This window comes from Dreissena polymorpha, chromosome 16, assembly GCF_020536995.1.
Source record: "Dreissena polymorpha isolate Duluth1 chromosome 16, UMN_Dpol_1.0, whole genome shotgun sequence".
Classification (NCBI taxonomy): domain Eukaryota; kingdom Metazoa; phylum Mollusca; class Bivalvia; order Myida; family Dreissenidae; genus Dreissena; species Dreissena polymorpha.
Genome location: NC_068370.1, coordinates 35337886 through 35459781, shown reverse-complemented (window position 1 = coordinate 35459781; position 121896 = coordinate 35337886). Strand labels below are relative to the sequence as shown.

The 121896-nt window shown below is 36.9% G+C and overlaps 9 protein-coding genes across 12 annotated transcripts in view; 6 read left to right on the top strand and 3 right to left on the bottom strand.

Annotated features, from left to right (window-relative positions):
• Positions 1–1037: 1037 nt before the first annotated feature.
• On the bottom strand, positions 1038–11283 carry LOC127863015 (transforming growth factor-beta-induced protein ig-h3-like). The gene is made up of 15 exons (XM_052402361.1): positions 10604–11283; positions 9846–9908; positions 9101–9220; positions 8652–8746; positions 8144–8328; positions 7635–7844; positions 6534–6684; positions 6095–6229; positions 5615–5827; positions 4665–4801; positions 3888–4055; positions 3270–3368; positions 2538–2684; positions 2164–2254; positions 1038–1772 (listed from the first exon to the last, which is right to left on the bottom strand). The coding sequence occupies exons 1-15, from the start codon at positions 10915–10917 to the stop codon at positions 1516–1518; spliced, it is 2385 nt and encodes a 794-aa protein (XP_052258321.1). The 5' UTR covers positions 10918–11283; the 3' UTR covers positions 1038–1515.
• Positions 11284–11722: 439 nt separating this feature from the next.
• On the bottom strand, positions 11723–35629 carry LOC127863020 (internalin I-like). Of its 2 annotated transcripts, none has more exons than XM_052402367.1 (12): positions 35487–35629; positions 33306–33475; positions 32844–32999; positions 32305–32494; positions 25870–25938; positions 24217–24348; positions 22415–22537; positions 20704–20837; positions 18669–18734; positions 18028–18118; positions 17364–17459; positions 11723–15065 (listed from the first exon to the last, which is right to left on the bottom strand). In XM_052402367.1, exons 2-12 carry the CDS (start codon positions 33458–33460, stop codon positions 15024–15026), a joined length of 1254 nt encoding a protein of 417 aa, XP_052258327.1. In that variant the 5' UTR covers positions 33461–33475; positions 35487–35629; the 3' UTR covers positions 11723–15023. The 2 variants fall into 2 exon arrangements, with proteins under 2 accessions (XP_052258327.1, XP_052258326.1); XM_052402366.1 differs by lacking the exon at positions 35487–35629 and adding an exon at positions 35104–35241.
• On the top strand, positions 35238–38820 carry LOC127863021 (transmembrane protein 234 homolog). Of its 2 annotated transcripts, none has more exons than XM_052402369.1 (6): positions 35238–35279; positions 35425–35540; positions 37047–37198; positions 37448–37514; positions 37773–37865; positions 38052–38820. In XM_052402369.1, the coding sequence occupies exons 2-6, from the start codon at positions 35519–35521 to the stop codon at positions 38117–38119; spliced, it is 402 nt and encodes a 133-aa protein (XP_052258329.1). In that variant the 5' UTR covers positions 35238–35279; positions 35425–35518; the 3' UTR covers positions 38120–38820. The 2 variants fall into 2 exon arrangements, with proteins under 2 accessions (XP_052258329.1, XP_052258330.1); XM_052402370.1 differs by having other exon boundaries at positions 35261–35289.
• A 4923-nt stretch (positions 38821–43743) lies between these two features.
• On the top strand, positions 43744–46767 carry LOC127863016 (leucine-rich repeats and immunoglobulin-like domains protein sma-10). 2 transcript variants are annotated; one of them, XM_052402362.1, is made up of 2 exons: positions 43744–44651; positions 45074–46767. In XM_052402362.1, exons 1-2 carry the CDS (start codon positions 44593–44595, stop codon positions 46716–46718), a joined length of 1704 nt encoding a protein of 567 aa, XP_052258322.1. In that variant the 5' UTR covers positions 43744–44592; the 3' UTR covers positions 46719–46767. The 2 variants fall into 2 exon arrangements, with proteins under 2 accessions (XP_052258322.1, XP_052258323.1); XM_052402363.1 differs by lacking the exon at positions 43744–44651 and adding an exon at positions 44725–44786.
• Positions 46768–46997: 230 nt separating this feature from the next.
• Positions 46998–50165, top strand: LOC127863019 (uncharacterized). The gene is made up of 2 exons (XM_052402365.1): positions 46998–49059; positions 49410–50165. The coding sequence occupies exons 1-2, from the start codon at positions 48025–48027 to the stop codon at positions 49767–49769; spliced, it is 1395 nt and encodes a 464-aa protein (XP_052258325.1). The 5' UTR covers positions 46998–48024; the 3' UTR covers positions 49770–50165.
• A 1125-nt stretch (positions 50166–51290) lies between these two features.
• LOC127863018 (cytochrome P450 2C31-like) lies at positions 51291–57395 on the top strand. Its single transcript, XM_052402364.1, has 6 exons — positions 51291–52091; positions 53706–53915; positions 54464–54605; positions 54911–55173; positions 55425–55552; positions 56910–57395. Exons 1-6 carry the CDS (start codon positions 51519–51521, stop codon positions 57130–57132), a joined length of 1539 nt encoding a protein of 512 aa, XP_052258324.1. The 5' UTR covers positions 51291–51518; the 3' UTR covers positions 57133–57395.
• Positions 57396–59856: 2461 nt separating this feature from the next.
• LOC127863014 (mediator of RNA polymerase II transcription subunit 23-like) lies at positions 59857–81668 on the top strand. The gene is made up of 17 exons (XM_052402360.1): positions 59857–59915; positions 59999–60117; positions 61349–61468; positions 61814–61938; positions 62992–63103; positions 63703–63795; positions 64385–64489; positions 64746–64815; positions 65329–65441; positions 71738–71833; positions 72480–72680; positions 73686–73781; positions 74102–74334; positions 75679–75752; positions 76670–76871; positions 78450–80032; positions 80286–81668. The coding sequence occupies exons 2-17, from the start codon at positions 60058–60060 to the stop codon at positions 81110–81112; spliced, it is 4110 nt and encodes a 1369-aa protein (XP_052258320.1). The 5' UTR covers positions 59857–59915; positions 59999–60057; the 3' UTR covers positions 81113–81668.
• Positions 81669–83764: 2096 nt separating this feature from the next.
• Positions 83765–94642, bottom strand: LOC127862703 (uncharacterized). Its single transcript, XM_052401957.1, has 9 exons — positions 94534–94642; positions 91430–91533; positions 91052–91198; positions 88987–89062; positions 88099–88279; positions 87267–87495; positions 86629–86685; positions 84683–84899; positions 83765–83920 (listed from the first exon to the last, which is right to left on the bottom strand). The coding sequence occupies exons 1-9, from the start codon at positions 94574–94576 to the stop codon at positions 83817–83819; spliced, it is 1158 nt and encodes a 385-aa protein (XP_052257917.1). The 5' UTR covers positions 94577–94642; the 3' UTR covers positions 83765–83816.
• A 7203-nt stretch (positions 94643–101845) lies between these two features.
• The window catches only part of LOC127862588 (solute carrier organic anion transporter family member 4C1-like), a 56781-nt gene continuing 36730 nt past the window's right edge, over positions 101846–121896 (top strand). The window contains exon 1 of the mRNA XM_052401782.1: positions 101846–102455. Within this exon, the coding sequence (XP_052257742.1) occupies positions 102200–102455 (256 nt within the window). The 5' untranslated portion in view covers positions 101846–102199. The remainder of the gene's footprint in view (positions 102456–121896) is intronic.

The following is a 121896-nucleotide window of genomic DNA, read 5'->3' as shown; positions in this document are numbered from 1 at the left end:
GTTGTTAGAAAAAAAATAAAGGCCTGCTCTAAAAAACGTCAGTTTGGATTGAGGTATTGCAATGAATGTGTTGTGTAGACTGCCTGTATGCAGGCCCTGGCTTGATGTTGCATTTGGGACCTCTCAGGTAAAGGTCGCTGTACCTTAAAAAAAGAAGAAAAATGGTTTCATGTGAATAAGTTTAAATGGATGTATTGTCCTGAACTTCTGTTTGTACGCTGCTTATATGAAGACATAGTAAGGGAGTTCATTTGTGGCGAATCAGGTTATTGTTACTCTGACTAAAAATAGACAAACTGTTAATGCTCAAAGTTTTTTTGTGGGTTTTGTTATGAAACTTTATAATTTGATAGCGTAACTGCAGACCTAGCTTGGAACCGCATTTGGATCAAGGTCAAGGTTATTCTTACTTGAAATATATTAACTGTATTCAGTTCAATGGCGAAGATAGTACGCTGTAATTGTGTATATGAAGCAAACATGCAAATGAAGCTTGCGATTGTGTATCATTTAATTTAATAACTAAAACGTTGAAAGCATGTTTTTGTGACTTTTCCATGTTTCTCATCGTTTTATTTGTTTTCTGGACCGATTACTATTTTGCTAATACTTTTTCAGAGTATTTCAACAAATCATTGAAGCCCACATCTAGTTTATCTCGAGATCTAAACTTTGTATGGGTTATACATAGCAATTACAAGTTGTATGGGTAGTATAGCAGCTAAATGAATTTAATGTCAAAGCATTATGGAAAATCATTCATGCCTTCTACAACATGGAATAACCGTTTGAAACAGTATTAGTCTACAACTGAAAACACATTGCATGTGTGAATGTGTATTGCCTTTTCCGTTGGTAACAGTAATATTAATTTATATTCTTCTTCGGTGGATATTTTTTTATTCAACAGCGGTATTCTCTGTAATCTAAAGAAACTGAACTGGTGGCAGTTGTTGACGGTATGGAATGCACTCAAGTCGTAGGCCTAACAATTCGAAACTTGCATATTCATCGGAACTATGGAAGTGAAGACAGCGAACACTGCAAATCAAACTTTATTTGAACTATTAAGAGTTACTACATGTGTACAAGCGTTAAAACTGGGCGGATATTTAACATGACATATTTAACACACAAGTCTAGAAGATCATGAAGTACTTCAAAATAAAAAGTGCAACCGAATTTTCGTATTTTAGCCTGAAAGTCAACTTGCTAAAAGATGTTTTATATGGCTATAATTAGATAATTTGAAACGAAAGTTATGTGCCAAAACATACTTTTTCAAATAGTGAAATACCAGTCATTTGAAGTTTGAATCTAAAATTGAAAACTGACCAGTTTTAAATATAGTGTGCTCCATATTTATGTAAGTCTAATGTTGAGTGTCCAGGGATAAAACATTAGTATATCTAGATTTTACTATGCAACCATGATCTATATATTAAGCATAAAGAGCCGTTAATTGAATAAATCAATCCTTTATTTCCAAGTCGCCTCTGTTCAAGTAAAATCCGATTATTTAAAGTCCCAAAACCATCCCTCAAATCGATCAGCCGGCCAGCCTCGCTGTGGCTTCTTTTCAGAGATGACGTCATCGATGACGTGTACAACGCCGTTGGTGGCCATCAGATCGCACTGCTTGATCTCCGCCTTGTCAACAAACCTCTGCTCAGCCCTGTTTTTGTGCACACTTAGAGTCTTGTCAGACAGCGTTCTTACACGCTGCTGGTCAAACCAGTTCGAGCGCATGATGGCATTACAGCAGATGACATCTGGAAAAGGGAATTGGTGTATCATTATTTAACATAAACATTAAAATTAACATGTAACAAAATATAAAATACATCCGTATGAATATATTATAGAGCTACAAAGACTACCCATCGATTCGTTTCCCTAGCATTTCGGTAAGGCATATTGGCATAAACCTGCAGTTTTGAATTTGTTCGATTGATTTTATTTTATGTGTCCTAAATTAATGTCTACATAACTTTGGAATTGAAACCTGCAAAACATGTATTTTTTAAAATTAAGGTACAGGAATACATCTGATTGGGAAATTGAGGTGTAGTGGCACCCTTAGCTTAAAGGCCTCTCTGGAAAGGCATAACGCAACACGGTGGCAACACGATGCAGATAGAGTTCCGTGTGGGGGACCACTACCTCGAGTCACGTGATCCATCAACAGAGATTTCAGGTGCGAGGGATTCTTCTTTAGGGTTTCTACGGCATCACTTCCGAGACGCTTGAGGGCCTGAAATTATAAATGTTGTTTCGAACATGTAATACACGTATATAATATATTAAACATGTTTTATTTATACATATAAGTACAATTGATTAATTATGTCAATGACTTTGGCAATATGCTGACTTGTATATGTACATCGATAACATAGATATTGCTGAATAATGAATTGCAAATTGAGCATAGATCAAAATTGTGTTTTTGGAAAGGCATCTACGTGAAATTCATTGCTGATTTTAGTAGCGCATTTAACATGAACATGGGTGCAACCGTCGCCACATGTAAATACCTCATTAGTGGGGGCAAACAGCGTGAAAGGACCTTCCTCCTGCAGCATGTCGGCGATGTCGGCAACCTTGAGGAGCGCCGTAAGGTTGGAAAAGCGGCGGTCCATCGCCAGCACATCCAACAGGTCACCGGTGGGTGGCGACAGCAACTATATGGAGCCAAGCTCATTGACATAACATCATCTGGGATGAATCTCATGCAACTCACATCATTACCAAATCAGTCTCATTTAAAATCACATCATCAAAGAACAAGCTCAATCAAATCACATCCTTAAATACAAACATCGGTCAAGTAACACCATTCAAAACCAATCTCATTTAATTAAAACATGAAAGATCTATCCCATTTAAAGCATCTCACTAAATAGCCAAAACATCTAAATCACACCACTAAAGACCAAAGCTCATTTAAATCACATAACTTAATACCAAGTTAATTCAAATGAGATCACTAAAGACTAATCTTAATTAAATGTTTCACTAAAGACCAATATATGTTCATGAAAATCAAATGATTTCGTACACCACTCATTGCTCCTCCTGTTGTAATAATATTTATTGAAAAATCATAGGAAAAAACTGACTGAATAGAAGCGCAAAGCGGTAATCGGTTCACTCACAAAAAAGCATTACCGCGATAAACTTGTATGTGACGGCGTCTAATTCAATATTTAAAACATTTCAGAACTCCTTGATGTCACATATGACGCTATGACGGAACCTGTCCCTACCTTGTTGACGACGAGGATGTTTCCGTTACATCCCTTGATCGTCTCCGCCTCGAACGAGGCGCACTGTACCGTCTGCAGCCATTCTCGACCGAACGGAAACTACGAAATAATGTCCCGAAATATTTGTATAAGTAAAAGGTGGTATAACATTTTCTCAGTAAATGAAGACGACATGCATGTATTTGTAAAAGAATATTTTTATTTTTATTTCATAAACGTTTGTGGTCAATCACCGAAAAGCCGTTTCAATTACTAATTTTATATTTTATAAATGGACTTAAAGAAACAAAATAGACAAAGCACTCGTTTAATAACAATAATAATAACAATAATAATAAAAGCAATAATACTAGGAAAAAGTATGTTTTGGTTTGTGAAATAGCTCGGTTACAGAGTGGCACATGTTTAATCAAGTTCACGACTGTGCGTTACGACTATAAAGACTGGAGACGAGAAAATGAACAATATGATGTGATGATTATTCGCAAATTTAGTTATGCGAGAAATGTTGAACGAATTTCAATTTCATACGACCCAACTGTCGTTTTCTTTGACAAACTCTAATTATACACGCCCCTTAAGCACGTGATTATGCGGATGGGGTAGGACGCTACATACGGTGGAGTACTCGTTGATTCTTAGGCTGGTTCCCTCCAACGTGTCAAGCAGCTTGTTGTTATACAGCCCCCGACATGCGAACAAGTCGGGAACCACGTGGTATTTTAATGTCTTTTTAAGTAGTTCAACGTCTGACATCACTTCAGCTAGAACCTTTGCTGGCAAAGACTGCAATACAAATGTACGAATAAGGGACCGACATACTTAAGGGTGTACATCCATGGCGATTCCAGAAACATACTGTAACTTCGTTAAAAGGGGTTTAATATTAGATTATAGTGTAAATAGGGGTATGCAAATTGTGCGCAATGTAAAGCGGCGATCACAATATATATTTTAATTGTCGAATATCCAGAAAATCTGGATAATAATATTTAAATGGCGCATATCCAAAAACAGAGATCGAGTGTACCGATGTTCGTGCGTCGCGTAGTAAGAAAGTACATGCATTTTACAAGCTTGTGGTATGAAGATAACGTCTCCTATGAGACAGCTTTTGTATGGCGTTACCTTAAATAATGTAATTGAAAGTTTTATAGGGCTAGTTTCATAGTAAATAGTTTAATAGAGTTTAAAAGTAAAAAGGGAGATGTAAATGCTTTTAATACATTAACCCCCCCCACACACACACACACACACATATACCACTACAACCACCACTACCACACACACATATACCACTACAACCACCACTACCACACACACATACACATGCCTGAATGAACTAATTGTTAATAATATTAGGCCAGCATTTCAGCATTATTTCCAGCCACTGACCTTAACAGCCTCGTTGCTAGGCACAAACACCGTGATATTCTCCGCGAGCGCGAGATCTTTTTTGAGCCCGGCTCGCTCCACCAGCTTAAAAAACTCGCTGTAGTTTTTCTTCGAGGCCAGCTCTAAGATGTTCAGCGCTGAAATATACAGAAAACCGCCCTGTCTGGTAATTTTGGACTATTAAAAAACATTGAACGTTTTGGACAACATTTTTGCGAGCTAGGTGCATGCGTATATGATATTAGAAGCAAGCATTATTATTTTATATAATAGTTTACCCGTGTTCAGATGTGTACGTCGAACGTAGGGAATCATGCGACTGATTGTATGAGGACTAGAACGATACAATTTGATTAATCCCGTATGGAAATACATGTATAGCCTTTAAGTAGACATGAGTTTTATTATATAAACGGAGCATAAATTGGATTATTTCAGAGTTAATTAAATATTTTTTTCCCCGTATAAAGTCGATGCAAACGTCGCGTCTCAGAAAAAATCGGTACAAACGCTGCTATATTTACGAGAAAGAACGGACTAACGGCAAGAGTAAGAATAAACTTAACGTGCTCAAATAAGGTAGAAGTAAGTATACGAATGTTTTAAAAACGATCTTACATTACTTTTCTTCACTTAAGATTGATTTTCGATCGTACGTATTTTAATATGAAGTAATGACTCTCCAATTATTATAACACAACAATACTTGCTATTATTAAGTATATAACTTTCGCCTCTAGAAAAAAAATCAAATGCTTCCATGTTTTCGAAAAAGAACTGACTTGCAAATGTACGTGTCAAGTAGAAGTAAGAAAGACGTAAGTATGCGAATGTTACAGAACCGCTACTTCGTTTAAGTGCAGCACTTATGCCTTTTTTTTTTAAAGAAACGGTTCCCCGATCATTATAACTGCATAAGACTTGCTATATAATTATCTAGTATAATGTACCTTCGTCCGGTATGATGACGTCATCAATGACATGAATAACGCCGTTCGTAGCCATGAGATCCTTGACGATGATCTGAGCGCCCTCTACGTACAGCTTGTTATCCTTGTCACGTGACATCTGCAGCGCTCTACCGAGCGAGTTTTTCGTCTGTGCGCGACCCTCGATTACAGACGAACAGATTACGTTTGGTAGGAGGTGATTCTGCAGTATGTCTGAATACAGATATAAAGGTTTTGTTCGATTTAGATAATTGCTAAAAACAGAAACGAACACACAATACCATGATGCGCTAACATGTTTTAACACATTACAACATCTGAAGTGTTGGCACCAATCAAAACATCAACAACTTTTGGGGCAAACGTACGTTACCATTCGATTTTAAAATGGTTATTTTTTCTGACATCGTGATCGGATGTTTCCCGCTAAATATGGTTACAATCAGACATTAACTATACGTATCGTAAAGCATGACTCACTGCCCATGCATTTGTCGTCACCGAGTAAACGGTTGAGCAGGTCCGCGTGTTTCTTGAATGCGGCGTCCGTAGGTGCAAACAATGTATAACTTCCGGGCTCTCGCAGCGTGGCCGCCCTGTGGGAAGAGCCGAGGACTGCAAACGGAAACGGACATGTGATAATCGTATAGGGAAAGCAAGCATAATGTTTGTACGTTATGTTTAGTCCCGGATCGACATTTAAAATATTATGGGGCGATCCTGACGTTGCATGGCGATGTTTTACAAAGACGCAACGAACCAGGTTTCCCGGAACACGCCTCTTATAACAGGTTAATACATTCCCTTTCAAAAATTCATATTGAAATAATAAGATTACCCCGAAAAAAAATCGATATACATTAACAGAAACACATTTGAACAAAAAATATATTGTGAAAAGCCACAAATACATATTTACCTGTCTTGAGGAAACTGAGTTCAGGGTTCTTTTTGACAATATCTAGTAAGGAGCTCGTGACTGGCATCAACACGTCACTGACCACATGCACGACGCCGTTGATGGCGATGTTGTCTGTGCTCGTGATCGGCTTGCAGTTCGCCGTCACCAGCTGAAGGGAGACAACTCGAGAAAGTTACGGGCCCATTATAGAGCGAAAATAAAATGTTTGATTCCGTTCGCATGACCAAATTATGGGATATGTATGCGTTATTTGTAAAAAGTAAGTTGTGAGATTCGAAAACAAACCAATAATGTTGTGTTTTTTTTTTCAATAATATTCACAAACTTTGATCACAAAATAAACCAAGTAATAAACAAACAAATAATATAAAACAAACGAATTCGTACTTATTAATATGTTGTTATATGGGAGGATTGTAAAGGTAATTTCGTGCTTCGCATTATGTTACTATCTCTACAAAACATAGAGTCCGTGTTCCCTTGCAGAGTTGTTGTTTTTCTGCATAAACAATAATGTGGTGAGGCGTTTTTAGAGATTGAATAATTGTATGCAGCAGGCTGTTTATAGTTCGCACTCACAAATAAACACAAGGCACCAACAACAGGCAAGTCATGTCTACATTAACATAAAATGCACGAGTTTGCTCTTAAGTCTAGATACAAGCCGATAATTTTATGTTTATGATTTTGTATGAAGTGTTTGCTGGTTATTTTATGATTATTTATGTAACAATTATTTGGCAGCATGCCGAAGGCAATTAACAGTACCGCAATGAATCGTCTTACCTGAAAACAAGCAACTCTCACAACAAGGGGTATCTCGCTTCTTGTCTTGAATGTGTTAATGCATCGATCTTTGTAAGCTTTAATAGCCTTTCAGTCACGATAATAAGAAGATAGTAGCAGCTGATAAAAAAATAGCATTCTCTTTTTGCTGCTTACTGACACTTACGTTTCCGTTTGCAAGATGCAAGAGGGATAAAACTTCTAGCAAAATATTCATGTTACGAGCCTTAACTACAGTTTAATGAATTAATTTCTGTTAATATTTGATTGCCTGTTACAATAGATATGGAACTTCATTTCAAAATAAGTAACCTTTTTCGGCTGCTCGTATGTGTTGATCCGGATAGAGGACTTCAGCGGACTGGCGGTCTCCACGATCATGTCGTCAGTCAGGCGTGATGACGTCAGACGCCCCACGGCCACGTGACCCAGCAGGATGTTGCGCGTGTCCTCAATGACAGAGTCGCTGATCTCCTGGGACACAATCACCACCGAGCCGATATCCTTCATCATGTCCACGCCCTGCACGTGTGCGCATGCGCTTCAGTATTGTATTATTGTATTATTGAGTCCGACTATTTTCACATATAAACATTGCAATATATTATAATAATATAGTCTAATAATAATATAATTATCTACATAGATTTCACAGATAGTTGTCACGGAATTCTAAAATATCGAACATTTTTTGCACCTGTACTGATTAAATCCCACGCATCAGAACTTCAGAGTCTATGATTATTTGCCGATAAACAATGTGTTAGTTAAATGTCATACTTTATTCATTACTTTTAAAATCCGAACCGACAATACCGTACCCCATGGCGTTGCAATGCAGGCAGGACGAACTTAGCGAGGACCTCGTTGCTAGGTGCGAATACGGTGAAGTTGTTGCTGTCACTAGCCAGGACTTCCGAGCTAAGCCCCACACTGCCCAGTAGACTGGTCAGCTCCGTGAGCCCAAGCGTCTCGAGGAGGTCGGGTATGCTGGACAGGGGTACCTCTAGAGAGCAACAGGGGTGGATAAGTGATGCGTCAGTGATATGAACAGTTTGCATATAGCAGTACCGCCGAATTTACTTTTAGCCCAATGCACCATGATACATGTGTACTGTGTGTCCAATGGTGGCTATTTTTTCGAACAAACAATATCATCTAACTATGACACACATTATCATGAAATTGTGTTTAATTAAAAATGTTTTTACTTTTGTTTACATCATTTCGACAAAAATAACCATCTACATTTAAATAAACGAGGATCTGTAATACAATGAGCAATCGGTATTTGGTTGTGCCGTATAGCTCATGATACTTCATACAGACCTTCCTGGCAGCCGAACTCCTCGGCTTTGCGTGTGAAGCCCACACAGCACTCGTACACTTCCGTGAGCACCATCTTGCCCCGCGGTGTGTGACGTCTGCAATGAATTTTAAGGAGTCCAGAAGATTATGATGCATGAGATTCGCCGTTCAAGGTCATTAATTGATGCAAAGGTTACATTAAGTACAGTTTCTTATGGTTTGTTTGTTTAGTCAGAAAATGGATATAGATGGCCAATATTGATATGACACTGGCCTTTGTTAACGAATATATTAAAATACCGTTTCGCTGAATACATTGTTTTTGTAATTGAGGTGATTTAAATCGATTGAAGCTGATTTTCATCAAAACCGAAAGCGAATGAAGGAAACAATCCTCGTGTAATTGACGGTGCAAATTATCTCAATTAAGCGCGGTTGTTCAATAGCATAAACACTTGTGGCATTCTTACGTGTTGGAGCATTTGTACGTAGTGTCTGAGACGTCACAGATGACCGAATGAAACCGGAAATGCGACGTGATTTCTGTGACGTTCTCTAATTTCTCCGACTGAGTGTAGCACACATTTGGTCTGTAGCGATAGATAAATAATCGCTGAAACACTTTCGTCATTTGCAATGAATTAAGTGTGCTTCCAATATAAAAACTGTGTTAAATTATGTAAAATGTGATAACTATGCAGGTAAAATAACTTGTAAATACATAGTATTCAAGTTTAATGTGATAATGTCGCCAAATATTTGACTCCATTTGCACTATATACATAACTATGCCATCATTATGTTAAGCATATCAAATAAAGCGACGTGTTGCTCATTTCGATGACAAATCCCTTAAACATTTAGCAATATATAAAATACTTAGAGGAGACTAAACGTCAGAATGTAAACGACACTTAAGATACAATTATAATGTTAGATTGCATTGTGTAGCTTTCTCGACAGACAGGTGCAATATAAAAGAGTGGGAGTTAAGCATCTTTTTATCAAAAATTTATATTAAACGTGTGAACATTGTTACATTAAGTTAACGCATCATTTATATCTCATAAGGAACAAAAACTACATAAGCTTCTATGACAACAATATAAAATTAATATAAATGTAACGCGCCAAAATTGACAAAACTTTCACAAATATAAACACGCATTTAACATTCAATTTGTTGATTTCTCCAAAGTTTACAAGTTTACTCACCCCTCCCACCAGTTTGTGTCGTCCTGGTCATCGAATCCTCCCCAGTCGAGGTCCAGCTCAAACCTGCCAACATAATGTAACATCAGTTTAGAAATTTAAGTGTCGTGTTCTGAGAAAACTGTGGATACCCGTCAACTCTGACTGGCATTTTGACGAAAAATAATTATTTTTGCTTAAAAGGGGGGTGTCCGAAAACTTAGAGTGTCCGAAAACATAGAGTAATTACGGTAATGCATGTGCGTAAAGTGTCGTCCCAGATTAGCCTGTGCAGTCCGCACAGGTTAATCAGGGACGACACTTTCCGCCTAAACTTGATTTTCGGTAAGGAGGGACTTCCTTGAAACTAAAAATACCATAAAAGCGGAAAGTGTCGTCCCTGATTAGCCTGGGCGAACTGCAGAGGCTAATCTGGGACTACACTTTACGCACATGCATTTAGCCCAGTTTTCTCAGAACACGACTCATTAAGTCATGCATAGGGCAATTATTATTGTGAACGGAGTAACAGATTAATCAAGAGCATGCTGGGGCAATTATTTAAGATAAATATATATACATACCCAACTTCGCATTTTTAGATAGCGTTTTGGACGTTGATACGTGTTATAATGTACATATACATGCAAATGTATGTTTGTTATTTTTTACTTAAAAATACAAATAAACAACGCAGGCGATCCGTTGAACGCCTACGTTTATTAACACAAGAGCTGTATGCTTGCAAGGCAGTATACTTTAATCACAGAGTGCATACTTACTTTGGAAGGCCGAATTCTCCACCAAATCCTAGGCCAAACATTCCAGGGCCGATTTCAAACCGATTCCCGAATCCGTGATGCTTCATGCCCCGCTGTGGTCGGCCCCACTCTTCGGACGAATCCGACGTTTCACTCGAATGAGGACCCATGTAAGGGATGGGGTCAAAAGACGGGCTCGTGTGTCTCCCATGGCCTTTCAATCGTCCATGGTCCCATTTCCTCTCGTGGCCAGCCCCGGGGCGTCGTCGGGGTCGCGCGACACTCAGTCCTACACAGATACACAACAATATAAACGCGAGTGTTATTTTACCCATCGCTTCTTATCTGCAAATGCACTTCCAGTCGCGTGAAATGTTGTTTATACGCAGTTAGCCCAGGTATACGCGGTTCATCAAAGTACACCAGGCTGCTTGCAAATTATTGACTGATTATGATGCTTGGTTTTAGTTGATGTCGTTCTGCTATTTTCAGTATACATACAACAGAGATTAATATATTAACTTGAGATTATTAGTTTTAAGTTCTAAACCGGATGCGCAAAATTAATTCCATCTACCGGTTGAAATGTCGGGTTCTCCCTATGCGTTGTAGCCAACAATTAGATTGGTCCAACATGTGGGCAGTCTCCGGCATAGCCTTAGGGCTAGATCGATCGACTGCTGACATTTATTTACCAGCGCATCAACCCACATTTTCACACGTATTGAACTAACAATTACAATCCCCAATCACACATTGTGAAGACGGGAAAAACATAATAGGCTTACCCTTCAGTTTGTACTGTTGTATTAACAAGTTCTGGAAACTTCGGTTGAAAGAACCAATACTTTTCCAGCTTTGAAAGTAAACAACGGCGTTTCCAAGAAACATAAAATGAAACGTGTATACATGTGCTTCAAATGTGTTGATATCCAAAACCATGCTACAATATACGTATTTAAAAGAAGATTAACTGCCGTATTTAACCTAATGAAAATAGACATGCTCCGCCATAATAAAAATATGTCTTAATCACTATTAGTTTGTTTCAAGAAAAACAAAGGTATGCAGTACATGCAAACCACTTGATTTCGAATGCCAGTTCATAATTTATACCAAAATGATAAACAAGAGGCCACACAACTATCAGCTCAATTTATTTATAATTTGACATTTAACTAATTTCAAAACTTAAACAAGAAACATAACTTAAAAAGAGTTACGTCGTTGACGTTGTTTGTGTTCGCCAAAAAGATCAGTTATTTTAATGAGATCAACGATGGTGAGATCAGTTATATAAATGAGATCAAAGATCGCGAGATCAGTTATATCAAGGAGATCAAATATCGCGAGATCACATATATCAATGAGATGAAAGATCGCGAGATCAGTTATATCAAAGATCGCGAGATTATGTATATCAATTAACTCAAAGATCGCGAGATCAGTTATATCAATGAGATCAAAGATCGCGAGATCAGTTATATCAATGAGATCAAAGATCGCGATTTTTTTAATCTACACAGTTCTAAGCTGCACACCCACGTCAATTACGGATGTTGCGCCAGTGTTTGTGACTTATTTATCATAATAAGATACCTTTTACCGTAACCGACATTGTACAACCGTTCTGTGTACTATTTCAGACCAAAGAATGTTCCACAACGCACACATACAAAGCGCTGTACTGTTGAACGTGCAACATACGCTGCACGTAAAGTAAGGAACATGATTAAAATTGGCGTGAAAATTAAATGACTGAAACATGGACTTTCTTCGATATTTTGAAATAAATTGCTATACAGTTATACAGCGCGCAATATGAATCCGTACTAGAACTATTCCTTAGCTGTGCGGAAATTTTATGGGAAATAAATTGGCGTATAAATCAAGTTATATGAAGCGGCGCTAACCAAATGCTGCATGTACTCGAGTTTTTCAGTCAGTCGTTTGCGTTGAACTAAAGGTCAGATATAAATACCACAAGTGATAAACACGTTTATGAGCAAAACTTAAAATATTGCATAACGCCGATTGCTTTTTTGTTAACGTTATGTTTTTTAGAACTGTTTTTGGCAAAATGCTCTTTGCATTGTATAATAATTGACGATCGATTCCAGCTTGTATAAAGAATGATGGAGCGCCGGATCTTTTTTTCAATATGCACGCCCATTATGCATTTGAGATGAAACTTTCAGGGGTTATTTTTACTTGGTTATTTGGCGGATTGCTTTGTGCGAATAGCGCTTTTTTATTTGCGAAACACGATTTGTGATTGCTGTACGATAATTGCGCATTGCGTCTTCTTAATTTCGTTTGCGAACATTAGTGCGTTTTGCTGTATGCGTTTATTTAGATTTCATTCGTCATTTTCGGTACAGGTACTACAGTATACTACTGCGTAGTCGGGGTACGGAAATATATACTATAAGTACTCCGGAGTAAGGCCGGGTGCATTTAAGCGTATTTTCTGTTTCGGGGTACATTGTATGACACTACAGAGTACACAGGGTAATTTTAAGTAGAACATGGGCCGCCGAAAACGACTAATGGAACCTTATAAACCCCAACAGTACAAACACTCATCTGTGTACTAAACATGTTCTACTGTTTTCTGAAGTTTTAATAAATTGTTAGTGAGACCGTCCTTGTCTGCGCATTACTATTTTTTAAATGATTTCCTAAAAATTCACATACTTTTTTGACATAGTCAGACTGCATGTTTGGCGGTATGAAGTTGACTCCAATTCTGTACGTAATATATACACCTAATTATATAACTTATCCGATAAAACTATAATTTATTGGGTGCCAATCTGGTAAAAATAGTGTTATTAACACGTCTTTTTATGCTCAACCTGCGTTCACCAATGTAAAATAAAGATCTAATTCAAAATGGCGCAAATATAAATAAAAGCATGTTAGAATACATATTTCACGTTATCATTATTAATTAATTGATAAACTCTTCATCCTTCTGATGCTTGGCTATAAAACAATTCACGGCACTTACGACAAAACAGAACAGTGTATGTAGTAAATCAAGGCCACCGGCCCATAATACAGAACAATATAATACAATGTCAAAGGTGTGTCATGTTTCTATAAATGTAATATTATAATTCTAAAGTGTTTATCACCTGAAAGAGATGGAATAGGTTACATGTTAATTTTCTAATAGTACATGTATTGTCATTATTTGAAGACATAATGTTGTAAAAATTGGTAAATGTCTCTTCAGATGAGTACACCTAATATAAATATGAACTTCTTATATCACGATACTTATAAAAATGAAAAATACGTGATATTGGCATTCAATTATTCGATGTCACCATTTCAACAATCTGCACATAATGCCATTCAAATGGTAAGTTTAAATGCCTTCTAACATCAACCTTGATTTTAAGGTTACCACTGTTAAATTTTGAAAGACTTAATAGCAATTTTAAATTGTGTTTGGACAAAGCAAAGATCTATCGATGTGTATTTATAGAGCTTTGGATGGAGCTGTAAGTACCTTGTGATTTACACACTAAAACATATCCACATTTTGTCTATTGACCGATTAACAATGGTAAATAAAAAATTACTGTTTAAATAAACAATCAATGTAAATACAGTATTTTAAGCTTAAATTTGCAATAAAATAGAAGGTAACAGAAAGTAACAAATGCATTCATGAAAAAAACACATCAACAACAGAATATATTAATAATATTTGGGACGTAATACATATCACAAACTGTAAATATAAAAATATAAAACAAACATTTGCATAAAAAAATATAATACAGACAATTATAATGATCACAAACAGTAAACTGACACACTGAAAAAGTGAAATAAACTGATATAGTTGAGTAGCTTTATGTAATAGTTTACAAGTGCCACTGGCAACATTTGCAAATCATTAAATGAAGTTTAATCTAAATTCTGTCCTTGATTTCCATTAATTATCATGCTGTTTATAAATATGTGAAAAAATGTTATCCTGAAATAACATGAGAAGATGATTACATATTTATTAAGCAACTTCTTATAAAATCAGAATTTCTCTCAAGAAAGCAAGTAAAAAGTCTTAAAACCAATCATTAAAGTACATAAGATGTAAAAATATAGAATAACAGATTATGTTTTTGTAAACATGACTTTAAACACATCTCAAATACATCACATCTGCATCCTATCATTGGAAGGCTGAAATCCTGTTTAAAGTCAGTAAGTACTGTTCACAGAGTCTGTGCTATCTATCTTTCAGTAAGTACTGTTCACAGAGTCTGTGCTATCTATCTTTCAGTAAGTGCTGTTCACAGAGTCTGTGCTATCTATCTTTCAGTAAGTACTGTTCACAGAGTCTGTGCTATCTATCTTTCAGTAAGTACTGTTCACAGAGTCTGTGCTATCTATCTTTCAGTAAGTACTGTTCACAGAGTCTTTGCTATCTATCTTTCTTTAACTCCATGCTAGCCAGTTTGAGCACCTGCAAACAAACACAAAATAATGAATGTATTGTGACAATGAGGCATACATAAATGCACAAAAAATATTAGTGAAAAAGCTATGGGTTAGTGGTATGGAAATACATAATTATTCTAAGGGGCAATTAACTCCCTGAAAACTCACTTGAGCTGAAAAACATGACAATATGCCCATGTCCACCATTTATCCATATTTCATATAACGTATCATTCAAATCCAATAATAATTTCCTGAGATCTGATACAGAAACGTAAAATTAATTAGACAGTGTTATATAATTGATAAAAGGACAATAACGCCATAAATGAGAGCACCGCATAACGGGTGCCACGCTCGGCTGCGGGTGCAGTTTTTAATAAATCAAAGTTTGTCAGATTTTTTATTAAGAGGTCACAGTGAACTTGACCTTTGACCCAGTGACCCAAAAATGGGTGTGGCATGTAGAACTCATCAAGGTGCGGCTACATATGAAGTTTCAAAGTTGTAGGTTGAAGCACTTTGATCATAGAGCCAATGTTCAAAACCTTAACAAAATGTTAAGGTTTTGCGGACGACACAGACACGCTGGCTATGACAATACCTCGGTTTTTCTCCAAAAACAGCCGAGCTAAAAATTACTGGAGAGAAAGAAACGTATAATATTTATGCATGACTGTCCACCCTACAAGATGGGTTTTGAAGTGATCAAATACAAACATCATTTTTCAAAGGGCAATAACTCCCTGGACAATAAACGGAGGAAAACAAGCTTACAATATGTGCATGTCCACCCTAAAAGGATAGTGCATATAAAGTGTCATCGAATGCAGATCATAAGTACCGGTACCTGAGATATTTCACAGAAGTAACATACCCATAAGAAAATGAAATATTAATAATTAAAGGGCTAATTCCCTACAAAAATCATTTGACCAGAACCACCTGACAACTATATGCATGTCGTCTCTTAAAAGGTAATGCAAGAAAAGCTTTATTGAATTTGGATCATAAGTGTCTGAGATCTTGGATAGAAACAGAAGCAACATATAAATACTCTCAAAGCAATAACTCCCTAAAAATTCATTGGACCAGACGAGCCGACAACAATTCTCATGCCCACCCTATAGGTATGCTGCATATCAAGTGGCATTGAATCCCAGTAACAAGAGATTGAGATATTGCACGGAAACTTCAAGTGTGATGAACAGAATGACAGACAGACCGACAAACATACAGTAGTGGACAAACATCAAGTAGTAACAAAAATCAGGGAGATTTGGTTCAGACCTACATAAACACAATTCCATCACAATCATAATTCGTCCTGAAAAAAAACAAAGCTGGGCATATAATAATGTTTCTATAATATACAACATAAATTATTCCGTGCTATAAGAAATAAAGACTTGTTAAGACAGAGGCTCAATGTTTGTGCACTTGTAAAATCTTAAGTTTTCAAATGATCCTCATTCTTGGAAAACTGGGCATAACGCATGTGGATAAAGTGACATCCCAGGGAAAACTGGGCATAACGCATGTGGATAAAGTGACATCCCAGTTTAGCATGTGAAGTCCATACTGGGCATAACGCATGTGGATAAAATGACATCCCAGTTTAGCATGTGAAGTCCATACTGGGCATAACGCATGTGGATAAAGTGACATCCCAGTTTAGCCTGTGCAGTCCATGCAGGCTACTGGACATAACGCATGTGGATAATGTGACATCCCAGTTAACTGGGCATAATGCATGTGGATAAAGTGACATCCCAGTTTAGCCTGTGCAGTCCATGCAGGCTACTGGACATAACGCATGTGGATAAAGTGAAATCCCAGTTAACTGGGCATAATGCATGTGGATAAAGTGACATCCCAGTTTAGCCTGTGCAGCCCATGCAGGCTAATCAGGGACAAAACTTTTATGTTGAAAAGAGGTATTATGTTAACAAACAAGATGTGTTTGTGAAACACTATGTCCCCCCATATCTTTGACCTTGAAGGATGACCTAGACCTTTCACCACTCAAAATGTGCAGCTCCATGAGATACACATGCATGCCAAATATCAAGTTGCTATATTCAACATTTCAAAAGTTATGGCCAATGTTAAAGTTTGACGCAAACAAATAAACCAACAAACAGACAGGGCAAAAACAATATGTCCCCCTTGTATAGACTGGGGGACTTAAAAATCCATTCTAGGCGGAAACAGTTGTCTCTGATTAGCCTGTGCTGACTGCATAGGCTAATCTGGAACGGCACTTTACACACAGGCCAGTTGTTTTTTTTAGAGAATGTGGTCTTATGCCAGTCTATCATACCTCCTCAGTTTGTTTGATGTGTGAATAGTCATTCTTTGGCTCTCTGTTCCTCTGACTGCGACCATGTGAGGGCCCATCCTGATCTCTGTGAGAGTGCTGCAACAACAAACAGGACCGCATTCAACAAACCATTTACAGACTTAAATAGTGGAATCAGAAACAAGTATGTATTCAACTGAATACATATCGTCTACCAAAGTTACCACCTATTTTTGAAGTGTTTTGTTCACATCATGCAAGGCTTTAATAGTACACATTAAAAAAGACAAAACTGCTGAAAACACAATGTGTATTGCATAAATATATGACATATTATTGCAGTAAGCATAATAAATGTATCCATTATTGCATGAATACATGTGTGACTTCCACTGCATCTGTAAAATAAATCTACAGAAATTTGTCCAAGTTAGGTCAAAAAGTAAGATAGACAAAAGGTTAAATTCAATAATTTTGAATATCCACAATCAAATGGATTTCATAACAGTTACCAGTCTAAGTAATCTTTTAATTCTCAAATTCTGACCTTTTTTCTGACACATGAAAGCAAACTATTAACTTGGCACATGCTAATTATTAAATTCTCTTTCATTACATTATGCTACATGAAAGCTCATTGCATTTTGTTTGTTCTGACTGTCCTGTGTCACTGCATGATACTCGCCCATGGTTTCGGTGCAGGTGTACCAATAGAGTCCCTGACAGCGTGCCTGTCAAATGATCCAACATCCGTCAGTGATAGGTTGTCCAAGTACCTGGGAATTGTAACAGCTTTTAACTTGTATAAATCATTACTGAAGGTGCAAAAGATGATTTGTTACTATAATTTCCTTGTGTTAATAAATGATGTGATACTTTCAGGATTTTTGTTCTTAGTTTTATTTTTCCATTTGATATTGAACTCTTTTTGATATACATTATGGATAAATTGATATTGAAAATATAGAAATACTGATCACATTAAACAAGGCATGTACTAAGGCAAAATAAAAAAATATGTCTGGTTCCTGTGAAATGCCCCAAACGAATAGGGTAGGTAGGTCGGATTTTTTTTATTTTTTTTATTCAAGTGGCGAGAAACCATTGCTTTTATGCTGTATTTGTAGTTAATTGATGTGTTTAAAACAAACGCGTTGTACTTGTTTCAGTTTTTTTTGTTTCTCAAACAACTCAATACTACGATGACAGTATAGACAGAATTTATGTGATATTTGTGAAAATAAACAACCACAAAAAATTAATAAAAATGTCTCAAATTATGATTTAACATGAGCATAAGTATCACATTTGTTTTTTGTCACTCACCTCAAACATGACTCCAGGTCATTTTTTAGGACACCTTCATATTCTTGATACTCCTTTTGTAGCATTCTGAAATAATATAACGTTAATAGTACTAAAAATGCTCAATTATTTTTTAAATGGATTTTATCCACATTCAAATTCAAAACATCATTCACAGTTTTATAAAACATTCCAACATGTGAAATTATTTGAATGGCCAATATACACGTATTACAATTTTTTTGTTACTATAAATCAACTTACTTTTTGGATTGTCAGTCAATGAATTAATAAAACAAGAGGGCCCAAAGTCGCTCACCTGAGATAACAAGATATTATTGGGACAAATCTTCTGACCAAGTTTCATGAAGATCAGAAAATAAATGTGGCCTCTAGAGTGTAAACAAGGTTTAACTATAGCCATATAAGGAAATATGCTCCGCCCCCTGGCAGCCATGTTTCCCAACCAACCGGCATCATTTTTTAACACTTCCAAGATATTATCGGGATGAATCTTCTGACCAAATTACATGAAGATCGGACCGTAAATGTGGCCTCTAGAGTGTTAACAAGATTTTACTATAGCCATATAAGGAAAAATGCCCCGCCCCTTGGAACCCGTGTTTTTCAAACATAATTATTTTCGAACTCATCCAAGATAACATTGAGATCAATCTTCTGACCAAATTTCATGAAGATTGGACAATAAATGTGGCCTCTAGAGTGTTAACAAGGTTTTACTCAAGCCATATATAGCAATATAAGGAAATATGCCCCGCCCCTGGTGGCCAATGTTGCGATTATGTAAACTGTTATAAATTTAATAATATCCGAGATAGAAGTAAAAAACAATTCTAACACGGCACGTGAAAACTTTCATATAAACAAAGAAGAAAATCGTCTATGGGTCATTCTGCAATAATTACGGGCGGACTCTGAAAGCACGCGCTGCATCTAAACAAAACATGCCGATAAATTTTCCATCAGCGTAATAATTCGGTAATATAATAATGAAAGAAAGTCGCGGATTTGATCGACAGAACAGCCGAAAGTTATTTTTATGGGCGGAACTTCACATAAAATAGTACACAAGAAAAATAATATCATGAAAACAAACTATAACGTACACAAATTATTTCTTAATTATTTGGTTATGTTATTGTCAGTAGCCAACCTATGCACAGACATTTGTTTGGTTCAGTGCATGTTTGTAAGCTATTATTGAGTCGACAACGATTTAAAACATCGGTATAGACTTACACAGATTAATAATATTGACAACGATGAAAAAGTCAGATAAAACAGCACACGAAACAACAATGAAATAGCAAATGATAAAACCAATTGAGAAAACTCGTATGTCCCGTTAAAAAAATGACTAAGGGAATTTTACTTGTACATTTATTATACCATCTTCATGAATGGCAAAATCAATGGTTTATATTTTAAACTAATTTGTCATGATTTCGGATATAAATTTTTGGATAATTTTTCCCCATTTATACGGACTAATTGATGTTCCTGGAAAATATTATCCCTGCTGTATACATAATAATACATAGTTATGGTCAAACATGCATTTTATTGCCTGTTTAACGTAACAATAACCCATAATTTTCCCCCATTTATACGGACCAATTGATGTTGCGGGATAATATTATCCCTGCTGTATACATAATAATACATAGTTATGGTCAAACATGCATTTTATTGCCTATTTAACGTAACAATAACCCAAAGCAGTTATCTGACTTGAATGCACAGTACTCAGTTAGATTTAAACTTAACAGATCTTTGACTTATAACATGTTTAATCATTTGTCACTATTTTCATCTACTTGGAATTAAATGTTCATTTTAAATATCAATTAAATAACTTAATCGCGCTTAGCAAATTGATAAAAAGTGTTAAAAAAAAAGAAAAGACATCTTGCCAAAAAATATTTTGCATAAAAATAGTACACTCAAATATTACTACCCAATTGAAAAAGCATTACATACAATAATGCATGAATAACCTTTCTCTCTAAGAATAACAATGCAATTAAAATGTTACACAATACGTCTCTGTAGGAAGCCTATCTGATCAGCCATCTTGGTTTTTGCGTCCCTCATGCGCTCTTCAAATGCCTGTCTCGCTGCCTCCTTCAGGGTGCTGATGTTGTGCACGTGTTTGTAGTTGTCATCATACTGAAATAAGAGTGAAAGCAACTTGTCTGATAAAGGGAGAAAACTCAAACTGAACTGATTGTTGATAATTAACCCCCTTTGTTTTAAAATAAATCTATTTTTAGTCGTGGCGACCTTGACCTTGGAGATATTGACGTAATTCTTTCGTGCGACACACCGTCCAATGATGGCGAACAAATGTGCCAAATGATTTTAAAATCTCACACTGAATGACAGTTATGGCCAGGACAAGCTCATTTATGGCCGTTTTTGACCTTTGAACTCAAAGTGTGACCTTGACCTTGGAGATATTGACGTAATTCTTTCGCGCGACACACCGTCTAATGATGGTTAACAAATGTGCCAAATGATTTTAAAATCTCACAATGAACGACAAAGTTACAGCCCGGACAAGCTTGTTCTGCCAGCCCGCCTGCCGACATTTCCCAATCTAAAACAAATTTTTTCCTTCGGAAAACCTGGTTAAAAAAACACAGAAAACAAGGATGTATTTTTTTTCATAACTTTGACACAAAATACAAAATTATTTTTGTGTATGAGATTTTGTGTGTGAAGACACTACAGGTACATTTAATGAAGTCAACAACAGAAAGAAACAGCATAACTTCACATACAAACAAATACTAAAACAACTTACTAGTATTCAGTTGTTTTGATAGTGATTAAAGACATCATCCATGCAAGTATCAAAACTCTGTAGAAAGCATCAGTGATATTAGATGAATAAGATGATGTGTTAATTCGGTAAAATCAAGAATATTGACAGTCTGAATAAGTCCTAGAGAAGGTCTTTGTGAAGTTAAACATAAGGAAAGGGTGATTATTGTGCGTGTTAACAGTTTAACAAGGGACAAAATTGTCACAAAACCAGGTTTTCATTGTGAAAAAAAATCTGATAAAGGGAGAAAACTCAAACTGAACTTTTAAATGAACAAACAAAATTAACCCCCTTTGTAAGTTTGTTTTTTTTAAAAATCTATTTTTAGTCGTGGCAACCTTGACATTGGACATATTGACGTGATTCTTTCGTGCGACACACCGTCCCATGATGGTGAACAAATGTGCCAAATGATTTTAAAATCTCACAATGAATGACATAGTTATGGCCAGGACAAGCTCATTTATGGCCATTTTTGACCTTTGAACTCAAAGTGTGACCTTGACCTTGGAGATATCGACGTAATTATTTCGCGCGACACACCGTCCAATGATGGTGAACAAATGTGCCAAATGATTTTAAAATCTGACAATGAACGACATAGTTATGGCCCGGACAAGATTGTTCCGCCAGCCCGCCAGCCAGCCAGCCAGCCAGCCCGCCAGCCAGCCAGCCAGCCAGCCCGCCCGCATTCGCCAATCTAATAACCAGTTTTTTCCTTCGGAAAACCTGGTTAAAAAAGCAACATCAAAGTAAGTATTAAAGATTTGCAAGAAACATTGATTTTATGAATGTGTCCTTTTGGGTTATCCTTGTTGGAACGGGCAAAGGAAAAAAACAGATGGTATGCCAGGGGCATAAAAATATTTTTAAACTTTATATAACACAGTTCAACATAGGACAAGGAAATCATATATACCTCAACCCTGTCCCTGTCTGAAGGTTTTGGCAGGGGTCGTATAGAAATGTTGTCAAGTGTCATCACATTGGTTGACTTGATGATTTCTGTCCTGTATAGGGGATCTGCATCTATTGGGTTACCCTGCATAAAGAAATTGGCATTATAAATAAGGTGTCTGCCTAGCGATCTGGAGGTCACGGGTTCAATCACCATTTGGGGAGTGTTCTCCAGATTTTCCCCAAAGACACCAAGTATTGGTTATAAGCCCAGGAAACCGACTCGAGAGCGTTTCTATAAGCCCAGGAAACCGACTCGAGAGCGTTTCTATAAGCGCGGGAAACGGACTCGAGAGCCTTTCTAAAAGCCCAGGAAAACAACTCGAGAGCGTTTTTATAAGCCCAGGAAACCGACTCGAGAGCGTTTCTACAAGCCCAGGAAACTGACTCGAGAGCGTTTCTATAAGCACAGGAAACCGACTCGAGAGCGTTTCTATAAGCATAGGAAACCGACTCGAGAGTGTTTCTATAAGCCCAGGAAACCGACTCGAGAGCGTTTCTATAAGCCCAGGAAACGGACTAGAGTGTTTCTATAAGCCCAGGAAACCGACTCGAGAGCGTTTCTATAAGCCCAGGAAACTGACTCGAGAGCGTTTCTATAAGCCTGAGGCTTTTGATTACATTGAGCTAAACTAAATAGGTTGAAACTTATTAAATGTTGGAATTTGATTATTAGTGCTTAATTTAATATATTGTTGTTTTTCATGAAAAAGTCAAACAAAATAGCCTGTAAAACCGCTTGGCAAAAGGTAGAAACTGACTATAAGTACATGCGTATACTGTATATAGTTGAAATTGGACGACAACTGCATTTGTAAACTAGATTCAAAAATTGTCACAGAGATAAGCCATAAAAAAATGTTGATTTTTCATTGGAAAATTCAATGACTAAAGAGAAACAAGGGTCAAAATTGTCACAAAACCAGGTTTTCAATTTGAAAAAAAAAAGTCTGACAAAGGGAGACAATTCAAATTGTGCATTGTTACCCCCTTTGTGTTAAATTCAATCTATTTTTACTCGTGGCAACCTTGATTTCATTTTGAAAAAAAAGTCTAATAAAGGGAGGCAACTCAAATGTGCATTGTTACTGGTTGTTCATAGTTACCCCCCTTGTTTCAAAATCAATCTATTTTTAGTCGTGGCGACCTTGACCTTTGTGATATTGACATAATTCTTTCACGCGACACACCGTCCAATGATGGTGAACAAATGTGCCAAATGATTTTAAAATCTCACAATGAATGACATAGTTATGGCCCTGACATGCTCATTTATGGCCATTTTTAACAATTTTGAAATCAAAGTGTGACCTTGACCTTGGATATCGATGAAATTCTTTTAAGCGACACACCGTCTAATAATGGTGAACAAATGTGCCATATGATTATAAAATCTCACAATGAACGACAAAGTTATGGCCCGGACAAGCTTGTTCCGCCCGCCCGCCAGACAGCCCGCCCGCCAACATTCGCCAATTGATAACAAGTTTTTTCCTTCTTAAAACCTGGTTAATAAAACTAATAAGGCAGAGTCCAGATACAAGTGCATCTACTTTGTTCTATGCTTGGACATACTGGCCTGACATACTACTCACTAACATGAAGTTCATAAAAAATTCATAAATCCCTTCATGACATAGGCTTGCTCAAAACAAAGTGTCCATGATTTTTTTCTATTTTAGACCTTTTACCTTGACTTTTGTCCTTGTTACAGTAGTGCACAACACTTTTATGAACCCAGTGGCAGAAAACTAAGTTTCTTACAAAAAGGGAGAGAACTTCCAGTCTCCTTAGCTGCCCCAGGATGTCCACTGTGTTGTGAAGGGTGGTGATATGATTGTCAGAGGCGTTCAGAATGTGCAGATGGAAACAGCTGGTGAGTGGCACTACATCCTCCTAAAAACACATTGATCACTGGCAATACAACTGTCAACAAGCAAATTCGTTGAATTGATATCCCCCGCCAATATGCTTCTGGACACAAAAGTGTTATATTTGACACTCAAAAAAGCATTTTTTCAAGATACAAAGGGCCATATCTTCGTAATTAACAGATGGTGTACAATGCCATTTGGCGTGCATCATCCTCTTATCCATATATATACTCATACAAAGTTTCAATTAAATCCGCCAAAGCACTTTCAAGATATGGCTCCGGACGGATGGAAAGACGGACGGACAGAAAGATGGACGGACGGACAACGCCATAACAATATCCCTCTGCCTATGGCGGAGGATAATAATTACAAACATTCAAATGAGTAGTGGACTTTCAGATCTTTTTAAAGGCATTCATGTCACTGTTTTTAATTTAAAGTGATATTTTAATCACATTCTCTTTTTGCAGTTTTAATTTGTTCCTTCAGTTTAGTTTGAAAGTTCTTGCATTCATATTAAATTCATATAACTTGTAATGCAACTGACATTTATCAATTTTTAAACAATGATTATCTCCAGTTGAACATCAAATTACCAGCGTGTTCTGTCTCTTTTATAATCACAAAGTAGAAGTGTGTCTGCAGAACACTGATACCCCCAAAATTTGGTTTTTGTCAGATAATTCAATGCATATCGGAAAACAATGAACTAAAATTTTGAGGTGCACAAGTTCACACACTGGTTAATACATAAAGTTTCAGCCCTCTAGCAGCAATACTTTGAGTGATCGGCAACTTAACTTAACCCTTTCCCACACAGTAGCTAAGTGAAAATGGCTATGTGCAAACAGCATAAAACCAGAACAGCCTGAGAGTAACTCGCAGTCTGTTCAGGTTTTATGCTGTTTGCTGCTCACCAGTATCTAAGGGTTGGAAATGAAGCCTTGAAGACTTGAATCTACTAAGAAAGGCCATAAATTATATTAACCTTTCTAAGGGACTACACATGCGTTAAAATACATATCTAAGTGGTAAAGGGTTAAAACATTTTACTGTCTATTAAACATCTGCACAACTTTATTTGTGTAGAAAACATTCAAACCAGATGAGGAAGGTGTGCTACATTACATCTGGTTGATACTTGTTTGTAAAGCTTCAGCTCTATAGCATCAAAACTGGTTGAGATACGAACCACACAACTAAAAAATGGTAACTTTTTAAATAAAAAAAAGACACCACAACTATGGTTGTGTAAAAAAATATCAGAACCACATAAGGTTGTGCACAAGTTTACATGCTGATATCAGAACCACATAAGGTTGTGCACAAGTTTACATGCTGATTTGTTTTGATGATTAAGCTCTCAAGCAGCAATACCGGTACTTTTTTAGTTTTGCAAGACTTAAGTCAAAAAATGCCATTTTTTGCATTAAAGAAGGCAAAATATCTGATCCAAAATATGGAAATACCAGCAGCAAAAAAATGGAGGCAGGCAGAAGGACTGACAAACAAAGGCAAAGGCATAGTAAATAAAACCTACAATGCTGTTCCTCTGACAAAATAGCTCCCGAAGCTTTGGCAGTGACTGTACGCCATCTAAAGATCTAAGCTGAAAAAATAAGGAAACTCTTTTTTTTATATTATTTAAACAATTGTTATATCTAAGTTATTAAAGGTGAGAAATTTCAGTTACACATGGAACTTAATTATAACATTTTCTAATACAACAGCTAACATAAGGTACCTTGATGTACTACTTAGGCAAAATAATTATAAACAAGGGACAAAATTGTCACAAAACCAGGTTTTCATTGTGAAAAAAAATCTGATAAAGGGAGAAAACTCAAACTGAACTTTTGAAATGAACAAACAAAATTAACCCCCTTTGTAACTTTTTTTTTTTTTTAAATCTATTTTTAGTCGTGGCGACCTTGACATTGGAGATATTGACTTGATTCTTTCGTGCAACACACTGTCCCATGATGGTGAACAAATGTGCCAAATGATTTTAAAATCTCACAATGAATTACATAGTTATGGCCAGGACAAGCTCATTTATGGCCATTTTTGACCTTTGAACTCAAAGTGTGACCTTGACCTTGGAGATATCGACGTAATTATTTCGCGCGACACACCGTCCAATGATGGTGAACAAATGTGCCAAATGATTTTAAAATCTGACAATGAACGACATAGTTATGGCCTGGACAAGCTTGTTCCGCCCGCCCGCCAGCCAGCCCGCCAGCCAGCCAGCCAGCCCGCCCGCATTCGCCAATCTAATAACCAGTTTTTTCCTTCGGAAAACCTGGTTAAAAAACCTGGTTAAATATCCATACATTATACTTTTGACCTTTATGTTGCTGAAACAATTACTGCATTAGAAGATTAGTGTTTATACCAAAATAAACTAGAGAATGACTTTATTATTGACAAATATTACACTAAGATATACCAAAACATACAAAAGACTGACTTTATTATTGGCAAATATTATACTAAGATATACCAAAATATACTAGAGACTGAGTTTATTATTGACAAATATGATACCAAGATATACCAAAATATACTAGAGACTGACTTTATTATTGGCAAATATGATACTAAGATAAGAGATCATCATAATATTTGTATGCAATGAAATAATCATAATGTTTAGAATAAATGCACTTTATTGTTGCAGAGACTGTGCGTTCATGATTTTTGTTAGGACTTAAGCTAAACGTTTCATAACATATCAGTACAGACATTATTATATACTTACTAATTTGATGCTGACATTGATGACCTAATAAAGTTAAAATGCTTTTATACATGATAAAGATAACAAGACCCTTACCAGGAGAAACCTTAATAAAAAAATTGTAGTTACTTTCATACTGCCTGTTATGTGTGAAGGTACATTTTGTCATTATGAAGTCTAATGCCTTCTTGTCATTTATAACTAACCAAATTATTTGTTAATATTTGAACTCTCGTGAAAAAATGTTATAAATATAACTTGTATTACTCATTAGCATACATAGGCCTACCTTATTGTTGCTGACATTGAGAACCTCCAGGTTGATCATACTGGGCATGTGAGAGAGGTATAGCCCCCTGACCTACCTTATTGTTGCTGATATTGAGAACCTCCAGGTTGATCATACTGGGCATGTGAGAGAGGTATAGACCCCTGACCTACCTTATTGTTGCTGACATTGAGAACCTCCAGGTTGATCATACTGGGTATGTGAGAGAGGTATAGCCCCCTGACCTACCTTATTGTTGCTGATATTGAGAACCTCCAGGTTGATCATACTGGGCATGTGAGAGAGGTATAGACCCCTGACCTACCTTATTGTTGCTGACATTGAGAACCTCCAGGTTGATCATATTGGGCATGTGAGAGAGGTATAGCCCCCTGACCTACCTTATTGTTGCTGACATTGAGAACCTCCAGGTTGATCATACTGGGTATGCGAGAGAGGTATAGACCCCTGACCTACCTTATTGTTGCTGATATTGAGAACCTCCAGGTTGATCATACTGGGTATGTGAGAGAGGTATAGACCCCTGACTTACTTTATGGTTGCTGACATTGAAAAACTCTAGGTTGATCATACTGAGTATGTGAGAGAGGTATAGCCCCCTGACCTACCTTATTGTTGCTGAAATTGAGAACCTCCAGGTTGATCATACTGAGCATGTGAGAGAGGTATAGACCCCTGACCTACCTTATTGTTGCTGACATTGAGAACCTCCAGGTTGATCATACTGGGTATGTGAGAGAGGTATAGAACCCTGACCTACCTTATTGTTGCTGATATTAAGTACCTCCAGGTTGATCATACTGGGCATGTGAGAGAGGTATAGACCCTTGACCTACCTTATTGTTGCTGAAATTGAGAACCTCCAGGTTGATCATACTGAGCATGTGAGAGAGGTATAGACCCCTGACCTACCTTATTGTTGCTGACATTGAGAACCTCCAGGTTGATCATACTGGGTATGTGAGAGAGGTATAGACCCCTGACCTACCTTATTGTTGCTGATATCAAGTACCTCCAGGTTGATCATACTGGGCATGTGAGAGAGGTATAGACCCTTGACCTACCTTATTGTTGCTGAAATTGAGAACCTCCAGGTTGATCATACTGAGCATGTGAGAGAGGTATAGACCCCTGACCTACCTTATTGTTGCTGACATTGAGAACCTCCAGGTTGATCATACTGGGTATGTGAGAGAGGTATAGCCCCCCTGACCTACCTTATTGTTGCTGATATTGAGAACCTCCAGGTTGATCATACTGGGCATGTAAGAGAGGTATAGACCCCTGACCTACCTTATTGTTGCTGATATTGAGAACCTTTAGGTTGATCATACTGGTCATGTGAGAGAGGTATAGACCCCTGACCAGCCTTATTGTTGCTGATATTGAGAACCTCCAGGTTGATCATACTAGGCATGTGAGAGAGTTATAGCCCCCTGACCTACCTTATTGTTGCTGATATTGAGAACCTCCAGGTTGATCATACTAGGCATGTGAGAGAGGTATAGCCCCCTGACCTACCTTATTGTTGCTGATAATGAGAACCTCCAGGTTGATCATACTAGGCATGTGAGAGAGGTATAGCCCCCTGACCTACCTTATTGTTGCTGACATTGAGAACCTTTAGGTTGATCATACTGGGCATGTGAGAGAGGTATAGACCCCTGACATACCTTATTGTTGCTGACATTGAGAACCTCCAGGTTGATCATACTGGGCATGTGAGAGAGGTATAGACCCCTGGCCTACCTTATTGTTGCTGACATTGAGAACCTCCAGGTTGATCATACTGGGTATGTGAGAAAGGTATAGCCCCCTGACCTACCTTATTGTTGCTGACATTGAGAACCTCCAGGTTGATCATACTGGGTATGTGAGAGAGTTATAGACCTCTGACCTACCTTATTGTTGCTGATATTGAGAACCTCCAGGTTGATTATACTGGGCATGTGAGAGAGGTATAGACCCCTGACCTGCCTTATTGTTGCTGATATTAAGAACCTCCAGGTTGATCATACTGGGCATGTGAGAGAGGTATAGACCCCTGACCTACCTTATTATTACTGACATTGAGTACCTCCAGGTTGATCATACTGGGCATGTGAGAGAGGTATAGACCCCTGACCTACCTTATTGCTGCTGACATTGAGAACCTCCAGGTTGATCATACTGGGTATGTGAGAGAGGTATAGACCCCTGAACTACCTTATTGTTGCTGATATTGAGAACCCCCAGGTTGATCATTCTAGGCATGTGAGAGAGGTATAGCCCCCTGACTTACCTTATTGTTGCTGACATTGAGAACCTCCAGGTTGATCATACTGGGCATGTGAGAGAGGTATAGCCCCCTGAACTACCTTATTGTTGCTGATATTGAGAACCCCCAGGTTGATCATTCTAGGCATGTGAGAGAGGTATAGCCCCCTGACCTACCTTATTGTTGCTGACATTGAGAACCTCCAGGTTGATCATTCTAGGCATGTGAGAGAGGTATAGACCCCTGACCTACCTTATTGTTGCTGACATTGAGAACTTCCAGGTTGATCATACTGGGTATGTGAGAGAGGTATAGCCCCCCTGACCTACCTTATTGTTGCTGACATTGAGAACCTCCAGGTTGATCATACTGGAATTGTGAGAGAGGTATAGCGCCCTGACCTACCTTATTGTTGCTGATATTGAGAACCTCCAGGTTGATCATACTGGGCATGTGAGAGAGGTTTAGACCTCTGACCTACCTTATTGTTGCTGACATTGAGAACCTCCAGGTTGATCATACTGGGTATGTGAGAGAGGTATAGCCCCCTGATCTACCTTATTGTTGCTGACATTGAGAACCTCAAGGTTGATCATACTGGTCATGTGAGAGAGGTATAGCCCCCTGACCTACCTTATTGTTGCTGATATTGAGAACCTCCAGGTTGATCATACTAGGCATGTGAGAGAGGTATAGCGCCCTGACCTACCTTATTGTTGCTGATATTGAGAACCTCCAGGTTGATCATACTGGGCATGTAAGAGAGGTATAGACCCCTGACCTACCTTATTGTTGCTGATATTGAGAACCTCCAGGTTGATCATACTAGGCATGTGAGAGAGGTATAGCCCCCTGACCTACCTTATTGTTGCTGATATTGAGAACCCCCAGGTTGATCATACTAGGCATTTGAGAGAGGTATAGCCCATTGACCTACCTTATTGTTGCTGACATTGAGAACCTCCAGGTTGATCATACTTGGTATGTGAGAGAGGTATAGACCTCTGACCTACCTTATTGTTGCTGATATTGAGAACCTCCAGGTTGATCATACTGGGCATGTGAGAGAGGTATAGACCCCTGACCTACCTTATTATTACTGACATTGAGAACCTCCAGGTTGATCATACTGGGCATGTGAGAGAGGTATAGACCCCTGACTTACCTTATTGTTGCTGACATTGAGAACCTCCAGGTTGATCATACTGGGCATGTGAGAGAGGTATAGCCCCCTGAACTACCTTATTGTTGCTGATATTGAGAACCCCGAGGTTGATCATTCTAGGCATGTGAGAGAGGTATAGCCCCCTGACCTACCTTATTGTTGCTGACATTGAGAACCTCCAGGTTGATCATTCTAGGCATGTGAGAGAGGTATAAACCTCTGACCTACCTTATTGTTGCTGACATTGAGAACTTCCAGGTTGATCATACTGGGTATGTGAGAGAGGTATAGCCCCCCCTGACCTACCTTATTGTTGCTGACATTGAGAACCTCCAGGTTGATCATACTGGGTATGTGAGAGAGGTATAGCGCCCTGACCTACCTTATTGTTGCTGATAATGAGAACCTTCAGGTTGATCATACTGGGCATGTGAGAGAGGTAAAGACCTCTGACCTACCTTATTGTTGCTGACATTGAGAACCTCCAGGTTGATCATACTGGGTATGTGAGAGAGGTATAGCCCCCTGATCTACCTTTTTGTTGCTGACATTGAGAACCTCAAGGTTGATCATACTGGTCATGTGAGAGAGGTATAGCCCCCTGACCAACCTTATTGTTGCTGACATTGAGAACCTCAAGGTTGATCATACTGGGCATGTGAGAGAGGTATAGACCCCTGACCTACCTTATTGTTGCTGACATTGAGAACCTCCAGGTTGATCATACTGGGCATGTGAGAGAGGTATAGACCCCTGACCTACCTTATTGTTGCTGATATTGAGAATTTCCAGGTTTATTATACTGGACAAGTGATAGAGGTATAGGCCCCTGACCTACCTTATTGTTGCTGATATTGAGAACCTCCAGGTTGATCATACTGGGCATGTGAGAGAGATATAGCCCCCTGACCTACCTTATTGTTGCTGACATTGACAACCTCCAGGTTGATCATACTGGGCATGTGAGAGAGGTATAGACCCCTGACCTACCTTATTGTTGCTGACATTGAGAACTTCCAGGTTGATCATACTGGGTATGTGAGAGAGGTATAGCCCTCCTGACCTACCTTATTGTTGCTGACATTGAGAACCTCCAGGTTGATCATACTGGAATTGTGAGAGAGGTATAGCGCCCTGACCTACCTTATTGTTGCTGATATTGAGAACCTCCAGGTTGATCATACTGGGCATGTGAGAGAGGTATAGACCTCTGACCTACCTTATTGTTGCTGACATTGAGAACCTCCAGGTTGATTAACTGGTCATGTGAGAGAGGTATAGACCCCTGACCTACCTTATTGTTGCTGACATTGAGAACCTCCAGGTTGATTAACTGGTCATGTGAGAGAGGTATAGACCCCTGACCTACCTTATTGTTGCTGATATTGAGAACCTCCAGGTTGATCATACTGGGTATGTGAGAGAGGTATAGCCCCCTGACCTACCTTATTGTTGCTGACATTGAGAACCTTCAGGTTGATCATACTGGGTATGTGAGAGAGGTATAGCCCCCTGACCTACCTTATTGTTGCTGACATTGAGAACCTCCAGGTTGATCATACTGGGCATGTGAGAGAGGTCCTGGAGCTCATTCATGCTGATGTTCAACTCAATCAGAGAGGCACTTGGCGTCAGATTCTCAATCTTGCGGATGAAGTTGTGAGACAAGTTCAGCGAGTACAAGTATCGGAGAACCTCTATACCCATGAAGCTGTATGGGAAACACAATGTATGTATGACAGTTGTCATGCAACAAATGATCTTATGCCATATGTGGTCAGCATAGCTCCAGCCGAGCCTGCACAATCGCACAGTTAGGTCAGATTCAATGCTCTCCACTTTAAAGTGACACAAGGTTTCATGGTCGCATTAGTGGACAGTGTAGCTTCTGACCAGACTGTGAAGATTCGCAAGTTTGGCTAGAGCTGAGGCTGAAAAGACCACATACAGCAGTAGACCCATTTTAGTCAATTACATGTTATTGCTGTGAAAAGCTTTTGAACAAATCCCATGACTTTAATACATGTTTATACATAAAATCATAATACATTAATACTCACTTGCTTATCTTGTTCAATGAAGCATTCAGTTCTCTGAGATTTTTGAATGGTTTGAGACCAGCATGCTCCAGAAACGTGAGTTCATTCAATGACAAGTCCAGCCTTACAACTCTTGATGGCACCTCAACAACTGACGCCATCCGCGGAATTGGACCCCTGAAATTACGTAGTCAAAGTTAAATAATATTCCTACATGTATCTCCTATTTCATGACAATACTACATATGCATGCTACTGGGTAGTACAATGCATCAAGCATTGAAAGATTGTGATATAACAGGCAGCTGGACACACAAAACAATACAAGCTAACAGAGTTTCTTTGGGATTTAATTGCTTTATCAAAAAATGTCATTTTCTACATTTACAATTCTTTTTAATGTTAATATTTCTACTATAAGTAACACATGTGGTGATTTGAAAACAAAGATACAAGAAATAAGCAAAATATACAGTTTATTACCCCTCTTTTCCCCATTTGAATTCATATTCAAGGTTTTTCAGTTGACACATTTTGAGATCCAGTTCGTAGTACTGTCCAGTTGGGTCCAGTTTCCAGGCAGGGAGGATCACTGGACATGGGTGACATCTCCTCTCCACAAATTCTTGTTTCAACATTTCTTTCTTTAAGTACTGAAAAAAGTGAGTACAAAGTTAACATTCAAATCAGTGTTTCTTGTCCAAAAGTGATTCTGATAATTAAACCCTGCACTATTTCAGCTTTAAGATGGGGATGTTTTACCTCATTTAACTAAAGTTTAGTACCTAATCTTTATCTTCAAACTAATGCCTATTTAGATATATGTAAAGTATGCAGGATTGTTCTGTGTAATACGGGTACAATAAGCAACATGCAAACTGCTGATTTCACAATCAAAGATGTGCTGTTTATTTCTTCTACTATATGATATAACCAGTATGTTTTTATAAACAAGATGCTTTTGATATTAAGAATTGTTTGAACTTACAAAAAGTAAATGAATCTTACTTTGCTACTGGAAATTGCCATATGAAGGTAAATTGTTTCAAGTTGATTGGGCCCATAAGCTCAGAATCTTCTTATTACAGTGTATATGCCTACTAATTTTGGCCACTTATTGTACAATGTCAAATTTTAATATTTATGTTCATCATACACCAACAGTTATTATTATTGAAATGTTAATATACAAATTATTTAAAATAAGAGTTTTTTTATCCTTTACAAATTATCAATTTATGAAAATACCATTTAAATATTTTTTCTCACGAATGGGCATTATTTTGGGAAGATTTTAAAACTACTGAATAAATAAATCAAAGCGCTGAAGGCACTGAAGTTGTTTGCTATTGCATAATCTTAGACGCAACTCAGTTTTCAAATTATGTTATAGCTTTTTATATCACAAGTTTGAAATGAACACAACCCATTCAAATGTATTAAGATATTAAGAGTGTGTCTTAAAGCACAGGTCGAGATGTGTGTGCACTATTTGTCCTCATATTTATGTTATAGGGATAACTTACACAAAATAACAATAATATGTCTCTTTTTTCACAATTGGTTGCTGCACTGGCAACCATCTTTAGAATTTTGGTTGCCTTGCTAAAGAATAACAAGCCTATAATCATGTACGTGATGTGTTATGTGTATCTAATACTTTATCTATTTTCTTTCAATTATTGAGCAACAATTTTGCCCACATGACGGACTTTTAATACAGCATTAAGCCCCGTTTTCCCTGAAAGCAGCCAATATGTACAGATTTCAATGATAAACTGGCCAATGTCGTTAACTGGCCAATGTTGTCGCACAAGCTGTTATAAACACTAGACTGGCCAATTTTGCACAAGCTCTTAAACCTATTGTTTACATACAGGCTGTCTGCTGCAGTGTACCAGTGAAGTATAAACAGGCAGTGGTTATTGTTCCTAACGTGACACTTTTTATGGGAATTCCCCAAACTGCTGACATGAACCGTAAAAATCACTAATGTTAATACACCTTTCAAAAAATGATATTGTTTCTTCCAAGAAAATAAGCCAAGGCAATATATTGTGCATTTTAAGGAAATTACAAAAGGAAAAACCAATCACAGAGGCTTATAACAATAATAACATACATATATTCCATAAACATATACGAGGCTTAGGGACACAACAGTCAAAATCCTCCCTAACACCTCTGTGTCAATGATCTGAACGATCGCCAAAAATTCACTTCCGAAAGCAATAATACCCCAAATAAACTGTTAAACCCGTATTTATATATATATGCTCACCGATTAAATCTATATGATATACTGTTTGGAGCAACCGCTAAAATCAAAATGAGTATAAACCTCAATTATTATAACAAAAAGTGGAAGAGACAAAGTTATTCCTCAAGTAGTTTACATTGTTGTCGAGTTGACCAAGGGAGATTACTCTATGGGGCACTTTGAAATAAGCCGTCGCCGTACAGAATAGTTGTTGATACAAATTAATATACTGCATACAATATTTCTTTAGCATTATTGAGTGCCATATAATGTTTTTGTTTTGTTTTAGCACATATAAATGTAAAATTTACAGATAATACTGCAGTGTTTTAATTTAAACAGGAACACGGAGTGGGGTTAGAACCAGCTGGAAACCAAATAGTTTGTAGAGGAAAGATTCCTACAAAGCTTCCCGTTTTCTTCCAGCCTTGGAACCATGGTAACGTCTACGTCTTTAGGTAAGAATTGTGTTTATAACTTAAAAATCGCCATTTCCTTTATTGGTTATGCTTCGTACACGAAGTATAACGTACCCAACCTCATACTAGGTTACATTAAACTAAATGTCACAATGTGTGTATATTACATGTCCAATTATAATTAAGTATAATACTTATGATATAGACACGCTCTTTCTCATTGGGTTGTTTTATAATTAAATAACATGTATGTTTCGAATATGTCATATTTATTATACCGTATTATTATACCTGACCTTTGTAAGTGTCCAATAGAATTCAAATAAAATTTCCAGCGGCTAGACACGAATTAATACACTTTATTTATTCCATTGGCTGATTTGAGCATACCACCAGAACATTGGAAACATGACCGCGTCTTTGTAACACTGTTTTACTGTGTGTTCAGCATGACACAATTTTATCTCTAATGAAAAGGCTTGATAGATAGAACAGTTTTACACTCAACTCTTGACATCAATGCTCAATACAGTTTGTTCGTGCACCTGTTATTTTCAGAGGATTGCCAGCGCCAGAGCGTTTGTACTTAAAGGCTATGTTCTCATATTTAGTAATTACTTCCATATTCCTGTCTGTGTACTAGTATATTTAAGTTCATAAAAGTATCGTTTTTACCTATCCTGATATTCGTTTTGGCCAAACCATTTTAAATTGTTTTCAAAATTGAACATTAAACATGTAAAAGTATAAAGTTTTAAACAAGCCGTCGTTTCAGCAGTGGAAGCGTGGCCTCACTTTAATGCATAGCATTCCAACCCGCAATGTATCATGGTCAGTTCGCGGCCAGTAAAATAATCGTTATATAAAATTGACGCTATCGCGTGAACTAGGTGAACTGGAATTTTCTTTAGACCAGAAATATGTTAAATGAAGATATTCAGCGATATAATTATGGTATGTCAATAATTGATTCTTAATGTGTTTTCAGCAATACCACGATAAATATTATTTTTGTTTAATTTAACAAGAATTATTACACCATATTGACTAATGTATATAAAAATGCGCGACGATTCTTGATACTGTTAATAATCGAATTAAAGAGCAATGCCCAAAAAACCACTTACACAGGTTTGTTCGAAGAACGCGCGTATAAATATTTAAAATATGTACGGATACTTCGCGTGTGGCCGGTTGACTCATATGTTTTAATTTCACTTCCATTCTTCTTTTGGTTTTCTGTTTTGTATCTATAGGTTTATGACCAGCAATAAGTAATGATGTAAATTTAGCCGCGAAAACTCCGCGTAACATCCCGTACTGCGTGTGATGCAGCTAAGAACTGCACAGAAAAAGACATTCGCTATCTTTGAGCTCATTCATTGGACTCTTTACCTTTCACCAACTCCAACCACAATCAACGCCGTATATATTTAAAAAAATATTTCTTGTTTGATCATCAATCGATTTGTTAACTTACATTTTTGTCAAAATTTGTATCTGATGTCATGCACATCTTTTTATTGTAACATTTTACTCTTGCAGAGATGGCGTTTTGGCTAACATCCGTTGCATTCCTATGGGGTTTCACTAATCCATTCATTAAAAAAGGCAGCAAAGGGATAGAATCCATTAAGCGCTCGTCACCAATAAGACAGTTTTTAGCAGAGTTGTGCTTCTTGCTTAGTAATTGGAGGGTAAGAAAACGTTATATTACTGATGTTATACACATGTTCACACGCACACACGCACGCACAGCTAGCAACACATTGTTGCCTAATCCGTATAAATAAGAAAGTGCGTCAGAGCACATTGAAAGTTTATGAACGGAGTATTATTATGCACCTGCGATATGAAAAAATATCCTCATAGTGTTGCTCAACTTAGTTTATGCAGATTATTTAACGCACCCGAGGTGGTCTTATATTTGAGTACTTCATTTTCAGTATTTGGTGCCTTTCTTGATCAACCAGAGCGGTTCCGTCCTATATTATATTACTTTAGCATCAGCAGGTAATCTTCCAAATGTGTCTTAGTATATTTTTTATATACATGTATACTTAATATCGTCTAGCTAGTTATGAGTAATTTATGAGACCGTAAAGTAAAATCACATGTGAAATATATGAGACCCTAAATTTCAGAATCACTACCTACTATTGACTATCCACAATAAACGAAGGGAATGAATTCGTGTTTCCAATTCAGCTTTTGTTAGTAATAGATGTTTGTTATTTGCGTAATTTAAGCGTGTGTTGATATATATTCCAGAGCTGTCCTTAGCGGTACCAATTACGAACTCGCTGACTTTCATCTTTACCGCATTGTCTGGACATATGCTTGGAGAAAAAGTTTCTTCATATAGTAAGTACCGATGTCTAAATACATTTTTAGTCTGTTGTTCTTTCCATCGGAGCCTGTTTAAAACTGTCGATTTGAACTGTAACATAAATATCATGGAATAGTGCTGCTTAATATGAACTACTTAAGCATTATTTATTACTTGATGTTGACGCTATCGAAATTGATTTACTCACATTACTTTTTCAGAAACAGTTTTTGGGATATTATTGGTGTCACTGGGTGTTATTTTGTGTGTTTGTGACAAGATTAGATGATCGTTGAACGACCGATCATTTAGATTCAAACCTTTCTGGATGCCGCATTTGAAACCCTAGCTTGCTAGACTGCATTGCACATAGCTAGGTCTCTGTGTACTTGCAAAACTGCACGAATAAGAACACTCAACGATTTATTTCATTAGAAGAGACAATGCGATTTCTTTTGAAGAGAAACCGGTGAACGTCAAATTAAAAGCTGCACACGATTGGAAATGGGAAAAGAAGGTTTATATTACATTTGAATTTTCTTTGAAGGGATATGTATGAACGATTAGTTTTCATAAAACGCACATGCTTGAGGCAATACATATTTTTCGTAATTACGCTCATGGGAATTCTGCGTGTGTGTTTTTCATTTGTATATATATATTTGTCATATTACGAAGAAAAAAAAGAATGCATCTTAGAATACATTCATTAAATAAAAAAGGTCGGATTGAAGTTTTACAATTTAGAGAGGGATACGTATGGATATTTTCTAAGTTCAGACATACAAATTAAGTTTGTGTTCGTTAATAATTTAAGACTGTGTTATGTTTACGAATCATTTATATATTATTAGGCTTTCTTCATAGTTCTCAAGTGCCGGTCATGAATTATAGAAATACTCTTTAAACAGGGATGCTCAGTTTTCAAACGATTGATGATTGATTTTCACATGTTGGATACTGCTAAAGAATAAAATTGATAGGAACGTCTTCAATTTTATGGATTTTAATGCATCTCGACGCCGTATCAAAATAGATACGTCGGCAACACGAATTCAAAGGCATTGTAAAAGCGTCGATTTGACTGAATGAGAACAGCCGGGCGTATTTTTCTCTATTGAAAAAGCTTAAAACACATCTGTTTTTGTTTGAGATGTAATAAACAGCTTATGTGAGATTATAAGAAGGCTTTTAGACAGGTGTAATACGCAAGGTGAACCAAATGATCCATGCAACTCGAAATAACAGGGTTTCGCTGATCGTTAAGTGAATTGTACAGTTTGTCTGGCACCTATGCGGAATTATTGTGAGAAAATATTTCATATTTTTGGAAACATAAATATTTTGAACTATTAAGTATAGAAATGTTCAACATTTGAAATTTTTAGTCAGTGTTGATAAAAGTGCTGATTGTTTATTATTCTTATTTATGTTGGTTTTTATTTGTATTTTTTTTTGTCATTGGTTATCGTCTTCAAAGAAACCATTCAGGTGTAATAATGCTTATGCGACACTTGCCTTACGCTTTTGCTTTTGCGATCCTTCTGTTACAAACACACACATAAGCTAGTTAAGATGGTGGTTTAAATCGTGATGCGAATATTGAGAGTGGTAACTAAGCATTACAATTATGTACTAGCCTGGGTTAATGATCGAAATTAATCATGTGCTGGCGTGTACGATGTAATTATCTGAATATCTCATTTATACAAGTTTACCACTGCAACGCTTATCATTTGTGTATATCATTACACTAGAGCACAAAACATGTTAGCGGTTAACAATGAAATATTCTTATTTGCATATTAAGTCCCTTTCTTCTAATGAGTAATTGCGAATATTTTTTGTGCACAACTTTATTTTGCTATTTATATTGTTACATACAAACATTTATGTTACATACATAGTAGCAAGAAATAGTACTTGTAGGGTGTATATAAACATAGTTACAATCAAACATTCATATAAAACGCATATGCAAACAAGAGGGCCTGAAAGGCCCAAAGTCGCTCACCTGAGATTCAAAGGAACTAACCTGTTCTGTGCAGCCCAAGATGTCATTAGAACAAAATGTTCTTACCAACTTTCATGACTAGTGAACACCCTGGCAGTCACGTTTTTCAACAGACCAGAACCATTTTCATACACATCCAAGATATCATTTAAACAAATATACTGACAAAGTTTCATGAAGATTCATAAGTCCATATAAGGAAAAATGCCCCGCCCATTGGTGGCAATGTTTTTCAAGCAACTGGAACCATTTTTGAACATGTCCAAAATATCACTGGGACAAATCTTCTGACAAAGTTTCATGATGATCGTACAATAAATACGGCTCATAGAGTGTTAACAAGGTTTAATTATAGCTTTTTTAGGAAAAATGCCACGCCCCCTTGGCGGCCATGTTTTTCCACCAACCGGAACCATTTTCGAACTCATCCAAGATATCATTGGAACAATCATCTGACCGAGTTTCATGATGATCGGACAATAAATGTGGCCTCTAGAGTGTTAACAAGGTTTTACAAAAGCATGATATATAGCCATATTAGGAAAAATGCCCCGCGCCCTGGTGGCCATGTTTTTTAAGCAACCGAAACCATTTTCGAACTCATCCAAGATATCATTAGGACAAATCTTCTGACCAAGTTTAATGAAGATCGGAAAATAAATGTGGCCTCTAGAGTGTTAACAAGGTTTTACTATAGCCATATAAGGAAAAATGCCCCGCCCCCTGACGGCCATGTTTTTCAACCAACCGGCATCATTTTTTAAGTTGTCCAAGATATTATTGGGATGAATCTTCTGACCAAGTTTCATGAAGATCGGACAATAAATGTGGCCTCTAGAGTGTTCGCAAGGTTTTACTATAGCCATATATAGCCAAATAAGGAAAAATATCCCGCCCCTTGGCAGCCATATTTTTCAAGCAAACCTAACCATTTTCAAACTCATCCAAGATATCATACAGACCAATCTTCTGACAAAATGTCATGAAGATTGGACAATAAATGTGGCCTCTAGAGTGTTAACAAGGTTTTACCATAGCCATTTAAGGAAAAATGCCCCGCCCCTTGGCGGCCATGTTTTTTCACCGATCTGGACCATTTTCGAACTCGTCCGAGATATCAATGAAACCAATGTTTTGACCAAGTTTTATGATGATTGGGCAAAAATTGTGACTTCTAGAGTGTTCACAAGGTTTCTCTATAGCCATATAAGGAATACTGCCCCGCCCCCTGGCGGCCATGTTTTTCAATGGACCGGAACCATTTTTGAACTCAACCAACATATCATTTAGACAAACATTTTGACAAAGTTACATGAAGATTGTGCATCAAATGTGACTTCTACAGTGTTCACAAGGTTTTTCTTTTTTTTGACCTAGTGACCTAGTTTTTGACCCAGCATGACCCATTTTCGAACTCAGTCGAGGTATCAATGGGACAAATGTTCTGACCAATTTCATGAAGATCAGACAATAAATGTGGCCTCTAGAGTGTTCACAAGGCAAAATGTTGACGACGCACGACGGACGACGGACAAAAGGCGATCACAAAAGCTCACCATGAGCACGTTGTGCTCAGGTGAGCTAAAAACAAAACATTAACAAAGCTAAATTTTACATACCAAATTAAGCTTAACATGTAGGCATGTATATATTATGTCCATATAATATTGCACATATGAAAGATAACTTAAGTGATGAATTGTTTTATGTTTAATGCACTGAAAGGCCGATTTGATGAAGTATTTATAGTAGGTGTTATAATTAATAATGCCATTATAAAATATGTTTGAAAATTGTTTGACCAGGGACCAAGTCTTTCAATTCTTCATCTTTATTTTTATGTGTAGTTTTATATTTTTCAAACGCTTGCTTCATGCCATTTACAAGCCAACATTATGAATACCTTTGCATGTTTCGCAAGTGTGTTCTGTTAATGGTCCCCGAATTTTTAGTGCTGCGATGAGCCACTGTGCCATAATTAACAAGAACGAACGGATTCCATTAACTCCGCGGGGTGGAAATTTTATTCGTACTTCTGAAATATCATTCTTTAGAAACCTTTGAGTCTTGCTTATGCATCTTTTTTGGAAAATTGTTGCCATATTTGTTTAATTATACAGTTATTCAGTTAAGTGCGTTTTACGATTTTCGTCCGCTATCTTTTCAATAGATGGAGACTTGTTTTAAGACGCAGCTGCGATATACAGCGCAAAATAAACTTTTGCTTTTGATTGGATGATGATAATGTATCGTTTCATGTAACTCGGCTGACCATACACGCGTGGTATAAGCTCCAGAATGCGATGCATCTTCAATCATACATAGCCCTGTTAAGTCCCAAAAACGAATTGCTATTACTGTATATGATATTAACAGGAAAGAAACGCTTAATGCATGTCGCGAGTTAAGAGCCATTCTCAGTAGGCCAGGGCCCCGTGTTCAAAAGCGGAGAGTCCCTGACGCGATCTAGACGTATGAATAAAGAATATCGGCGTATGCGCCAGAAATGAAACTTCATTGCTACGGGTATTGCTGTTGGTGCAATGTAAATAGTTTAAAACCAGACTATAAAATCAGAGTTACTGGTACGGGTAGTCAATATCGAAATAAAACAATCACCAAAGCGTTCTCACATAAGTAAAGTTTGACGAATAGTTTTTTGTTCAACAGTCTTAAGACCAACGAGATGTTTTGTTAATTAATGTCATAATATACTCAACATTATAATGCTCTTAATGGATATCATTACAATCGTGTTCAGCGGAGTATTAACTGCCGGATCGTCTGTAAGGGGAAAGTTTGTATGTTCAATTCAAAACTCATTATCGAAAACACCATGGTTGGCATCCGTAAATGAAACCTGGAAGCGCATGCTGTGCCTGAAAGCTAATGGCATATGCTCTTGAAAGCTAAAACAAATATAGCGCAACTTTGACATTGGTGGTTTTAGTTCAATCAAAATAACATTATTTGATAAGGCAAATAATTTCGTCAGTTTTTCTACGGGATATTCGATGTAATGTCTTACATTTAATAATACATGTATCAGGGCTTGCACAAAAATACTTAAAAAAGGGAACACCTCATTCATCACCACCACCGCCACCACCACGATGACTAACAGGACCATCACAATGACTACGGCCACAACCACCATAACGATACCGGCGACGCAGACATTTTCCTTAAATTCGTCACATGAGTTTTCTATGGTAAGTATATCTGTTTTAAGCTTCCAGGATCATGTGCCTTTAGCCTCCAGGTAGCAAATTAACCTCCATGTATCATATTCGAATGCCCACCGTGGTTATGTAAGGGTGTAACTTGACATTTGCTTAACATATCATTTTGAATTTTCTCTCAAATAATATACCCGCCCAGTCTAAGAATGTGGTAGTTTTCAGCAGGATTGGGGAGGTATTGGTGTACCGATTCCAATAACAATTAATGATGTTCATATTTTTTCAATAACCATTTTTATAAGTATTCACATATTGTCAACAATTATAAAACGTGGAGCAATTAATTCCCGACAATACATTGGCATCTGGAACGGGAATACCAACAGGTATACTGAATTAATGGAAGCTAAAAATGTATATATTTTCAAAGTATAAAGCACGAACGCAACGTGAATTGCGCAGTTAAATAGAGGCATTACTTATATTCAAGTGCGTTATTTATTAGCAGACATATATTCTTATCATTACTCACATCTGGTCAACAGCAGGAGATCGTCGGCAGACCTATGGTCATTACTTTTGTGCGAACAATAGTAAACAAGAGGCGATAAGGATCAGAGCGCTCACCAAAGAACATGAAGAGCTAAACTGGTCTGTGCAGGTAGTGTTCACTATGGATTTATAAGGAAACGCCACCACACCTGGCAGCCAGGTTTTTGTTTTACATATTACATTTTATGCAAAGCAAGTTTCATGAACATTGTAAATACAAATATGACTTCTAGAGTGACCATATTCTTATTCTTTAACTTGATCTAATGACCTAGTTTTTTAACCCACAACACACTGACAGTTTTGCAATCATGCAATATATCATTGAATCAATGTTCTCTGCTAGTTTGATAAAGATTGGCCTCTAGAAAGTGCACACGTTTTTCATTTATTTGAATTTGTGACAAAATGTTTAATCCCAAATATCATTGAGGAAAATGTTCTGACAGAATTTCATGAAGATTTGGAAATATATGTTATTTCTAGAGTGTGCATAAGCTTTTAATTGGAGTAAATGACCTAGTTTTTAACCCCACGTGATCCAATTTCGAACTCGGTCGAGTTATAGTTTGGGCAATGATCTGGTTAAGTTACTTTAAGATTAGAAAATACATGTGATCTCAAGATTGTTCACGAGAATTTTCTTAAATTTGACATGGTAGCCTAGTTTTTGACCTTACAATACCCAGTTTTGAACTCTTAACGATATTATCAGGGTCAATTTTATTTCCAAGTTTCATGAAGATTGGATTATAAATATGCCTAAATCTGTTAACAAGCTTTTTCTGTAATTTTACATAGTACATCGTTTTTGACCCCACATGACCCAGTTTCAACCTCGGTTCATATGTTTTGATCCCACATGACCCAGTTTCAACCTCGGTTCATATGTTTTGATCCAACATGACCCAGTTTCAACCTCGGGCGAGATATAACGGAAATAAATAGTCTGACCCATTGGAGATTGTGTTCAAATTTAGCTCTTAGTCTTCAAATGGTAAATTGTTACGACGGATGACTAACGACGGACAAATGGTGATCACAAAAGCTCACCCTGAGCACGTTTTTCTCAGGTGAGCTAAATAGAACCAGGTTTCAACGAAATGTTTTCATGTAAAATGTATCTCGCTTCTTTTCTATTGATAACATTTTTTGCAGGCAGTGTTCTTGCATAACGTCTGACAGAAGGGATTGTTAGATTAACAAAGGTATGCTAATTATCGTATGATTTAGACGTCTTGTCTGTTGATGCACACATATTGGTTACTGTTCTATTGTCATAGTTTATTTTTTATGTATAATGGTATCTATTTCTGTGAACGTTTTTATCTTTCGCGCTTGATATACTGCAGAGATTCATTACACTGAGTTTTTCAGTGGTTATCGATGATGTGGGTTTTCTTAGATGTACGCTTATTATCTTCTAAACACCAATATCCCGCGAGCAGGTATAGATTGTTCTGTCTGAGTCTAAGAATACTTTGTTATTCAACAGTTCGACAGCCTCCAGGATGAAGCTATGCTTAGACAGAGGAGTCTACGCTACGTCATTTGCGGTTCTCGTGTTTTGTCTACGTCCGGCGCTGATGTTTAAATGTCCGGAGGAAATCAATCGCGTATGCACGTGCTTCACGAGGAATGTTTACGTGTCAGGCGTTCGTGAGGAGCGTCATTATGTTGATTGTTCTTCTAGAGGATTGTTTAGCTTGCCATTTTTCGACTTTCCAGAGGAAATGAAATTGTATTCAGTGAACATTCGAAACAACTCCGTGACAGCTTTATCGCTGTCAAACTTTCGCAATTCCATTCACATATCGAGAATAGATGTCAGTAGAAACCCACTGGGAAGTTATCTCGAAAGTGATCTATTTAGCACTAAAATCAAGAGCATTGAAACGTTTATCGGCAGAGATATAGGCCTTAATCTGCAAAATGTGACGTCATTGGAGTTCATCCGCAACAGTAACTCCCTGAAGGAACTGGATTTGTCCGGAAATATGGAGTATGGAGTGGACATGCTCCCGGCCCTGTTTCAGGACAACAACATCCATTCGCTAGTGACGCTGTCTCTAGCACTCTGTCGCATTCGTCGCATCAACCCCCATGCGTTCATCGGACTGGTTCACCTGCAGGACATCGATCTTAGCCAAAACTTTCTGAAGAAGGTCCCCAAAGCGTTACAGCGGTTGACGCTGTTACGGAGGCTAAACCTCAGTGAAAATGATATAGCGGCTATCAGTTATGGCGATTTCATTGAATTACATTGTCTACAAGAGCTTGATCTTTCAAAGAATCTTCTGGGACAACTCGACGCATTCCGACCCGGTGCCTTCTATGGATTAGAAGATTCGCTGACGTCACTCCGGCTTCACGATTCTTTTTTAACGTCCCCGCCGACGGACGTACTGAGCGGTTTGAAAAAATTAGAACATTTGGATATTTCTTTGAATGGAATAACAGAGATAACAAACTTTTCTTTTATCGGAAATTACGGGCTTGCTTCATTGGATATCAGCGAAAATCCGTTGATAATTCACGTTAAAATGTTCGACAGTGTTCGACGTACTTTACGTGTTTTACGAATGCGCAAAACTGGTTTAAATTATATTCCTTATTTAGGACAGTTGCATATGTTGGAAGAACTAGATTTGTCTTTCAATTCAATTACATCAATCGATAGCTATTCTTTAAAGGGTGTCTCGGCCAGACGTTTATTGTTTAGTGGTAACAGAATACAAACTATAGATTCCATGGCATTTTCTCAATACCACCTACCTGTTCATTTAGATGTTTCCTACAATGAACTGGTTTCGCTAAATTTTGTATTAGACTCTCCGAAGTGTACGTTCTATGAAGTTAATGTTTCCTCAAATGGGTTTTTATGTGACTGTCAAATAGAAAAGCTTATAAATTCCCGTCTGACTCACAGGCTGGTTGGAGATTGTATGCTTAGAACAGGGGAAAAGATTCCATTTAATAACGCGACATTAGTGACTGAGTTAGTACGCCAGTGTGGACGGACACATTCCTCTTACTGCTTCTGGTGGGTGAAAAACTCCGCGGAAAGCTGGCGTTCCCATGGTTATAACATCATGTCTTTCGTGTTATTAATGTTAATAATAGACCTGTACAAAGTTTAGCGATTACAGTTCGTATTCCAAGCCAGCTCTTTAAACTAAAATGTTCCATTACTCACTCGCTTATTAATCTTGCTTTATAAACAAGTGATATTTGAAATAGTTGTACTGGTTTGACGACAGTTATTCATGCGCCTGTTAAACACCACGGGAAAATATTGTACACATTATAGACAGTATGATAGCCATAATTAGATATGCGCCTTAAACCGGTCTCTTATGTGCGGTTTCAACAAGATGATCTTAACGTGTATTAATCACCCTGTGAGTGCGTGAGTATCACGAGGAATCTCGTACGTAGATTACATAAACGATATTTTTAATTGAGACGCTATTTACACACATATACAATAGTTTCGGAAACAATTGAATGTTATAATGAAATTATATAAAATCTTACGAAACGTATTTAATGGAAATATAGTGAAAACGTGTAGTTGTCTCATGTTAACTGTACATTTTAATGATTCAAAATACATATTAGTTTAACATTGTTATGGCTTTAAACATGTTTTAACGAACAACGTCAGTAGAATACAAGTTCTTAAAAATCGGAACATATTCATCAGCTTTTCCTATATCTAGGACACAGGGCATCGACCCAATGTTAATTTGCTTGTTATGTCTAGCAAATAGAGAATATAGGTCAGTATTCCGTACGGATTGTTTACACGGGGAACTTACTTAACGTACAATGAATAAGTCGAGTTATCTGTATTATTTTGCATATGCAAATTACGGAACGAGAGATTGATAAGCAATGATCTATGTGAGTGCGTACTGGGATATGATCGGTATATACTTAATAATAACAGTTCAAACTGAACAAAAATTCGTGTGTTTAATGGCTTCTTCAAAACTTAGAAGCGACACGAGTGACCAACGCGGAATATTCAGAGTTTAATCACAAACCTATTTTCGGATTATTATTGGAATTACAACGATCAGCAAATTAAATAAGGGTATACATTTATGGTAAAGAGATGAATCCAACTTCGTATTACCATCGGGTTAACAACAACTAATTTTATCGGGCATGATTGTATAACCATGTTCTAAATACAATGTAGTAGAGATCGGAATCCGTCTTCTTATATCACCATCTGATAAAAGCAACTCGTTCATGTATGACCTATTGAATTCAGTGTTGCATATGCTGACTCCAAGTTAACATTTCTATCGAGTATAAAGGACCTATTTAAATAAATACAAGTGTTGCATCCAATTTCTAAAACTGAAATTTGCATTTTTTGTAAACTCCTATTATCGTTGACTCATAATAGAATCTTCGGATATATCGTATTGCACTATGGTAGTTTTAAGAGACATAGTTTACGGTCGAATCCCAGGAACCGTCGAGGAATCCTACTGTCTGGATTTGTATCTACCGAATGACGTCAACTTGAAGCTGGATGAATCGAATTACGAATCATTAGTATACAGTAGCGCAGTTGCTGAGTCTGCAAGATTGGAAAATGATGGATGTCTGACAAGGAAGCGATCAAAGAAACAGGAAGCAACGTTAGATAGTCGCAGCATATCCGATATTTCAGCGCCGCTTGTTTTGTTCTTTCATGGCGGAGGGTGGCGTCGTGGCGGGAAGAACGCGTGGCGTCATTACCTGTATCATGATGTGAACTTTCTGGTAGCATTAAACCAGTATTTCACTGGCACGTATGCGAATGTTGGAACCACCTTATTGAAGAATGGCATTATGTGTGCCCTGGTGTCTTACCCGTTGACGGAGGTCGTCATGCCCGTCCTTTTATTTGAAATGATGGCATCATACTTTCAGTGTGTTTTTGTGACGTCTGTGCTTTCTTTACCGATACTTGTGACATATTTCTCTCTAAGATCGACCGTTGGTAGTCATGGGGATTGGAATTGTATATCACCTGAATGGTCTGATACAAACTACCTGAAAATATATCTTCTATCAGTACTACTTTGCGTTAATGTATTAACATTGTATATACTTACGTCAAGACAAACGAGGCATTTAAAGGCAGCGTTAGTGACGCTCAGTGTAGTGTGTTTAGCGTGTGCATTATTTATACAAGAACAGTCCTGTTCGCCTGAGACTCGTTTGCTTTTAGCAACAGTTCTTACATTTGTCTGCAGTCAAACAATAATTGCACATAATAGATTGAAACGAAGAATTCATAACAGTTTTCACCAGTCGACTGCTGTTGCCATGGCAGTAAAATGGGCCACACACGTTTGTCATAAGACACATTCCCGCCTGTATTTGATGGGCCATTCTGCTGGTGGCCATCTGGTCACGAGGACAGTTCTTGACGACACGATCTTGCAGGCGTTCGAGTGTAAAGCAAAGGATATTTCGGTAAAACAAGAATTATAATAACCTTACTGCACATATATTGGTGAAGTATTAACAGTTAGGTTATGTGTACGAACTTACCGTGACGCGCTCTGAATATATTCATTGGTATGACTTTATTATCAGTATATACATGCATTAATCGTTGAAATTTTGTGGGTTAGACTGGCCTTTAAACGATCACCAGTCGATAACATAATCTTCACTTTACTTGATGCCCTTTTAACCTATATTTATTTCGAAAGTAATCATTTTAATATTTGAATACCATTTCATCTTTTTCACCTCGTACTTTACTGTACATATTACTATAGTCGCATACTATAATGTATTTTTATTCGACGTGTTTTCAGGGCGTGATATCCATATCCGGTGTCTATGACTTGCTGTGCTTGCAGAAGAGACTGTTACGAACTGTTTACCTTCTACCAACCTTCGGAAAGGACCATGACGGCTGGATGAACGCCTCTCCAACTCATATAGTGCAGAAACAGCGTCGCGCATTGGCTGATACCCGGTTTCTGTTGCTAAGCGCCATGAAAGACCCGTTTTTAAAGGATCAGTCTCTTGAATTTTACAGCGCCTTGCGATCTCGGGGATATGCTTGCACACATATTGAGATACCTTGGACGAATCATTTTAGTATAATCACCGGGTATAATACTGAAAAAGGATCAACACTAAGGCTGTGTTTTGAATTTGTGTTAGCATGATTTCTTTGTCGTAAAATCAAGATTTCTTTGTCGTCAAATCAATACTGTTTTTTTTTCTCAAAACAAATAGGTATTATGTCAATATGAATGTACTGTATAATATGTTGCAAAGCAGGACACTACGAACTATTGTGATACAATAAATACAGAGGCGTAGATCTGCTAAACAATAAACAATAAATTAGCAAAGTGTGAAATCAAATAATAACGCATTCATCAACATACAGTACTTAGAATTCGTTTGGTTTTTATTGGTGTTTACCTTTATAAATAAAGAGGAAGGTGTAATTGCTACCAACGAGGAAGTATATATAAATGCGTACATGCACAGCTGGTTATTATTTTACACACGATGTTCAATACATATTCTGAAATATAACGCGGCTAAAATAATTATTTATAGAGTTTTTGTATCGTTTCAAAGAGACTACATAATGTTCAACTGTGTCGCAATCCATGAAAACGTGTGAACAGTTGTTACGCCTGTTATTCTATTGTCCATTACCGTAAAAAAGAGTATTTAGCCCAATGTTTTGCATGTATGCATTTTGTTTCGCAAAATAATATAAACATGTGTATGTGTTAAAGTAAAATTAACCAATATCCTCCAATATTGATAAGATAAATGACTGATGTAGGGTAATTTTAAACAATGAAATAATAGTTAACTCTTTATCAAACGTAATCACTATTTTGTCGTGGCCTGAAGTCATTTCGGTTCATCGAGCCTCTCGATTATTTAAGGGCGTCATGTTACTTTACAGTGCTATACCCACGGATACGTTTGATAATATTAATACACAGAGCAATTCCTTCCAAGAAACTTGTACAGTGCTTGTAAATAATAATAACAGAAGAATAAGAATCATACAAACGCAAAATGTTTTTGTTTAATACCACAAACTAAACAACTCAAACGTTTACTTTACGAGGCCATTCAATTTCGTTGGATTGGTCATTGTCGGTTCGGGTACTACTTGTATTTGCATTTTGCAGTGATGAGCTATTACATTCGATTAAAATGTAAGTTTATTTCATAACATAGTCAGCAAGCTTTTAATGCCGGAATGTGCTTTGTTCAATGGCGAATGTTAAGACTTCGATTCCTGTTGGAGGTGAATGTTTGGAAATCCACACGAGGAGTTACATTGGTTAATTTTTATTCATATCGAAACACTGAGGAGGACAGGGTTTACGGGACTTTCTATCAAATTAACCAATGCAAGTTAAGGGTATATTCATTCGAATCTACTTTCGGGACAATGTTTGAGAAAGAATTGTTTGAAATTCATGGGTAATCAAAGGGAGATAACTGTTCATAACCAGTTATAGCAATCTGAACGCATCGGACACAATCTGAACGCATCGGACAGTGGGCTACACCACACCGTCGATCGCCGTTCAATTGTGATACATCGGCTATCTCGGATTCCTCCGTAAATATGAAATAAATCGTCTGCTGATCCAGAGTGTGGGCTACACGACGATCGCCGTTATGGCGAAATTGTCCGAGGAGTCCCGATTGCAGTTATAGTTGTGTATGCGCCATATCGTATAGGTTGTAGATTTTTAATCACACTGTGCACTTTTAGTTGAGTGTACATGTGCTGATCGCGCGATCTCGTTAAAGTTCAGATATAATCGTTTGTCTGCATTTAAGCATGTGCGCTATTTTGTTTGATTTATTTGTTACAAACTACACTGGTTTTGACACTTAATGCAAAACGACAAAGTAATGACAGAATAGCCATGCTTGTGGAGTTATTATCAGGGATATGTGCTGTTCTGCTGTATGTTTTCATTTGGCTTAAATCCAAAGCTAATGATACTGGACATGGCATACCAATACCCGGACCAAAGGGGATACCACTATTTGGATCTCTGTTCGAATTCGAACTTGGAAATCTTCACAACATTGCAAGTAAACATGCGGCGGAGTTCGGAGATATCGTGCAGCTGAGACTGTTGCATGAACACGTCGTGTTTCTAAATACCGCCGACTTCATAAGGAAGGCATACATGGACGAGAGATACAAGCGTTTCCTTAACGACAGACCGGTGACATTCTACGGCGAGAATTTCCAGTACGGCAGCAAGGGGCTTATAATGAACAAGCGCGGATACAGTCCAAGACACGCGCAGCTAAGGAAGCATTTCGCCAAGGGTCTGAAAGCTTATGGGGATGGTGTCACCGCGTTTGAAGATATTATCAATAGGGAGATATCCGACATGATGGAAGTTGTTCGTCTGCATAAGGACCACGAAGTTTTTGAGTTTTTACCTATTTTGGAAAACTCATTATCGAATCTTCTTTCTGTCCTGGTAATTTTTGTCTTCTTTTTATTTACGAAACATATTTGTCATATTTCCAGATAAAAAGATCATTATATGAGATTTGTAACGGAAAAGAACATTGTATATTTGTAAATACTTTTAAAGTTGAATTAACATTGGTCAATAAAACATGTGTTTATGTTTATACATGTATATCCGGGGGAGGGGGGAACTTCCCAAATTTTAGGGTAGGGGTGTCCCGCTGAGACTTCCGAAATGTTCCATTTAAATACCGGAACTCTGATAAAGAAGACCCATTTTGATACAAGATTTTTGAAAAAGCAAACCCATTTGTATACGATACCATTGAGAAAGTGGACCCATTTCAATAGCTACAAGAATTTTGATAAACCGGACCCATTTCAGTACTATATTGTCCCCCAAAAATGACAATTTGACTTTGTTGTCTTGTTTTTGCGTGATTTCTGCTCCTTTTTTAGACAAATAAACAGAAATGTGTAGGAAGAGTTAGTTCGTCTTCACACATTGTTTCTCTTAGTTGAGCTAGAGATATATCTAAACTGTCAACGAAAACAGATTGGTCACTTTCAAATTCGTCTATCGTTATAGAAATCTCCATTGTAAATATGTTTTCAACTTTTAATAAAATCCTCTATTTAAGTATGACCGGAAATTAAATATGTTTTCTAAATTTACTTTCAAAGCCGGTGATAACGATTTCATGATTCCACACAATCAAAATTTTCTACATTTTTTTGATATATTTATATTATCCAAGATGTCACAATTACAAAGTATAATTCCGTGTACACATGTAGCGTAAAGTCGGTTATTTTGACAGTCGTCTAATTCCGACACAATTTGCATAAATCATTTGCAGTAACTGCACTTTTCCCGGCAATTTTAGATTATGTAACGATTTCGTCACTCAATATGTGACGAATGTTAATATATGACGTCACAGTATCATCTTGGTCGATCAAGCAACAGATAAAAACAGTCAAGTTTCTGAATCTTTCTCGCTACTGATTGATACCCATTTATATACAAGAATGACATTGATCATACCCATTTTGATACTTATACTTTCAAATCTATATGCATTTATATACAAGCAAATTTCTGATTTCAATACCCATATCTATACTTAGATGCTCAAAACCATACCCATATCTAGATCTATAATTTTAGTCGAAAAACATACCCCAAAAAATCGGCACACCCCTATATACCCGTATATAGGAAGTTACAAGCCCGGGATGTATATATTAATATTAAGGCTATGACCGAACATATTATATAGTATTAACATCATTGAAATAATTAAAACTGACGCGTTTTAACAATTAACTGTTGTACATATCATCTCCTATCCTTCTACATTGGATCAATTTATTTCCAAAATTAGGGATGTCTAGTATATTTATTTCTATATTTAGAATATTTCTTACAGAAATTCCTTCAAGCAAACAGCGCAGACCCAGATGAGACGGCGCATCATGCGGCGTGTCATCTGGGTCTACGCTGTTTGCCAAGACCTTTTTTCTAGACGCTAGGCATAAATGGGTTAATAACTACTACTAGTATATGCCTATTACAAAGGTCTTTACCACGTATATGAGTTGACTGTCATCTGTTTAGATGTGTGGCGAAAAGAGGGCAACAAACGAACACGTGTCGCTGTTCTGGGATTACATTGAGATGGTAAACTACGTTGGGACTCCGAAATTCGACACCATTATGAAGTTCTTTCCGTTTCTCAAATACCTCCCGGGACCGTACGGATCTGCGTGCCGGAAATTGGAACGGATGCGGGAGCAGCTGATCGATTTATTTTTGACGAGACAAAAGGTATCAATAATTAATCACTAATAAAAATGCTCAACTATTTGTAGATGTAATTTCCTTCTGTAAGTAATGATGCGAGGTACGATGCGTTACTAAAGCGGACTTGTTTCAGCACGTATGCACGAACTAGTGATAATACTTAGCCAAAAATGCTTCGTCTTTAATATTTATAGATACGATTTAAAGAGCGTCCCTTATTTTGACTCGTCACACTATAAACGCTTTAGTAAAAGTCGCATACAGGGGAATCTTTCCCTTGGAAACGCTTAAGTAAAAGTCGCAAATTATGAATTGTTGCACTAGAAACGCTTAAATTAAAGTCGCATACTAGATAAACGACTTTTTGTTACGTTATAAATATAAATACTAGATACTATATACGCTTAGTTAAACGTCGCTTATTTGGAATCGTTACGTTAGATACGATTTAGTAACATAGCCTAATATACATCACATTACAATTGTTAAACTTGCTAGGATGCATGGGAATATGTACACAAGATACGATTTGAAAAGCGTTCCCTGTATGGCGTATACATGTTTCTTTACAGGAATCATTTATGCCAGGAAAAGTTCGGGGCTTGATGGATTATCTAATTCACGAACAACTCAAAGAGATATCGGAAAATAAGCAGGATCGACTCTTTACAGACGAGATGCTCTTTGCGTTGATTGCGGACGTAGTGTTGGCAGGTAAAAAATATTTGAAGGCACATAACAGATATTGTATTCAATTTTTTTGACATTAATGAATTGATCATTGCTGTAAAGTGACCATACGAGTAAGACTACGCCTTTTCATGTAGACATTGTTTTATTTTATTGTTGGAAGAAAAGCAAATTATTTGATATGTTAATGCATTCACCTAAAAAAATAATGTGGATAATACGCGACGATCAATACATTCAGTCAGATATGATATTCATGATTAGATACACATTCATACAAGTATATAATGATCACACTTATTGTTTATGAAAGAAGTGGACATTTTTAGGTCTAATTACCACCAGAGCGGCTATGGCGAACATGTTTTTCTGCCTCATGCACCATTTGGAATACCAATTCAAAATACAGAATGAACTCGACAGAGTCGTCGGAAGAAACAGGCGACCGACCTTGAATGACAGAAACCAGATGCCCATGTTAGAGGCGGTTGCTATGGAGAGCCAGCGTTACTTGACAACAGGAGTTGTCATGGCTCATCTGGCAAACGAAGATGTCAACTTTGAAGGATTTCATATAAAAAAGAACACTTTTGTACGAAAAACCTTTATTTTGTTTGCAAGCGTGTACTTCGCCTTGAAAAACTATTAATTTCAGTTCGCATACTACATAACAGCATGTATTATTTTCAACAACACAAGCGTTGAGATGTGTTATATTCATTTGAAATACATAAAAACCTAATGCATTATGTACATAAATACCTTTCAGTACACTAAGGCCTTTTATTTATTGCAATCGCGTTCAGTTGAATTTCATGATTCGTTTGCATTGCCTTTTCCCAGGTATTTCCAAACATGTGGTATGTACACCATGACCAGAAAATCTGGGGTGATCCTTGGACGTTCCGGCCAGAACGCTTCCTTGACAACGAAGGCAACCTGCTACCTATGGAACACCCACTTAGAAAAAGGTAATGTCCCGGTAGACTATACTGATAGAATCGCTATTTGCCACTTATTTCCCTGATATATTGCTTAATATTTGATTAAGAACCGCAATAAAAAGTGTTCTGATAAAATATTGAACTGTGACTATTTATTTGCGTCATTATTTTTTATCATTACGATGAAACATGATAAATGTGAGCACACAAGTATTGGTTTATGATCAATTGTAATGTGTGTAGCATCATCATACATAATGGAGCGGAAACGCGAAACGCAAAATCGAGTACACAATTGTAGTGTAAAGCACCATTATTTGATAATGACGGATGAGCATGTATACGCGATAATATTCGTGATCTACCTATAACTGTATCAGGTTTTATCTTAATTTTGTTCTTAACTGTCACACATGATCACCAAGTTGAGAAGAGGTGTCGGGTAAAAAAAACTAATACGATGTGTCGATTCAAGACATGTTGCTTGTTCAAAAGGCAACCTTACATTGTCCGGCCAATAACTTACCCGGTTATTCAACTGAAATTGAAATAAAATGGCACAACTGATCATAATATCAAGATAATAGACTGATCCCGGAAAAGCACGAGTTTAGAAAACCTCACTAATCACCCCGGTACAAACAACGCTGGTCCATTAAATCCACCAATGATAGCTTACTTTAAATAATAACGGTTTATGCGGTGTGTGATTATGAGAGAATTATAAATGGGTCATGTTTATTTGTACCAGCAGATTAGTGGGATTTTCCAAAAAGTTGCTTTTTCCGGGATACATATATTGGCCGGAGAAAATGTATTTAACGGCATTTCTGTCACGCTTGTCATATTTGTGTCCACAGTTGGTTAGCTTTAGCGTGTGGCTGTGTGGCTTTGATATTAATTCGTGAAATTATCATTTTGATTGATAAATAATCATATTATAACGAAAAATCAACTATATATATATGATAGTGAAATAGTTTTTTTTTCAGAAAAGTTTATTTTTCGTTATAATATGATTATTTATCAATCAAAATGATAATATCACTAATTAATATCATAGCCACACTCTAACCACCTGTGTTTGTGTCGTGTGAAATTTAACGGAGGCAACCGAGTCTTATGGACTCATTTCTAGTCTGAAGCCCATTCTTTTATCTTACATAAAAATAATTTGTCAAGAAAAGTTGAGGGAGCCTATGACAGTTAATAAAAATGCCCCCCCCCCCCCTCACCCTTCAATCCAGCCTTTTATGCGCCTGCATATCATACATGTTGCGCGAATATGGAATCGTATGCCAATTTGTCTTTTTTGAATGCGGTTGTGAAAAAAAGGCAGCGCAAAGCCTCTATCACGTTTATTAAAATGGTACTGCTTTTTCAGCTGGGTGATATTTGGAATGGGCCGGCGCCACTGTGTCGGGGAGAGCCTGGCTCGCTCTCGGATGTTTCTGTACATGGCCAACATGCTCCAGAAGTGGAACATCTTTCCCGCCAGGGATGCCACGGGCTCGTGTTGCATCTGCGACCCGCGCAGCAGCGACGTGGAAGTGAAAATAGTCACCTCGCCTAAACCATTCAAATGTTACATACGAAAACGATGGTGACAACATCCTTTGAAGTGCGTTCTTCAATTATAGTATTTAACGTTGAACGATCACTTAAGTGACTAAATTAAGAAGAACTTTTAGGTTATATGTAATTTGATTTATATTCGTTTTCATATTTATTAAAAAATGAGAATTAAATAAAATTATACATAATTTATTATATGATTATGCAATGGTCACATTTCGTCATATGTTCAAATGTTACATTCACAGTAAACAGTGTGTAGCGTTATAACTTGTTGCAATACATGTTTGCGGTACGTGATGTTTTACTTTTCATTTAGCACGTTACGCTTTAAAGGGGTCTTTTCGCAGATATTGGCATGTTTTGAAGTTTATCATTAAATGCTATATATTGATAAATGTTAACATTGGGTCTAAACATCTCCAGTAAAAAAAAACAATAATACATTAAAGTATTCTAAAAAAAGTAACCCTAAACGGGGCTCGAACCACTGACCCCTGGAATCATGGAGCAAAAGTCAACCACTCTATCTACTAGACCATCCGCTCTCATACCATAATGAACGAATGTTTTACTTTATATATGCAATCCTCGTAGTATCAAAATATACAACGACAACAACAGAATCCTCCAAATTATTCAATCGTTTCGCGTTGCAACGCTTTATAATTTTCAGGTTTTTATATCGTCAAAAGATGTTCAGTATTACTGTTTCCTCACAAATATCATAACTTCAAGGATTTATCAAATGGCCGTAATAATGTAACTAGGGAGATAATCTTTTCTAGCGTTAAGTCCGGCGACCAATCATTTGAGTGATCGTTGTGCAGTGTGACCAAATAGCTTTTCTGACTTTTTACACAATACATGGCCAATCTCCATGAGTTGTAATTCCTTGCTCTCTTTGCCGTCACAAGAAAATCCTACCAGATTTGGTGGGATTTTTGTTGTTTAAGAATGATATAATGAAAAATAGTATAATTAACCAGGTTTTCCGAAGGAAAAAAATGGTTATTAGATTGGCGAATGTCGGCGGGCGGGCTGGTGGGTTGGCGGGCTGGCGGGCGGGCGGAACAGGCTTGTCCGGGTCATAACTATGTCGTTCATTGTGAAATTTTAAAATCATTTGGCACATTTGTTCACCATCATTGGACGGTATGTCGCGCGAAATGATTACGTAGATATATCTCCAAGGTCAAGGTCACAATTTGAGTTGAAAACCTGGTTTTGTGACAATTTTGTCCCTTGTTTTCTTTTATATTTTGAAAATAATGTTTAAGTTTAGGTTCATAATAATATTTTTACCTAATTAAAAAAGTAAGATTAACAACGGGGACATTATTGTACTACGTGTCACAGCTATCCACTCTCTTACACTGCGATTCATTACATTCGACACACGACGCACGAAGCGATACTCGATATTTTGCGCGACAGTCGCGGCGACGCACGATATTTTGCGCGATAGTCGCGGCGACGCATGATATTTTGCGCGAAAGTCGGTAGGTAGCCCAAAAGGCGATATATCGTGTTTAATATATCGTGCGTCGCCGCGACTGTCGCGCAAAATATCGTGCGTCGCCGCGACTGTCGCGAAAAATATCGTGTATCCGGGCGTGTGGCGCTTCGTGTGTCGTGTGTCGCCCTTGATGAAAGAAGGGCGAGATGATACATGGCACTATCCGGATTCCGTAGTCATCTGCAGTATTCCTGCTTAATTTAAAAACATGTGATTGGACCTGACGCCGGTGTATATTTGCATTACAAAAGTTACCGGTACGCGATGCTTACAGGGGCCTTTTCACAGGTTTTGGCATGTTTTTGAGTTTGTCATTAAATATGCTTTATATTATAGATAAATGTTGACATTACATTTTAAAAGCTCCAGTAAAAAATCAAAAATATAATTTAAAAAAGGGAAAAAAAGTAGCCCGCAGCAGGGCTCAAACCAGTGACCCCGAAATCCTGAAGTAAAAAAAACATTAGCTAACTGAGCTATCCTGCCAAGCATACACAAGATGCGTACTTTATACGTAATATAAGCAATCTTCGTAGTTTCACAGATTTAAACGACAACAACAGAACTCTCCAAATTATTTAATCGTTTCGCGTTGCAACGCTTTATAATTTTTAGGTTTTTAAATCGTCAAAAGATGCATATAATGGCTATATTACACCATGTCAAATGTTCAGTAATACTGTTTCCTCACAGATATCATAACTAAACCGAAAATTTGCGATACTGAAACAACTTTTTTCAATTTTGTCAATTTACCAAACCGTGAAAAGATCCCTTTAAACGAATCCCAAGGAATAACACAAAGCACGGACTCTAGATATACGCTCCGTGCACAAAGTATGCATGCATGCAAATGCTTTGAAACAGGTCTCCATATGCGGTCAACGGTCTTAACAACACCTTATTCAGTCACATATGGTATTAAAAGAAGGAGCATTCGAACTGCCATTTTTACTTGCTCGATGCTGTTTATTCCTATTTCCCTTTTTCTCATCCGACCGACACGCTTTCTCTCTAATCCATTCCAGCCTCTCTAGATTACTGGTTCGGGTTTTAAGTTTTAGTCATTTATATGTTTTAACCATACAATTGAATACTTACACATTTTCTTTAGAGACTATTTCTAGTGTTTATTATAATTGGGATATTTTAAACGACAACAACTTTTGAGATCGACCATTTTATGTCAATTTCGCAAAAAGAGGATTTTTCGAGCTAGATTAGCTTAACGTTACTATGCGACTAAAGTAGCTCGGAATCTAGTATTTAAAAAAAAATGGCGTCACTCGGATTTATCACTCTGGATCAGCAGACGATTTATTTCATAAATCTTACGGAGGAATCCGAGATAGCCGATGTATCACGATTGTCGGATTTATTTGATTCATGCCAGTATTGGTGCTTAAATTACAAACAGCCATCGAATGAAGAAAAAACAATGACGGACGTGGAAGAGAATATCTCCCTACAAGTGTCTGCTTCACTGACGGAAGTGTTGGTATGAATATCTGAAATGTGTCTTCCAGGCGTTTAGATGTTTAAAATGTGGAATATATTTCGGACACAAATAATCCGAATGTACAAATATCTTAAGCCTTTATACTGATAGACACAATCTTACCTTAAACTCAAGTTGAAAATGTGCGTCAGTTTGAGAGATACCACATATTTTTTATATGCTAATTAAAACATATAGTTTTCATCTGAGTCACACATTTATTTCCATAATTTATGGCAAAAAGTTAAATATTACTTTCAGTTTAACACTCTGCATCAGCAGGGGTTTTTCTGCCTATTTTTAGAAAAGGAGTCTGACCGCATTGGGAATTTTTTATCGACAAAATGGTCCATTTTGGGAATTTTTGCTTTGATGAAACAGCTCATTTTGGGAAAACATTGTGAATTTATCATGCTTAAATAAGTCAGAGGTTTAACAAATAATTTGTTTTTATTTGTTATTTTGACATTTAATGCAGGTAAGCATCTGATGAGTCAGTTTGGTTTGTGTTAATGTGCTGTGAAATGGGGAGCACAGCAGGTTCATGGCGCTGAATCCTCGCTCAACCACAGCAGTGCTTGTTGGTATGATACACATCAGCTGGACGAGTTGGAACATTAATAATCTATAATCATAAGTAATAAAACACTTTTTTCTAAAAAAAAAACAAAAAAACACAACTTTTTTTTTGGAAATTGGGAATTTTTGTTATAATTTTGGTTTGGGATCAGGTCCGTTTGTATTGGGAATGCCTCCGTTTTCCGGAGGCGCAGAAAGTGCTGAAAAACCCCTGATCAGAAAATGTCTCATTTTATTAATCCCCATCATTTTTTGGCCTCTGATTTTTTGTCATTTTTCCTTGAAAAAATAAGCATTGTCCCTTATCAAAATCTAGTAATGGGTCCACCTGGCTTTTTCTAGAATAGGAGGAAAGCCAAAAAGAGCCTGACATTCCATGTTGGGGATAAAGCATTCCATTTTGGGGATAAAATTATCCACAAAACTGAAAAGGAAAGACATTTCCGAAATTAAGCTTGAGTTTTAGGGAATATTTCATGACTTAAAATCAAATGTTTTAGGGGCAGGGGCTTTTCTCTTGGGGGAAGGGGCCCTTATAAGGCTGTTGCTAAAGAAGGGAAAAAAAGCCCTGGTCCAAGATTGTTAAGAAGTGATGGCTTGAGACTTTATATATCTTCTACTGATTTTCAATACACAAGTGTTTTTGGTCTAGGGCTGGGAGGCGGTTGAAGAAGGCTTTGCTGGGTACATCAAGCACACTTCAGAGTCTCTGGAAAGGAAGCACAATCACAATGTGGAGATACTCACAAAACTCTGGTCCAATATCCCACAGGTTTGCCTTTTAAGTGCCTTATATGTGTTATACTATCCCTGTTCCTAAAAATATTTCAGAAGAATATATATTACAATCACGACCAAACCTAATGTACACATTGGCTATTGGGTTGATATTTTCTTTTTTTTCCTACCCTGTTATTGTTTTTTGATCAAAATAAAGTGGTGATAACATTTTTAAGGGTTTTAAATTTATCTAATTTAGATAATTATTGGATCAGTCAAAATAGCCATACTGTGTTTTTAGGTCTTTACCATTTCCTTTTGGGCTAATGGTACCTTTAATTCATACACCTGCATCTGATAAACGTAATAACATAATAATGATATATTTCTTGCTCAGGAGAACCATGGAATAGGGCTGAAGGTTTACGCAAACCGTTACTATGACATCCGCAATCTGACACATGTGGACCTCCTGGCCGGACTCCTAGAGGCTGTTGCAGAAAAGAACATGCTCGCTCCAAAGTATGCACCACAGAGAACATGACAATGAGCCTTGTTCTGGAAAAAGTGTGCTTTTTGCATGTGTGTCCCAGATTAGCCTGTGCAGTCTGTACAGGCTTATCAAGGACAACACTATCCTCGTAGACTAGATTTTTGCTGATAAGCGACTTCCTTTAAATGCAAAATATCATTAAAGTGGAAATTATTGTGCCTAATAAGCATGTGCAGACTGCACTGGCTCATATAAAACTACAAACATGTAGTAAGCCCCATTGTCTTAATTCACACACTTCAATGTGTTGTTGGATTGCCATTTATTTCTAATTTCTTGTTTCTGGTTAGACACTATGAAACAGGATAAAAGTATGAATTTTATTATAAAATCAATAAAACATTGTTAACATTGTTAAGAGCAATAAGTTTATTTCACTATTTTGCTTTTGATAAGGGAATGTAGTGAGGGATAAAGGCTTTGTTAATGTATTCTTAAAAACTGTTAATGTTACATAATTTATGACGCTTAAATATAATTTTGATTTACAAATTTAACAAATGTTAAACAAAGTACATAATTCATTTTTTTAATAGACCTAGTGAGTCTTCTTGGTTAGCATCATTATTTTTTTCACTTCCCATATACAGTTTTTAATTGACACATTTGACTGTTGTGCATACTGAACATTGATACATTTGACTGTTGTGCATACTGAACATTGATACATTTGACTGTTGTGCATACTGAACATTGATACATTTGACTGTTGTGCATACTGAACATTGATACATTTGACTGTTGTGCATACTGAACATTGATACATTTGACTGTTGTGCATACTGAACATTGTAATGTAAATTTATTTTTGCCTTTCTCTGGGAAAATCAGGCTTAATGCATGTGTGAAAAGTGTAGTCCAAGATTAGCCTGTGCAGTTGGTACAGGCTAAAAAGTGACAATACTTTCTGTCTAGACTGAATGTTTCTTTTGGACAGACTTTATTTGCACCAACAAGTCCTTGAAAGCAGAAAGTTTTGTCGCATATGATTTATATAAGTACCATGTTTCCATGTTTGTCAGGTTGATATGTGAAGCATTGCTAGACCATGAGAAGATGGTATACACCAACAGGAAGCCTTTCATCAGAACTTGCAAGCTGATCAGGAAGATTGTTGGAGGTGTTGATTACAAGGTGTGTTTCTTTTTTATGTGTTTGTATAAGCTGGACAAATTAATTTACAAATAAATAACCTGCTAAGTTAACAACAGGCATACCGAATTTTTCATGATATGAGTATTTTAAAATGTTTATTAGCAAGGCTGTTTTCAGAAAAAACCCGAGCTATTGTCAAAGCCAGCTCATTGTCCGCTGTCCGACGTCCGCCGTAGATATCGTGCTAAAACCTTAACATTGGCTGTAAAATCAAAGTGCTTCCACCTACAACTTTGAAACTTAATATGTACATGCACCTTGATGAGTTCTACAAGCCACACCCATTTTTGGGTCACTAAATCAAAGGTCAAGGTCACTGTGACCTCTAATATCAAACTTTAACATAGGCTCTAAAATCAAAGTGCTTCCACCTACAACTTTGAAACTTCATACGTAGATTCACCTTCATGAGTTCTACACGCCACACCCATTTTTGGGTCACTAAGTCAAAGGGTATGGTCACTGTGACCTCTAAAAAAAAAGAAAGAACAAATCTGACAAGCTTTCGCAGGCGAGTGTGGCACCTGTTATGCGATGCTCTTGTTTTAAATATTTATGTTAATACAATCTTTCAATAGGGGTGCCGTGATTTGCTGCGCATGATCCTACAGAACCATGCTATAGAGTCCACCAATGCCTGCTACACGGACCAAGTGGAAGCAATTGTGACGGTAAGACGGGGGCAGATCTAAACAGTTTTCTTGAAAATTGCATAGCAGTGATAGATGAAAGCTATAGCTGATACGCCCTTCACTGGTGAATTGCAACTCAGGCTGGGTCTCCTTCTGAATCTAAGCACAAATTCTTAACAAGTTTATGCGGTTGACCCGAGGAAAGTACACATGTGTATCAATAGGCTTGTATTTTTTTCTTCCTCTTAAGTAAGTAAAAATGTGAGAATTTCATATTACTTTTGTAATTTACAAATTGTTATGACTTACTTAGAGCATTTTATGTCATAACATCTTACATACTGGACTTTGTTGTTCGTTTTTTTTCATAACTGGTACATGAAGTTGCATGTTGTTAGGTTATTGGCAAGTTTATCTATTGCAATTTATTCCAAAAAAACACAAAAGAATCTGTGTTTATTTAAGTATGTGATGACACATTGTTATAGTGGATAGTTGCTGGATAGACTACCATTTGGACGAAAAACCCATCTTGAAGTGTTTTATTTATCAACTTTAATATTCTAAAACATTTTTTTCATGTATTTCTCATATTTATATGATTTCATAAAAGAATGCTGTTATATAGGTTATATCCTATATTTTGGATCGGAATGTTTGCCTGTTGCCAAGTTACCTGGCTGTTAATGAGATCACCAAGCTAAACCAGGACTTGAAGACCTTGCCACATTGGGTAAGCAGCCTGCCTTTTATTCAAAGCGTAATACCATCAATAGATAGTTTATTTCTGTAAGTATATGTATTAAAAAATGAACTGTTAAGAAAACATAAATGTTTGAAAAGTAAAGGAATAAAATATTATCTGCAGTGTAACATGTAAGTCCTTTTGAGTTTTTAAAGTAATTAGAAGATATGTCAGTTTTTTAAAGCTTTTTTTGTTTTGGGGTTTTAGACTAAATTTGTATGTGAAGTTTTCACTCTTTTTACAGAAATTGGGCCAACTTCTCTCAGATTTTGTTCACAGCTTCAAGCCAGTGGCCCAGATGGTTACCATCTCTGGTAAAACCCAGTTGTTTCAATGTCATTATTAATAAAAAACCAAATATGGACTAATTTAACTACAGTTTATCATAGTATTGGAATAAGGACACACAACTATATAATGTCTGTAATGTCTCTAGGTTATAGTGCTTTCATTGAGTTCTGTTGTTGATGTAACCCAATAACAACCCTTTTGTTTGTTACCTTATGAAATCCATTCTCCGCATGAGCAGATGATTAATTTAAAACTGTTTAACTCTTTAGTTGAACCGAAGTTGAAAATATGTATTATTTATATGAGCCCTCCCTCTGTGAAAAAAGATTCCATGCATTTGCTTAAAGTGTCATTCCAGATTTGCCTGTGCAGGCTAATTTAAGGAAAACACTCTCTGCCTAAACTAGATATTTTGCTAAGAAGAGACTTTCTTTAAAATCATAAAAGCAGCAAGTGTCGTCCCAGATAAGAATGTGATGACACTTTACGCACATGCATTAAAGCTGATTTCTCAGAGAGCGTCTAATATGTTTTAGGTCGGTCCAGCCTTTTACCAGTTGTTGGTAATTCTGTTGCCACTAACAACGTTTGGCGTCTCAATTCAAAGGATCTGAAGTTTTCTCTAAATGGACCATTGCCCTTTAGTAAAGTATGTTTCATTTGCAACAACTCTATTGTTATGTTGTTTTTGAAATTGTTCTTATGTTTTACATTCTAACTTGATTATTTTTCTAATAGGATAGTGCTGTTCTAATAGATTTTAATTGGCTCATTAGCTTTTTGATACAAATTAATTATTAAAAAAGCTGCATAAGTAAGTTTGTGATATCAAGGTTTATCATTTGGAGCAAGTGACGTTTCATATCCTGCATTTACCAAAGGTGGGCTCCTATCAGACGATCACCCCACTATTTTATTTCAGGAAATTACTTCCTTATCTCATTTCAGGTAATCATCTCACTATCTCATTCCAGAAAATCTCATTATATCTGTTGTGAATGTAACGTAACGTTATTTGCCGCGCCGCGCTTAAGTGTATTACGTCCCTGACGTCACGCCATATTTGTTGTTGTTTATATACGTCATTGTTTATATTTGAATCTGAAGTAAAAGGAAGAACCTGAACATACAACGCTTTGTACCTTTATTATCCCACACGATCGCGATATTGGTGCCGTTACAAAAAAAATGAATCTACAGAAAATACAGATACATAGAGAGGGTCACCGCCGTTTCATTGAGAAATATTTGGAGAAAATCGAACAATCTAAGGAGAACGATTCATTGACCGATTTTCACGCTATTCTCAAAGCTATCGAAGCCAAAGTCACGATTCTAGAGACACTGAATGAGAAAATACTTTCACAGACGGAGATAGATGGATTAGAGGAAGAAATTTTTCAAACAGACACGTATTCAGCGGAACTGGATATCCAGCTGTGTCGCTTACGAGCTTTCCGAGATCAACAGGAAAAGAGAGCAGCCCCGCATACTACCGACCTACCACGAGATGACCAGAGAAATTCATGTAATCAGCAGAGCAACAACAATGGTTTGAACCCGGACGCTTCTTCTTTCTTTCCCAACAGAACTGTAAGTTACAATTCTAATCATTCAGTCAGTAGCAATTCGACGCAATTTTACAGGCTACCTAAAATTGCATTACCAAGTTTTAGTGGAGATATATTGCGATGGCAATCCTTTTGGGATTCATATGAGTCTACCATTCACATGAACGCTAATCTGACCGATGTCCAGAAATTCACGTATCTCAAATCCCAACTTGAAGGAAATGCCGCACGAGTTATTGAAGGTTTTGCCATGACTAACGCAAATTATGCACGTGCTATAGATCTACTGAAGGAAAGGTATGGCCAGCAACATAAAATCATACACGCTTCCATGCAGGCTCTATTACAACTACCCGCCCCGTCCAGTAAAGTGTCCAGTTTGAGAACTTTTCATGATAAAATGGAGACCTACATTCGGAGTTTAGAAGCTATGGGTCAGAGTCAAGACACTTACGGTTGTTTGCTAGTCCCAGTTGTTATAGATAAGATGCCAGTTGAAATTAAGAAGCAGTTAGCTCGTGAAAAGGGAGATAACAGTTGGTTACTAGAAGATCTGCGTCGTGCAATCAATAGGGAGATTGGAATCCTAGAAACAGGTAACATCCGTAGCGAACCGGAAGTAGAGGAGTTCAGCGCAACAGCGTCATTTCATACAGGAGCGAAATATAGGAAACCCCCCACGCCCACAAATCCCGCCACCCCCAATTACCCAAGACCTTCAACCGGAAGTTCATCACACAGACCCGAGATAAAGTGCGCCTTTTGTGATAGTGACCACAAATCCCATGAATGTAAAACCCACCCAGATGCAGAATCCCGTCTGAAAATAGTAAAAGAGAAACACTTGTGTTTTAACTGTTTAGGCACTCACCAAGTAGCTAAATGCGGTTCAAGGAGACGATGCCAATTCTGCCAGCGAAAACACCATACGGCAATTTGCAAATCAGGAGAAAAGGACAACCAGACGAAAAACGCCGAGACTGCATCGCCGGAAACAGCCGTACTTCATTCATGCACGAGCCTTCCAGACAAGGATGTATTGTTAAAAACTGCCATAGCAACCGTACAGACTGAAGCAAACATCTTATTCGATGAGGGTGCCCAGAAGTCGTTCATTACGGAACAATTGGCACAGGAACTTGAACTCCCTATACAAGGCACAGAAACTATATACTTATCGTCGTTCGGGAGCACTAGCAACAAAGCACAGCAAACAGATGTGGCTATAGTGAATGTTGTTACAGATAGAGGCCAGAAGATCCCGATACGAGTATTAATAGTACCTACCATTTCAACGCCCCTCAACCAGAGATACCAACAATCAGTGTCTGATTTACCGTATCTACAAGGTCTTAAACTCGCCCATCCAGTTACAGGAAACTCCATATTTACAATTTCGATGCTGATAGGTGCAGACTTTTACTGGGATATCGTTGAAGATCACATAGTACGTGGAAATGGACCCACCGCTGTGAGATCAAAGATCGGCTACCTGTTATCAGGACCTTTCCAAGCACAAAACAACCGAGCTACAGATCACGTGTTCAATGTAATGGCGTCGCTTATGACAACGGACGTATTAGAACGTTTTTGGAATCTGGAGAGTATGGGAGTTACTCAGAGCGACGAGAATATAGACAAGACACGCTATTTCAAGGATTACCAGACTTCATCCATAGAATACGAGAACGGACGGTACACTGCCAAATTACCTTGGAAACTAGACCACTCGCCCCTCCCTAGTAACTACGACATAGTGAAAGCAAGAACCGAGAGTACTCTGAGAAGACTACGTAGACAGCCCCATCTACTCCAGAAATATGACGAAATCATTGCTGAACAGGAACGACGTGGTTTTATTGAGAGAATTGATAACGATACCCCACCCACAGGACAACTCCACTACATTCCCCACCACCCAGTGAAAAAGGATTCAGCGACCACGCCCATTCGGATAGTATATGATTGCAGCTGCCGCACATCTACCCAGTTCCCATGCTTGAATGATTGTTTAGAGTCGACCCCACCCATGTTGAATGACCTTACCACCATACTAGTGAAATTCCGTCTCCATGGTTAAGCCATCACAACAGACATTGAGAAAGCCTTCCTTCATGTCGGATTAAATGAAGGAGACCGAGACGCTACCAGATTTCTATGGACAAGCGATACTTCTAATCCCAACAGCCCATTACAAACTTACCGTTTCAAGTCCGTGTTATTTGGTGCCACCTGCTCGCCATTCATGCTTAGTGCGACCATTTTGAAACATCTTGAAATAAACAAGCACTTGCCCGCAGCCAAGGTCATCGAGAAAGATATATACGTGGACAATATACTTTCAAGCTTCGAGAAAGAGTCAGATCTACTAACCTACTTCACAGAGTCCCGATGTTTGATGTCCAGCGCATGTATGAACCTCCGTTCATGGACCTCCAACAGTGAAACACTTAGATCCCGTGCAAAAAAAGAGAATGTGCTAGATACGGACGAAGTTGTTAAGATACTTGGAATGAGATGGAACCCGGTCAAGGATGAAATGTCATTTGCTGAAAGAAACATCCCAATCCTAGATGTCGTTACGAAGAGAACCATTCTAAAATACTCATCCCAGATCTATGACCCCCTTGGTCTACTTAGCCCCGTGTCCGTCAGTGCAAAGATCTTACTTCAAGAACTATGGAAAGCCAAATATGACTGGGATACCGCTTTACCCGATCATATATGCGAGACCTGGAACCAGCTAGCTAAATCCCTCAACAGAGCTACAGGTGTGAACTTTTCCCGACAATTCTTACCCTCAGTGAACAGTGAAACCAGCCTTCATATATTTGTAGATGCAAGCGTCAAATCCTACGGAGCAGCAGCCTACATTTGCGACCAATCACAATCTAGACTGGTAATGGCAAAGAACAGAGTAGCGCCACTAAAGACATTAACCCTACCCCAACTTGAACTGATGGCAGCATTGATTGGAGCAAGACTTTCATCCCACCTACAAAAGTCCATACCCCCACAGAAAGTGACATTTTGGTCAGACAGCCAGATTGTACTCCACTGGCTAACTACATCCAAATCATTGAAACACTTTGTCCAAAACCGAGTAGACGAAATCCACCAGCTAACAGATCAATCACCATGGAGGTATTGCCCCACCCATGAAAACCCAGCAGATTTACTGACACGTGGTGTATCAGCAGATACCTACCTTGACAACCAGTTATGGAACGCCGGTCCGACATGGTTACCTCACTCAGAAGAATGGCCTACTTGGAAATACGACCAGTCAATTCTGCAGAAGACATCCGAAAGTGAAGACACGAGTTCTCAGCAGGCGACAAATGTGGTAACGTTAAATTGCACGGAGATCACGGGCGTTCATAGAGCCATCAACATAGAGAAGTACAGTACTTACCTGAAATTACTTCGCGTCACCGCTTATGTACACAGATTCATCCGCAACTGCAGAAGACCAAGAGATGAAAGACTAACCAACAGCTTGTCAGCAACAGAACTAAAAGAGGCAGAAGTTAAATGGCTGAGATCGTGTCAAACAACCAACTTCAAGATGAAGTAGAAAATCTTCAATCAAACAGTACCCGTTTACCGCTTGTTAAGCAACTAAGATTGTACATGGACCAGCAAGGATTACTTCGTTGTGGTGGTAGAATTCATTACGCCCCCTTGGAGTATGATGTCAAATTTCCCTACCTCTTACCAAAGAAACATGTCCTGACCAAATTGATTGTGTTCGATGTCCACAAGAACCAACTTCATTCCGGAGTTAACAGCACCATTACACAGATCAGACAGAAGTACTGGATACCATCCATCCGCCAGTGTGTAAGATCGTTACTAAGGACATGTATACAGTGTACCAGAGTAACCGGAAGACCCTATGCAGCAGCAGACTCACCTCCCCTCCCCAAAGTCAGAGTAAGCGAAGCCCCACCCTTCAGCGTCACAGGTGTAGATTTCACTGGCGCATTATTTGTAAAGAACGCTACCGGAAGTGAAACGAAATGCTACATCTGCCTTTTTACATGCGCATCAACAAGAGCCGTCCATTTGGAAGTTGTACAAGACCTATCAACCGACTCGTTCCTTCAAGCGTTCCGTAGATTTGCCAGCCGGAAGTCGTTGCCCATGGTGATGATATCAGACAATGCTACGACTTATATTGCTGCTGCTAATCACCTTAAGAAGCTATTCAACTCCCAAGTCGTACAAGAGGAGCTCAGCAGAAAGGGAACAGAGTTGTGATTTATTCCCAAACGTGCACCATGGTACGGTGGTTTTTGGGAACGTCTCATTGGACTCACTAAGACGTCTCTAAAGAAGATCCTCGGAAGACGATACGTTTGCATGGAAACGTTGCAGACGATAGTGACAGAGATTGAAGCTGTTATCAACGATAGACCGCTAACGCACGTATCATCAAGCATCGACGACTTGGAGCCGTTAACGCCGTCACATCTTCTTTATGGCCGCAAGATGACGTCACTTCCGCATCACAAACATTTACCCGACGATGAAATGACGCAAATTCAAAGTGACCAGACGACACTAACCAATCGGGCGAAGCAGCAGTCAGACATCATCGAACAGTTCTGGAGACGTTGGAAGTCGGAGTACTTAACTGCCTTAAGAGAGTTCCACACAACAACGGGCTCTAACGAGAAACGCATTCGGGTCGGAGATGTCGTGCAGATATACGATGAGGGACCACGTATCCGTTGGAAACTTGCTGTAGTCCTAGAGCTGATGACCGGAAATGATGGTTCAGTCCGTGCCGCGAAGATAAAGACGAAACGTGGAATAACAAATAGACCAATAGTGAAACTGTATCCATTAGAAACAGTCAGTGATGTTGAATAGAGAACAATTAAGTATTAAAGGTTAACGCGCAATTGTGATTGAAATACCGAAATAGACAGTTGAGTGTACATGTAATTGAAATACGAGAGACACTTATTAAATTGTTGTTAAGAAATTGTTATTCAGAAATTGAGTGATAAACATTTGATATTCATTTCAAATCAACGTGTATACTTGTGGTCAAATTAGTGTTACTGCAATCTTAAGATTTTAACGAATGATTCAGGATATCATAAGTAATGATACATATTCTCCTCTGATTGTTAATAATTGTCACTTTTCGCGGCCCCCAGAATGTTGTGAATGTAACGTAACGTTATTTGCCGCGCCGCGCTTAAGTGTATTACGTCCCTGACGTCACGCCATATTTGTTGTTGTTTATATACGTCATTGTTTATATTTGAATCTGAAGTAAAAGGAAGAACCTGAACACACAACGCTTTGTACCTTTATTATCCCACACGATCGCGATAATATCATTACAATCTCACTCCAGGAGATCCAGGAACCCCAGTCTGCCCTGCTGAGATACGTGCTGGAGCAGCCCTACTCCAGGGACATGGTTGGCAGCATGCTCAACCTCAACAAACAGGTAACCATGGTAGCTTGCTCAACCTCAACAAACAGGTAATCATGGTAGCTGGCTCAACCTCAACAAACAGGTAACCATGGTAGCTTGCTCAGCCTCAACAAACAGGTAACCATGGTAGCTTGCTCAACCTCAACAAACAGGTAACCATGGTAGCTTGCTCAACCTCAACAAAGAGGTAACAATGGTAGCTTGCTCAACCTCAACAAACAGGTAACCATGGTAGCTTGCTCAACCTCAACAAACAGGTAATGAGAGAGACCTGCAGGTACTGGTGTGCCTGTGTGTGGGGGGGACCATTGCAAAATATTGTTAAGAAACATTTTAACATGATGATCACTGATTTTTTTACAGACAAATAACTAAATATCCTTGTATAGCTTTAAAAAAAACAAAGACTTTCATTTACTTTTAAATGCTGAAAGTTTTAACTTCCTTGCACTCTGTATTCCGTAGGTTTTATATATGCATATACACATGATTTGTAATTTAATAAATAAATTATTGACAAAAGATTTCTGTGTGTTGCATCAAATAATTATGGATTTACGGTGACCCACCTAGTTTACTTTTATCATGTTGTCCATTTGTTAGCCCACTTCAGCTTCATAATTATAATCTAAATCATAATAATAAACTTAATACTTAGGTGAAGCTGCGGTGTGAGGTGCTAGAGGAGCAGCTTGTGAACCTGGTGGTGTCAGCCATGGAGCAGTCGGAGGACTCTGATGGGGCCACAGACCCCTGCCTCTCTCACCTACTGTGGCAGCATCTCTCCAGTCAGCTCATATACTTCGTTCTGTTCCAGTTTGCATCCTTCTCACACATGGTTACCTCCCTATATGACAAGGTTTGCTTATTTGCTTGACTTTTACTCCCTGCATACACAGTTTAAAGGAGGTATGTTTGAGTCTCTCTGTCTATTTATTGGTCTGTTAGTCGCCTTAAAATGTTGTAATTTTGTGGAGCAAACTCCTGCCACATTTCTACAATGCTATTAAATTAACATTAAAAAATTTCATTCTATTGATGTGTCTATTTTTTTTTAAACACAATGATCTTCACATGACGGATTTATTTAACCTGTTCATAACAAAGCTCTAGCTAAGGAATGGTCCTTGCTATAATCCTCAACTGTTGTATGTAACGTGTTTGCATGTGCTCTGCTTTTTTTTGTGCCACTGATAGTGATATTACATTAAAACTGTGCACATGTCTTAAGGGTCATTTTCTAAGGTCAGTGACTAAGAGCCATTACTCCAACCAATTCTGCAGAATAATGCCCCTTTTTTGTACGTTAAGTTTAAGGTTTGCTTGCAAGTATATTTCTTTTTAACTAATTAAATTTATTTAAGATATTCAGGAAAAAACTTTATAAATGCCATCAAGGTCACTGTCAGAATATGTTTATAATCAATGTCAAATAAATAGTTGAGCATTTTGTCATTGCCAGTGTATACATTTACAATTGTACATCCATGCCAGTTGAGCATTTTGTCATTTCCAGTGTATACATTTACAATTGTACATCCATGCCAGTTGAGCATTTTGTCATTTCCAGTGTACATTGTATACATTTACAATTGTACATCCATGCCAGTTGAGCATTTTGTCATTGCCAGTGTATACATTTACAATTGTACATCCATGCCAGAAGTTGTTTTCATTTTTCTCAATTTTAAAGACTTAAAAGCTCATTTAAGTGCCTCATATTTCTGAGGACTTTTTCATGTTGCTTTATACCCTATAAATGTTTAACAAAGTTCAGTTGTGTGACACTCAATTCCTAATGCTTTCATACTTAAATTAATATGACATACTTATAGTTTAATGTAACCTTTCATTGGTCAATCAGCTAAAGGATCGTAAGCTGAACAAGAACAAGGACACAAGAGACCATCTAATGTGGGTACTACTGCAGTTTATCTCCGGCAGCATCCAGAAAAACCCGGTCAGTTATATTTGGATTAGAATTGTTTGAGTATTTATGTACCATGGCACTGTGATTTTGTATTACACATCGATCGTTCTTTTTAATAACAATTGTAAAGTTATTGTTGACTTATATTGTAAATGTGCAAGATATACAACAGGATATACCCAGTACCCATAATTCATAGTGTTGTTTTTATTACAAATTTTAAGGGCCCACCAGTGATGAAGGGTTTGCAAACTTCTTTCGCAAACAACTGCGGGAAAATGCATTCAGCTTTAGCTACCTATTTGTTATCTCCTAAGTAATTTTAGCACAACCAGTTAATTTTCTTTCAGTTGAGTGATTTCCTTCCCGTACTAAAGCTGTACGACCTGCTGTACCCTGACAGTGCCTCCATAGACGTCCCAGAGTGGCAGAAGTCAAGCTCCACCCACACCATGGCCGCCACGTGCATCTGGATCCACCTGAACATGAAGGCCTCTGTGGACAAAGTGCAACTGCAGAGGCCCATACCACAGGCCCTCAGAGAGCACCAGGAGGCCTTGAGTCAGCTGGGGCAGCAACTGGAGTGAGTAGACGAGGGATAGGAGGGGGGTGGTTAGGAGAGCCGAGTGAGAGAGTGGGATAGTGCTTAGAGTAAGTATACCAGGGATAGGAGGGAGTGGGTTAGAAGAACCGAGTGAGAGAGTGGGATAGTGTTTTGAGTCAGTGAGAGTGAGTGGTATAATGTTTTGAGGAGTGGAAAAGTGGTTGGAGTGAGTGGGATACAAGGTGAAGTTATATTTACACTAACCAGGTGGCTTTAAGTCAGCTGAGATAGCACTTGAAGGAAGTATGGTGCTGAATGTGACAGTGCTTGGCAGGAGAACTGATGCTAAAAATAGAAACACATTTTTCAATCAATTGTTCAGATGGATGTATGGCACTGTAATTTTGTTTGTAGGTACATTGCATGGTAAATGGTTGAGATTGTATTTATAAAGGTTTTCATGGGTACAGGAAAAAGAATCAGATTTGTGGTTTGCAAAAATTCAGTAAAATAAAAATGTTTTCATGGAACAACTCCTGACATGAGGACTTAGCATTGGGGTTCTTTTGGGGCCAGCTATTTAAAGGCCAAGGTCACTTGTGCTAAAATATATAAGAAGATTGTGTTTATTAAACAAATGGTTATAGGATAATTCCTTGTCTGCACCTTTAAGTATCAAGATCTTTATTTTTGTTGAAAATATGTTGTTTTGTGTGCTTGTTATTTTTCAAGCCAGTGAATGATATTAAAAGAATAAATCTTATTTTTCTATTATAATATTAAAACTTAAATCACACCCAACCCAGCCCTAAAATCTTCTTTGAAAACGAATGTTTTGACCTGCCTACCCACTCCATAGAAATGTTTGACGGTTTGAGCCCTATCATTTAGGGCCAGTTGGCCACTTGGGTCATGGTCTTTGTTACTAAAGAACAGAAAAATGGTTTCCACTTAATAACTTAAGTATGGAGGAAGGAATGATGATGTAATTTAAAAAATGTCTAGGTAGCTTTTATGCGACCCTTGTTTGCAAAGTTAATTAAATTAAGCTAAATTATTGAAAAAAAATACAAACATCTAATTTCCTGGCATGGTCACATGGTTTTTTATTGATAAATGTTCATCTTTTAGTGCTACAGATAATCAACTTCAAAATGTTTTTATACTCATTGTTAGGTGACTGACATAAAATATCCTTTAAATCAGTGTGGAAAAATAGTTGAGCATTATGTTTTTTGAAAGCTCTTTCTTAGCGAGTTGGAATAAGTTGAATTATGCTATGTGTTAGACTATGTGTTTGTCATTTTATGTTTAATACTAGTATTATGCACTTATTAAATTTATTCTAATCACTACAAACATTGTGTTTGTTTATCATTTTAGTAACCTCAAGCAGAACATCGCTAATAGAAGCTTGCCCAGCAATGACTACAGAATTCCATTGCTTTGTAACGCATGTAAGTATTGAGTATTTATTTTTTGCTTAATTAGTGTGCATTTTTAGCTCACATGATTGCTCAGGTGAGCTTTTGTGATCGGTCTTTGTCCGTCTGTCTGTCATCCACATTTGGTTTGTAAACACTCTAGAGGCCACATTTCTTGTCCGATCTTCATGAAACTTGGTCAACAGATTTGCCCCAATGATACCTCAATCGAGTTCAAATCTGGGTCATGCTGGGTCAAAAACTAGGTCACTTGGTAAAAAAAAAAAGAAAAACCTTGTAAACACTGTAGAAGTCACATTTCATGCCCAATCTTCATGTAAATTTGTCACAATGTTTGTCTTGATGATATGTTGGTTGAGTTCAAAAGTGGTTCCGGTCCCTTGAAAAACATTGCCCCCAGTGGGCATGGCAGTATTCTTTATTTGGCAATAGAGAAACCTTGTAAACACTCTAGATGCCAGATTTCAAGGTCAAAATCTTAGAAAAACCTTGTAAATACATGTAGAATTAGCATTAGTTGCAAATGTTTGCATTGCAAAAAACACATGCAAATGGACAGTACTCAATCAGAATTAATTATATGCTCACACTGCAAAAGTAAACAGAAGAGAACCAATCTAATACGCTCTAGAGTACTGAATTTCAACTACTGGTAAGCAATGAACAAGGCCTTGTAAAAAAAAAGGTGAGCGAACTAGGGCCATCTTGGCCCTCTTGTTTTAATAGAGCATTACTCTCAACATTTTCATAACTGAAGAAAAAAGTCCTCTAAACTTAAACTATTTTTATTACCACTAGGGGTTTAAATGTTTTGGCTATACAAATCCTGGTACTTTAATTAGGAAGTCTTTAAATTGACAACCTCGAAAACACTTCTGGCCATGTTAAACTGAAAGCAGATGTTTATTCCATCTCTTTTCTCCCTGTAGACAGCACCAATCCAGCCCAGTTCAACATCCCAATGACGATCCTAGTAGAGAGCATCAGTGGGAGTGGCAAGAACACATGCTTCCTGCCCGGCAACCTGGTGGCAGCCTCCCCCATTCAGCCCCTCTCAATGAACCTTCTAGACTCCCTCACTGTGCATGCCAAGATGAGTCTTATACACAGCATCGTGTCCAAGGTCATCAGGTGAGTCTTATTCACAACATAGTATGCAAGTTCATCAGGTGAGTCTTATATAGAGCATAGTATTTAAGGTCATCAGGTGAGTCTTATACATAGCATCATGTCCAAGGTCATCAGGTGAGTCTTATGCATATCATAGTAACCAAGTTCATCAGGTGAGTCTTATACATTGCATAGTATCCAAGGCCATCAGGTGAGTCTTATACATAGCATAATATCCAAGGTCATCAGGTGAGTCTTATCATATCATAGTAGCCAAGGTCATCAAGTGAGTCTTATACATAGCATAGTATCCTAGGTCATCAGGTGAGTCTTATGCAAAGCATCATTTCCAAGGCCATCAGGGTAGTCTTATACACACCATTGTGTCCAATGTCATCAGGTGAGTCTTATACATAGCATCATGCCCAAGGTCATCAGGTGAGTCTTATGCATAGCATCATGTCCAAGGTCATCAGGTGAGTCTTATGCATAGCATTGTATCCAAGGTCATCAGGGAAGTCTTATACACACCATTGTGTCCAATGTCATCAGTTGAGTCCTATACATAGCATTGTCCAAGGTCATCAGGTGAGTCTTATGCATAGCATCATGTCCAAGGTCATCAGGTGAGTCTTATGCATAGCATTGTATCCAAGGTCATCAGATGAGTCTTATACACACCATTGTATCCAATGTCATCAGGTGAGTCTTATGCATAGCACCATGTCCAAGGTCATCAGGTGAGTCTTATGCATAGCACCATGTCCAAGGTCATCAGGGAGTCTTATGCATATCATTGTATCCAAGGTCATCAGATGAGTCTTATACATAGCATGGTGTCCAAGGTCATCAGGGAAATCTTATACACACCATTGTGTCCAAGGTCATCAGGTAAGTCTTATACATAGCATGGTGTCCAAGGTCATCAGGTGAGTCTTATGCATAGCATCATGTCCAAGGTCATCAGATGAGTCTTATACATAGCATGGTGTCCAAGGTCATCAGGGAAATCTTATACAAACCATTGTGTCCAAGGTCATCAGGTAAGTCTTATACATAGCATGGTGTCCAAGGTCATCAGGTGAGTCTTATGCATAGCATCATGTCCAAGGTCATCAGATGAGTCTTATACATAGCATGGTGTCCAAGGTCATCAGGGAAATCTTATACACACCATTGTGTCCAAGGTCATCAGGTAAGTCTTATACATAGCATGGTGTCCAAGATCATCAGGTGGATCGAGTAATCTATATCTGTAAGATTAAATACCATAACTGTGTGTATTGTTTCATGGTTAATCAAATTGTTGGGACTTAAAATTTAGTAGCTTAAAGTAGCTGATATATTTTGGATTGAATCATTTGGTTAAAAGATCGTGAGGTTTTATTGACCGGTGTTTTCGTGGTTTAAATGACTGATATTTTTTAAATAAGAACCATGGCCTTATTTCTGACCTGTTTTAAAATTAGTTTCACAGTTCTTACCATTAAAAAAACACATTGTTTTTTTTAGTTGCAGAACAACTTAAAAAAATCTTTTAATCAATACATGTTACCCAGTCAGAAAGAAATATTTAGAATTTAATTATTTTCCATGTAGGCATGCCAAGGGCCAGAAAACAGCGATAGCCCTGGCCCCAGCGCTGGTGGAGACGTACAGCCGCCTGCTGGTCTACATGGAGATTGAGTCACTGGGCATCAAGGGGTTCATCAGTCAGCTGCTGCCCACAGTGTTCACTAGCCAGGCCTGGGGTATCCTGCACACCCTGCTAGAGATGTTCAGCTACCGACTTCACCACATTCAGCCTCACTATCGCGTACAGCTCCTCGGACACCTGCACACCGTCTCCAACATGCCCATAACCAATCAGAACCAGCTGCACCTGTGTGTGGAGAGCACTGCCCTCAGGCTTATCACGGGGCTTGGGAGTGCTGAGGTCCAGCCGCAGTTGTCAAGGATCTTCAGTGAACCTCGGGCGACTGGATTCTTGTCACAAGATTCTGAGGAACTGAATAGGGTTTTGGTATTGACTCTGGCTCGAGCTATGCATGTAACTGGTTCGGAGGCTTTTTCGACTCAATGGTGCAAAGATATTCTCACCACTATCATGCAGAGCACACCCCACACCTGGCCGTCACATACAACAGCATGTTTCCCATCAAGTCTCAGTGAGTTTTTCAAAACTGCAACTGTAGCCCGAGAAGACAAAAGTGCTTTGAAACGCAGTGTTGATACGGAGTATAAGAAATGGCGCACCATGGCGAACGAGAACGACATCATAGCACATTTCAGCATGCAAGGAACACCTCCGCTTTTCCTTTGTATAATCTGGAAGAGTCTCATCGATGACAACAGAATTCTTCCAATTGCATACAGAGTGCTGGAGAAGATTGGCCCTAGAGTGTTGTCCGCTCATCTGAGAACATTCTGCGATTTCATTGTGTACGAGTTCTGCTTAGCAGGAAATCAGAATTACTTCACTCGTTACATAGAGGCACTAAACGATATGGTCTGGAAGTGCAATATTCTCACCATTGACAGACTGGTTCTCTGCCTGTCTTTGAGAAGTCTCGAAAACAATGAAGCCAGACTGGCGTTCTACATTATTTACCAGATTCTGGTGAGATCAACTGACTTCAAGAACAGGGTTACCGATTTCCTTCGCGACAATACACCTGACCATTGGCTTCAGAGCAACTGGCACGAGAAACACATGAACTTTCACAAGGCCTACCCAGAGAAATTCTTCTACGAAGGTATTCAAGACCTGAACAGCCCCATACAGCATCAGTATCTACCCGTGTATTTTGGCAACATTTGCCTGAGGTTCATTCCTGTGCTGGACATTCTCATACATCGTCTCGTAGAGATGGTTGCAGTACAGAAATTCCTGGAGAGCATCCTGGACAACATTGGTGGACTGTACAAGTTTCATGACCGTCCCATCACGTATCTGTACAATACACTTCACTACTACGACAGCAAGCTGGCTGGTAGGGCTCCATTGAAGCGCCGACTGGTGAACACGATCGTCCTCGCACATCGAGATATCCACACGGACAACTGGTTCCTCACAGAGGACTATCACAAGTATCTGCAGCTGTCTTCAGAGACCACAAACTGGGTACCAGAACAGGACTACTACATTCGCCTCATTGGCCGGCTAGTGGACACAATCAAAGGTCAGTAAGAGAAAGCATAAGCCTTGAGCTTTTTTCTGATTCTGTCAAATTGTACTTTACAGTTCTTATGTTGTGCAATACATGTATATAAATGTCTGTCTTTTTTACTTTATTCATAATTCAGTCAAATTGTACTCTTACAGTTTTAATGTTAAGCAATATAGAAACGCCTTCCTATGTGGCATATTTGGTCAAAAGTAGTATATATGTTTGTATTGTATTGTTACATAAATAAATATTCTTTAAATCAAAGGTCAGTCACCATTTCCGAGCTGTGACTGGAGGTTCAACGAGTTCCCGAATCCTGCGGCTCACGCCCTGCATGCCACATGTGTAGAACTGATGGCCCTGCCAGTGTCCAGTCCAGCTGTAGGGGCTGCTGTGTTAGATGTGGTGCTGAAGGGCTCCTCACACCTTCCTCGTGACAAACTCATGGAATGGATGAACGCAGTGGGACTGGTTCTCACCGCTCTGCCAGAGACCTACTGGAATGTGCTGAACGAGCAGATTTTGACCATGATGGAGAGTCCAGTGCTGAAGAACCTGGGGAAGAGCTTCTTTGATGCGTTTGATTTCATGAACTGTCAAGGGATGTTTGTTGAGGGGACGTGTAGCTACCTTCTGGCCGTGGCTCATTCGGTCTGGCACCATGCAGGCATAGGGCAACTGAGCGTGCTCCCTCAGTTTGTAAAGGAGAAGGTCAAGGGCATCATTAAGACAGAAGAACAGTTTCTCTTTCTCCTGTTCCTGCTTGGTCCATTCCTCTCCAGGTTTAACTTTGAGAGAACCAGGTGTTTGCTTGACCTCACTGTGGAATTTTATGAGATTCTTGCCAATATTGACAAATCGTGTGAGCATCTAAATTACATGGATGTCATCACAGACTTTCTGTACCACATCAAGTACATGTTTGTTGGGGACGGTGTGAAGCATGATGTTGACAAGGTGATACGTAATCTTAGGCCTGCCCTGCAACTGCGGTTGAGATTTATATCTCATACCAATGTGGATGAAACGCCCATCAACACGCCACGTGAACCAATCAGTTCCACAAGTGAGAAGAAATATTTTAATGAATGAAACCTGCCTTGAGTTTGTATGCGACTTGATGCCAGAAGTTGAAGCTTTGCTGTATGAAACATGGAATGAGAAAGTGTTAAATTTCTTGATGCTTTAACAAGTTGACACTTTTGCTAAAAAAAGAGGGTTTGTCTGCCATTAAAAACCTTAATTCTTTTACATACATGTACATGTATAGACTTTGTTGGATAAAAACATAAGTGATTGCTTGTTTAAATGAGCTTAGTCAAGACATCTGGATAGTATTAGCCAAATATTATACAAGTAAAATGTATGAATTGCAGCTGAATGGAATCTCTGCATGACATCAGTTGAGGATACATTTGTATGACATTAAGACACAATGTGTAACATGCTAACAACTAAGCTAAATTAAATGGGCTTGACCTTTTATACGAAAGCTGATTGTATTTTCTACTAGAATAATTTACAAGTGATTTATTTGGCCGTTGTGTGACTTAAGAAGACAGTGACTTGATGCATGCATAAACCTTAGAACAATATTCCATTTGTATAGTGCTTCTTGTATAAATATGTGTATGTCTATACAAAATAATGTAGTCTTGTTGTTTTATCTGAGTGCCATGCCTATATACTAATTTGTTATTTTTTCTGTCTTAGTGTGTAATTAGAATGGATAAAACAATGCTACAAATCAACTGGCGAAGTAAAATTTATTAGTTTATTAGATTACTTAAGTCAAAGTGAGACATATTTATGTGAATCTACTTCAGTTTTATCCACTACGTGAACGTGCATTTAAACATGCCTGAGAGATTTAAATGAGCTACGCTTGAAACAGAGGCAGCGTGTACACTGCTCTTGACATCTTATAGGATATCTTCCTGAATAGAACATTCCGCTAACAAAAGGCATTTGTTACTCTTCTGAAATGATTGTGACCCAAAATCATGAATGATGCTTGTTATTTTTTACGAACTGCAGTACATGAGGATCAAAGCTGCTTATGCATAAATTGCGTAATCAAGTAAATGAAAATGATAAATACGGAAAGCTGGTTTGGTAATATATTTTAAAGAGAAAAAAAAAATGATGATATATCGATAACATTCATGATGAGTCCCTATAAATTTCAAAGGTAAATATTAGATCATGTTTATCGTCACAGCGTGCGTAGGAATACACTACTTCCTGTTGACCAGAGATTTATTCGACCCTGCTTTATTTGGTCAATTTTCGCAACAGGCAGGATAAAAAAACAACTCTGAGCAAGTTTCGTGATTGGGCCTAAAATGTGGCTCTAGAGTTCATAAGCCTTATTGTTAATTTTACCTAAAGACCTAGCTTATGATAGAATTTAATCAAGTTACGACCAAGATATCAATGTGTAAAATGTTAATGAAGATTTGGTAAGTAATATGGCCTCTAGTTTTGGCAATCTTAGTCGTTAATTTTAACGAGTTACCTAAAGTGTTTTTTAGCTCACCTGTCATGAAGTGACATGGTGAGCTTATGTGACCTTGTGATGTCCGGCGTCCGTTGTGCGTCTGTCAACAATTTGTTTGTGTAGACAGAAGAGGTCACAGTTTTCATCTGATCTTAATGAAGTATGGTCAGAATGTTTATCTTGATAATATCTGATTTTGGATCGTATATGGGCCATCTGGGGTCAAAAATAAGGTCACCGGGCCAATTCTAGTAAAACCTTGTGTTGATGAAAGAGGTCACAGTTTTCATCACGTCTTAATGACATTTTGTCAGAATGTATTAATTAATGAAATCTTTCTTGGGATTGTATATGGGTCTGATAGAATTTAAGTGGATGTACAAGTTTAGTCAGGGTGAGCGATTCAGGGCCATTATGGCTCTCTTGTATCCCAGATGACCCTGTTTTGCACTCAGCTAAAATCTCATTGAGACAAATGTTCTCACCAAGTTTTATGAATGTGCAATAAATAGTGGTGACAAGCTTCTTCATTTTACTAAGAGACTAAATCCCCTTTGCCCAAGTTTTGAACTCGACTGGGATGTTATTTTGACAAATGTTTTGAACAGGTCTCATGAAACTTTTGCAATAAATTTGTATTCCAGATTGTTCACAAGCTTAACGTTTACCTACAATAGTAACTGTGTCTGCGCATAAATGACCCAATGTGTAAGTGAACTCAATGTTGATTGGCCAGATACCACGTGCGCTTCAATAACAAGGTCAAGCCATGTCTCATGTTCTGGTGCAGACCGGTTTTCGTTTATTGTTTAATTTGCGAACACTTTCAATGAAACAAAGAGAAAACAATAGAAAACCAGTCTGGATTTAAATGGCGGAAATTTTCAATGAAATTTTTCGAGATTTTAGCATTTTCCCAAATCAGAATTTTCTTGAGCCAAATTCTCAATATTTTCGCAAATGGCTCAAATGGCGAACGACAGTGCAAGCCCTGCCTACTGACCTGGTATTCGAGCCCTTGTGACCCAGTTGCAAACTCATTCCAAACTTCATTCAAAGTTTTATGAAAATTGGGCAATACATGTAGTTGTAAGGGCCTTAACAAGATGAATGTTAACAACAAACCACAGACAAAAGCTTACTTTTAGCATGTTGTGCTCAAGTCTGCCTTGTCTGCCTTTAAAATAAACAATTGCTAAGTTCTGTTGCTCCAATATACAAGCAAAACAACAATGTAAACAGAATTAACAATTGAACATTTTATTTAAAATCAGACAAGATTATTTTCAGCTACAGTCAGTGAATCATCTCTTCTTCCTCCTCTTCTTCAGATTCAGTCAAGTTATCATCAGCATCATCAATGTCCTCGGGGTCAATATCAGAGTCCATTACATCATCACCTGTAAATGAATTGCAATATGCAATAAGAAGACAAATATTACAATATCAGGTTTTCCATATAACTGCATGCAACAAATTTTAGAAGTCTACAAATAAGTATCGAATTTCAACTCTAGATATTTTTTTACTTCAAACACTTTCAGAAAATTGGTTAAGTATCAGACAAAAACAGAGTATATTAAAACTACATTTTTTATACAGAAAATGTTAACCTCCTTTGAAATAATGTTTTAACTACATAAAAATGTATGGAACCAGGTTGCATTAGAATTTATAATAAATCAAAGCATAGACAGGGATTTCAATATATTTTGAAGACCATGAGTTAAATGACCCCATGATAGAAATGGTCAGGGGTCAATTGAAATTTTCAGGAGTCCAACAAAGTTGTAAGGGGTCAAAATACTGATATCAATATTTATTTCATTTCTGCATATTTGTTTGATAGTCAACAAATGTTGTTTTACTTTAAGTCAAATACTATGCAAAAAACAGAAATTGTATGATAAAAACTATATTTTAGAGTTAGCTTCTTGGCAACATTGCTTCAAAAGCTGGATTCTGCTTCAATTGAAATCCTTGAATTATTTAGAGATATGTTCAGATAAATGTGTTGAGGTTTTAAGTTTCATTGTCTAATTAAGTTCCTGCTACAATAATCCTTAAAGACAATAAAGCATTTTGCACATACTTGAGCAATACAAATATCTGATTTAATCTATACAATTTCTTATATTGCCTATATATTTCAAAACACCTACCAGTCCCTAGTGTCTCAAGCAGCTCTTCAATGTGTTTGAGCAGCTCGGCATCCTCGCACTTTGACTTCCTGTAGACCTTGAGGGCCTTGTTGAGGTAGGAGCGCGCACTGTCTCTCCCCTCGTCTCCTAGCTCATGGTTCGCCCAGCCAATCAGGTACCAGACGTCAACAACCTCGTCATTCTCCTCCAGTAGTGTCTCTAGAACCTCGATCGCCAGCTATAGCAAAATAATTCAGCAGAGTTCTTGAAAAATGGGCCTAATGCATTTGCATGGAGTGTAGTTTCAGATAAGCCTCTGCACAGTCTAATAATGGACGACACTTCTATGGTATATTTTTTTTTTGGAAGTCTCTTTAGCAAAATCAAATTGAGGCGGATAAAGTCATACCTTATTAGCCTTCACAAATTGCACAGGCTATTCTGCAACAACAGTTTACCAAGAACATTAAATCAGACATTCAGCACATCAATATTTTCCCCCCAGCAGTGTCTCTGAAACCTTGATCGCCAGCCGAAGCAAGTGCGTACAGTGTCATCCCAGTTTAGCCTGTGCTGTTTGCATAGGCTAGCAGTGATTGTTTTGCTCAAAATTACCGCCGATTTTCGGCTGCTTCCCAATCGCAAAATTCCACGTTTTTTCCCAAAAATCTGACCAAAATTTCCCCAAAAAAAGCCCAATTTAATTTTTTCTTTTTTTTTAAGATTAAAGTCTCTTATGACTTAATTATGATTTCTTAGTTCTAGATCTTAACTTTATTTTTTAAACATCCTACAAAATATATAACTTTAATTTAGTCCTTTTGGACAATAAATATATAACTTTAATTTAGTCCTTTTTGACAATAAATAATTCCAAAATTTGCCACTTTTATTGAAAATCCCAATTAGACCAGACTCCTTTTCACAAAATGGCTAGAAAACCCCCTGAAGATGCACTTAAAAACAATATTAATTCTGTTACTTATAATCATATTTATAATGCTTAATTTTTCCCAATTTCATGGTTAATCGCGCTATTTTTCCCAATTTCATGGTTTATCGCACTAATTTTCCCAATCCAAATGGCTCAGGCTGTAACAAATTAAAGCAAAAAAAAGCACTGTCTAGTTAGGGACGAAACTTTCCAATTTTATGAAAATTTTCGTTTAAATGACATTTTTTCTAAACTAAGACCTTTGTTTCTCAAATTAATTCACATTACGCATTTATGCGGAATAGTGTTTCTGAACTAATTCATGTTATGGAAATAATTGTTGGCAACTATTGAAGAGTTACAAAAGGACTGTCAAATTTATTGTTATCCTGTCATTGAAATGAATATTTGCCCGAAGTTCTGTTGACCATCCTGATTTAAATGACATACACTAACTGACAAAACGTAAAGGTATAAACTTGTGTTTGAAATCAATTCCCATGATTAACATATACATGTATTCAGACATATTTTCCACTATGCTGTATGTACACTTGCAATCGGAACCATTTTTTGTAACTGTAAAAAGATGGCAAGTAATTAAGGTTAACTTGTAATTGTGGCTTCAGGTATTACTTAAAAGTACGACGGGAACTCTTAAACTGTAGAGGTACATAGGTACGGAGAATATACTAAAAAGTACCAGATTATGCTTTGATGCCTTCAAGCCAATTTTCCATACCCAGCTAACATTGTAGTGTACTTTTTACCCTTTACCACTTAGATACGTATTTTTACGCATTTACAGTCCCTTAGAAAGTTAAATTTAATTAAATAGCTTTCAAACTATATTAAAGTTTTAAAGGCTTCATTGAACAGACTGCGAGTTACTCGAGGGCTGTTCTGGTTTTATGCTGTTTGCACATTGCCATTTTCACTTTGCATCTTATTTGGGCAAGGGTAAAGTAGTTCCTGAGCCAATTACCACCAATAAAGCATCAGTAAATTTTGAGGGATAAACTTCATTACTTACTTCATGTTCTTCAACTTCTATTAAAATTTTTCCTGCAGCCAGTCTTGATTCAAAACTCTGCAAGAAAATGAACCTTTGAATACTCACAACACAACACAATAGTTTGTATTGTATGCAATAAATGTAGTAAATACATTAAAAAGCCGGGTCAAACTAGAAATTATTTATAATAATAAAAAAAAAAATTCCATTGCTCACCATAAATATTGCTTCTAGATTATATTTATTTCAGTATTTAAAAGATTGAATAATATCTATACTTAAAAGCCCTGACAACTTCAAAGAGGAAAAGTTGATATTGCAGAGGAAAAATTGATATTGCAGAAAAAAGCGACCAGCTCATGAAATGCCTATATTTATTTTCCCATCTAAAAATATAATGGGCTGGTGGATTTGCAAAGACACCTTTTATTTCAAAGTATTTAACCAAGACTAAGTGCATAATACAAATTATTAAAACACTATTTAATATATTTCCTGTGTAGAACCAGTATTTGATGTCTCCAGAACTACATCTAGACAAACACCATATCCACTATGACACCGCTACCTCTGTCACAATATCTGGGTAAGATTACACAGACTACCGGGGGTATGCACATTACTGGCTATCAAGGGACCAATGCTGCCAAGGTTACCTGTGGACACTCAAATGGTGCACTCGTTGAAGCCTCTGGCTGCTCACTGGCCTTGAACTCTGGTAACCATAGTGACACACTCTTCTTGATGTGCTCCCTGGCACCGTCTGTCTGCTCCTTGGAGAGAAGGAAGCTGGCCATCAGCTGCAGGGCATCTGGGTTGCTGGTGTCCTGGGACATGGCCTTCTCTATGTGGCTGCGACATTTCTCCTCAGCGTCCTCATCAAAACTGCAGGATGTCATTTGGAACATTTGTGGTGATATCATTTTAAAACATAAGAAGAACTTAAATGATAATATAATGGTCTTAAAAAATGTTGTATTACATTTTGCGACACAAGTCACACACAGATTACATACGATTATAATATTTTCCTTTTTATTGTTCTTACATTAAGGTTCTATTGTGTTGTTGATTGTAAGAAAGTATACAAACCTTATAACCAATATTGCAGCTTTTTTTTTAAATATGCCAAAAAAAAACACCTGAATTTTCTGTTGTTGTATTTAATGAACTATAACCTGTTACCATAAGCTTTTCATAGAACAAGTTTTATCTATTTTATTTTAAAGCAATTAGTTTAAAAATACATTTATAATAGATCAGATATAAGACCTTTAGAAACAAACAATTTAGATTTTACTTCTCAACACTGAATTCATGTATTTTTTATTAATAATTTCTTAACCAGACAGTACATTTAATTAAGATATATCTAAATATTTGTTGTTGCCATGCGCTATATCTATTCACCAACGCATCTGTCTGTCATAATTATATCTCATATGCCTTCATCATAGTGATGAAACCATCTGTTCCAATTCCACATACCAGCAGTCAGTCATGTATATCTCAGCAATGGACAGATAAGCCTCTGAAATGGCTCTGTTCGTGACCCCTGTCTCACTGCCTGACCCCCCACACGCTGCAGCCACCTCTTCTTTCTCTCTTTTTTCTTTCTCCACTAACATTAGCTCAATGCCCTTCTGGAAACACTCAACTGCCATTGCACCTGCAAAATTGGGAAATGGGTCTTATGTCATTATGCAGCTTGCATGGCTGCAGACCAGCTTGCATATTCGCGCAGTCTTGTCAGGAACTACACTGCCGAATATAAAGTAACGCAAGGTGTCCTGGTTTCATAAACGGACATCCAGGCTCCTGACCAGACTGCCCAAATGCACGGGCTGTACTGGATCTAAGCTGGCAACATAAGGCATAAGACCCATTTTTTCATGATGTTGCTAATATAACTTATTAACCTAAACATATTTAAAATGACAACTCTAGGCTCTATTTCTAGGTTACTGGTATTAACATTTCATTTGAAAGTTATACTTAAGGATTTTTAAAATATTTAAAAACTTTGTAAATGCATCTTTGATTGTTAAAATAGTAAGTACTTTAAAGTATATTACTGGCCACACCTAAATGATGTATAAGTAAGTAAATATAAACTTTAAATACATCACCAATAAACATAAAAGCCCATAGTGTATTTATTCCCTTATAAAATGTAGCACTTAATTAACAGTGCAATTCCATACATACTGAATGTTACTTCATACAGTTACCCATTTCCATGCATAAAATTACTAGGTCAAAATCAATCAGGCCCCTTTTGAAAGTTTTTTAAACTTTTGTATCAAAAACACACAGACAAACCCATACTGTTTGTGACAACGAGTTTACTTGTCGACTAAAGGATGTGCAACATACCTTCAAACAGCTGTCCTAAGTTCATATATTTTGAATAGCCTTCATTTGGGCACACCTCTACAGCCCTTCCAAAACACTGAAAGGAAAAACATTTATCTAGCAAAATTGTTTAAAATAAACTGTGTCTATCTAACAAGCATTAAATTCTTTTTCCTCTAAATTATTTCACAAAAAAACAATGAAGACTCTTCATTTCTCATTTAAGTTCTAATGTAAGGTAAGGTAAACTGGCTTATCACAATTAGTCATGACACCTAGCCATATGTTCTGAATAAATTTCACGAAGAAAAGGCACTTAAACAAGAGCTGTCTCCATAGGATGACATATGCCCCCGATCAACGCTTTGATAGAAATTATGAGCATTTTTCAAAACCTAAACGCATTTTTTGAAACCTAAACGCGGACCTTAAGTTCAAGGTCCAGGTCAAAGGGTTCAAAATTTGTATGCGTATGGAAAGGCCTTGTCCTAATACACATGCATACCAAATGTGAATGTTACATCTGAAGGGACATAGAAGTTATGAGCATTTTTTGAAACCTCAACGCAAAGTGTGACACAGACAGACAGACAGTGCGATCACTATATAAAAAGCTTGCCATGACATGATTTGTGTAATGCTTACTACATCTATAGAATAAACAAGGGCTGTTTGTAAAACATACATGCCCCCCATATGGGCTGTCAGTTGTAGTGGCAGCCATTGTGTGAATTCTTTTTTTATTACTGTGACCTTGACCTTTGACCTAGTGACCTGAAAATCAATAGGGGTTATCTGCCAGTCATGATCAATGTACATATGAAGTTTTATGATCCTAGGCCCAATTATTCTTGAGTTATCATCCGGAAACCATTTTATTATTTCGAGTCACTGTGACCTTGACCTTTGACCTAGTGGCATGAAAATCAATAGGGGTCATCTGCAAGTCATGATTAATGTTCCTATGAAGTTTCATGATCCTAGGCGTAAGCATTCTCGAGTTATCATCCTGAAACCATTTTACTGTTTCAAGTCACTGTGACCTTGACCTTTGACCTAGTGACCTGAAAATCAATAGGGCTTACCTGCCAGTCATGATCAATGATTCAATGTTTCTATAAAGTTTCATGATCCTAGGCGTAAGCATTCTTGAGTTATCATCCGGAAACTATTTTACTGTTTCAAATCACTGTGACCTTTGACCTAGTGACCTGAAAATTAATAGGGGTCATCTGCCAGTCATGATCAATGTACCTATGAAGTTTCATGATCCAAGGCATAAGCATTCTTGAGTTATCATCCGGAAACTTTTTTACTATTTCGAGTCACTGTGACCTTGACCTTTGACCTGAAGTCAATAGGGGTCATCTGCCAGTCATGACCAGTGTACCTATAAAGTTTCGTGATCCTAGGCGTAAGCATTCTTGAGTTATCATCTGGAAACTATTTTACTATTTTGAGTCACTGTGACCTTGACCTTTGACCTAGTGACCTGAAGTCAATAGGGGTCATCTGCCAGTCATGATCAATGTACCTATGAAGTTTCATGATCCTAGGCCCAAGCTTTCTTGAGTCATCATCCGGAAACCATCTGGTGGATGGACCGATCGACATGTGCAAAACAATATACCCCCTCTTCTTCGAAGGGGGGAATAAAATGCTAGCTAGACTGAATTTCAAACAAAGGCATATCCAATTGAGCAGAAAAAATATTGTGGAACCTTACATCACAATACATGTTCATTAAAGAAATAAATTAATGAAATAATTCTTAAAAGAAGGCAAATGTTCAACATGCTGACATTTTTGGTCACATCTTTCAAGTAAACATTGACAAAAAAATACTGGTAGATACATGCATGAAATAACATTAAATAAAAAAAGATCACACATTTCCGATTGTACACAATTAACTTTTCTAAGTGCAACTGCTAGACAAATCTTTACAAGAGTGTGTACATATTTAATGTTAAAAAACTCTAGAACCAAAACTTTTCAGAGACAAAATGTCCTCTGCAAAATTTGAAGGGTTAACACAGTTCAGCAAACTTCTGCTGAAGATTAACAAATCTGAAAACTTGATCACCTGTTTCGCTCCTTCTATGTTGCCAAGATCAATCAACAGTGATCCAGAGGTCTCCAAAACACGAACATTGTCAGGTTCCATCTCCAAAGCACGTTGGCAGAATTTCTGTGCCATCTCATACTCAAATTTATCAATACATTCTTCTGCCTAAACAAATAATACAAAAGAACAAAGGCTTCAAGAACCACACACATGTTTCATAAAAAAAATTAACAAACAAACCATGTTTTTTTTTAAACTGATATGAGCACGAAAAACAACATTTTGTTTAGAGCATCTAATAAGAATAAGGAACATTCATTTAAGAAATGTTACACTTATATGTATTTAAATACTTAAAACTTCTGAGGACACCATTATTTAGGGCACCGTACATACCTTGTCTAAGAGCTGGTCCAATGTGTATTTTGGTTTTGCATCTTTTTTCTTGTCATTTTTCCCAGTTTGTTTTGCAGCCTCCTGCAATCTCTTCTTTCTTTCATCTTTAATCAAATGAAAAAGCAACATTTTGTTATATATTTTTTAGGTCTTTAACTCTCCAGAATTTTCCTGTCATGCATGACCTAATCTGGTGATTTTTTTTAAATATTCTGACTTTAAGCAACTGAAAAATGCCAAAAACAGCACATCTTTGTCATAATTTGTATGTAATTGTATGCAAATTGAAATGCCACCACGAAACTTTCAATAAAATAAATTGGTAAAAATTTACTCAAACGTATGGGTATATGTAGCGGTTTTCCTCTATATAAAGTTGCTACCGTATAAAACCACCATTTCCAATGAGACCAGTCACTATTATTCCCAATTTCAAAATAAAATTATAAATTCCACCAAAAAACCCAATTCGCAAAAAAAATCGGCAAAGATTTGTATAAACACATCCTAGCAGTCTACACAATAGGTCAGTATACCTTCTAAGCGTGTTTTCACAGCCATCAAAGTTGTCACCCCAACACTTAACATAGCTTTGTCTGGATTTCTGTTTTATACTGAGTACTGTATACTGTACAATAACTTCTTCAGTATTGAATCATTTAAAACAATTAAGATACTACATGATTGATTTGAAATTATTTATATAATTTATATTGTCTGTTCAAAATCATTCGGGATATAATTTTGTAAAAAAACGAACAACAAAATGTTTAAACATAATTAAAAGCTTTCAATGATCTCTATGCTACATAGCTTTAATACAAAACCCAAATTACCCATACTTTCCATGCCGCAACATGATGTTTTCTGCAAGCGGCATAATTTTCGCGCGGGACAAAGGATGAACAAAAATATACATATACACAGTAAAATTAACATTCAAATGTGTGTGTGTGATTACAAATTTAATGTTGGTCATTTGAGAATGCAACAAAACATTTAAGTAACATTACTACTCAAAATCAACAAACATGTGTACAATTGTTCGTAAAATAAACAAGCCAATTAAAAATCAGAGTTCCTTATGGCAATTGCCGAAATTTCGACACCAGATGTTGTCTGGTAAAATAGATGTTTGTAGATGCAAAATGCTCGTTTTTAATATTGTTTTGCATGTTTAAATCCATTTTAATTTCCCGCAACAATATCTATTCATACGACACATGAACACTTACATGATGTTCGTGTGAATAGATATATTAGCGGGAAATTAAAATGGAATTAATTGTGTCACAAATAAATAAAAATGAGCATTTTGTATCTACAAAAATCTATGTAATTATAACACATCTAGCGTTGAAATTGAGTCTATTGCTACAAGGAACACTGATTGTTGAGGTATAATCTTAATTTTACGAAATACTTTAGGCATTTTTCGTTGATTTTGAGCGTTATATAGACTATAACAGTTTTAGGTAATTCATTATATACTTATGTGTTAAAACGCTTTATGTGTCGAAATAAATTTTTGACAATATTAAGCATGAATACACAATTTCCAAGAGGATAACACCAGGTTGCCATCATCAGTCTCCTAAGTATTAACTGGCCACGATTTTTATTCATGGAGGATTAAACCATATACAGCACTGAGTAGTGTGGTAGGTATAGCAATGCCAACAAACTGCCACAAAACAACTGAAAAATAATATCCATTGATAGTGACACTGAGCTATTCACGCAAGACAATAAACAAGCATTCACATCTTTAGTGCAGTGAAGCCATACTCATATACTACTGATAAAAAAATATGTAACATATTTCAGTAAAAATTAAAAACAGCCAAACAAATTACCAGTACTGATCATACTCATGCATTTATAAAATTCTTACTTAAAATTGGGGATCAAGTATCAATGTTTGAGTCCAGTGGACTGTGAATAGTTGTCAGATGTTGATTAGGCAAAAAAAAGGGTTCGTTTCAGTTCTCCCTACCGTGTCTCCTGAATGGGCGCTGACCCTCAACTTTTTATTGGGGTTGCAAAAAAAAAAAAAAAAGTTTTATTTCATTTTCATTCATTTAAGATGTAATATTAAGCAAACAAAGCATATATATACATGTATTTATTATAATAAACTTTACTACCGACCCTGTTTTTTTCCCCAAAGGAGACCCCAAACGGACCTATTTTTTTTTGGCCTTACAGCAACATTTCATCAAAGGGTGAGTCTACTGACACAAACCAGGTTCAGTCAGAGAAAGGTTATCCAACGGAACCTTAGACTCAGAGTCCCAATTTGACAGGTGATACTTTCAAGCAAGACTTCAGTTAAACAAGTTTTAAGTTTAATAAACTCAATTTTTAGTGTGAATAGAAACAGGATTTTACAGGAAGTCAATCACCACTTTTATTTTCATATGCAATTTTTTAGTTGTACCTGTTTTAAAAAGTTTTCAGCATAATTAATAAATTTCTGAAGTTGAATGAAAACGCCGCCTAAAATGTTGAAGACAAACGCTGACTGTCATGATTTTTATAGTGATTAAAAACTTCTTGTAGAAAGCTTGTTAACTTAAGCAGAATAATAGGGAGTTCTGGAGTTTCCCGTATTTAGACACGCACAAACTGCAAAGAGGAACCAAATTAGTTTGAATTGTTTTGTTGTGGTCGAAGTGTTCAAGAAAAATTATGAGTGGCATTTTTTTGGCTGTGCCAAGGTTCAGACATTCTGCGTTCGCAAAACTTATATGTAAACCAAAGGATTTTTAATAATTCAAGATGATTCTGACTGACTGCTTTGAACACAAACATGAAACAAGACTAACTGACTCAAATTAGTGTCAAACACTGTGAAATTGAACATGTTCCTGCACAAATATTTACTCACTTTTGGGTCTTTAAAGAAATAAATTATAATTAGTGTACGGATGTAGTGTTCATATATGTGACCAACCAACAAAAGAAAAAGTTTGTCTAAAATTGTTGTAGCCGAAATATTTTGTCCGAATATTAATGCACTTTTTAAATATTAATAATCGAAGTAATTAGTAAAATACAACAACAATTATTGAGTCGATTGTATAGATTATACATATATTCACCAAGTGATTCCCCTTGTTTCCGTTTAAACTTGTTTTTGCCCATTATGTATTATACTTTTAATGTACATGTGTTTTCCGAGTGAAACCGGATATTAGGCTAAAATGTACCATAAATTGTGTATCGGTTACAATACATTTTATATTTCGCTCAGGCTACACCATTGAAATGGAGTTTCCGATATATCTTAATGTCACACAAGGACAGATAATTTGAGCATGTAGTTAACGCATGTCATGATTGGATTGCTATGTCTGCTTCCATAATAGCATATGTAATAGCACGGAGCGTATATCTCATCTAGAGTCCATGTCTCATCTAGAGTCCGTGATGTATCACATGTTTGAGAAAATCAAAATCATTGAAAATATCCGATTTACTCGCCCAACAGATGTGAAGGCTTCCAGCTTAATACATGTGAGACCCTGTTTTGCCCGACACCTCCTTGTGGGAATATTTTTTTTTCTTTAAACTGATAATAGCTAGCATAAATTGCATTAAATACAAGTACATGCCAGCAATTAAGAAAAAAAGTAATGACCAGCTATTTAACCTTCCCCATGTCCATTTATTCAAGCACATTCATTTAAGCACATCGACAGTTATGTACACGTCGGCACTTTCACATGTCGAGATTTGTAAACAGTCGCATCAGCAAATTATTGGTGAAAGGATAAATAGAGAATAGTCCAAAATTGTCGATAAAAATGGCCCGATCCGTGAAGTGTTGTGTGTAGCCTTTCATTCCACAGCTCAAATCGACACTTGCAAGAACAGGTATGGTTCCAAAACGAACTTGTTTGTTTCTTTCTGACGGCAAATAAGGAAATTGGATATATATAATAACTATCAATTAATTCATATAATGAAGGATTTTAAAGCAAACGAAATTTTATATATACCCGTGTAAGATACTTAACACTTTGCATGCACTCAAAGCAATATTTAACCTAATACGTAATAATATAATATATCAGATCAGATCAATCATATATGAGAGTATTAACATTCAGATTAAAAACGGTAATTTATTATGAACATATCGTTAAATGTGTGAAGTCATATTATGCAAATAGTTAATGTCTCAGATTAATTTAAATGGTGATGTTAAACAACTCATAAAAATACTAATTGATGTGAACTGGTACAAAGTCAATGTAATACAACTTGTAGTACAATGAGCATCTTACTGACTATTTATCTCACTGCACTTAACTTCGGAATTTTAAGACTTATATTATTGAAATAAGTCAATCTTTACATAGCAAACACACATTGTAAAACTTATGAATTACAACGCATCGCACATAATCAACGGAGAGCAAAATGTTCGAAGTACTGTTCTCTGCATCTAGCTGAATATTTATTGCCTTGTTCTGCACTTTGTACTTCTAGGATTGAAAGTAGCACAATACGTACACAATAATACGAATGTAAATTATCCTGTCACACGGACACATTATACCGCACTTATTTATGTAACTACGGCATAGTTAGATCACATTATATTTGACCACATAACCTCTTTGTTTTATTTCTTAATATTGACATTCAAAATAGTGTGCTTTTTAAACGCCCGTTTTGAAATAAAAACGGGACGTATTATAGTTTCACCCTTGGCGAGCAGGCGGGCTGCGGCGGTCTCCACACTCTCATTCAAATAGTTTTCATCCGATCGTCACCAAACTTGGCCAGAAGTTGTATCTAGACAATATCTAGGTCAGCTTCGAATATAGGTAATGCCGGGTCAAAAACTAGGTCACGGAGTCATTAAGTTCATTTCAAGCATTTAGCATATGGTGTCCGCTTTCTTATTGAAGTAGTTTTCATCCGATCTGCACCAAATTTGGTCAGAAGTTGTGTCAAAATAATTTCTATGTCAAGTTCAAATATGGGTCATGCCGGGTCAAAAACTAGGTCACGGGTTCACTGAGTGCATTTCAAGGATTTAGCATGGTGTACGCTCTTTAATTGAAGTAAAATTAGTAAAGCTATTTTTAACTAAATGTACTAGATTTTTATTAAAGCACCGCACCAACACTGCAAAGTATCCTATTTTGTAAATGGTACAGCCCAGTAAAATCGGGCTGAACATATTATGTCCTTTTTCGACCTTTTGATGCAGAGTTTTATGTTAAGCAGTTTGCTCGGGCAATGGTTTTTTAACCGAAGTCCCGAGGGTAAACAACCCCATTAGTCAGTCAGTTAACTGAAGTAGTTTTCATCCGATCTTCACCAAATTTGTTCAGAAGTTGTGTCTAAATGATAACTAGGTCATGTTTAAATATGGATCATGCCGGCTCAAAAACTAGTTCACTAGGTTACTTAGTGCATTTCAAGCATTGAGCATAGTGTCTGCTCTCTAATTGAACTAGTTTTCACCCGATCTTCACCAAATTTGGTCAGAAGTTGTATCTAGACAATATCTAGGTTCAGTTCGAATATGGGTCATGCAGGATCAAAAACTATGTCACGGGGTCACTTAGTGCATTTCAAGCACTGAGCATGGTGTCCAAAACCTTCAAACTGGCGTATCTTGTGAAAGTTTGGCACTCTTGTTATGTATTGTTAACATATGATTTTTCCAGTTGCACGAACATCAGTAACGTCAGTTACATTTACAGTTACTACTATATCAACACCATTTCGTATGTTCACCATACAGATCGCAAGTTTACTGGATACAATGATCACTTTTCACACAAAGCAACTTTCTATCCTTGATTGGCTATAACGTCTTTCAAGCTACAAAGGGTCAACTATTTTCCTAGTTTCACTTTATGTTACCTACATGACCAGAATGCAAAATGTGTACTTATTACTGGATCGTCACCACTACCATAAGGCTTGATATTAGCGTTAACATGAACTTCTGCACAATTCATTTGACTGCTCAGCACTTTATATTTTTGACGCACTATTTTACTCAATATATCACAACACAATGCCTTACTACTTTTGACTGCATTCAAACGAGAAAACCTTCTCCAAATTTTGCAAGCTGGACGTTAATAAAGCCGTATGCCGTGCTGAACGTTCATAAAGCCGTATGCCGTGCTGGACGTTAATAAATTCGTATGCCGTGCTGGACGTTAATAAAGCCGTATGCCGTGCTGGACGTTAATAAAGCCGTATGCCGTGCTGGACGTTAATAAAGCCGTATGCCGTGCTGGACGTTAATAAAGCCGTATGCCGTGCTGGACGTTAATAAAGCCGTATGCCGTGCTGGACGTTAATAAAGCCGTATGCCGTGCTGAACGTTAATAAAGCCGTATGCCGTGCTGAACGTTAATAAAGCCGTATGCCGTGCTGGACGTTAATAAAGCCGTATGCCGTGCTGAACGTTAATAAAGCCGTATGCCGTGCTGGACGTTAATAAAGCCGTATGCCGTGCTGGACGTTAATAAAGCCGTATGCCGTGCTGGACGTTAATAAAGCCGTATGCCGTGCTGGACGTTAATAAAGCCGTATGCCGTGCTTGACGTTAATAAAGCCGTATGCCGTGCTGGACGTTAATAAAGCCGTATGCCGTGCTGGACGTAAATACATGTCAGTTTCAGGGATGTATCATAGGCTGCATGTTAGCAGCATGTATCATAGGCTGCATGTTAGCAGCATGTATCATAGGCTGCATGTTAGCAGCATGTATCATAGGCTGCATGTTAGCAGCATGTATCATAGGCTGCACGTTAGCAGCATGTATCATAGGCTGCACGTTAGCAGCATGTTTCATAGGCTGCATGTTAGCAGCATGTATCATAGGCTGCATGTTAGCAGCATGTATCATAGGCTGCATGTTAGCAGCATGTATCATAGGCTGCGCGTTAGCAGCATGTATCATAGGCTGCATGTTAGCAGCATGTATCATAGGCTGCATGTTAGCAGCATTTATCATAGGCTGCATGCTAGCAGCATGTATCATATGCTGCATGCTAGCAGCATGTATCATATGCTGCATGTTAGCAGCATGTATCATAGGCTGCATGTTAGCAGCATGTATCATAGGCTGCATGTTAGCAGCATGTATCATAGGCTGCATGTTAGCAGCATGTATCATAGGCTGCACGTTAGCAGCATGTTTCATAGGCTGCACGTTAGCAGCATGTATCATAGGCTGCACGTTAGCAGCATGTATCATAGGCTGCGCGTTAGCAGCATGTTTCATAGGCTGCATGTTAGCAGCATGTATCATAGGCTGCACGTTAGCAGCATGTATCATAGGCTGCATGTTAGCAGCATGTATCATAGACTGCACGTTAGCAGCATGTATCATAGGCTGCATGTTAGCAGCATGTATCATAGGCTGCGCGTTAGCAGCATGTATCATAGGCTGCATGTTAGCAGCATGTATCATAGGCTGCATGTTAGCAGCATGTATCATAGGCTGCATGTTAGCAGCATGTATCATAGGCTGCATGTTAGCAGCATGTATCATAGGCTGCGCGTTAGCAGCATGTATCATAGGCTGCATGTTAGCAGCATGTATCATAGGCTGCATGTTAGCAGCATTTATCATAGGCTGCATGCTAGCAGCATGTATCATATGCTGCATGCTAGCAGCATGTATCATATGCTGCATGTTAGCAGCATGTATCATAGGCTGCATGTTAGCAGCATGTATCATAGGCTGCATGCCAGCAGCATGTATCATAGGCTGCATGTTAGCAGGATTCATCATAGGCTGCATGCTAGCAGCATGTATCATATGCTGCATGCTAGCAGCATGTATCATATGCTGCATGTTAGCAGCATGTATCATGGGCTGCATGTTAGCAGCATGTATCATAGGCTGCATGCTAGCAGCATGTATCATAGGTTGCGCGTTAGCAGCATGTATCATAGGCTGCACGTAAGCAGCATGTATCATAGGCTGCATGTTAGCAGCATGTATCATAGGCTGCATGTTAGCAGCATGTATCATAGGCTGCATGTTTGCAGCATGTATCATAGGCTGAACGTTAGCAGCATGTATCATAGACTGCACGTTAGCAGCATGTATCATAGGCTGCATGTTAGCAGCATGTATCATAGGCTGCATGTTAGCAGCATGTATCATAGGCTGCATGCTAGCAGCATGTATCATAGGCTGAACGTTAGCAGCATGTATCATAGACTGCACGTTAGCAGCATGTATCAAAGGCTGCATGTTAGCAGCATGTATCATAGAGAGTGCTACCCTGATCTAAATCTGTCGGTGTTCCATTATAATTTTGATCACGCAACCTTTCATTTGAACCCTTGAATTGGATGATTCGAATGATAAACTAGTTTGATTTACTTGCAACCCAACATGTTCTTCGAATTTTGTGTCAAATAATTTGCTAATGAAAACATTTTGGAGATACCACATACTTAATTGAATCTACATGTGTAGGCATCTCATTTCTCAATGTCTTTTTTTTAAATATATCTGCAAATAATGTATCAGGGACGCATTTCATGTAAATTGTCTATTTAACATCTACTACGACTTTTGGAGATACCAGCGAGTGTAAAAATCTCACTATTTGCAATCTTTCATATTTTATCTGTTGAGGTAAACATTAGATGTACTCTATAGCTGAACACATTCCGCGAGTGAGCAAATTTGACGTGTTTTTGAAGATGAAAGGTGTCTAATCCACGGTCAAGTTGATCTACTAAACTAGTCTGGACATTTTTTTTATTGAACGAGTACTCATATTTGCGAAAGCCTTTTGACGTAACATTCTAAGGCATAAACTACCGAAACAATCCAGTACCATATTACGTACATGAAGATATCTCGGAACGTTTTAATACTATACAAAACGCTGTGCAGCTCAAAACATGCAAAATGTTTATTCAGTATATAATATAAACATGCACAATCTTAATTGCACATTGGATGCTATTGAAACACTCTCAATTAAATAATAGAAAACAAATTAAACATATAATTAAATTATGTATAATGATTTATAAAGATTATGCATAGTACAACAGTCTAAAGGGAGGTTATACTTATATCAAAATAACGGGGATATAATTCACCCTCACACCAGGAACACAATAATGTAAATAACTTAAGTCGTTATCCCGGAATAAATTTCATAATTTTAATCCTAATCTATTTATTAATCCAACAAATAAATGTACAGGATAATCCAAATCCATGTAGTCTATATTTTCAGATTTAACCTACAAGTCCTTTCCGCTTGAGCTTCGAACAACGAAAATTCATAACCTTTATTTGTATGTACAGGTCACTCACTGTGCAGAAAATAAGATTATTTCAATTAACGTATTTTATCACTATATGCGCAGTATTACTTGTGATATGAGGCGAACGGACCCCACGACGAATGGAACCAGGGTAAACATACAATAAGGGCGAATGGGCCTGATACCATTAGGCCATTTATTGCCAATTGTTATGTTATCACAATATTTCACATGGACCCTAATACCATTAGGCTATTTGTTGCCATTTGTTATGTTATCACAATATTTCACAAACATTCGTTAATTATCGTTTATTTGTCGACATCGCTACGTTTGGAAAGTTTGAACAAAAATAAAAGAACAGCAGAAAAAAACACGCAAGTCCGCATACATCATCAATTGATTGCATTCATATACAGCTAGTATGCAATTTGTCAAAACTGCAGTACAGATTACACATGATAAAATATAATTATCGTGCTTATACTTTTAAAAGAAAAAAAATCTTTTAAATAACATTTTTATAAACCCCTCCTTCCCTCCATTCACACGCCTCTAACGAATAAACGTATTCGATGTGCATTGTGTATAGACGTTGACGAACGTAGATCAAAGAAAAAGTTCTTCAACGCGATCTTTTGTTCATTCAAATATAATTATTTTGTAAAATAATTAAGAAAACAACGAAGATGTATATCAACTGAATTATTTGTAATATAAGGATTTAACATGTCCTATACGACTCACAAGGAAGATGCTTGAAAAAAGCTATATTTTGCGATGTAGTTACAGGCAAAGACTACCGCATGATTCGTTGTTTCATGGGTATTTAACGAGGCGTAATTATCAATGATATTTTTTTTCAAGGACTTAAACTGATGGGATTACAGCCCGCAGATTTGCACGACTCACTTCATATTTTAAATTGTATTTGGCAACGTATAAAACGATTTTATTTTTGTGTAATTACAGGTTTCGCCTCAATGCTCATATAATTTTGCAATATGAAAAGTAGTACCGATAGAAACCAGTTTTGCTACGGTGTGTACTATAAACGTACATATCTTGATTCGATAAGTAATTTTCATTTATAAAAGTCGCCTCCCCTGCTCCTGTGATGCTGTCGAGGGAAGCTGCAGTGTGTTGATCAATGGCTTGAGCATATCCCTGTTTTCCCGATAGTGAATATTGGCGCTACGCGTTTACTTGGAAACATCGCGAAAAAACACACTAAGCATTTTCACACACATCGCCTACACACGATTACGTTAACCGGTGGTTTTTGATGTTTACAAACGTTGGTGGTTAAAACAGAACATTAGAGACCGGGTTTGTTAAGAGATTCATTGGCGGTGGCTGCATCATGTTTGGAATTTACGGAGGTGTTGTAATTATTAATGGCAATGTGCAGTGATTTGTTTTTTGGGCGAGCGATGTATTCCGGGAAATCGTATTTGATTACATAACGAATACGGAACAATAAGTATGTCAGATAAATATATTACAGTACAGGAAGAACGTCTCGACGAGAGTGAGGCGTTACATGTTGAATGTGAACCTCACCAGTACGGGACGAATGATCTGGACCTCGTTACGTTCCGCGGGTTGGAGAAGCCAGATGAGCCCGAGAAGAACGTGGAGACTCGGTGCGGATATAAAACGTGCAGACCCAGGTTTCTACAGCGCTTCAACAATCCACCCGTGCTGTGCTTGTGTTTGTGCGTCTATACACTAATTCATGGTAAGCTGTGATTACATTGTGGTGTATTACATTTGTTTGGGCGGCTCACAATTTGTGGTGTTTTAACATGTATAGTCATTCATGTATTAACATGGTTTATATCAGATCCGGCAACTTTTTTGTTTAAGCTTAAGTCAGTTTCGTTAAAGCGGGTATTTACGATTTTTTATATGTGTTTAATTGAAATATATTGATAAAATATGTTACAATAACACAAAATAGACAAGAACAATTATACATTAAAGCCGAATTTCATAAAATGCAGCAAAGACAAATTAGCGCCCGAGCCGATTGTGACGTACATATTTTCCTACAATAACCGAAGCATTCGGTTTTGTATTAGGATCGGAGTTAATGTTCGTGTGTCGTATGAATAGATATCGTTGCAGGAATTCAAATAAACCGTTAAAGTAAGTTTAGATTCACATCGTACATGTATTGTATACATGCTGGCGAATTCGGCTGTACAGCCGTTTTCAATTTCAGAATTAAATATCTGGCTTATTTCGCATTTTTCGACACATGTTTTTCTTAACTTTTATTTTAATTTATATTGAAATATATTATATATAATAAGTTTTGTGCACATTTTATATAAATTCGTTAATATTTGACAAAATCGTATATACCCGCTTTAAATGATAGAAAACATCCGTTATATGTATACTAAATCGACATTGAGCTTCGAACTGGCATTGAGTCTGACCTGACATTGAGTCTGAACTGACATTGAGTCTGAACTGAGCCTTGAACTACTATTGAATGTGTAACTGGCATTGAGTGTATAACTAAAATAAGGTCTGAACTGACATAAAGTCTTAACTGACATTGAGTCTGGAACTGACATTAAGTTTGGAACTGACATTGAGTCTGAACTGACATTTAGTATCAACTGATATTTAGTCTCAACTGATATTTAGTCTCAACTGATATTTAGTCTCCACTGATATTGAGTTTTAACTGACATTTATTTTGAACTGGCATTGAGTCTGGAACTGACCATGAGTCTGGAACTGACCATGAGTCTGGAACTGACATTGAATATGGAACTGACCATGAGTCTGGAACTGACATTGAGTCTGGAACTGACCATGAGCCTGGAACGGACCATGAGTCTGGAGCTGGTATTGGGCTTGAGTCTGAAACTATAATTGAGTCTGGAATTGATTTTGAGTAAGAAATTGATGTTGAGTCTGGATTGACATTGGGTTTCGAACTGACATTGAGTCGGGAACTGACATTGGGTATTGAACTGATATTGAATCTGAATTTGGCAGTCCGTTGCGAACTGGCATTGGATTTTCAATTGGAATTGAGTCAAGAACTGACTTTGAGTCTCGAACTGCTTTTGAGTTTGAGCTGACATAGAGTCTGAAACTGACATTGAGTCTGGAACTGACTTGGCGTCCAGAACTGGCATTGAGTCTAGACTGACATTGCCTTTAAAACTGATATTGAGTCTTGAACTGACATTGAATCTAGAAGTTAAATTTAGTCTGAACTGATATTGAGTATGGGCCAGACTTTGGGTCTGGAAGTGACATTAAGTTTGACTAGAAATGGCGCGGCAGAGGCCGACGCGTATCCCCACGCCGAATGTTTGACCTAGGTGTGCCCCAGGGTTGGTAATGGGGCCATGCATAGCTGAGATTGACCGTATTGTCATAAGAGAAGTTCATCATCAATTAGAAGTGAATTGGTGTAGAAATGAAGAAGTTATAGTAAAAGGCAATTTTGGGTGGGTGTGACATATGTGGGCAGGGCGCCCCAGGGTTGGTAATTGTGCCATGCATAGTTGAGATTGACCGTATTGTCATAAGAGAGGTTCAGTATCAATTTGAAGTGAATCGGTGTAGAAATGAAGAAATTATAGTAAAAGGCAATTTTGGGTGGGTGTGGTCTATGTGGGCGGGGCGCCCCAGGGTTGGTAATGGGGCCATGCATAGTTGAGATTGACTGTATTGTCATAAGAGAAGTTCAATATCAATTTGAAGTGAATCGGTGTAGAAATGAAGAAATTATAGTAAAGGCAATTTTGGGTGGGTGTGGTCTATGTGGGCGGGGCCCCAGGGTTGGTTATGGGGCCATGCATAGTTGAGATTGACCCTAATGTCATAAGAGAAGTTCAGTATCAATTTGAAGTGAATCCGTGTAGAAATGAAAAAATTATAGTAAATGGAATTTTTTGGTGGGTGTGGCCTATGTGGGCGGGCGCCCCAGGGTTGGGATTGGGGCCATGCATAGTTGAGATTGACCCTAATGTCATAACAAAAGTTCAGTATCAATTTGAAGTGAATCCGCGTAGAAATGAAAAAATTATAGTAAATGGAAATTTTTGGTGGGTGTGGCCTATGTGGGCGGGGCGCCCCAGGGTTGGGAATGGGGCCATGCATGGTTGAGATTGACCGTATTGTCATAGGTGAGGTCCAGTATCAATTTGAAGTGAATCGGTGTAGAAATAAAGAAGTAAATGTAAAATAACCTAAAAAAATGAGTGATAATTTCTGACGCGGCCCCACCCCAACCCCTATAACTTTTGACCCAGGGGTCAGATCAAAATTCCAAATAGTGCAGGGTCGCACATATGCTCATAGCTACCATGTGTGTAAATTTCAAGGTTCTAGTGCTTTTAGTGTAGGAGGAGATAGTGGCCAGGACGGACGGACAGACGGACGGACGGACGGACGGACAGACGGACGGACGGCGGAGATCACCACAATATCCCCACCTTTTTTTCAAAAAGCGTGGGGATAAAAATGACATTGAGCCTGAAACTGATATTGATTCTGAACTGAAATTGAGTCTGGAAGTGACATTGAGTCTGAACTAATATTGAGTCTGGAACTGACATTTAGCATGGAACTTACATAAAATCTAAACTGGCATTGAGTGTGAACTGATTGAGTCTTGCATTGACAATGAGTTTAGACAGACAGAACTGGTTTAGACCTGAAATTGAGCCTTGAACTGACACTGACTCTTGAAACGACATTAAGTCTAGAACTGACATTGCGTCTAGAACCGAAATTTATTATAAAACTGACAATGAGTTTGGAACTGACATAAAGTTTGAGCTGACATTGAGTCATGTACTTACTTTGAGTCTGAAACTGACATTCAGTATGAACTGACATTGGACACTGAACACACATTAAGTCTGGAACTGGCATTGAGTCATGTACTCACTTTGAGTCTGAAACTGACATTAAGTATGAACTGAAATTTAGCAGCGAACACACATTAAGTCTGGAACTGACATTGAGTCTTTATCACCCATTTAGACCTTAAATGACATTGAGCATTGAACTGATATTAAGAAAGGAACTTACTTTTAGCCTTGAGTATGGAAATGACATTGAGCCCTAAACTTAGAATGAGCTTTTAAGTGACATCAAGCCTGTAACTGACAATAAGTCTGGGTTTACATTGAGCGTGAACTGACATTTAGTTTGAAATGACATTGAGTCTGATCTGAGGTTCAGTCTGAACTGACATTGAGTTTGAATTGTAATTAAGCCTTGAGCTAATATTTGTGTCTTAAAATAACACTGAGTTTGAACTGACATTGAGTCTGGACATGCACCACCAATTTTGAAACGACATTGCGTCTGAACTGCTAATAAGTCTGGAAATGACATTGAGTCGTGGGCTAACAATGAGTCTGGAACTGACATTAACTCTTGAACTGACATTGAGTCTGGAACAAATATTAAGTCTGGAACTGACAAAGAGTCTGGGGCTGACATTGAATCTTGAATTGGCACTGAGTCTTGAATTGACATTGAGTGTGGAACAAGCATTAAGTCTGGAACAGACATGGAGTCCTGGATTGGAATTGACATTTGGTCTGGAACTGACAATGAGTCAGAACTGACTGTGCGTTAAATCATTAGACAGCTATAACTTAGTGTTGAGCGTAGTTATTTGGTCAAATACATGTAATTATTTTTATGAAAAAAAGTGTTGTCGTATTTCGACCCAAATTAAACGATTGAAAACAAACTTTAATCACAGTATCAACTTAAATTAAGCACATTTTTAGAACACATTTGAATGAGTTTGTAATAAATTAGAAACCATAATAAGATGAATGTATGTGCTCTATCTTTCTGTACTGTGATAACACCATTACAAAAATGCGAAAACAATATTGCAGAAGCTCTCATAAGATTTCCTCTTATTATTTCTGCCATTCTCTTGTCATATTGCGACATAACTCAGATAAATCAGCGATTTGAGCACTTGTATGTCTCTTTAATCATACACGAAGAGTATAAGCAGTGATTGTATTATAACTTAAATATACCAATTGCGTGAAACTATTCTTGTGTGAGAATACAATATAATTGTATAATACTTATAAACGCTAATGCGAGATATGCGCGAATTGAAGCTGTAAAATCTGTACTCTATGATACTGACTTATTATCCGTGTCTTTAATGTTTACTTTTCCAAGATATGTTTTAATCAAACAACCGGCCTCCACTAACTTAATTCGTGTCGTCGTTCTCTCGAGCTCAACAATTCAAAATTCAAAATAGTATATTTAAAAAAATCACATGCAATTTGTGGCAGTCTTTTAAACAGCCCAACCATGTTTGATAACATGTCGCGTTAAAACTATATAACTGTAGTTAGTGCACTTTCAAGGAAAATGGCTTGACGGCATCGGTATTCACTTGACATTTCCCAAGGGTATATTCTACTGAAAACATTTTGTAAGTGTCTTTTGCAAAGATGCAAAGAAAACATCAATTAGACGAATATAATAAGGAAACTATTCTCTTGGAATACAAGCCAATAAATATTTTCTTATTTTGTTTCTAACGTTCAGCTATAGCAGTTATTTTTTCCTGCAAACAACACGACGTCTTTAATGAGGATGTATATTGAAATCACCATGCACCACACATAAGGTGTGGGATAATGCTTTTAGTCTGACCATGCAACGGAACTTGCAACATTGTTTACATATTGCGCAATATCTTCAAATATTGCGAGACCAGACCGTTGATAATATGAATGACAATTGTCATTATGATTCCCAAAAGCCGTTTGATGGGCATCATCGAGTTGTGTGTTACATGTACGTAGCATCGTGAGAGAGATGTAATCACGGAACGCTGTCGTAGATTCCCTGCGCTACATAACTTTTTGTGTTGATCAGAATTGATCAAGGATTGCCATTGGTTTGTAACGAGGCATACTAGAGCACAGCAAAAGCGGTAAACATCATTTAATGTGCGCCGCTGGTAGAGTTTTGTTTTTCAAATATTTATAGAAACCATAATATCTGATAATGTTGAACGGTTGTCGTCACGTGTGCTATTTGTAGCGGTCTTCATTATATTCTTAGAAAAATACTAACTACTCAAATTAAAACTTGAATTAGAGATTGTTTAAAGAAAAAAAGAACGCACATAATAATGATTACTGTCTTAAAGGGCACTTATTACAAACCGGTTTAAATTATTTATTATCAAGGGAAAACTGATCAATTTCATAATTACGTACATTTATCGAATGTTTTTTTTTTAAACAAAGGCGTTCAGTGTCAAAACATCCTTAAATGATAAATGAAGTTGCACGATTGAAAATTGATGAGCGTTTTAAAGCTACAATTTCTGAATGGTACCCAAGTGCAAATATTATATTACAGCAAACATGCAGTAAATTAAGCGTGTTTATTACCAGCCGGTGTTTGACTAAATGTCGCTGAAATATTTTGTTATTGTTGTCCGTTCGTACACATTACCTGCTTTGAACAAGTAGATCATATTTGAAAACAAATATTGACTTCTTTAAAAAGGTTTGCAGACTCGTGTGCCTAAACAATTATTATCCATATATGAGGTTTCATTATGTTGCAAGCACGTGTTTGAAAGCAAAACCTTAGGTTAGACTTTATTTCCAGCCTGCTTTTATCACAATGTTATCGACAACTTTGTTTATAATACAATTTATTTATTTACATACGGCCATTTCGAGATCTCTCGATGTAATAATTGTTATGGGCGATAACAACACACATATACTTTCGTTTAAAACAAAGCTTGATGAACAGCATTTTTTTCTTTATAATATCAAAAAAGACTGTTTTCACTAACATCTCAAAAACGCTTTTTTATGAATGTCATTTAACTGCCAAAGATGCTCGAATGTGGACAATCAATACATATATCACTGTAGTTTACATGGTCATGGCTACATCAACTTATCAGTAGCGAATACTAGCGTTATAGGATTTGTAAAATCTTGATCTCAGTCCGATTACAAATAAACATCAACCCGATGTGAATTAAAGAAATGTTTTATTTACCACACACATGAACCGTATATCACTCTTATATGTTTTGTAAGAATCGAAATAATTATTATCGAATTAAATTGTATTCGAAATAATCGCATTATTGTTATTAAATTGGTCGATAAGGAATCATTTGCCGTGCGCAAGCGTTGCTTTAAAACAAATTCGGCTAACGACGATAAATATATCAACAATAGTTTCATAAGAACATATTTGACTAACGATTAATATAAAAAAAAATTATTTTCTTTTGTATCAGCAAAAGATATCTCTATCAAACTACCCATAATAATGGAATTCTATGTGTAATATATAAATGATCATTAAAACATCCGCGAACAGTAAGACAGGCTATGGTATTATTCAATGAATCAGTAATGTTACACTTGGAGTTGTCTCATATTGTATACATTATTTCTTCATATTGCATTTATTGTTCTATTATTAAACGTGTTTTCAAGTATGTACATTACGACTTAATCTATTTTTATTAAAAGCAACACTTTTGGACATGAACGTGAAACTGTGATTTTCATGCTAAGTAATAAAGCTATTTAATACATAATTATTTAAAAAAACTTGCTTAGTGACATTTACATTTTCCTCATTAAATTGCAAAATCATTTTCACCGTATTGTACCGTCGAGTACGTGATTTCTATCCGACAAGATTTATTAGGTGGTCTGGTTTTCACAATTTTCGTAAGCAAAAAAACTTAATAATAACACTTTTTATCACATGTTATACCCTGTTTCCCATTTTATACAACCATTACATATTTTTTATATTACACATGTGTAATACAACATTTTTGAGCGTTTTCTTTGGCTTAGTTTTCGTTTATTGACCAATCGCATTTTGTTATTTTGCTGAAATGACGTTGTAACGTAAAATGACGTCACGAAATGTAAACATTATTCGGGATAAATCATTATGCTTGCGTAAATATTTATTTAATTTGCTCATTTAAAAGCATGTGATAAAAAAGATCTGACACTCGTTGTCATGTCATTCCATATTTTATTAAACTCGTCCAGGAAATTCGTTAGTAAGCTCGCCAAACAAAATTCCTGAACTCGTTTAATAAAATATGGTATGATATGACAACTCGTGCCAGATCCTATATATCTTATTTCAAATATATATACATCGCTCAATCATGTTTTGCACGAAGTGAGCATTCAGTTTTCAATCCCATCAGCGATTATCTTTTTAAATTACAATTTCATGCAATAATAACATTTGACAGTAAACTCTATTGTAACCCTTTACACGCAACAGCAAAATTTTAAAAGGCTTTGCCAAAGATACAATGAATTTTTGTACAGCTGAGGTATCGCTAGGAAGCTTTCGATTCCGTTCACAAGACTGACTATGTATCAAATAAATTTCATAACCTGATAAACATGGTTTGCTGTTGTATGCAAATCAAGCGAGGCAGCCATAGTCAAGGCACTCGTCATATTATGATTACCTGATTCCCTTACTTGTTTAACGACCAAGTGCGGAAGTGATCTGAATGTTCGGAGGTTATTACTATTACATCTCTTTATGTCTAGAAATTGGAACACACATGCTCGTTACATATGTAATACGAGCCAATTATGGGATCGGCTTACCGGCAGACAGATATTGAGTTATCGGCAAAACAATACTATCAAATATTAAACCATTTATTCAGTAGTTGTATACAAAAACTATAGTATTGTATTAATGATATTGTTTTATATTGATTCGAATCATTTAGGAGCACAACGCATGTTAGTCTAGCACCGACTCTCACATCGAGTTAATTGAATGATGTCTATAATTATGATTGACTACGATTACAATAAACAATGGCAATCACTACTTGTAAAAAAACACTGTAGCATATGTTTTGCTGCGATTACTAGTGGTGTACAAATTGATCTTATGAAAAACATCACTTGTTTAAAAAAAAGTTATTAACATAGCAAACTTTGAAGCATCCAGAATCTCTCACAGTAGACACATGATTGCGCTTATAGTTTACTTTTCAAGTATAGACATAACATGATCAAAACTGGGTGTGCCGCCTCAGAACAGTTAATGCAAAGCGACGGGGGTTAAAGCCGGTTAGCAAAAATTCACATTTACGTAAGAATTCACTAAAATCCACACGCGCGTCTAACGCAATTTTAATCTATTCAACCTATACAGACAGAACAAATGTAGGTGTAACTGTGTGTCAAAGAACCATCTTTTTATTGTGTATGAGAGTCATGGAAGACCTGATCTGACCATACTTTAATATTAAAGATAATGTTGTAATTAATTGATACCGGACGCTATTTCAAAGCATACAAAATTCGTCCAATGACACAGAGTTTGCTAGTCAATTTTATTACAGAGAAGTGATCATATAACAAAACTCAAACTTATGACAAATGTTTGACAGTTTTTGGGACTCTACATCTTTTCTGAGTATTAACAATACTGACAACGCTGTCGTACAAATAGGAAACTAAATCGTGTAGATTGTCTTGCTCTTATAGTTTCTTATACGGCTTTGGCAGAGAATGTTTGTCTTGGAACATACAAATGGATGTATGCACTTAGCCTGTCTTGGAACATACAAATGGATGTATGCACTTAGCCTGTCTTGGAACATACAAATGGATGTATGCACTTAGCCTGTCTTGGAACATACAAATGGATGTATGCACTTAGCCTGGGAAGTTGTTTGTTCAGTCTATAAAACATTGAGCGAGCTGCATGAAATGAAATTATACTACCCTTGTAAATTTTGTTTTTATGATAATTTAATGTGTTTGATCAACGTTATATCGGATCCTTAGTTTGTTTGTCAGGAAGATTTTCCAATACTGAAAACAACGAAAAAGTTGAGAATAATGGTTAGGCGCTAAAACAAACAATAATCTTATCAAAACAAACTTGGCACTAGTGTCTCATTTTCTGCTTCAAGGCGCATTTTTAATGCATGTGAATCATTGGATCATTTCTAACAGGAAGGTGTTCACTATTACTTGTCTGTCAAGGGATGTATGTCTAAAATAGAAAATATGAGTCAAGTTTAAATGAAAGACAACAACTTAAATAAAAAACAACAACACAATACTTATAAAACAACTAATGAATCGTTAACATTAACTATGAAATTTACTACCGATAAATTAAAACAGCTACTGTAATTCCAAAGGAATCCGACTAAAACATATCATGTATCTGTAAAACTATATTCTAAATACTGATTACTGTCGAGCTGTCCGTCTACGGCATGGATGTTCAGACTCCAAGATATTGTTATACATAACACATTTGTAAATGATTAAAGCATGATAATTTCACTAGAATTAAATATCAAAATTAAAACTAATAATAATATAATAACCTACCATGAACCTTAACGGCATAAATATATGATTTTATAAGCACGCGGACTAGGTACTGACCCAATTGGAATCAGACCATATAACTTGATTACTTACTAGGTACAAAAGAGCACATACAGTAATATGTACGGATAGTACCAAAATATACAATATAACCTTTTTCAGTATATAGCAAATCTAACTTTCCTCTGACAAATATACTATGCGGTTAAAAGAAAAATTGTCCTTTAAAGAACACATTACAATTTGAAAACCACAGTAAGCGCTACGTTAGCAAACTTTATTACATAAACAGTAAATATATAATAATACAATCATGACGTAATCGTTCCTCCTAATACAATTCTGAAAAATCATGATAGATAATCAGATTGCGGAATAAAATTGAATATAGTATTTAATGTACAGTACACTGTGTTTAAAACACACCATTTATATTAGTAATTAAAAGTTAAAACTTAATTTCCCTTCATAATGTTTGTTTACAGAAAACAATAGTAAGTCAAATGTATAGCTTCAATTACTAGTATAATCTTATCGAAGTCAGTAATGCAACTCGCATTACCATAAACTATGTTATTTAACCGTAGTTGTCCTTATTTAACAGTTTATCGTAAAGAAAGAAAGAAGCATAATCAATTGTTTTGACCAAAATACAACACACTCAATCATTACTTGTTTCTTCCTTGCATCGCCTAATGTTTAGTTTTGCTGTTAAGAGAATACCTCTTAAAATTGTGTAAATATAAGTAAATGTATTTTTAAGATGCTTTTCGGTTACTGTACCTGCATCGAGAACAAATTATGCCTCTAGAGGAAAGGCAAGCACTCTTTGTCATGCTCTCAAAAAAGCCTCGATGTCCATCAACCAGATCATAACAAGGGTTGATTCAAAATATCCATTAGTGTTAGACATCATGAAACAGGCTGATGTGTTTATATGGCCTTGACATCTTTCTTCTTTTGTCACGGACTTTTAGGTTGTGAAATCACAACAGAATGATTTTCGCAATCTAGGTCAGAATATGTTGCGTTTGTTAGTGTAAGGAAGAATGGAAATTCTGATCCAATTGTTGCGTGTAAGGAAGAATGAAAAATCTGATCCAATTGTTGGGTGTAGGGAAGAATGGAAAATCTGATCCAATTGTTGGGTGTAAGGAAGAATGGAAAATCTGATCCAATTGTTGCTCATGTTACCTTAGGAGAGTTCTCAACGTCAAAATGTATATATGCATGTACATGTATAATCATCATACACATTTTGTAGTTCAATCTTTTATGCCACCCTAACAAAATTTACCCGTGTTACGTTCCATTTACCGTACATTATTTACGCAACACAGAAATGCCTAGCAGATGTTTGCAAACTTTAATCTTTGGATGCGTTTCTCGTATCTTCATTATAACTATACAATCTTTAATATCTACGTAAACCGCTTAATTTCAAGCCATAGTGGCTACTAATCGCATGTAAAAATGTACGCATTAAACAAAGCGGGCAATAGGAAATAGGTGAAGTGGACTCTCGACTCTCTATATACGTGTAATGTCTCGATGGGTTGTCAGTTGATCACAGTCAAGCCTTTTTGTTCCGTTGATTGATTTATTCTCAGGCTATGATGCATGTCTTGTGCTGATCGAAGTCGGAACAATCCAATTAATGGGCCAGCATTCTGTCGTTCACTGATGAGTATTAATCGTGACGATCTAAAAAGTGCATAGCTCTCCAAGTGCATGTATATATCTTGCTAAAGAAAGTATTTTATATAAAATTCCAACACAAATTAAGCATTTCCACGTTTGAGGCAACAACGTTTACAATGTATGACATGCGAGACAAAACCAAAGCATACGAAACGAGTCGATTAAAGTATTGCCGATTTCTTTATGTTAGGAATTGACTATTATTAATTAATCGGAATGTAAGAGAGTTTCTTTAGACATGTTAGCGTATGTTTGTAAATAATCAATTATGAACTGTGCGATGTTTTTCGAATAATTGACAAAGTGAACACGTGGCGCTCAAACACCATACCCAAACAATGTGTAGGGTTGATTATGTCCTTATGCCTTATTACTTTATGAACTACCTAATAGCTTGCAAGATTGCCCGGCGCCGGAAATCATACTTACGTTATTCTTGAGTTTTCTCACATATTTGCACAATTTTGTATGACATATTTGTGACGTTACCAACACACTAAAATAATCGTTTTTAAAGCACAATACAAATAGACTTCACACGTGACCCTGGATTTTTATATAAACTGCAGATGGTTGGAGATCGCTCAATCAAACTACCAAAACATATCAAACTCTATGTGTAACAAAATAAATAAAAATATAATTGAATTGAAAATTCTGCGTTCGCCCTTAAATGTATTGTTCTATAAAACATAAATGTTACGTTGAGAATCGTCTCACATAGTTTTATTAATAAACGTGTTTTCAAGGCTAAGTCAACATTTAAACGCAATCGATTCGGATTATAAGCAACTAATTTAACCTTGACCATAAAGCTATGTTTTCATTTAAAAACGAAATCTTCTTCAAACATTATTATAAAGAGAACACGATTAAGGGATATGTTTTAAAGTTATTAATATACGAAGAATAAATGGTCCAGCTATAAAATAAATTAAACTATCGAGTTATCGATGCACCGTCAGAAAATTGTCAAACAAACCCAGGGTAAGAAAACTCGATAATACGTTTTATCCACGAAATCAACAATAGCTCGTCAGAGCCTCTGAAGACTGCAACATAACAACATTTAACATTTATACGGGCTAACCTTGAACTGCTTCCTCACCTGTCAGCACAAATCAAAATGCAGTAGTATTTCATATAGCATACAATGGAACTTTAGAAACCCTTTCCGGGGATAGAGTTTTTTTTCTAATCCACAATAATTATTATAATATAACTCTAACCATTTATATAAAGTCAAAACGAATTCTTTTTATTGTACAATGCGTTAAGTTTTAAATACCTGACTAAAATTTATAATTAAACATTTCTTTACTTTTTCGCAATTCACCATGTTTGAAGACAGACAACAATTGTTTGGTCAAAAGTTTCGATTCTATTCAAATCTTCAATTGCAATAGACATCTTCGTCGATGTTTCATATACACCTTCGTCGTTACATAAATATTGCGTTCGTCATGGTTATCTGACAAAATGATATACCAGCCCATCACTTAAATCAAGTTATGAAAGGTCTGATTGACGTTAATAATGATTCACCCATACACATAACCATGTTATTCAACCGTATTTGGTTGTATCAGACAACAATTTCAGATAGAAAAAAACTTAATCAATTCGTATGACGCAAATAGAACATTCAACATGCATGTATTGTTTCTTGCATTGTGTAAAGTTAAATAATAGCTGCGAAAGTCGGATCAGATTCTTTTTGCTCTTTTACTGTATCATTTTTGATATTATAGAAATATAAAAACGTGCCCTTCGTAAAGCTGCTTTTTAGTTACTGTAACTGATTTCATAGGAAATTGCAATTCTAGTAGAAAGGAAAACACTATTTGTATTTGTCAAAAAGCCTGACTGCCCACATGAGTTGAACAACAAGGTCCATTAGAGTTAGACATATTGAAAACATGCTGATGCGTTTATATTGCGGTGACATGTCTCTTCTTTTGTTATTGGCTTTAAAGCTGTAAATCACAATAACATGATTGTCCGAATCTAGGGCAGAATATGGTGCGTTTATTAGAGTACGGAAGGATGGAATCCTGATCCAATTATTTCCCATGTTACCTTAGGAGAGATGGTTACGTCAAACGTTGGGGATGCATGTATACTCATGAAAAATATTGTGTAGTTCCATCTTTTATGCCTAGCTTAACATATATACCTGTTTTACTTACCGTATGCTTTATTCAAGCTTTATATTCATGAAATAAAGGACTTACGTATGTTTACAATCATTTTTCTCTGGATGATGTTCTCGGTGTTTGACTATAACTATATATACTAATTTTATTCTCTATATAAATCGCTAAGTTGTAAGTAACAGTGCTTAATAAGAGCGTTTGAAAATGCACGAATTTAACAAATAGGGAAATCGAAAATAGGTCATGTGGAATTTCGACGTTTATCAATTAAGGCTAACGTATCAAAGGGGTGTCAGTCGATTACAGCCAAATCTTTTGGTTCCGATGATTGATTTGTACTCAAGCTGTGATGCATGTCTTGTATGGATTGAAGTAAGAACAATCAAATTAATGTACAGGCCTTCTTTCGCGCGCTAACTATCAATTATCCTGAAGATCAAAAAGTTTTCATCGCTCTCCTGTATATATTCTTCTTAAAAAAGTAGTATGTATGCCCGCATTTAACACACCAACGCGTACAAAGTAAATCATTGGAGAAACAGTTTGTCATGAAACGAGTCGACTTAAATATGCTGCCGAATTGTTAGCGTCATTATGTCGCCAAGTTTGCACGTTAAGTTTGGAAAGAAAATGCTTAAAAAAAGATTTAGGCGCTTGCTATGTTCGAAGCCAAATAATTTGTAAAAAATTATTGCAGTTTACAACAAACAAATGTTGGACTCTATATCTTTAACAAAACATGTGTTTTGAAGAATCAGTACTTGCCAAACGAAAATCGCACATGTTCGACTCCAAAAGAATATGCATCATTTGGTTCAATTCATGTGACGTGACAATACTTGAAAGTACCGACTTTCATGATTCCAGTAAATTCCGGGACTTAAACAAATTGGCTGTTGTCGATTTTGTTTGTGTTAAAAATTACATACTACTTTAATAGGCATGCTTACTGTAAATGAACGTAAGCGTTAAGGAGACGATCGTATGCTGTTGTGTACATTTCTATAAAAGCACATTTATTCATTAGCGAATTTAGACTATTTACTCAAACGGTTTTTAACGCAACAAATAACCAAAGCAGGAACAGTGTTTTCCGTGCACGAAAACAACAGAAACCAAGTATTATGACAACGCCACATGTAAGTCAATTCAAATCGTGAATGATGATGTAATAAATCAAATAATTTAAAGAACAGAAATAATTCTCGTCTTCAAAATTAATACAATTTTTGTTCCAATTTTTAATGTCCTTTTAAGAGTGGGTTAAAGTCGACGAAGAGCGTATAGGAGGTCAGTTCAATTGATCATTTGTTTGGATAGAATCTTATTTTAAATGAAAACTGACTGCTATTTTTTTGCCATATGTTAGAAGAGGCGGAAATAAAAACAAAAACACAACACACACGATTAGGTTTTGGCAAACATGGAATGTTCTATGTTATCAAATAATCAAATGCACTAGAAACTGTAATGACTTAAAAATGGCATGAACGTTTCTACATTAGTCATATCTATTAAAACATTGTGTTCAGTGATGTACGTAATTACCTGAATTCATCTAAGGGACACATACTTCATTCACAGAATGTAATGAAAGAATTCTGTGAGTCTGATTCGTGGATAATAGTAATGTCAAAACTGATAGCCATCGGTACAAATGGCAAAACTGATCCCATATGATGTGTTGTTGGTTTCATTATTTGCCAAAATTAAATGTCTGTGGGTCCATATCTCATTTGTTTTGAGATGCAACTTAACAATATCATCATATTATGTATTATGAATGACGTATGACATACGTTTGATCAGGTAGACAATGCCAAACTAAAAGTACAAATCCCTTTATTTGACAGGTGACAGAAAACGAGCTACTGCAATCAGACAGATATTGTATATAAGTCGAGCCCAAGTGGGAATATGATTTATCTTTATAAAAAATATATCAGATCGTTTGATCGTATTATATTTCGATTTTGAAGTTCAAAAATGGATCTGGCCAATTTAAATAAAAAAAAATTAATGGGAAGATGGAGTTTTCCTTTATGCCAATAGTGAAACATAATACACAATCAAGAAGCCAAAATTTTTGCTTAAAATAATGATGGAATTCGCTCAGAACATTGTTCTGATTTTACGAAATCATTTTGTTGTTTTAACGGAACAATGCGAATGAAAAATCTGAATATGAGTTTAAATGCCTTAATGAACTGAGCTTTATAAAATGCGCATTAACATTGGTAAAGAAAATATCATATTAGAACTTTCTTAAGATGACACAAAAATATGCAAGCTATGAGTATTTAATGATGATGAGGATAAATATTTTTAATACAGTAACACTAATTGTAATGAAGTTTAATTTGAATCTTATTGACCTTAACTCCACAATACGTGGCATATCAGATATCCTTTATAATTTATAAGACTTTTCAAATTATCGTCTGCTTATGTTGACACCCTCTTATTGTGCTGACCATGGGCGATGTTGAACTTTCAATTGTTGGAAATATTTTCCACTCCGGCATTTAAAATCCTCCTTCAGCTTGTCAGCAACATTCAATTCTCTTCATTTAAGATCCTCCTTCAGCTTGTCAGCAACATTCAATTCTCTTCATTTAAGATCCTCCTTCAGCTTGTCAGCAACATTCAATTCTCTTCATTTAAGATCCTCATTCAGCTTGTCAGCAACATTCAATTCTCTTCATTTAAGATCCTCATTCAGCTTGTCAGCAACATTCAATTCTCTTCATTTAAGATCCTCCTTCAGCTTGTCAGCAACATTCAATTCTCTTCATTTAAGATCCTCCTTCAGCTTGTCAGCAACATTCAATTCTCTTCCTTTGAGATCCTCCTTCAGCTTGTCAGAAAAATTAAATTCTCTTCATTTAAGATCCTCCTTCAGCTTGTCAGAAACATTCAATTCTCTTCATTTAAGATCCCCCTTCAGCTTGTCAGCAACATTCAATTTTCTTCATTTAAGATCCTCCTTCAGCTTGTCAGCAACATTCAATTCTCTTCATTTAAGATCCTCCTTCAGCTTGTCAGCAACATTCAATTCTCTTCATTTAAGATCTTTCTTAAGCTTGTCAGCAACATTCAATTCTTTTCATTTAAGATCCTCATTCAGCTTGTCAGCAACATTCAATTCTCTTCATTTAAGATCCTCCTTCAGCTTGTCAGCAACATTCAATTCGCTTCATTTAAGATCCTCCTTCAGCTGATCAGCAACATTCAATTCTCGTCATTTAAGATCCTTCTTCAGCTTGTCAGCAACAGTCAATTCTCTTCATTTAAGATCCTCCTTCAGCTTGTCAGCAACATTCAATTCTCTTCTATGTTTCAGCTTTGCTGTGTTATTTTTACATACTTGTTATAGTTGATAGCGTCCTAAATACAGGACTAACGAAACACCAGATACATCAACTGAAGGGAAAGTTACTAGTCGTGTTATAATCTATAACGTAGGACAGTTAAAACATGAGACAGAAAATTAAATATAAAAACAATTGCAAATGGTATCACTTCATAGAAAAGGTCAATGCACAGGATTGAAGGTGCCTTACTGGTGGTACTTTACTTTAATAGCTTTCTTTCATGCGACTTTAGACATTTTATCCTACAACAATGGATGTCGAAATCCTAGATTAGATAAAATTGGGCGCTTTTTCCTTTTTCACACAATCAAAAATGTTCTGTTCTATTTTTTTTGGATGTTAATTATAACGTAAGACTCAATAGTTCTTGCCAATTATTTGTCCTAATTCCATGTTTAAAACCAAAACATTCAATTAAAATTACATTGCTGCAGTATTTTCTTAATTTAACATAACATCAAAATAGAGACTGAAATACAGAAATAACGAAACTCCAGAAACATCATCAAGAGGGAAAGTTGCCGGTCTTCTTTTAAGCACGTGATCTATTAAGTATGACAGGAAAAACATTCAACAGAAATTGAAATGAAAACAAAATTAAAATAAACCGGGGTCACTGCATTAATCGTCATAGAACTCAAACGTGGTTTTACCATATATATGTGCTGACTTGAGAAAAAGAGTTCAATCCCTTTAAAAACAGTGCTACCAGCGTTAGGGCAGTTTCTCATATACATCTTTATTGAAATCGTGTGAAGTACATCTGCTCTGAATAGTTTTGTAATTAACATCGTGGCTTCACAATTAAATGAGCATGTAGGATTTTTATAATGGTTTTTTCAATGAAAGCTAAATAATTAGGACACACTTGTTCTGTTTACTTGTTAACGATTTCGCTCAATTATATTAACTTGATTATTTATTTTTATTAATTTACATTACTGGCATGGAAAGGCACGTTTTAAGGGGAACAGTTTACGCAATGGTAACATATCCCAACAAGTCTTAAGAAGCTTACCTTAGTTCAGATATTTCAATTTGCGAATACTATACATGCCCTAGTAAATCATATGCCTCTTGCTCATACACAACATCATTTTCGAGATATCATTTAGACAAATATTTAGACCAAGTCCAGGGTTGGCACCAATCGACCGCCCCCGGTTTTAACCGGCGGTTTTACCGGTTCAAACCGCCCCGGTCAATACTCCCAAAGTGGTAATTACTGGTCAATACTGGTCGATTGAACTTAACCCCCAATTTTGATTAATATTCCATGCTTAATTAAACAAAATTGATAATATTAATTAAACAGACATGTTGCCAATAATGTCTTAAGCTATTAATACCCACTATTTTATACCTGTTCATGCAATTTGTAGGCCAATCTCTCAAAATTTTGCAAATGAGTCAAGTTGGTCAATTGGATTTTTCTAATCGATTGATTTTTTTTTTCAATTCTAACGAATTATGAATGCTCAGAAAATTCTGTGCTTGATTCAACAAGAACCTGTCAATTACTGTGTATTAGTTGTTCCTCATGCCCCACTGTCTCCACAGTTTTCACAGTCTTCTCACCTATACAGGTTAGGGCACCCAAAACTGATTATAGGGCCTTACATGGCACCTTTGACACAACCCTTACCTGTCATGTATTCTTGCCTGGATTTCTTTAACAAATTAGTGAAAAATATTTTATTTTCCATTGATATAAACAAAAAAAACATTATAAGATATAATTATTAAAAGAAAGAAATAATTGAAAAGAAGCGTCTAGTGAAGACCCACAATTGTAAACATTATTTGTTGCCAAAATCAAGAACTTTGATTGCTTTTTCATTTGAAGACCAATTGAACTTTAAAATATAAAAACCCTCTTAATATAGAAAGGAGACAAGTTAGAAGTAACTATTAAATTAATAACAATAATAGCAAGTTATCTCTTTTTATGTCCCCCACTATAGTAGTGGGGGACATATTGTTTTTGCCCTGTCCGTTGGTTGGTCTGTTGGTCTGTTGGTTGGTCTGTTTGCGCCAACTTTAACATTTTGCAATAACTTTTGCTATATTGAATATAGCAACTTGATATTTGGCATGCATGTGTATCTCATGGAGCTGCACATTTTGAGTGGTGAAAGGTCAAGGTCATCCTTCAAGGTCAGAGGTCAAATATATGTGGCCAAAATCGCTCATTTTATGAATACTTTTGCAATATTGAAGATAGCAACTTGATATTTGGCATGCATTTGTATCTCATGGAGCTGCACATTATGAGTGGTGAAAGGTCAAGGTCAAGGTCATCCTTCAAGGTCAGAGGTCAAATATATGTGGCCCAAATCACTTATTTTATAAATACTTTTGCAATATTGAAGATAGCAACTTGATATTTGGCATGCATGTGCATCTCATGGAGCTGCACATTTTGAGTGGTGAAAGGTCAAGGTCAAGGTCATCCTTCAAGGTCAGAGGTCAAATATATGTGGCCCAAATCGCTTATTTTATGAATACTTTTGCAATATTGAAGA

What these genes read in the sequence shown, in the direction of transcription:
- LOC127863020 (XM_052402367.1), bottom strand. Translation starts at nt 33,460, where the DNA reads ATGTTGAAACAAGAATTTGTGGAGAGGAGATGTCACCCATGTCCAGTG. An exon ending in TTTGTCAGAGGAACAGCATT is followed by an intron (nt 24,349 to 25,869) that starts GTAGGTTTTATT and finishes ATGTGTTTTTAG; the next exon opens with GAGGATGTAGTGCCACTCAC. An exon ending in ACATCAAACAAACTGAGGAG is followed by an intron (nt 15,066 to 17,363) that starts GTATGATAGACT and finishes GTTTGTTTGCAG; the next exon opens with GTGCTCAAACTGGCTAGCAT.
- LOC127863015 (XM_052402361.1), bottom strand. Translation starts at nt 10,917, where the DNA reads ATGGGTAAAATAACACTCGCGTTTATATTGTTGTGTATCTGTGTAGGA. An exon ending in GGAGAATTCGGCCTTCCAAA is followed by an intron (nt 9,909 to 10,603) that starts GTAAGTATGCAC and finishes TTATGTTGGCAG; the next exon opens with GTTTGAGCTGGACCTCGACT. An exon ending in TGACGACAAATGCATGGGCA is followed by an intron (nt 5,828 to 6,094) that starts GTGAGTCATGCT and finishes ATCTGTATTCAG; the next exon opens with ACATACTGCAGAATCACCTC.
- LOC127863018 (XM_052402364.1), top strand. Translation starts at nt 51,519, where the DNA reads ATGCTTGTGGAGTTATTATCAGGGATATGTGCTGTTCTGCTGTATGTT. An exon ending in CGAATCTTCTTTCTGTCCTG is followed by an intron (nt 52,092 to 53,705) that starts GTAATTTTTGTC and finishes TCATCTGTTTAG; the next exon opens with ATGTGTGGCGAAAAGAGGGC. An exon ending in TGCGGACGTAGTGTTGGCAG is followed by an intron (nt 54,606 to 54,910) that starts GTAAAAAATATT and finishes GGACATTTTTAG; the next exon opens with GTCTAATTACCACCAGAGCG.
- LOC127863019 (XM_052402365.1), top strand. Translation starts at nt 48,025, where the DNA reads ATGGTAGTTTTAAGAGACATAGTTTACGGTCGAATCCCAGGAACCGTC. An exon ending in GTAAAGCAAAGGATATTTCG is followed by an intron (nt 49,060 to 49,409) that starts GTAAAACAAGAA and finishes ACGTGTTTTCAG; the next exon opens with GGCGTGATATCCATATCCGG.
- LOC127863014 (XM_052402360.1), top strand. Translation starts at nt 60,058, where the DNA reads ATGACGGACGTGGAAGAGAATATCTCCCTACAAGTGTCTGCTTCACTG. An exon ending in TTGGAGGTGTTGATTACAAG is followed by an intron (nt 63,104 to 63,702) that starts GTGTGTTTCTTT and finishes ATCTTTCAATAG; the next exon opens with GGGTGCCGTGATTTGCTGCG. An exon ending in TCCATTGCTTTGTAACGCAT is followed by an intron (nt 75,753 to 76,669) that starts GTAAGTATTGAG and finishes TTCTCCCTGTAG; the next exon opens with ACAGCACCAATCCAGCCCAG.
- LOC127863016 (XM_052402362.1), top strand. Translation starts at nt 44,593, where the DNA reads ATGACTAACGACGGACAAATGGTGATCACAAAAGCTCACCCTGAGCAC. An exon ending in CCTGAGCACGTTTTTCTCAG is followed by an intron (nt 44,652 to 45,073) that starts GTGAGCTAAATA and finishes GTTATTCAACAG; the next exon opens with TTCGACAGCCTCCAGGATGA.
- LOC127862703 (XM_052401957.1), bottom strand. Translation starts at nt 94,576, where the DNA reads ATGGGCAAAAACAAGTTTAAACGGAAACAAGGGGAATCACTTG. An exon ending in TGGACCAGCTCTTAGACAAG is followed by an intron (nt 91,199 to 91,429) that starts GTATGTACGGTG and finishes TTATTTGTTTAG; the next exon opens with GCAGAAGAATGTATTGATAA. An exon ending in TAGAAGTTGAAGAACATGAA is followed by an intron (nt 84,900 to 86,628) that starts GTAAGTAATGAA and finishes ATTTTGCTATAG; the next exon opens with CTGGCGATCGAGGTTCTAGA.
- LOC127863021 (XM_052402369.1), top strand. Translation starts at nt 35,519, where the DNA reads ATGGTAACGTCTACGTCTTTAG. An exon ending in TATTACTTTAGCATCAGCAG is followed by an intron (nt 37,515 to 37,772) that starts GTAATCTTCCAA and finishes TATATATTCCAG; the next exon opens with AGCTGTCCTTAGCGGTACCA. An exon ending in AGAAAAAGTTTCTTCATATA is followed by an intron (nt 37,866 to 38,051) that starts GTAAGTACCGAT and finishes TTACTTTTTCAG; the next exon opens with AAACAGTTTTTGGGATATTA.